Source organism: Malaclemys terrapin, chromosome 3 (genome assembly GCF_027887155.1).
Source record: "Malaclemys terrapin pileata isolate rMalTer1 chromosome 3, rMalTer1.hap1, whole genome shotgun sequence".
Lineage (NCBI taxonomy): Eukaryota > Metazoa > Chordata > Testudines > Emydidae > Malaclemys > Malaclemys terrapin.
In genome coordinates this window covers 183986455-184130633 of record NC_071507.1, presented here as the reverse complement: position 1 = coordinate 184130633, position 144179 = coordinate 183986455, and positions in this window count along the sequence as shown.

Genomic DNA, 144179 nt, shown 5'->3' with positions numbered 1-144179 from the left:
GTGTTGACCTGAATTAATGGGCTAGTTTATTATGGCTCACCACTGATCTGATCAGAAGATATTTTAGGTTCTTGTCCCAATTCAGGCTAGAGGGATAGAGAACACAGAGAGTTCAATATTGTGAGAGGACTCTCAGGGTCTATGGCAAAGACAGTTATACTGAGGACACCACTAACTTGTTAAGATCTTTATTAAAATGAACGAAAGAAGAATAAATGTTACAACACAAAAGTCACAAAGAAGTAATACAATTCTTTGACCCCTGGTGGTAACATTTCTATTCTATTCTATTAAGCTAGAATACTCACACCCTCACACCCTTCCCTAAAGACCTGGTAGTAGGAGATAGATGACCAACCTTGTCTCTGGCATGCCCGAGGAACTGATGGTCCAGGCTTCCCAAATTGGTAGGGATTAGGTTAAAGTGTTGAGTAGCTAGGCTGTATTGCGAAGCTGAACTGATAGCTTGATAGAAGATAGGAAAAAGTGATGACTTTGCATGGTTGTTTGCCCTCTTATAGGGTTCCAGTACTGCCCACTCCTGGAATCTAGGCCCAACCTACCATGCCCATATCTTATTTCCTCACCCACATAAATCTTCAGGTACACTTACTCTATAGGTTAACATATTACGGCATATATTCATACGTATTAGTATTGATTATCTCATTCCCAAAACTGTTACCCTTGGCCTAACTCATGACTTCCATGTTCTGCGGTGTGCCCTGCACTTACTAGTCTGCTCCAGACCTAAGGTAAACAGCTTCAGTTCTTTGTTTGGTTCCCCATTCAGTTCCCCAAAGTTAAGTAGGGGTGACCAGTAGGCCATTTATCTATGCCAAAGGTTACAAACACTTATACTAACTTTCTCTAGCTAAGCATACAGGATACAAGCCTGTAGGTTACCTGCATTACAGCTAACTATTATGAATAACCATGAATAACTCCTATGAATACTATAAACTGGAATTCAACATAACCAAAACCCCCCAAAATACTATGATTCACTAATAATAGGATATGATAACAAAATAATATGAATCAAACCAATAAAGAAAACATATTATGCAATACAGCAAGCTAGCAAACTGACCTCATGGGCTACACCTGAAACTGAGATTACCGCTTAGTGTCACAAAAGACTTTAGGAAACGTAGAGCCTTCTTTTAGCATGTTCTGCTACAATTCATCAACACACAGTATCATCATATGATTATAGTATATTTACTCTGGTTAGCATTTATGACAGAGCTGTCTGAACCTTTAAAATGGTAATATCAATACCGAAAACTCATGACAACTCTATCAACTGCTAATATTCTACTACCACTTTTTAATGATATGTTGGCTCATTTTGAGCACAGTCATGATTTTTTTTAAGTACGTGCAGGATATTATGGAGAGCCAGTACCCTCCCTATTGTTATGGTGCACTAGATTTCATCATAAGGCCCTGATCCTTCAAATATTTGTGCATGTTCTTACTTTTACTTTATGAATAGTCCCTTCCAAGTCTCTGTTTTCATTCTTCACAGTATTAATGTACCAAAGTACGGAGTTTACTAGGACATTTCCTATGTGTAAAATGAGTACTGCACAGAGGGATTTATGCTGTATCACAAGATGGTGTTACCCTTGAATGGCCGAAATACACGTTGCAGTTAGATGTTTAATATTCTTGTTTTTAAAAAATCATGAAGCTCATATTTCCAAAAGAGAATTTGGCTTCTTCTTTTTTTATGAGAGGAATTGCTTATATGGGAATACAGACACTACATAAAATGTCAAGTTTCATGCTCTGTGGGCTTTCACCTTGATAGGCTTTAAAGTAACTTTTCTCTATCAACATGAAGATTCCAGAAGATAAACTGTTTGACCTGTAGTTCGGCCCCAAAATAGAAATTACTGTAATTTCCTTTTTTCTGAGTTGGAACTGGAGGTGATGAAACTGATAACTGATCATAAGTTTGAATTTTTAATTTTGCTCGTGAGAGAATGTTGAATGTTACTTTTTTCAATCAGCTCTTTCTATAGAAGTTTTATGTTGAACTTTCCATAAACGGTGACCTAACATTATTTTCCTTTCACCCAGAGAAGATAATGCCACTTTCCTCAAAAGTGATCTTGTGTGTCAGGATTGTTGATATTTTGGGAGGTCACAGATGTCTGTCTGTCATGTAAAACAATGTATTTTAAATTGCTGATTTAAATGGTGTGACATCCTGGCACCCCTATATTCACCACTGTCATATAATTATGATATGTTTAGTACAAAGTATGCCTTGTGAGGTATCGTTCTAAAAATCTTGATCTGTTAGATATTAATATCTGGTTGGATTGTATGTGCTATCGTATGTGAAGTTATGAAGTTTGGCTATGTATGGGACTATAAGGTGGATAGAAAACTGGCTAGATCATCAGACTCAATGGATAGTGATCAATGGCTGCATGTCTAGTTGGCAGCGGTATCAAGCGGAGTGCCCCAAGGCTCAGTCCTGGGGCTGGTTTTGTTCAATATCTTCATTAATGATCTGGAGGATGGCATGGACTGCACCCTAAGTAAGTTTGCAGATGACACTAAACTGTGAGGAGTAGAGGGTAGGGATAGGATACAGAGGGACCTAGACAAATTAGAGGATTGGGCCAAAAGAAATCTGATGAGGTTCAACAAGGACAAGTGCAGAGTCCTGCACTTAGGATGGAAGAATCCCATGCACTGTTACAGACTAGTGACCGAATGACTAGGCAGCAGTTCTGCACAAAAAGACCTAGGGGTTACAGTGGATGTGAAGCTGGATATGAGTCAACAGTGTGCCCTTGTTGCCAAGAAGGCTAACAGCATTTTGGGCTGTATAAGAAGGGGCATTGCCAGCAGATCTAGAGATGTGATCATTCCCTCTATTTGACACTGGTTAGGCCTCATCTGGAATACTGTGTCCAGTTTTGGGCCCCACACTACAAGAAGGATGTGGAAAAATTGGAAAGAGTCCAGCAGAGGGCAACAAAAATGATTAGGGGTCTGGAGCACATGACTTATGAGGAGAGGCTGAGGGAACTGGGATTGTTTAGTCTGCAGAAGAGAAGAATGAGGGGGGATTTGATAGCTGCTTTCAACTACCTAAAAGGGGATTCCAAAAAGGATGGCTCTAGACTGTTCTCAGTGGTAGCAGATGACAGAACGAGGAGTAATGGTCTCAAGTTGCAGTGGGGGAGGTTTAGGTTGGATATTAGGAAAAACTATTTCACTAGGAGGGTGGTGAAGCACTGGAATGGGTTACCTAAGGAGGTGGTAGAATCTCCTTCCTTAGAGGTTTGTAAGGTCAGACTTGACAAAGCCCTGGCTGGGATGATTTAGTTGGGGATTGGTCCTGCTTTGAGCAGGGGATTGGACTAGATGACCTCCCGAGGTCCCTTCCAACCTTGATATTCTATGATTCTATGGGCTACTGAAACATGTTGTGAGGTTGAGAACACCCACACCTTTCAGGAGAAGCCTTTCAGGTACAACAATAGATAAGCCAAAGAATGTTAATGGCTTATTGAGGAAATGCACACAAGCACAAGGTTTACCCCAGGAACTGTGTACAATAACCTCTCAGAGAAAGCAGTTCCCATTGAGTAGTGCTAGACCCAGGTCACAGCAAAAGAGCTTTACAGCAAGTTGGAAGAAGATATAAAAGGGGGAAATGACATCATGACTGTACCTCACTCTTCCTATAACAACACACCTGAAAGTATCAGAGGAAAAAGATTGAACTGGGGGAAGTGCTTGTCCCAGGCAAAAGGGATTTCTAGCCTGTGTATGGAAACTTGGTGAACTGTATGTATCATCATTCAGGGTGAAAGATTACTGATTCAGATCCTATCTAGTTTTGTAGGCTCAGTTTGCGATTTTGTCTGATTTCTTATGGTAATCTACTTTGATCTGTTTGCTATCACTTATAATCACTTAAAAGATATCTTTCTGTAGTTAATAAATCTATTTTAAATTTTACCTAAACACTGTGTGTTGTTTGAAATGCAAACGGGATAAAACTCAGCTCATGATCAAGAGTTGGTTCACTTCCACTTTCCTTTGTAGAAGTTATGGACTGGGCAATAAATTCATACTGGTCGGGTTTTGACCAGGGCAGGATGATACAGCTCTGGGGTCTTAGGCTGGGGAGCTGGGAGTATTTTGACTGTAGCCTCTCTATTGTGGGTTCATGAGTGGCTGGCCTGAGCATTCATGAATACAGCTGCATGTGGTCCCTGCCTGTGGATGTTGGTGTGAGTATAAGCTTGGAGGGCTTTGCAGCTTGTCACAATGTCACAGTGCAAGAGGGAACCCAGATTGGTGACACAGAGGGCTCAGCTGTACCTCCGTTCCAGGTGGCACCCCGGGGGGGACCTGTCACAAACGAGACTAGCCAAAATAGATAATAGCTAAAGATGACCTAATTCAAATCTGAGTTGACCAAGCTGCATGGCTCCAGGGCAGGCCTCACATCTGATTTGAGAAGACCTTGGAGGGAGGTGCTCTAAGGAGAAGTAAGCAAAGCTGCAAACCAAAAGTATCAAGGGTAAGGCTGAGAAGCATAATCCAGGGCTTAAATTCAGCCAGAGCTGCCTGGAGTGGAGCTCTGGTAAATATTTTCAAATATAGCATGCTGCGGGAGGAGGGGGAATGCATGGGGACTCTGGGAAATACTCTATGATAATTTAAGTCCTGGCATCATCCGTAGGGTCAACAAGTCACCTGACAGAACAGGGCGAGAGAGGAATTTATGACATCCATAAACAGGCTGGTCAAAGGCTGGTGAGGTCTCCTTCCACCTGAAGAAGGTCCACTAGTAAGAAGTCCTGTGCCAGCAGAACATCACCATGTGATTCCTTGCCTGCAATTCTAGCCCCTATTCTCCAAGAGACTACACAAACTGAAGAGTTTGCAAACCCCTGTTATCTTAAGTATTCTATTTCCCCGCCCCCCCTTTTCTGCTTTTATTAGCTGGGAAACTTCTCAGCTTTTTCATATTCCTTAATTTTTATGGTGTGGAAGTGTGGTTGTGTGCATGAGCCTGGGAAGCCCACACAGGGAAGTCAACAGATAGAAAACTTTCCCTGGTTTAAACAGTGCTAGATATTGTATAAAAAAATTACACATTAGACTGTTCGAATGTATTCTGTGTTCTATGTTTAAGAGGCTTGAAATTGTCACCTGTAACTTCTGGTAAATAGTTGTCAAACTTCTGCTTATCAAGAGTGTTTTGTTAAAGTCTGGAGGGATGGGGGAAGTTCTGTGGCTTGCGATGTGCAGGAGGTCAGACTAAGTGATCATAATGGTCCCTTCTCACCTTAAAGATTATGAGTCTATGGGTATTTATATTAAGTCTGAGGGAGGAGGAAAGGGTTAGAATTCTATTCTTATGTGGTAGCTAAGAAAGAAGATTTACAATTGGCTCTGAGGTTGTGGTTTAGACATTAAATAATTTGGTTTCAATAAACCAATGGGCAGCTTTAAATCATAGAGTCGACTGACTTTTGGTTATAAATCCAAAGTAAAGAATTTTACCAAAGGACAGTCACCATCTTAGACTTTCTTCAAATATATAAGGATGATTATTTTTCATAATAATTTGATGATTTAACTAATTTGTTTTAATTCCAATCAAATATTGAGATGAATTTGTTTGGTTGATTTGATCTTGACATGATTTTGATTTCATAGTTGAAGTAATGCTCCATTTTTAGGTTAATTTAATATTATTAATGGTAACTCAGTTTTGGTGATATGTTTTCTTGATTTTATTTGTGTTTAAATGTTTTGATAAAATTGATATTGGGACACAATTCTTTCAACAAGTAAAGTAGGTTCAGACCATTCAAGGATCTCTGTGGATACCAACTGGTCAACCGAGAATCCTGATCACTTCCCTCTAATTAGTCTTTGGTTCTCACATGCTGAAGCCACAGCATCTCCTATGTCCTGAACTATTGAGATTTAGCAAGTCTACATCTTTACTACTGGCCTCCAAAAAGTCATGAGTCTGGATTAAAAATAATGAGATCAGCCCATTCCCGCTTCCCCCCCCCCTCAATAAAAATAACCCAGTACACTTTGAATTATTTTCATTTACTTTCTGGTTTTTGACCCTTTAGATTGTACTAAAATCACATTTTCAAGCCTTTCTCTCTGATTAGAAGGGCTAGTACCTTACTTTTTCTTTTTTAAATGAAATCTGAGATTTGCATGTATTCATGACTCCAGAAGCTATAGCTGGTCAGAAAAACATGAAGTATGTCAAAACCCCTGATACAGTTGTGAGAATTGGTGATGCTGCTACATTAATGGTACTTTTCCAATCCATACCTCCCAAGTGTTCTATTCTCATACCCGCATCCTGTCCTCCTCTTCCATGACCGATAACAAGATAGCCTGAATGCTGCTTTCTCGAGACTTCTTAGCAGCTGGTAGTACAACAGCTACTACCCTGACTAGCACTGGCAATTGAACCAGGGACCTCCAGAGCTAAAAGCACATATCTCTACAACTTGAGTTAAAGAGCCAGACTTTCTAGTAAAGTACAGTAACAGACTTTCCACCTCTGTAAATTGGGCCCTGAGACGAACACAAAGCATGATTAAAGGGTCAGAGTCATAGTGTTTAAGGCCAGAAGGGACCACCAGATCATCAAGTCTGGCCTCCTGTTCATCACAGGCCACCAACAACAGCACCCTCACCCTCAACCCAACAACTGAAATTAGACCAAAGTATTACAGCCCACAAGAGACTAGACTATTATGTGCTACTGGCAGCGAATAGGAGAGACCGAGGTGCACCAGAACCCAAGACCCCTGCAATGGTAGGGAAATGATTAAGTGAGGTATACCCAGATAATCCTGGCAAGTGACCAACACCCACATGCTTCAGAGGAAGGTGTTCACACCCCAAGGTCACTGCCAATCGGACCTGGGGAGAATTTCTTCCTGACCCTACATATGGTGATTAGTTAGACCCTGAGCATGTGAGCAAGAACCTGAGACAACAGTATGACTCTGGTAATGGTGTGTACAGTTCATCTAAGCTTCCCCCACAAAGAGAGAGAGAAAGACCTGCTATGCTGCCTATAGAAAACCCATCTCCAGCTAGCAGGATGAGAGAGCAGCTGTGAAATGCGCAAAGCAGAATTACAAAACCAGAATGTGATTGTGGCACAAACCCTGTAGCTCCTAGAATGACGAAAGTTTGCACTTAAAATGAAAAAAAAAAAAGAATAATCTAAATCATAAATATGCCTGTGTGTATTTTATGACATGGTTTTTACTATACAAAACTGTGTAATCCCAAGTGTCTAAATCTTTGACGCTCATTGATGAAGGCTATGAAAAATGTGAAGAATTGAGTTGCAATGGAAATGCTAACAGTGAATTTATTGTTTATGATTTTGCCTTTCATTGTTATATTGCACTATGGCAGTTTATAGTTTATGGACAAATACCTCCCAAGAAATTTCCGAGGGCAGTTGAAACAGTTTAATGCTCAGGAAACAATGATTTATCTGCAGTGAAAATGTGATGTCTACATCACATCCTTCATTTCAGGGGCTTTGGCTCTCCTGGTCTCTCATGCTGAGGATCTGAGTGCCATGTTGCTATGTCAGGAAACTGATAAGTCTGACCAAAATGGTGATGGGCATGGCAACCTATACCAGGTATAATTATACCTGTATAATTCTTAGTGGATTATACAGGGATATTTTCTGTATACCGTTTAATATTTAAATGTAATTTGCATGAATTAGATTGATAGCAAGTCAAGCGGTTAGCTTTAGAATGAGAACATTGTGCCTACCCTTATTAGTAAAGGTTGACACCGGGACGTAACCAGGGCTGCCTGTGTAATGAGATTATGTGGGCACACAAATGGCCACATAATTTACTTTGCTGAAAAGATTTTGCAGAAATCTGTTTGTGCCTCACAAATCTATCAGAAAGCCCAAATAAAACCTAGACCATTTCCTGTATAGTTCAGTTCCTGAGCTTGGACACTTATTTCATTTTGCCTTCTTTCCCCATGTCTGTGTGGGTCTGTTTCTGTGATTTCTCCATAGTAGGGTATTCAGCAGGTGCCCTCGATGGAACAGAGATGAAGCCAGACAGAGGCAGATCCTTCCTCATTCAGAACAATAAGGGAATATAGGGGCTGGAACTAGGGGTTCTGGGGGTTACATCCCCTGGCTTGAAGTGGTTTCCATCCTATACAGGGTTTGTAGTGTGGTTCAATGGCTCTCAGCACCTCCACAATAGAAATTGTTCCAGCACCCCTGTAAGGGGAAGTAATCTACTGTGCCATACCTTGCCCCAGAGGAATGGGGGCAAAGGAGCTTTAATTAAGGAAGGGAGAGATACAGGAACTGGCTGCTATCTGTGGCTCCACTCCTGTACAGCTCCAGCAAGCCACCCTTTACTTTCATAAGGCAGTGTCCCTGTTGCTTCTGCCACTGAACACTGAGCTTTGGTGTTACCCAAAGCAGTCATGGGGCTATCATACAGAGCTCCTAATTTACACTTGCTGAGCTCCCAAACCTTTCAGTTGAACTTATATATAACACACACACACACACACACCCCTAGTGTGTAATGTCCTCTTAACCTTGGAATCACATTTTTTGTTTTTCACTTGAATGTAATATGCATTCGTGATATACTTCTGTGCTGTAATGCACTTTTAGAATAATTTCAGTAAAAGGAAAGGTTGTAGAATGACTCCATGATCAGTTAACATTGCTTCATCATCCCCAGTTTGCTGCATAATTCACTGTGGCACCACCATAACAAAGGAGACCTTGCTGCATAATATAATTTAATGTGCTGCATCTTACAAGGAGCCCAGCTAGTAGAATACTGGAAGTTTATAAAAGCTTATACAATCTTGGAAGCTTATGCATAATGTTGCTGTGAACACTAATAAAAAAGGGCACCTTCTGAATATTGCAAATCTGGTTTAAAAAAGAGAGAAAACAGCATTAGAGAGCTGTGTTTACATGACACCACAGGAGCTGGGTTCTCTTGGTTTTTTATTTTTTACACCGGGGGAACTCCTTTCCACAAGGGTAAGTCTCTGCTGACTATTAGCCAGGATGGGCAGGGATGGCATCCCTAGCCTGTTTCCCAGAAACTGGGAATGGGCGACGGGGGCTGGATCACTTGATGATTACCTGTTCCATTCATTCCCTCTGGGGCACCTGGCATTGGCCACTGTCGGAAGACAGGAGACGGGGCTAGATGGACCTTTTGTCTGACCCAGTATGGCCATTCTTATGTTCTTATGTATTTGTGTCCCCAGAATGCAGTGCAAATCATAATCTGGTTCTGGGCTTTCACCATGAGTAAGAGAGAAGTTAAATTAGGGTAATATCTGCAGAATCTGATGCAATTTATCCTAGTTTCTAAAAAAAGCAAAGCAGAAACTTGCAACGTGATGATAAAAATTAACCTGAAGAATCTAAATTCAGCTCAAGCTTCAACAGATTCCAGAGTGGCTGTGTGGTATCAGTATTAACACTGGAGCTGAGCTGGCTGCAGGAAAATACAAACTTACCAGCTCAGTGGGCTCCCTTAAATGTGAACACAATTCTCAGGATGCCAAAGGTCACAAAATACAGCGGTTGTTTTGTAGGCATGGTAGCCCAGCAGTCTCACATTAGTCCAGCTCTCTTGCATAGTCTAAGCAAAAATTTATCAATTACTTATAGTCATTTAATGTTAAGTGCTGATTTTAACTTCTCTCCCCACAAAATATTCAGACTTTTGTTAGTCGGCACCTGTGTCAGATGTGGTATACAGACCCCATGCTGACCAAGAAGGGGGTAATGAGAGCCTGTGGTCTCTGTCAACCCTGACTCCATTACACCTGTGAGTGATGTCAAGCCTGGAGGGAGGAATTAAAAGTGGGGGAAGCCCACCTCAGTAGCGGTTGACTGGCTGAGGGAGTAGATCTCTTGGACTGGTTCCTTGAAAGAAGGACTTCCTAGGGCTAGGGGGTATCCAAAAACTGCTAGATGCCAGTGCTTCTCTGGGGACAAGGACCCTGGTGTGGGACTTTTACATTTGCTTTGTTTTCTCTGGCTAAGGTATTTGCTTTTTAAACCTGTGAGACTGAGTTTGTTTCTCTGCTTGGGCCCTGATTAAGGATGGCGTATGACCATCGTAGCCAATAGCTACTGGCAAGAAATGTATGTTTATTTGACCCTACTGGAGCCCATGTTGTAATTTGTTATAGGACCTGAAATGACCTGGTCACACTAAGACATAGATTAGTCATATGTTGACTGAGACTTTCTGGTATGAGTGATGCACTCATAGTGTTAACTTCTGTCCCTCTGCAACAACACTAAAGACAACAGAGAAGCATGACATATCAGCCAGGATATAATTTAATCTACCGTTGTTCTGACTTGCATCTTTTAAGCACTGAATGACCTGGAAGGAGGAATGACCTGAATTCTAAGTCTCTTTCTTCCTTCCTTGTGATGGGATGTTTCATTTTCAGGTGCAGTGTAATCTGACTAAAAAGTAAAGGCCTAATTTACACTTACAGTAAGGTTTTTTGCAGGGCCAGAGAGGTGTAAAGGTGCCTTAGAGTAGGTATAACTTACCTGCCCACCAGAGCAGTGTAAAAGCCTTTGTGTAACTGAGAATTCATCCTTAGATATGTAAGTGGCACTGTTGGGTTCATATTACTTTCTCTCAAATGTGATCTGATTGCAATAGAAAAAACTGTGGTTTTGCTAACTGCCAGCAATGCAAACTTAACCTGGGATCTGACTGTCAGGTTGTGTTCTTGCTGGGTTGTGTGTTGTCAATAATGGTAATGAAAATTCTGCAAATAGCTCTTTGTATTATTTCCTCATCCTCCTATAAATTTCTGAGCAGTTCCTCTGTGCTGTTTACTGCACGATACTCCTAACCAATCTCAAAAGCAGGCAGGACATGGTTGAGCTCTCTGCCATAAGACTAAGGACACCCCCAGGTCCTTAGGATTTTGCTTCTTGTGAAGATATTACAGTGAATCTGGGGAAATAAACAGTTGTAAAAGGAAAATATGCCAGCATCTTAGTAGGCGGTATCTAGAGTAATTAACATGGAACAACTTCCAATGTAATACATTTTATTAAACTTGGGTTAGACAATGTACAAAAGGTTTTAAAAACTGAAAGCCAACTGTTGATCTCTGAGGTCACATTCACATTTTGAAAAGTCACATTCAAATTAAAATACAATGTTTGTGCCCAGTGCATAATAGTTTGTAAATCTAATACATACAATCTCATGGTCAGAAGGATATTTCTGTAACTCCAGAGACAGTTTGTGCAGAAAGGACAGCTGAAAAAAAATGACATTTTAAAAGCATCTGACAATTTTATCCTCTCTCTCCTACACATGGTCTACTATCATTACAAGCTTTCCTGCTATAATAACTTGAACCCACTGAACCTTTCCTCCCAGCTACATTCAGCACCAATATATCGCCTGTTGCCAGATTCTAACCTCATTAACATCACTTTGACCCAGTGTAACTTTTGACTATAAATGGCGCTACTCCTGCTTTACACTGAAGTAATTAGGAGGTGAATCAGGCACCTACATTCCTGGTTTTAAAACCTCTATTTTAGTCCAAAAGCAGTTTGTTCCAGGGCTTCAAGTGTAGATTGCCTGTCTGTTTTTTAATGTATAAAGTGAGAAATAGGTTGAGCTAAGGATCATGCTTGATGTACCCTCCTCAGGAGGAGGCATTAAATCCCTGCTCTGAGCGTGGAGGAAGGGCTAGATCAGGGTTTCTCAATCTGGGGGTCGCGACCCCTCAGGGGGTCATGAGGTCACTACATGGGGGGTTGTGAGCTGTCAACCTCCACCCCAAGCCCCACTTGCCTCCAGCATTTATAAGGGTGTTAAATATATTTAAAAGTGTGTTTAATTTATTAGGGAGGTCACACGCAGAGGCTTGTGATATGAAAGGGGTCGCCATTAAAAAAGTTTGAGACCCACTGGGCTTGAGGGAGGGAGAGACAGATTTAGGGCTGTTTCCTGCCCTATACAAGAGCCAGTATTGGCAGAGAGATTTCTGTGGGAGGGTTCTGAACGCTGAGTAAATGTAGCTTGGGCTGAGACTAGCTTCCAGAATACCACCACTCTCCTACCCATTCATGGATATCTTGAGAGTCACAAGAGCCTCGGCTAGTTCGCTATGGGTACATCTACATTGCAGCCAGGGGTATGGATGGCGGCTCATGTACATGTACTCTATCTAGCTGTACTCTATCTAGCAGTGAGAAACAGTTTCGTTCTCCATAGTCTTGGCCTTTAAACCTATGAAAGGGCAAGTGGCATCCAGGAGAGGGCTCCCTGCAAATCTAAAATGATAGGGAGAAGAACTTATCAGGGAAGTGAGTGAGCAAATAATGTGGTACAGAATTTAGCTAGTACTCATGCTACAATTTCTTCATAATTGGCCAAACTGGACAGTGTCTATGCAAAAGAATAAATGGACACAAATCTGACATCAGGAATTATAACATTCAAAAACCAGTAGGAGAACACTTCAGTCTCCCTGGACACTCAATAACAGACTTAAAAGTGGTAATTCTTCAACAAAAAAACTTCAAAAAGAGACTCCAATGAGAAACTGCAGAACTGGAATTAATTTGAAAACTGGACACCATCAAATTAGGCCTGAATAAAGACTGGGAGTGGATGGGTCACTACAACAACTCATTCCCCTCTGCTGATACGCACACTTTCTTGTCAACTGTTTGAAATGGGCCACCTTGTTTACATTGGCCAGATTAGCACTACAAAAGTGATTTCCACCCCTTCTTGTCAACTGTTGAGAATAGCCCACTTCCACCTTAATTGAATTGGCTCATTAGCACTGACCCCCCACTTGGTTAGGCAACTCCCATCTTTGAATGTGCTGTGTATTTATACCTCCTTACTGTATGTTCCACTCCATCTGATGAAGTGGCTTTTAGCCAACAAAAGCTTATGCCCAAATACATTTGTTAGTCTCTAAGGTGCCACAAGGACTCCTTGTTATTATTGCTGATACAGACTAACACGGCTACCACTCTGAAACCTGCCAGCTGGTAATGTTTCTCTGGTGGAATGTTCACCAGCTGAGGCTAGCAGGAGTTCAGTGTAGCATATAGCCATGTTGACTTTATGCCAGCTAAGAGCTCGGTGCCGGGGGCAATTCTCAGCTGGGGTAAAGGGGGAATTTCCAGCAGTTTTCATGCCTGTACACTATTATAGCCATGCAAAGGGGCCAGATTGTCAGATAGAAGCTAGTCCAATGAAAATCCTGAGAGGACTTAAAGTCCTCTGCAGTTTTACAGATAGACTTTATTAACATCCCACTGCAGAAATGGGTATCCAGGACTGCTTTTTGTATTCTTAAAATTCTGCCTGAATTGGGCCAGTAAAGAACTGCAGGCTTGTACTCTGGGTACATACATCACCTTACTGACTAAGCTGCTACTTATACCTATGCTAGGGGATCTATGCATATATGTACACTACATGCTGTCAAAAGAATTCTGTAGTGTAGACGTACCCGTAGTGCAATAAAGGTGAGAGATACAGGAGTGCAGCCAAGAAACTTGTCTTTATTTCCTGGCAACAGTCACATGACATGGGTGGGGTTATAAAAGGCTGTTAGTACTATCACATGACTTAATTTGCTATTCTTGCACACAGTGATTAGAGATTTCACATATTGCCATTTTCCTTTTAGAGGAAGATAATGGCCAGACTTTGCTACCCTTATGTTAATTATAGCTTACTCTGCAAGTGGTTCCACTGAAATCCATGACACTGCTGGCAGAGTAAACTACTATTCAACAGGAGTGTGGAGAGGCGAAGTTGGGTGTCGGGATGAGCAAAAGCTGTTTTAGGTATGGTGGTAGGCAGAGGTTGCAGAATTGCAATACACCTTGCTTCTCTAACGAAAATAAGTATTGAGTACTTTCTATTTTTTGAGTGAGCACTTGTGCCAGGGTAGAGATGTTTGAAAGTGAGCAAAACACTGCTTCTCAATTAGAGATAGTCAAATATGTCCCTTTTTCCAATGAAAAAAATAATTAAAACTTCAACTAGCTGTGTTCTTAACCTGGGGATTATAAAGTCACAAGTATCTTGCCTTTCCCATGCTGCTAAATATGAGGAGGTCCTGGCTGGATGGAAGGGGGATCAAAACAGGATTACCAGTTTGGAGGTATCACTCAACAACAGCTTAGTATGTCGTAATCAATGCTCTTGTTTTGTTCAGCCTCACCTTCATAAAGCTATAGGGTACATGTTACTGAATATCCCACAAACAGCTGAGCAGTGTAGAAACTGGAGTATGGCAGGTAGAAGAATAAAATATATTGAGTAACATCTGCATAGCTATGAAGATTATGCCTCTCTAGGGCTGAGCCAAACATTATTAAAACAAACAACAACCCCCACCCCGAAAGTGGGGACACCCCGCAGAAAGAAGCACCAGCTGATTTTAGTCTTTTTGGGTGAATATATCATTGAACAGCATGTAAAATTGGATTTAAACCACAACAAAGCTCTAGATGGCACCTTTAGCAACACACTGCCTTCTAACACATTGTTGGAGCGAAATGAAGTGTACCAGCTACTGAATTTACTAGCCCACTTCCCTAGCGATCTCCAGTCCAAGTGTTTGGCCATACTTGAGCCTACTTAGTTTATCAATGACAGTTTGCTTGTAGTCTGTTGTAGGTACTTCTATTACCTTAGTATCTGAGTGTCTCACAATCTTTATTGTATTTACTCTCTCAACATGCTTATGATGTAGGGAAGCACTACTATCCCCATTTTACAGGTATGGAGCTTAAGCACAGAGAAGCTAAGTGACTTACCCAAGGTCGTACAAGATGTTTGTAGAGGAACAGGGACTTGAACCCAGCTCTCCCAAATCCTAGTGCCTTAACCACTGGAAATATATCTTGCTGAGTATAGAAACTTGTTAAGAAGACATGATTAGTCATTATTTTCCTATCTAGTTGAAGGTTAAGAAAACATAATTAAATCAGGATTTCTGTTCCTCTCTAGATAGTAGGGATATAGAGCAAATAATCAGGTACAATTTCTAGGGTAGCATGTGATAAAGAAGTTTTCTTAAAACAGAGGAGATGAAACATTGTGGGTTGAGCTGCTCACACCAACAGCTGTTCTTATAGATAAAACAGGAAGAAAAGTAACGTATACAATGTTTTCACTTACCTCTAAAACATAGAGGGTTAGATTATGATACCTTTAAATCGTGTTGAATAGTACTTTAGTACACTAGTGAGGTTGTTGAAATCAGTGGGACTTCTTGTGCAGTAAGGTACTACTCAGTGTGAGCAAGCAGGTCTAGCCCAAAGTGACTAAAAGCTGCAAAGTAAACATATAGCATTGTCTTGCAATTCTAGAAGCCAGGAACTTCTGAGCTGTAATTCTGGCTCTGACTTGACATCTAGCCTTGAACAAGTTATTTTGGTTAAAACTTTGTTTCCAGTAGTGAGGCACTTAAATAAAAGCTGAAGTCAATGAGTGCTGTGGATGGCCAGAGTTTCTGAAAATGAGACCATATATTTAGATGCCTAAAGTATGGATTTGACTGTAGGTGGGTAACTTTACATGTTCAAGCTTCAAAATTTTGGCCTAAACCTCTGTTAATTCTGTGTCCCTGTTCCCATGGGAATAATGGTACTTCCCAGGAGTGTTTCTGAAGATTACTTAATGTCTGTTCAACCCTTTGAAGATGTACAGCACTGCATTGCTAAATAAAATTTGTAAGTGTTTATGGAAATCTCCTGTTTAAAAAAACAAACCAGAACAAAAACCCTCTTCTATTAGGCAGTAATTCATTAGAGCTGCTCTATATAGGAATATATTTAATAGCTATTAAGTGTATCCTCTAATCATAATGAGAATAATGCTTAACACTATTTTCTTCGAAGTGCTGTACAAACATTAATTAATAACAGTCCAAAGGAAAAACCAGATAAGAGTCAATAGATGGCACTGAGAATTTCTGCTATATTTATCCTTTTGGCTATCTTTGCCTAAAGGTAATTGTAATGGAATTCCATTATTTAAAAGTCAGAATGTTAAAGTCCTAAAGAAATTAAGAGCTTCCCATAAACATCCTGCCTGTGAATGGCTAGGAAAATTGCATTTTCTATAAATGAGTTTGAGGGATGGAAAAGGAGAGACATAAGGGAATATTGTTGTTTTAAGAGGCAAAGCACATCTCCACTTCAAAAATATTCCTCTGCAGTGAGCCCAGGAGTAGTCTGTTCAATCTCACCAAAATATATAGTGTTGTATACCATACTTGTGAGTTTACAGCACTCTCAACCTACACTGTTAGCTCAGTTATGTACTAGATTATGCCAATAACAACTGGGCTTGTTACTGATTTATATTCAAATGAATAAATATCCCAGTACTGGGAAGAACTCACTCCCATGATATTATTGTGGTATTAACAGCTCCCTACTGCTCAACTCTGAGCAACAGATGGAAAACCTTGTAGGGTGATCTATTGCTGATTTATTTAGGGCCAGAATCTTCCAGGTATTTAAATGGATGTACAAAGCCGGGGCAGGATGGTTCATGATAAATATTAAAGAATACTTGGGTAAGTGAGATGTTTTTAAATCAGTAGGGACGATGAAATCACCCTAGGGTACATAAAGAACTAGCTGAAGCAATAGCTAACAGGTTCCAGATTATTTTTGAAAAGGGGAACAGAAAATCTGGGGAATTATAGTCCAGTCACCTTAATTTTGATACCTGAGGAGATACAGAAACAAATTATTAAATCAATTTGTAATTCTCTACAATAGGGGTAGGCAACCTTTCACAAGTGGTGTACCGAGTCTTCATTTATTCACTTTAATTTAAGGTTTCGCGTGCCAGTAATACATGTTAACGTTTTTTAGAAGGTATCTCTCTCTAAGTCTATATTATATAACTAAACTATTGTTGTATGTAAAGTAAACAAGGTTTTCAAAATGTTTAAGAAGCTTCATTTAAAATTAAATTAAAATGCTGATCTTACGCCGCCAGCCTGCTCAGCCCGCTTCCAGCCTGGGGTTCTGTTCACCTAGGCCTGCAGCAGGCTGAGCAGGGCCTGTGGCCAGGATGCCGGCTGGCAAGGGGCTGGCAGCCGGGACCCCAGACCTGGGGGGGGGTTAGGGGTCAGGGCAGAGGGTGCAGGGCAGAAGGCTGGGTGTGTGGGGGGGTGTTCAGAGGTCATGGCAGAGGGCAGTGGGGATGTGGGGGGTTCAGGGGTCAGGGCAGAAGGCTGGCGGGTGTGGGGGTGCAGGGCAGAAGGCTGGGTGTTGGGGGAGACTCAAGGTCAGGGCAGAGGGCTGGGGTGTGTGTGGAGGTGCAGGGCAGAAGGCTGGGTGTTGGGGGGAGGTCAGGGCAGAGGGCTGGGGTGTGTGTGGAGGTGCAGGGCAGAAGGCTGGATGTTGGGGGTGACTCAAGGTCAGGGCAGAGGGCTGGGGGATGTGTGGGTGCAGGGCAGAAGGCTGGGTGTGGGGGGGTTCAGGGCAGAGGGCTGGGTGTGTGTGGAGGTGCAGGGCAGAAGGCTGGGTGTTGGAGGTGACTGAAGGTCAGGGCAGAGGGCTGAGGGGGACGGGGGGTGCAGGGAAGAAGGCTGGGTGTTGGAGGTGTCTCAAGGTCAGGGCAGAGGGCTGGGGTGTGTGGGGGGGTGCAAGGCAGAAGGCTGGGTGTTGGGGGGAGATCAAGGCAGAGGGCTGGGGTGTGTGTGGACCCTCCCCCTCCACCGCTCTCTTCTGTGGAGGCAGGAGGCAGAAGCTTGGTCCTGCGGCAGCCAAGCTTCCCTCCTCCCCCGCTTCTTCCCCCAGCGTGGCACTTTCTGGCCCCTCCGCCCCTCCTCCTCCTCCTCTCACCGGGCAGGCAGCGTGCCACTCAAAATCAGCTTGTGTGCTGTAGGTTGCCGACCCCTGCTCTACAAGATAATAGAATAATAAGTAATAGCCAACATGAATTTGTGAAACAAATCCTGCCAAACTGGCCTAGTGTATAGCGGAGAAGCTATAGACATGACATCTCGATTTTAGTAAGGCTTTTGACATGGTTCCATGTGACATTCTCATAAACTAGAGAAATGTAGTGATTTCGTATAGACTACAAGGGAGGTGCAAAAGTGGTTGAAAGGCCATACTGAAAAAGTAGCTATCAAACTGGTTGCTGAAAAAGTTGATGTCAAACTGGAAGGACATATCTAGTGGTCATGCAGGAGCCTGTCCTGGGTTCAGTACTATTCAACACTTTTGATAATGGAATGGAGAGTACCCACAAAATTGTGCATTACACCAACCTGGGAGGGGTTGAATTCAAAACTGGATTAAAATTCAAAAACACCTTGGCAAATTGTAAAATTGATCTGAAATCAACAAGATGAAATTCAGTAAAGACAAGTGCGAAGTACTACACAAAAGTGAATAACTTCCTAGGCAGGAGTACTGTGGCAAAGGATCTGGGGATTATAGTGGATCACAAACTGAATATGAGTCATCAATGTGATGCAGTTGCAAAAAAGGCTAATATCATTCTGGGGTATATTAACAGGAGCAATATGTATAAGATATGGCAGGTAATTGTCCCTTTCTGCTTGGCACTGGTGAGGCCTCAGGTGGAATACTGTGTCCAGTTCTGGGTGTCTTACTTTAGGAAAGTTGTGGGAATATTGGAAAGAGTCCATAAGAGAGCAACAAAAAAGAATATAGGTCAGGTTTTCTAAATCTTTTGAGGAAAGGTTAAAAAAATGACTTAATTTCTTCTAGAGCAGGGGTCGGCACATCCCTTGCCTGCGCTGCTTCCCACCGCCCCCATTGGCCCAGGACAGCGAACCGCGGCCAGTGGGGGCCATAATTGGCCGAACCTGCCGTGTCAGCAGGTAAATAAACTGGCCTGGCCAGCCAGGGTGCTTACCCTGGCGAACCGCATGCCAAACGTTGCCGACCCGTTCTAGAGAATGGGTGGAGGATGGGAAACCTGATAACAGTCTTTAAATATTTTAAGGGCTCTTACTAAAAGAGGATAGTGATCAATTGTTCTCCATGTTTACTAGAGATGGAACAAGATGTAATGGGCTTAATCTGCAGCAAGGGAGATTAATGTTAGATATTAGAAAAAGCTTTTTAGCTAGATGGATAGTGAAGCACTGGAATAGGCTTCCAAGGCAGGCTGTGGACTCCCCATCACTGGAGGCTTTTAATAACAGGTTAGACAAACACATGTCAGGGATGGTCTAGGGATACTTTGTCCTGGCTTAGCACAGGGGGATGGATTAGATGACCTCTTGAGCTCCCTTCCAGCCCTACATTTTTATGATTCTATATCAAGGCCAGGAAGAAACTGCAGTCCTTGCAGTCAAGAAAACAAGGACTGCTCTCTGACTACTGCCCCACAGCACATGATGGCCCATATGAAGTAAGGCGGGGTGGAGAATACATGGACCCATGGCTGTATGCTGGTCAATGTGAGACTGTGATGTATGTAACATCTTGGAGCATAAAGCATTCCACACATGGGTGGGGAGCAGGCAGGAGATGGGTCCCCTCCCCACCTGTGCAGGAGGGATGTGGACAGGAAGCTGTACCCCACAGTGGCACATTAGCAAATGCATGGTGTCTAGGTACCAAGGAAGTCCTGCTCCCTCTGGGGCTTTCCCCTTACTATGAGCTGTACCTAAATGGCACAATCTAGCCCTTAATTCTTTGTCTATGGCACTTTGCAAACTCCTGAAGCCTCAGACTTGCTGTTTGAAATCATACAGTGACTGCGTAACACAGAAGTACAAGTATCATGTAGCTGGTGGTGATTTCATGTGGCATTTGCAGTCAGAAGACACAGAATAAAAGCAACACCAGCTGCAGGGCTGTAAAATGACAAATATGAGGCAACAGCTTTATTGTGCTCCATTGCTTGTATGGCTCGTGTACGGTAGCACAGAGTTTTTCATTTGATCAGATTCTATGCAGTCTGACTTGTGATTGTTATGGAGGTGCTGGCGGTCACTCCATAATTAAGGTTGAGTTATTTTGCACCTAAAGCAGGAATTCAGCCTGTCATGTATGGAGAATACTGTGCACCATCCCTTAACTTGCAGTACTTGTTCTTTTTGCACACAATGTTTTTTCTGAGACTCTACATGTAAATCTGCTAATTAGTTCATGAGTTTAATAACAGCCCCTTTAAAACAAAAGCTCTCATGGACAGGACTCCTTTGTCCTAAATGATTTTAATAATCAGATCATATCAGATTTCCAGATTTGAAGAAACTGGGTTCCAATTAAGATTAGTTATTTAAGGGCATATCTAATTGTTTAGGTTATAGACTAATAGACAAAACCAGGCCAATAGCTCATGTCAGTCTTAAGTGTGCCATTGTGATAGCAATTCAACCAATCATCACCCCTTGTCACCAGCTAATTTGTATGCTGCAGTTCTGTTTGAAAGTATCAGGGACATGAGGTGGACTGTACAACTTTGGATCAGCTGAGGATCTGGCCCAATATTATTATAACACCTTTAGCTTGTTCCCACAGCTCAGATACTATCACAGCTATGAAATAGCTGAGAGTCTAGAAGAGCAGTCGGGCTTGGCAAGCTATCCCACTGAAGGTGATCAGTAAGGAAAGCAGATGCATCCTTTCTATAAGAGATCCTGAAAGTGAAGGATGGGACTCTCCGGGGGGGGAGGGAGGAGATGTTGCAAGGTCTAGAAGGGTGGTGTTTACTGTTCCTCTTAACACTGACTGACACTTGTTCTTCTCCAAGTACTGACCTTACTTGCTGCCAACTAACCCTTGCTGCTAATAGCAGTGTATGTGCCATCACCTTCCAGCAAATCACATCCCCCTGGTGCATGTGATGACATGTTAGCTAGACACATCATGCCATCAACTTATAATCAGAAATCCCCAATCCAGAGTTCTGATTATAGACTGAGGTCATTGCTATATATTTTTCCAGCCAGTCACTTGTCAGTTTATATGTAAACCTTATGTTTCTACTCGGTTGTTGTGGTTGAAGTAATAGGAACTGCTTCTGATAGTTGTTATGCAAATAGTCCCACTGAAATCAGTGGGGCTGCTCAGAGGGCCCAATCCAAAAGCCCATTGGAGTCAATGAGAGGACTTTTGACTTCAGTGGGCCCTGGATCAAGCCCATAATATTGTATTATTCTGTGTGAGCAAGTATATCGTGTGTGGCTCATAGTATTTAAGAGTTCAAATGTAACTGAGAAACAACAACACTCTTAATAATAATAATTCACGTCCATTAAATTTAAATTATAATTGACATTTAAGTGCACTAGGAATTTACAATTGATATTTAATTTCATGGGCAAGATGGACAAACATAATTCTACCTTGACAGACACTCCACCCACCAAAGTTCTTGACAAGTTATATGCATTACATCTCATAAGTAGCTCATGTCCTGTGGAAGCAGTTGCCCTTTAAAAAGGGGTGTGGTTTAGAGTGAGGTGTTTCATATACAAACTTATTCATGCAAATATCATTTCTGCCTCCTACTCCAGTATTAAAAAGGTACTAATTCTTATGCCTCCTCATTGGAATATTTAATGTTTTAATAACTCTGTTCCAAACTTTCTAGCAATGTCTAATGACAGTGGTGAAATAGTTGGATGATCGTAATAGGTAATAGCATAATGTGCCCCATTAATATAGCATTCCCTCCAATAAAGTACAATAAGTCATATTCATCATAGCATAAAAAGAGACTTTACATTTGCTCAGTGCTTTCTTGTAAGAAAACAGAACCAAACAAAACAAAATAGAGAGGACTAATGGGAAGATGACAGTACATAGTGCATCAGAGAGGGAAATACCATACAGAGCCACTGTGTTGCCCTCATATAGTAATGATATTAAGCTAGACATTTGTATCACCAGCATTGCAGACTTTTGCTTACAAATGAATACCTTGGTATGACCCTAAAACTCTAGTATGTTTCCCAGATCCAAAGAAGAGCTCCGTATCAGCTCAAACTTCTCTCTCCAACAGGTGCTGGTTCAGTAAGAGATATTACCTCACTCACCTTGTCTCTCTCATATCCTGGGATCAAGATGGCTACTACAGCAACATTGCATATAGTTATCTAGTTTTAGTACTATACAAACATCCAGTAACTGTCCTGTGTGTGGGTTATACATTCCTGTAGTGAGGTGGATTGGCAGCCCACAGACCCGGAGGGGGAGTGGCCCCTCACTGAACCCTGGTGGGCAGAGCCACGCCACGCTCAACCCTCCCACCGGAAGTCAGTGGGCAGGACAGGAAGTACAAAAGGCAGGCCGGAGAACTCAGTTGGGGCCCAGTTGCTGGAGAAGACAGACACGTCCTGTGAGTTCCTGAGCTGGGAGGCTGCCTCAGACCCCGAGGGAGCCAAGGACTGGCCAGGACCACCAGGGCCATTTACAGACCCGAACACGGAGGAGCTGCGCAGACTCTGAGGGAACTGTGGACTGGTCAGGACCATCAGGGCCATTTACAGACCTGAATACTGAGGAGCTGCAAGCTCTGACAGAGGCCAAATTGGAAAAGGTCTAGAAAAGGGTAACAAAAATGATTAGGGGTATAGAATGGCTTTCCATATGAGGAGAGATTAATAAGACTGGGAATTTTCTGCTTGGAAAAGAGGTGACTAAGGAGGGATAGGATAGAGGTCTATAAAATCATTAATGGTATAGAGAAAGTAAAAAGGAAGTGGTATTTACTCCATCTCATAATACAAGAACAAGGGGCCACCAAATGAAATTAATAGGTAGCAGGTTTAAAACAAACACAAGAAAGTATTTTTTCATGCAAGACACTGTCAACCTCTGGAACTCCTTGCCCGAGGGTGTTGTGAAGGCCAATATTATAATGGGGTTCAAAAGGGAGCTAGATGGACCTATCTTCCATGAATCTATCAAGGGCTACTAGCCAGGATCGGTGTCCCTAGCCTCTGTTTGCCAGAAGCTGGGATTGGGTGACAGGGCATGGATCACTTGATGATAACCTGTTCTGTTCATTCCCATTGGCCACTGTCAAAGGACAGGATACTGGGCTTGATGGACCTTTGGTCTGACCAAGTATGGCTGTTCTTAGGCCTTCTTCCCCAATGACCAGGACGATCCTCTATGAGCCAGGTACACCCTCACGGGAAGTTGGGAAGTGGCCCAGGGGTAGCCAACCGCTGTCTGGCTGCAACGTTGCAAGTGAGTGAGTCAGCGTGTTGTGGTCAGGATAGCTGCTGACCCAGTGGCAGACCGCTCTGCCACTGCTAGGGCCCTGGGCCAGGATGCAGTGGAGTGGGTGGGCCTGTGTCCCCTCTGCCACCCCAATCTGTGGGTGGCAGTCTCCCCCTTTTAGGTAAAAAGCCTGCACTTGTCGGCCCTCCGCTCCGCTAGAGGTAGGAGGCCTGACTGTTTTGTGGCTCAGCCTGAGTGCAGGCCTGAGCCAGACTCTTTGCTGCCCCGCCCTGAGCAGGGGGCTAGGGCTCCGTAACTGTGTTTGTCGTTTGGCCCTGATCACAGATCCAAGCTCTCGTCTCCCATTGCCCCGCTGATTCTCCATGCTGGGCAACCTCCTAGAGATGTAGTGAGGCAGATTGGCCGCCCACAGTCCTGGAGGGGGAGGGACCATTCCCCCCTAGTGGACTACAACTCCTCTATCTCAGTCCAAAGCATGCACTTAGACTTTTGAATACACAATTAATTAAGTTTTAGCACTGAAACTTGTCTGTCAGACATCTTCTTTAACAAACCCTCATTCAATTGTGTATATAGCATATTGAATATAATCCTTGTTTGTTATAAATTCCCCTCTACACCCAAATAGCTGGAAGATTCAGGAGCAATTGTAGTTTCCAGCAGTCACATTGTATCTGTCTAATGTAAATATACAGTTCCCTCATTACCACAGTATATGAGCACCTCACAATTGTTAATGTAGCTAACCTTCACAACACCCTTTCAAGGTAAGGAAGTGCTAATTATCCCTATGTTACAGACGGGCATCTGAGGCACAGAGGCTGAGACCAAATTCGTAAATGTAGTTAGCATCCAGCTCCCACTGAAATTAATGGGAGCCTAAATACCTTTTTTTTTGTTAAAATCTGAGCCTAAGTGACTTGCCCAAAGTCAGACAGGAAGTGTTTGGAGGAACAGGAACTCAAACCTACATCTTCCAAGTTCTAGGCTAGAGTTCTAATCTCTGGCTATCCATGCTTAGTCTCACTGATGAGAAAAAAAAAACTTAAACTGACACATGGAGTCTCGGTGGCAAATAAATAGCCTTTGAAACACTCATGTGTATATCTGTAGCTCTCAGGTGCTCATATACTGTCTGACCCTGCACTACTGAAGTCAATGAAGGTGTTTAAATGACTTCAGTGGATCTAGGATGAGGCCCATAACCCCTAGGTAAATATGAAATCAAAAGTTTTCACTTAACTTTTATGTCATAGATGGCAAATAATTTTGGTCAGGAAATTCACATTTACAGTTTCTAGAGCCCCTTTAACACAGCTTCCTTGCAAATGCTTGTGGTACCAGTTAACATGTGGCCTGCTACCACAGAATTCCACAGCACTGCTGAAAAGAGATTTATACCACAATAAAGAAGCAAAGGGACAAATGGATAGTGTACAGGACACTGTTGTGAATGCTTCTGCTCTTTTTAGGGCCAAGTTTTACAAGCCATTAATCACATAAATGGTCTTTATGAAGTTGACTAATCCCACTGACATCAGTATAAAGCCAAATCCATCATATTTTTCAATAAGAATAGGTAAGTGAGGGTTTTCAGTACTGGATCGTCTATTGGTCTAGCCCTGTTAGTTCTGGTGTGGATTTTCTTTCCGCTGGTTGGTTTTAATTTTAATTGCTGGTTGAGTTTAAGGCTGTCATTCTAGCTATAGTTAGGCCCCAATTCAGTTAAAGATGCCCATGGAGGAAAGCAGCCATGTGCTTAACTTTAAGCACTTGCTAAAATTCCATTGGCACCAGTAGCACTTAAGTGCTTTTCTGAATTGTATCCTTGGGCTTGAAGCTGTGTGTCTTTCAGGGCTAATTTGAAGGACTTGTCTGGGGCACGTGCTTTGGTGTTCTCTGCATCTGACAGACAGGACTCTGAAATTCTATTTGCCACAGCCTACAGCCAGAATGTTTTGGTAGGATTGTGATCACTCAGTTATTTCACAAAAGGAGTGAGAGAGGGAGGAAAGATACTGTCCATGCCCCCTGGTACTGTTACCAGGTTCTCTTTTCTTTTATTTTCACTTGACTTCTGGGTAATGAGTGGCAGTACCCAGGACAGAAGTATATGAATGCATCTGCTTGCAAGGAAAGACCTCGGAGGGGTTTATATTGCTGAAACATTCACTTCCTGCAATCAGCTTAACAAAGGTAGTGTTAGCATCAGAGTGCTTTGGCTTGCATAAAACTGAAGTTAGTTTCAGGCTAGATACTTTAGGTAAATTATAATTAATGATAGCTTGTAGGTAAAAAACCAACATGGCTGCCGCTATTATTTTCCATTAGGAATTCCCAAGATGGAGACACAGGCTAAATTAACTAATAATAAGTCAGAAACAAGGGTCAAACAAAGTTCAGGAGAATGACTCAAAACACCTGCAGGGAGGGGGCAGAAGGAGGAGTAGCTATGATGAAAGGGAAAAGCTGATTGGCTGAATGAGTTGCCACCCACGCAGGGAGCAGGCAGCTTGAAAGGTCAACCAATCAGAAAAGGTCAGAAAACTGAATATAAGGAGAAAGCTGGCCAGTCAGAAGGTGTGTGGTAGGAAAAGGAGACGAGAAAAGAAGATGAAGATCAGAGTGTGGAGATAGACGGGAAGGATTGGAAAGCAAGAGAGTGACAGATCAGAAGGACTTGAGAGACGGAGTGTAAATCTGATTTTTGCTTATTTTATAATACTGCTTGTGTGTATGCCTGTCAATAAAATCAGATGTCTGCTGCTGAGTGAGAACTGCCCCCACCCCCTCCTGAGAGCAGCTGGTCACTGCTTGCAGAATGGTAATTATTAACTGTAATTACTATAATTATGAACGGTTTAATGCTATATTGTACTGCTGTTTTATGCGTAGGCTACTTGTATGTTACATTGTCATGAGTCTAAGGCAGTGGTTCCCAAACTGGGGTTCGTGAACCTCTGGGGGTTCGCAAAATGTTACAGGGAGTTCTCGGGGGGGAAAAAAATTCTCTAATGGCGGACAGAGCTGTCCCTAGGGATCCTGGGCAGCATGGGGCCAGCAGCCCGGAGCCCTTGGACTTCCAAGAGCTAAGCAGATCAAAGCAAACATAGCTATCACACTGAGGAGATGTAAACTTCAAGACTCCTAATAAGAAGTGGAATGGGAGGTGGATATTTTTTGCTGTTTTTAAAATTAAATAGGCAGCTAGTCTTGTTTTTATAATTATTATGAACAAGTTTAAGCTCTGTCTTAATGGGCATTGTTTGCCTGGTCTGCTCAAGACCTGAATGCTTGTGTAGGAGGAACTCTTTAAGTTGGCTTCTTAAATACCTTCCTGCTGTTTCACATCTGATACTCCTTGATGAAACATAGGAGCCTTGTCTTATAACAGGCTTATTCAAAGTGATACAAGCTACGAAAGTGAGATCTTGGAAGAGTGTTGCCTTTTACATAATGTAATAAAAATACTGTAATGATAGCTAATGATAATAAATAGTATGTAATAAGCATGTCATAAAAACAAATTTTATATTGCCAAGATCACTACCTGAGCATACATTATAAAAGCAAAGAGGAAAATCCTGGAAATATTCATTTTTAGGAGGGGGTTCACGAGACTTGACATTTTAGTGAAAGGGGTTCACAGATTGTTAAAGTTTGGGAACCACTGGTCTAAGGTTATTGTATTAGAGGCCTTATACATCTGTATGAAAGGTTCAGAGTGTATGGATATTGCAACATTGTATTTGTCTTAACAGTTTGTGTAGTCTCTAGTACTATTTAAATGCAAGACCTTTAAAAGTAATCCAATTGTGCCTTATTGCCTACTATACCTTGTAATTTTTCTTTTCATTTTCTTACTTTACTAGATATACTGTAACCACCTAACTTTTTCTCTTAATAAATAATACTGTTTTTCGAAGAATTACTGCTTGTATCAGTATCCTTTCAAGGGTTAGCAGGATTAGCCTGCTCCGGGGAGTTTTCCCACGGGTCAGAGACAAACTTCCTCGCAATTCCCTTAGGGTGGGTACTACCTCTATTTCCATTTGGACAAAACAAATTAATGAATCAATTTGGAATTATAGGCAGACCAATATTGAAGTGCCTTATGTCCAAATGTTGGGATAACAGGCATCCCTTATGGGGTGGGCTTGAAGGTACTATTATAACCCTAAGGCTTTGAAAGCATAATTTTAAGGCCTATAGAGAGGGTATCGCACTCCCCATTGGATAAAAGGAGACTAGACAAGCAGTAATTCCCCCCCCCTCTTTCTTTCTCGTCTCTTGTTTGTTTTAATTTTCTTCTCTTTCCTTTCTCTATTCTTTCTTGTTACTTTTTTCCTGACTCAGAGAAGAAATTGGTAAGTTACATCAAAGGTAAGAACATAAAAGGTAGGTAATGTAAATAAAATATTTTGTTAATAAGATCTCAAAAGTAATTGCTATACAGTTGATAATCCTGAGACTATGGTGAACCTAATAGCTTTCCTGTTCTGAGGGACAGGAAGGTAGAATTGGTTTGTGTTTTCCTATTCTGAGGGATTTGGAAGTAAAAAGCGAGTATAGATCACAGTAAACATGGTCTATTGGGATCAGATATTTGCAGTGGCCTTACTGACATGTCAGTATTTTTTTATTACAAGGTGTCTGTAGATAGTGATGCTCAACAACTAGGATCAATAGTTCAAAATGACCATGAAAGGGAAACTGAGGTGTGATAATTCAGAAATTATGTTGAAAAACAGCTTGGAGAATTTTGTAAAGAAAATTGGAGGGGGTTTTTGGAAAGAAGATAGTTTTTATTTGGTCCAGTGCCTATCAACAATTATGCAAACAATGGGAACAATGGATCCAACCGAAGAAAAGAGGCTTGTTCTCAAGGGAACCAAACAAAAAGGAAAAGTAGTGTGTTGCCTTGAAAGGACTCCTGCTTACAGCCATAACTCTAGATATAGAAATGAATAAAGCATTAAAGGAACTAAGAAGAAAAGAAAAAGCCAAACGAACAGTGGAGGCTGATATATTGAGAGTCACTCTTATGACTCAATCACTTCAGATTGCTGAGTCACAAAAGGAACGAAGTTTCTCCCGCTCCTCTTTTATTTGATTAACAGTCGAATTTGAAGAATGGAAACAGAAGGCAATTGATAGAGAAGCTGCAGTGAAATTGATAATCTCAGATGCAAAAAAAGGAAAGAAAACTAAATCATGAAGCATGCAGAAGGAAAATTCCCACATTAGAGGAAGAATTGAAAAGCAACAAGGGAGCCATAGAAGCAATAAAATCCCTACATGATGAAGAGGAGGAATCCGATGCAGAAGACATGGATCTTCCTTGTTGTAATGAGTATCCCAAAGAATCTATTCCAGAATTTTACAGCTCATCAAGAGAAGAGCTGGAAGACTGTCGAAGGCCATCTCCCATAGCTCCAATTACCTCCACAGTAATAGAAACTACTGCACAAGGAAACAGAGGAGGTACAGAAGAGAGGGTAGAGGAAAGACCCTATACCCTTGAGCCAATTAGAGTTCTAGGAAAATCCATGGGTCCTTTGAACAAGAACACAGTGATTGGATGGTTAGCTAAGACAACAGGGATACCTGGATTGATGGGATTGGTAAAGAAAATCTGTCACAATATGGTTACATCAGGAGAAGCAAAGACCAAAGGAAAGATCTGAACCATATATAGTTAGGAAGAAATTGTACAAACATGTGGGAATCATTCCACTGGGTTATCAACTAATATATGATTCCCCACAGTTTAAAAGAGCATTAATGCTCAGCTTTGATCCAACCATCAGAATGGCAATGGTCTCTGATGATCCAGTGCAAACCCCTGTGCACATCATAGAAGATACAGTAAAAAGACTGTATGAGATACAGAGGGAGACCATGCCACCTTCAAAACTACCTCAGAAAGGAAAACTTTAAAAAGTATCTGTAAGAACTCTCTAATAATGGTTCCAAAGGACAAGGAAATCATCAGAACCAATCAAATAAAGAAGGGTTAAAGAAGAGGATAGGAAAGGTGAGCCAGGAAGAAATTGGTTTTGGAGAAAATTGCTGCAGTATGAACCTTACAAACGAATTGATGGGTTACCTACAGAAGAGCTACTTTGAAGATTGGTGGACCTTGAGAAGAGCGTGTCTACAGCTCCATCACACCCTAGAAATCAGGTATAGGGAGGCCAAGTTGCCCCCATCTCCCCAATATTGACAAAAGAAGATCAAATTAATTTAGGGGCACATTTACAAACAGATGACTGGGGATGACCAACTGTATGTGTGTGTAATAAGGGAGCATTTGGGCAAAACATGTTAGACACAGGTCTCATTTTCTGTAGTTAATACAAAGAATAGGGATTTATTCAGACTTCCTGTGATAGTCCGAAAACTGCAAAGATTTAATGAAGCCATGAGTAGAGTGCCATTTAGTGCTCCAATTCATTTTCAATTAGGGAGAAAACAAGGTAAAGAACAGTTTGGTATGATGAATTTAGATGGTGATAAAATAATTGGTATTGATGTGTTAGGTAAACTTGAGTTGACAGTAGCTTTGGTAAATAAGGTATTATGGGAAATACCTTCTAATAGGATCAGAACAGAAGATCAACCAATTGCTATTGAGGCAGGATATAGGTTAGCTGCTATCAAGGCTGCTGAAGAGATAAAATGATCTGATTGGCTGACAGAAGTTCTGGAAATAGCACAAAAGTATAAGGAAATCTGGACAACTAATAAGGCAGAATGGGGAAAAATAGAAGCAGAAGTCCTAATACTGGACCAGATCCCCCACCTCAGACAGTATAAGTACCCTAAGGAAGCAGAACCTAGTTTAATTAAAACTGTCAAGGGCTTTTGGATCAAGGAGTAATTGTGGAGCAACAAAGAACAGCATTATTTGTAATTTGGCCAGTTTTGAAGGCAGATGGTAAAACGTGGAGATTAACCATCGATCTGAGGCCACTGAAGAAGGTAACTCCAATGACTGCTCCTGTAGTAGCAAAGTATCCTGAGGTGATTGCTTTCATTATGGGAGGAGCACAATGGTTCACTGTCCTGGATTTAGCCAATGCATTCTTCGCAATCCCTGTGCACCCCGACTCTTTGTACAAATTTGCCTTTACCTTCTAGGGAAGACAATTCTGTTCCTTATGGTCTCATAATTTGAGAACAACGTGAATGTCCCTTGTCAGAGCTTCCCCCTGAAGGACCTATATTTTTTTCCCCAAGGTGGAGCAATGCTGAGCAAAATCATGGATAAAGTAGATGCAATTTGGTTTGTGGATGGTTCAAGTTTTTATGAAGAAGGCAATGCACACACGGGATATGCAGCTGTAAAGATATCTAATGAAGAAGCGGTCAAAGGAGTATGTTTACCTCGTTCGGCACAGGCTGCTGAAATTGTAGCTGTAACTGGAGCATTGGAAGATATGCCAACAGATGAAACTGTGGCTATTTTCACGGATTCTGAATGGGTCTTAAGGGCTATTGTAGATTTTTGCCATTGAGGCATCCAGAGGGGCAGGTAAATACTTCGCTCAGGCCGAAAAGTGGATATACTTGTGGGAATTGGCACAGCAAAGGACACAACCAGTATTAATAGGAAAAGTAAAAGTCCATAAGAAAAATGTTGGAGGGGCTCAGTGGAATAAGAAGACAGATGAACAAGCTAAAGAAGGAGCCAAGAAGTGGATAGGATGGCAGCCACAATCCCAATCGACCCCAGTAGCTAAGATAGACAAAGGATAGAGCAAATTGATAGAGCAGCTTTACAAAGAAAAGACCCTGTGGTACAAAAACTGGTGTCAAAAGAAAGACACCAAGGATGGAAAAATTTGGCAACATGAAACAGGATCAGTATTAGCAACCAAAACAGAAGAGGATACGTCAGTATGGATAGTTCCAAAATAAGTTAGAACTGAAATGATCTCACTGGTACATGATGATGGACATATGGGCATAGATAAAACCCTTGATAAACTGCAAATGGCAGGTTGGTGGCCAAATATGAGGGCAGATGTAGAATATGTAAACAATTGTGCACAAACATTATTGTGCAGCAAATAATGCAGATACTAAAAGGACCATTAGGACATCAGAGAAGAGAGGGTCCATGGGATAGGTTGTAAATTTTTTGGGGGGTAGAGGAAAGTGGGGGGGGGGGGGGTCCATTGGCAAAAACTGCAAAAGGAAACCAGTATTGTTTGGTAATAGTGGATCCTTTTACTAAATGGGTGGAGGCTATCCCCACAAGAAGAGTGTTAACCACAGCTAGACTTCTGGTGGATCAAGTTATTAGGAGATAGGATATCCCTAAAGAAAGAGATTCAGATCAGGGACCTCACTTTATAGGAGAAATTACAAAAGGATTGTGCCAGGCTTTAAACCTTTAAACAAAGGTTGCATATAGCTGGACATCCTCAGAGTTCAGGATAGGTAAAAAGGACCAATAGAACAATGGTTCTCAAACTTTTGTATTGGTGACTGTAAGCAGGTGTGACTCACCCCTGTGGCGCCTCCTGCTGGTCTCCCAGGGAATTAGCTCTCCAGCCTCTGGAGCGCCCTCTGCAGGCCAGTGATCCACCTGTCCTCTTCTTCTGGAAGAAGAAATGGAAAACAGCCAAGACAGTGGGGTTCCCATGTCCCTCGCTCTGAGTGCTGCCCCCTGGCAGTATCCGCACGCTAGGTCTCCCCTCCCAGGGGAACCCCTGCACGCTAGGTCTCCCCTCCCAGGGGAACCCCCACCCACTATCTCCACCTTGCCTCAGCACTAGGCCACTGCCAGTCACCAACTAGCCCCTGCTCCCTGGGGCAGACTGCAGTATAGGCTACTCATCACTGGCAAGGAGGGTTTGGACCTGCTGCCTTGGCCTAGCCCTGGGCTGCCCTCTGCAACCCCCAGTACCTATTGGCCTTCCACTAGGGGCTATCCAGGCTGGAGCGCCCCAGCTCCTCAGCCTGTCCCCAGCCCTGCTCCACTCAGGTACACGATCCCTAGCTTGCTACAGCCAGGCCCTTCTCTCTCTCTGCACTCAGAGAGAGGCTGTTGGCTGCCCTGGCCTTTATAGGGCCAGCTGAGTCTGGTTGGGGCGTGGCCCCAGCTGCAGCCACTTCCCCCAATCAGCTCAGCCTAAAAGCTGCTTTCTCCAGCCACAGCCCCCTCTGGACCGGAGCGGGGTTACCACCCCGCTACAGTGACCCTTTTCAAACAGCAAGCCTATGAGTGCGTCTCCCCCCCTCCATATTAAAAACCACATTTCTTTAATATTTAATACTATAAATTCTGGAGGCAAAATGGGATTTGGGGTGGAGGCTGACAGCTCATGACCCCCCAAGTATTAACCTTGTGACCCCCTGAGGGGTCACAACTCCCAGTTTGAGAACCCCTGCAATAGAACAATAAAAACTGCTTTAAGGAAAGTGGTAAATCAACAGGGTAAAGATTGGGATCAAAACTACTACTAATATTGATGGCTATTAGAGGAACTATAGATTTCAGAGTAGCAGCCATGTTAGTCTGTATCCGCAAAAAGAACAGGAGTACTTGTGGCACCTTAGAGACTAACAAATTTATTAGAGCATAAGCTTTCGTGGACTACAGCCCACTAGTATCCCAGGGCGTAACTCCATTTAAAGCCATGACAGTGAGAGATATGAGGTGGCCTGAACAATGGTTGGTAATTGGTACACCCACAGATGGATTACAACCTAGGGTGTTAAAAGACCAATAGATGCAGAAATTAATAGAATCTATTGCAGAAATGCATAAACAGGTAGCAACAACACTTAAAGCAAATGGTTAGGAAAATGGGACCAATCTTGCATCCTCAGGAATGGCAGATTGGTGATATGGTCATATGCAAAAACATAAAAGAAAAAGGTTATATCTTAAGCTCCATTTGGGAAGGACCAATTAGAATAGTCAATAAAGCAAGTCCTACAGTGTATCAATTGGCTATCCGACAATGAAAAGGAAAGTGTGAAAATGGTTTCACTCACAGTTAAAATGGTGGAAGGGAAAACCAAATAGTTACAATATCTTTCTTATTATAGGGTCAGAAAGGGGGAAAAATGCAGAAAGAAAGAGTATTGAATGAGATGTGGGATGGGGAAGATTGGTATCCACCTTCAGCTTCTCTACCTGGACAGAGCAAGAGTTAGAGGAATTCCTGGAAAATGTGCCTGTTCTTGAACCAACTAGTCAGAATTCAAGGGTGGACCAATCATCCAAAACGGAAGCTGTAGTTTATCAAATGGAAGGACAATCCCTTCAAGTCATATCTCCTTTATGTAGAGATCAGTGTGAGAGACCAGTGACTACAATGTACATAAAAAGGGGAAAATATATCAAGCAGGCTATCTAGACACAGGATCTTCCTATTCCATTTTAAACACTATATATAACCCCTCAAGACTCCAACCCTATTTTCCCTCAGATATAGCTGAAGTATGAGGAGTATTGGGAATAAAAAGTGAAATTGCTGTAACAATCCTATTGGATGTCAAGATAGGGAACAAGGAAATACATAATATACATTTTGGAGTTATGGAGTTGGGACAGAATGGACTTGGAATAATAGGGATACATTAAGGATGTCCAATAGATTTAGACAGAAATATCCTGTGGGCAAAGTAAAGAGAATATTGTTAATAAAATATATGTACATACGAGCAGGAGCGGCACCAGGGTTTTTGGCGCCCTAGGTGGGGGTCCTTCCGCGCTCCCGGTTGTCGTTGCCAATTCTGCGGCGGGGGGGGGGGGGGGTCCTTCCGTGCTCCCGGTCTTTGGGGCACTTCGGCGGCGGGTCCCAGAACGAGTGAAGAACCCGCCACAGAATTGCCGCCAAAGACCCAGAGTGCAGAAGGACCCCCCACCGCCGAATTGCTGCCGAGAGTGGCAAAATGCCCCCCCCCAAATTCTGGCACCCTAAGCGACCACCTAGGTCACCTAAATGGAAGCGCCGGCCCTGCATACAAGTAAAGTAGTGATTGGTATTTATTATTTTTATTTGATAGAGAAAGAAAAAGGGAAAAATAGAACAGATAAATAAATGGTAGCTTAGTTTGAGGAAATCCCGAAAATGGAGGAAGATGAGTGTAGCAGGGTGCTGGTGCAAAAGCACCTAATTAGTTCCTGCCCAGTCAGCTCCATTCAGGGGAAACAGATTGAGGCCGATGGAAAAGGCCTGATGCCGGCCTGAGGATTGGCAACACCTCCTGGCCTGACAAGCCAAGGGCCACAAAGGCTGGGAGGGAGCCAGGAGGCTGTCAGGGAGAAGTCAGTCAGGGAGGGAACTGGAGGCCTCCTAGCTGAAGGATGACTCTGCCTGAAAAGGGGGTGACTAATCCTATCATGCTTGTATATAGATATACACTGATGGTGGATTAACTGTAAGTAAATAAAGACACGGATTTTGCACAACCCTGAAGCCTCTCTGAGCCTTATTGGGAGCAGCAAGCGGGCCCCAGGAAGAGGGGCAGGTTGAGAACCCTGTTACAGTGAGATAGGAGATTTAATGGATGATGAAGAAATCAGAGATTTATTAAATGTAGATTTGCCAATAGATGAAGACTAGATGCAGCAGTGGATGAAAGAGATACAGATGAAGAAAGTGGATTGAAGAAGAAGAAGAAAGAGCTCTAATTGTGTCCCAGATATATTTAGATCAGTACATGAGACCCATGGTTCCAGTCCAAATTATTGAGGCAGAAATTAAAACACTCTGCTATAGGGATACTGGGTCATTAGTTTCGATAATAAATACAGCAGTAGATGTGGATATTACATGATATATGTCAGGAGACACATACACACTTATGGGACTATTGAGAGAACAAGTATCAGGGGGTAGCTGGGTTAGTCTGTATCAATTCCAGCTCAGCAGGCTCTCGTTGGAGTCTGTTTTTGAAGTTTTTCTGTTGTAAGATAGCCACCCGCAGGTCTGACATTGAATGGCCAGACAGACAGACCTGCGGGTGGCTATCTTACAACAGAAAAACTTCAAAAACAGACTCCAACGAGAGACTGCTGAGCTGGAATTGATATGCAAACTAGATACAATCAACTCAGGATTGAATAAGGACTGGGAATGGCTGAGCCATTACAAACATTGAATCTATCTCCCCTTGTAAGTATTCTCACACTTCTTATCAAACTGTCTGTACTGGGCTATCCTGATTATCACTTCAAAAGTTTTTTTCTCTTACTTAATTGGCCTCTCAGAGTTGGTAAGACAACTCCCACCTGTACATGCTCTCTGTATGTGTGTATATATATATATCAATATATGTTCCACTCTATATGCATCTGAAGAAGTGGGCGGTAGCCCACAAAAGCTTATGCTCTAATAAATTTGTTAGTCTCTAAGGTGCCACAAGTACTCCTGTTTTTTAATTATCTCCAGAGATGGAGATTCCACAACTTCCCTAGGCAGTTTATTCCAGTGTTTAACCACCCTGACAGTTAGGAACTTTTTCCTAATGTCCAACCTAAACCTAGGGTGACCAGACATCCCGATTTTATCGGGACTGTCCTGATATTTCCTTGTTTGTCCCGCGTCCCGACCGATGTGCGGTCGGGACACTTGACAAACAAGAAATGCTCCAGAACTTGGAGCCCAGAAGTGCTCGCGCCCCCCATTCCCGCCCCAACTCCGTCCCCTCCTCCCCCCCATTGGCTCCCTCCCCGAATCCCCGCCTCTTCCCCAGGCTCGCCATTCCTCCTCCCTCCACAAGCGCTGGAGGGAGGCCCGGGAGACACAGGGGAAGCGTGGGGCTGGAGTGAGTGCCGGGGGAGGAAGCGGCTGATGGCCAAGCTCGGCGGCTGCGGCTCTGGCGCCCGGGCCCGAACCCCCCGAGCCTGTTCCCCTGCGGGACCTGAGTGGGAAGAGGGGAGGCTGGGGCCTGCTGCAGCAGGCTCGGGGGGTTCGGGCCCGGGCGCCAGAGCCACAGCCGCCGAGCTTGGCCATCGGCCGCTTCCTCCCCCCGCGGCAATGGGAGCTGCAGCAGCAGCTGCTCCTGAGTCCCGCTGCCCAAGGGGGGAAGAACAGCCACTGCCTGGCCCCGCGGGCAGCCCCCTACTTTCCCTACCGCCCGACTGAGTCCTGCCTGCTCGGGGCCAGGCCGGACTCTCACTCACCTTGTCCCCGCGCTTCCCCTGCGTCTCCCAGGCCTCCCTCCAGCGCTTGTGGAGGAAGGGTGTTTTTTTGTTTGTTTGTTTGTTTTGGCCCCGCCCCCCTGCGTCACGCCAACCTCCCCCCCTCCCACGTCCCGATATTTGACTGGCTCACCAAATCTATTCGTTAGTGTGGATCAGAGGGTGGATTCAGGTATAGAAACCACAATTAAACCCCAGAAGATGCTTATGAACTCACACCCCTGAACACTGTTGACAATAGTTACTGTATTAGGTATTAGGTTTGATCCACTGTATTGTTGTTCCTGTGTTTGCTGCATTGTTCTTTTCATAAGGCTGCTAACAGGGAGTTTCGCAAGGGAGTTCTCCAGGTGAAGGAGGAGCAATACAGCACCCTTTTGGGGTAAGCGACTGTCTGTTGTGTGTGTTTGTTTGTGTTTGAGGGTTACTTGCTGTGTGCTGAGCTTGTGTTTGTCAGTCTGTTTGTTTGTTTTGGTTGTTTGAAGGACCGTGTGCTGTGGCTGGCAGTTGGAAGGTTAGAAAGCTAGAAGCCTCTGGTAAGTGGCTGAGCCTTCATCAGTGGGCGGGGCATTCATACAGGCCAGGGCTTTATAAAGCAGCGCACAAGCAACCAGGGAGCTTTTGCGAACAGGGGCTGCTAACAGGGAGTTTCGCAAGGGAGTTTGGAAGGGGAGCAGGAAGGGGGCGAGGGTCCCTTGCCAGTTCCATCTGTTTTCTCTTGATTCCCCTTAATACCTATAAAGCAACTACATTCATAACTTTTTGCTTAAACAACCCTTTCAGTTGACAGGGGGCTGCAGACGGGAGTTTGACAGAGGGAGGCTTACGATGGTTAGGAAGACCCGCAATACCTGTGCCAGCACTGCTGCTGTCTCCTCCACCTGTGCCTGTAGCCAGACAGAGTGCCTAAGCATGGATGCCTCTACCCAGATCCTGGTGTGGTTTTGCAAAGACTGTAACTTGCAATTTCCACTTACTGATATCCAGGCTGGGGGGACCATCCAATGTGAGAGGTGCCTGCTGGTGGAATCTCTCAGGCAGCAGGTGGGAGAGCTACAGGAGGAGGTGGCTAGGTTGAGGAGCATCCGTATCCATGAGCAATTCCTCGACAGTGTCCATGTGGAGACAGCTGAGGTAGCTGTCCCAGTACACAGGACTGCTGATACACCACTGGTGGAGGAGGAGATGGCTCAGGGTGGACACTGGCAGCTGGTTACTTCTGCTGCCCCCACTCCAGGGCCGCCCTGGGATAGCACCAGCTGGGCAGCAGCCCAGACGCTACTGGCCAGGGGCTGGGCGCAGCGTGTGCACTGCTGTGTGAGTTCACAATTCAGAAGAAAGATAGGACAAAAGCAATTACCATTATCAGAGGTCCTATAAAAGAGCAAAGTGTAGAAGATAGGAGGTGTAGGTTTGTTACAACCTATTATGATGCTCATAAGTATTCTATTGTGTATGACTCTCAAAGGCGAGACACTTAATGACCCATCCGGATTATCAGACCTCACCAAAGCCATCTAACTGATTGGGACACTACTGATAATATGGGTAAAATATACAGGAAAGTAGTAAGAGCAGGGCAATGGCAATGTGCCATAATAGAGGGTCTGAATGTAATGGCAGGATCAGATAATTTGATCACATATCCAAATAAGAATTCTTCTTGTTCTGTCATGGCATGGTGCGTCCCTACATGGAGTAAGGAGAGTTCAAAAACAATCTCATACAATGGTATCATAGTTGTGTTAATTTGACAGAAACTCCATTTCAAATTATAGACCCACAAGGAGGGGTCAGTAGAATAGATGTTCAGTGTGAATTACGAGTTGAAATATATATAAAATTCAGATGAAATTACAGATGCCATGGTATGCACATATGATAGAAGGTGAAATGTGAAAAAGGAAATTAAGAAAAAGGAGAATTAATGGTCCTCACTTTGATTATTCTCTTTTACAAGGATAACTAAACTGGAGTCAATGGGTATTGGTCCCTATGTTGTGAAAGGGGATATTAAGAAACAATTGGTAATAAATCCCACTTATTCCTTAAAGTAATGATAGACTTGGAGCATATGAATATTTCATGCCAAAATCCACAATGTAAAAAGTACAATAACCCATTATTTGAGGGATGGAAAAGGTGGATGGAAACTCAATTTCAGTTGAAAACCTCAACCAATAGAATGAGAAGAGATTTAATGGGTACAGTATTGGGAGGAACAGGTACAGGCTTAGGTATGTTAAACAGCATAGATATTGAGGTATTAGCCAATAAGTTGAATTCAGTAGGACAACTTTTGGGAGCAATCTCAAAACCTTTAATGACATCTTTGAATGATATGAGTGTTAGTCATCATTTTATAATGAATTTGCTTCCCAGCTGGGAAAAAATTACAAAGAAAATATCATTTGAGTATTCTAAAGACAGTAGAGGTATTGCAAGACAATATATCCTTAGCTTTAGCATGTATCCAGGCACAAACTTGGACCAATGATCGGTAAAGGATATTATAAGAGATGGAATGAGTGATATTTTTCCTCTTGAAATTAGTATTATGTGGAAACATACCTCAGAAGCTGAGAAGAGATTGTACTCTTGGTGGAGAATGATAAACTTCACATACAATCCTCAATTGGACCAACCAACTACATTCATAATTATAATGTCTGAAGCCCATATTGAATAGATCTCTCCTATTGTATTACTTGGGTTAAATAATAATGCAAGTGTAATACAACCAATTGAACATAAACTTTGGGCAATAAAACAGATCAAACATGGAAAACTGTGGAACTTGAGGCTTGTATGGAAGAATGAAGAATTGGATATATTTTTAGTAATGATGTGATTCAACCTCATGACATATGTTTAAATGAAGAAAGAGGAAAATGCAATTATTAATTAGATCATTTTCCATTTAACAGTTCAATTGTTGTATAGGTTGGAAAAAATGTGTATGTATTAGAAGTTGGTGCACACTATTTGAAGTAAATTATATATACAATGTAACCCATAATCCTTATGAAAACATGTTTGTGTAACATTACCTCAGTGATTGATTGTGATTCAAAGTTTGTGATACCTGAAATTAAGAATGAAGAAATTAAAGATCAATATCAGATATATGAAAGAATTAACCCAATCCCTTTAGTATTACACATATGTTTAGTTAGGTAATTGAGTCATCCTGAATTGCAAAAACAATTACAAAAGGCTCAGGAAACTGCACAAAGGGTTATGATCACTGTCCACCATTCCATTAAGAAATTTGAACAAATAATTGAGCGTATGAGAAGTGATACCAAATATAGATGGTGGGAGGTGTTTTTAGGATGGTCCCCCACAGTAACGGAAGTCTTTAATGTAGTTTTACATCCCACTGTAATCATCTTAGTATTCCACGTTTTAATGGTAATTATGCTGCTTGTCCTGGTATACTGGATCAAGCAAAAGTTCAAAGAACTAAAGTACATGAAGATCCCTAACCTGAAAAGAAATTATTATAATACACACGAGGGTGACCATAGTGAGAATAGAAGGTGATGAGAGACTGTGCCAGTATGAAGACATGATGACTCAGTTCCCAGCGAAAGAAAGCCCTGAGTCAACTCTGGAGAAGACCCCACACTCATTGAACTCATTAGATTGTGAAGTGTTGGATAGATAAACTAGTTTATTGTACCAGCAAGGAGGGGAGTGTTACCAGAGGTTTTCTTTTATTTTCACTTACTTGACTTCTGTGTAATGAGTGGCAGTACCCAGGACAGAAGTATATGAATGCATCTGCTTGCAAGAAAAAACCTCAGAGGGGTTTAAATTGCCAAAACATTCATTTCCCGCAATCAGCTTAACAAAGGTAGTGTTAGCATCAGAGTATTTTGGCTTGCTAAAACTGTAGTTAGTTTCAGGCTAGATACTTTAGGTAAATTATAATTAATGATAGCTTGTAGTTAAAAATCCAACATGGCCATCGCTATTATTTTCTATTAAGAATTCCCAATATGGAGGACACAGGCTAAATTAACCAACAGTAAGTTAGAAACAAGGGTCAAACAAAGTTCAGGAGATTGACTCAAAACACCTGCAGGGAGGGGACAGAAGGAGGAGTAGCTATGATGAAAGGGCAAAGCTGATTGGCTGAATGAGTTGCCACCCATGCAGGGAGCAGGCAGCTTGAAAGGTCAACCAATCAGAAAAGGTCAGAAAACTGAATATAAGGAGACAGTTGGCCGGTCAGAAGGTGTATGTGGCAGGAAAAGGAGAAGAGAGAAGAAGATCAGAGTGTGGAGATAGACGGGAATGATGGGAGATTGGAAAGCAAGAGAGTGACAGATCAAAAGGACCTAAGACGAATCAGAGGGAATTGAGAGAAGCAGTGCAAGTCTGATTTTTGCTTATTTTATAAGACTGCTTGTCAATAAAGCCGGATACCTGCTGCTGAGTGAGAATTGCCTCACCCCATCCTGTGAGCAGCTGGCCACTACTTGCAGAATTGTAATTGTTAATTGTTTAATGCTATATTGTAGCACTGTTTTATTCATATGCATGGGGTTCTTGTATGTTACATTGTCCTGGTTATTGTATTAGAGGCCTTATGCATATGTATGAAATTGCAGCATTGTATTTGTCTTAACAGTTTGTGTAGTCTTTGGTACCATTTAAATGCAAGACCTTTAAAAGTAATCCAATTGTGCTTTATTGCATATGATACATTGTAATTTCTTTCTTTTCCTTTTCTTACTTTACTAGATATATTGTAACTACCTAACTTCTCTTAATAAATAAGACTTTGTTTTTGAAGCATTACTGCTTGTGTGCCTAGTCTTCATCGGAGGACTGTATCCATGTCCTTTTAAGGGTTAGCAGGGAAGCATTGGCCAGCACGTCCCTGTGGCCCGTGCCACTTCCCGCAGCTCCCATTGCCTGGGAACGGCAAACTGCAGCCACTGGGAGCTGCGGGTAGCTGTGTCTGTGGACGGTCAATGTAAACAAACTGTCTCGCGGCCCGACAGTGGATTACCCTGACAGGCTGCAGGTTACCCATCACTGGTTTAGAATTATTAGGTTATTCAGCTTTCTCCTCAGGGGTTGGATCCTGATCCTGTATTAGGATCTGGAAGCCTGACTTCCAGTGGACTCTGCATGGGTACATGCTAGCAAATCCTAATACAGGATCAGGGTCTTGGCTTGGAATTAATTAGGCAGTATATCTAATACGGGGTAGGCAACCTGCGGCACACGTGCCAAAGGTATCAAGCAAGCTGATTTTCAGTGGCACTCACACTGCCCGGGTCTTGGCCACCAGTCCGGGGGGCTCTGCATTTTAATTTAATTTGAAATGGAGCCTCTTAAACACTTTAAAAACCTTATTTACTTAATATATAACTAAACTATTCTTGTATGTAATCGATTTATAGAAAGAGACCTTCTAAAACCGTTCAAATGTATTACTGGCACGCAAAACCTTAAATTAGAGTGAATAAATGAAGACTCAACACACCACTTCTGAAAGGTTGCCGACCCCTGATCTAGTGTATACTATATTTCTGAGGGGGCGGGGGGAGAATATTCATGAAAATGTATACATGAATCCATTAGAATACTGATGATGAAAAATAGAATTCTAACTTCCTGCTGTATAAATCACTGCTAAATGATTGATGCTTTCTCAGCACTTGTATTTTCCATAGCACCCTGAAGGCACAGCAGCATTTGGTTATGTAAGTGATATCTCCAGAGAATTAATAATGAAGGGTTAGGATTAAGGGTCTTTCATCTCTCCTAACCTTGCACTTAGTCCCAAGATTTCACCTCAGGCTTGTTTAGTTTTACTTAGTCAAGAGACCAGCACAGTTCCTTTAGAACTAGTCACATCTCTTGGGCAAATATGTAACAAAGCATTTTGCTAATTCAGCATGTTATTTATTAGAGAAATCAGGGAGTGAAAATCAATAAACTAATTAAAATTCATATCTACTTAAGCTTTATAAAAACTGCATAGTTAAAACATGGCTGTGATTAGGCAACTAAGTGGAAGCCTCTGATTATTTAATACACATGGTAATGTGTACTATTTACCCCCAAAATCTGACCAGGATAACTGCACTATCACTCAATTTATATTTAACTCAGTTTTGCATAAAAGCATCACACAATCTCAAACAGTTACAATATGGATCACATGTGTCACTCTCCAGGACCAGGTATGTGGGGTGGAAACCCCTATTACTAGTGACTGCTACTATATAGAATAGAAAAATACTATTCATAGGTTCTTATACAGGCCCCATCACTGCAGTATCTGAGCACCTTCTGGTAGTGCATTAAGTGACATGACTGACACCTGTAAGTTGTCACTGGTTAATGCTGCTTCCAGCAGAGGCTTTTGTATTTAAAATAGAAAGTCTGTGACTCCTTTTCTGAGGCCACCTGTCAGTAATTTAGAAGGCAGTTGTGTGTATTTCTGCTTAGGACACAATGGCCTTATGCCCTTAAATGAAAGTTACCAGCACCCCCAGTGATAAAATACCTGGAAAAGTCAGCCAGGAAGAAGACAGGGGAAAAAAGGCAGCCAGCCAGCTGAGGAGAACTGACTCAGGCCAATAGCTACTGATGCACCCAATAGAGCCCTCTCAGTATTTTGATTTACCCTCTGTAGACTAGCAGGTCACATGGTCTGTCAACAGGTGCTGTTGTGATCCTCCTCCACACATAGTCAGTACATGATGCATAGGGTCAAACTTGCCCCACTCCTGGGATATAGCTTTATTAACAAGTTCAGCTAAGCCTTCTCAAGCATGAAGCCCTTAGGCATAAACCTAACTTCCTCTGTCCCGAGGGCCATTTCTTATATCCATAGTGGAGTTAGCTAGCTACACCTGAGAGACTGAGTCAGCAGGGCCCCATTAGCATCTCCCTGCAAAGTTCCAAAACCTTCTAGGAGTTGGGTTTTCAAAAAGAAGAGCCTTGCTTTGAGGTCTTACTGCTCTTTCTTTGGTAGTTAATGAACACAGGCTTTCTTTACCTTTGTTATAAAACTGAACTGCTTTGCTTCCATTCCAGTTTTTCTGTTTTGACAGTCTCCAAAGTAAAGTAAGAAGAAACTGTTCAAATGTGAGCCTACAGGTATATTCCAAGTGAATTAGATCCTAGTTACAAACAAGTAAACTTGCATTGCTGTTTGGATAAACTAAAAGGCCTTGTAAGTATAATTTGACCCCAAATTTTGCTCTTGTAAAAAGCTTATCTTTACTAAGATTGAAATCAACCTAAACTGATGTCCAGGCTGTATACATGGCTTTTTTTAAACTTCCAGGGAAGTAGTTTTTATAATAATCTCCCCTTCATGGTTTCCAAACCAAAGCAATGGTCTAGTGTATGGGAATCTAAATGTGACTAAAATGACTGTCAACCAAAGCAAAACTGATTAGTTTCTATAATTCCCCAAGCTGATGGAAATGTAATTAAATGCAGATCAGAGGAATAAATATCAGGCTTTATAAGAAATGTACCTTTACACCCATATCCACATCATGCATTCCAAACCTTGTTCGTAACCACACAGGCTACAGAGTCAGTCCTTAGTTCATCAGTATTTACAATAGCTAAACAAAAGCTATAAAAGATCGATTAGACAAATCAATAAGGCTTTCAAGGTATTACATGGCTGTAGGCTATAACTGTAATCTCATGGCCAAAGCTTGAAAGCATCATGGTAGCATAACAGCAGTGCTTTCATGAAAACAATCTTATGGAGATTAAATTTAACTCTGTTACTGATCAGTACAGAACAGTGATAGATAGAACAGATAGATCCATTTACTAGATAAGTGAAGATCTGCATCAATAGCCAGCCCCTTTTCAACTAGTAGCAGTGAGTGGGGGCATGACAAAGTGCCTCACACCCATATTCAAGCACTGCTACAGAAATGATTGTAGAAAGGTGACTGTTAGAACAAATGCAGTTGTATTTAAGCCACTAGACTGGAACTCAGCAGATCTGGGTTCTCTGCTCATGTCTTAAATTTCTTATGTGGCTTCAGGCAAGTCACTTAATCTTTGTCTCAGTTTTCATCTGTAAAGTAGGGAAAACAATACATTATTTCATGTACTTTGTGCAGGGAATAACACAAAAGGTCTCCATGTTTGTAAAACTAAACAGACTCATTATTAAGAACACTTTTCAGTCTTTCTGCAACTGCAGCTAGCATTCTAGCCATGTGCCCACAGACTTGGTTCCTAGTGCTTCCTCCAAACACTTCTCTCCTGCAGCCTGTGCTCCTCCCTCCAAGTTATTGCACCTTTTCTTTCAACAATGTTTGTCTGTGCCAACATTTGATGATGTGGGGGCCAGAGATACATTGCCCACCCTAGGGAATAGCCTTTACCAGTGTCCCATTGCTACCTCTTAGGCCTTACAGTCCTCTGAATATGCTGGGTTTGATCCAGTCTCCCACTTCTTGCTTGAGTTACCACTGTTGTTGGGGGACTTCCTTCTACCCTGAGACTTCCTTTGTTAATTTGGGTTGTGTCCTGTTGGTCCCCTGTATTATTCATAAACCTTATTTCTTTTGAATCTCCTGAGTCAGGCCTGCTGATGGCTAATAGGCATTTGTATCCAGCAGTACCGTCCAAAAGGCATAGCAACGTTTGTGAGGTCGCTGGATGACTCAATGTGCCAGAATTCATTATTTTGCCAGTGAACACTGTTGCCCTGGGTAAATCAGGTAGCATTTCCTTAGTTATTTGTAATGTGTAGTGACTTCTCCTCAATGCTCTGCTCAGTGGTTTTAGGTCAATACAGATCCTCAGTTTACCTGAAGGTTTTATTGCCACTACTAGGCTGCTGATCTACTCTGTGCCAGTTTCAGTAGGTGTAGAAATGCCTCTTCTTTGCAGGATTTTCAGTGGCTCCACCTGACCTAACAGAACTTTATTTTCATAGTCTCTCGTGTGTGTGTGTGTGTGTGTGTGTGTGTGTGTGTGTGTGTTGGGGGGTAAGGTCTGCTTCTAATTTCAGCTTGTCCTCTAGGCATCCATCTCCTTGAAATGTCCTCCTAATCTTTTGGAATACCAGCCATGGCCCAAGGTGACTGTTCTCCCTCTTCTCACTTTGAGGCTATTGTGATGGTGGTCTTTGTTCAGATCCATGACTTGCACTACCCTGCGGCCGAATAAGAGGTGGTACTCCTGTGTGTTAATGACTATAAACTCCAAGCAGGAGGCCCTATAGTAGAAAGTGGGGATCATGTTTGTCCCACAACTGTGACTGGTCCAGGGACCCCATAGTGACTGCTAATGTTCTCAACAGGAGACAGTGTTCTGACAGCTGATTACAGTTGAATAACCATGCAGGTAGTGCCCTGTTAAATCAAGGAACAATGCAGTTTCAGCAAAACAGGTGGTTTAATGTAATCTTTGAAATGAATACACTTATATTTCCTTTAAAACACTATTGAACTGTCTGATACCCATTAATTTGTTTGGATTAGGATTCTGGATGCCTTCTTGGCAATGTTTGTTGCATCCTAATGTAGCTCAGATAACTCAGATATGATGCCTTTCTCCCTTTAATCCAAATCCCTGTTAAAATGAGAAATGAGTCTGATGGGAACCTCAAATCTCAACTTCCTAAATTTCAGGGTAGATGGCTGGTTTTGAACCATTGAAACTGACCAGACAACTTTGGTTCCATGTTGATCCCAAACCAGAAGGAGCCTATCTTCCCACCTTGGTTTGGATATGGCCCAAACTGGCCAAAATTTCACAAGAATTGAACCTAGTCTGTATCTAGATCCAGACTCTCTCACTGTCGCCTTGCCACATATTCAGCTATACCTTTGTAAAGAATGAGCCAGTTCAGAGGACAGATGGTTGGATACCTTTTTGCTGTTCATCTCTAAGTAAAGCTGGGCAAATAACTGGCGCTTTCTTTTTCCAGTTCCTGGGCAGTTCTGGGGAAAAATATCTGACCTGAATAGAATCAAACTGTGTTTTTTTTTTTTTTTGAATTTTCAACTAATTGAAAAAGCTGACAAACTTTTTTGTTTTACTGTTCATGCATATGTGCACATGCACACAGACTTCCTAACTGTGCTATAGTTCTGAAGAAGAAAAGCAGCAGAACTGAAAAAACAAAACAAACAGTATGACATGGGCTTAAAATCTCTGTATAGATCATGCCAGGGTAGCAGGATTTTCACAATCAACTGACTTTTCATAGAATTCCTTTTCTGGAGCCATCGATATGCAAGAGACTCAGATGGGAGGGTCATCACCTGTATTGCCTTTACAAACCAAGGGCCTAATTTATCATTGCATTTCTCCAACATATGCAACACTGCTGTGACATTGATGTATTTCAATGGTGTTACACAGGAGTGATGCAGGGTGAATCAGGCTTCGTCTGCCATTCTGACAGTACTAGTCCATATAAGACAGTGCACCTACTATGGAAAATGTGTCATTCTAGCTAGAATTAAAATCCTCTGTGGAAGAGGAAAAATACTATGGCTGATATTTATGCGCTGTAGCTGTTCTATACAGTGGGTGACCTAATACACTGGTCTCTTATGAAACAAAAGAGGCAAATGGGCTCTTTTATGGGGGTTTCTCTACTCTAGATAATAATGGGGACTTTTTAAAGGTAGTGTGGGGAGCACTCACAGAGTGAGGAAGAAGGCAATGCAAAGAATCCCAAAGGACAGATGGGAAAGCTATCCAGCTTATTCTTGTAATTAGGAAGAAGCAGCCATGGGACATAATGGGATTTAGTATAGATAGGAATTAAAGAGCTTGGAGACAAATTACCAGACAACATGTACAAACATCAACAGAAATGCTACTTTAAACAAACAATCGCAAAAAATCAAATATATCAAAGCACTAGAAAAAGCAATTTTGATTGTATAATGAAGGCCCAATTCACTGAGAGTGAACTAATGTAGTTAAATGGCTGAACTCTCTCCTTCAATAGTACACATCTGGCCCAAAGCCTGAGTAATCAGACTTAATGGGAGGCACAAAGTGGCCATTGTTTTATTTCCAGTGAAAGTGATAGAATCTGATCCAAAATCCAGTGAAGTCAATAGAGTCTGTTTGCGGGGTGGGAAGGAGAGAGATTCATATTGCAGCACCCCTTCCACAGCTGTTCCAGTGCATCCGCTGGAACAGTTCTTCCCCACCTTATGTGGCATGTTAGCACCAGTGGATCTCCATCAATTCAGGCCAGGATGGTGTCGCTAGCCTCTATTTGTCAGAAGCTGGGAATGGGAGACAGGGGATGGATCACTCAGTGATGACCTGTTCTGTTCATTCCCACTGGGGTACCCGGCATTGACCACTGTTGGAAGACAGGATATGGCCATTCTTATGTTCTAATGCAGATCAGGAAGGTGTTTTTTGTGTGTGTGCAAAATTATGCATAATATTCTAAAAAAGCTGAATTAAACTTGCACCTGTAGACAAACTTTTTCAGATGGACCTATCATCCTTTTGATAGTGTTCTTCCCTTTCTCTTTCTCACAATTCTGATTGGTCATTGTCTCTCTGTTAACTCTCAGGAGCTCCTGAACTTCACAATTGCCATAAGCTCAAATGTATTGCACCAAATTCCTTAATTATCCTGGGTGTCAATAGCCCCCAAATTGTTGTTGTTTTAGACATTCCTGCTTGGTTTTTTGGTCATGACCAAATCACCCTTTGCTATTTACTTACAAATAACTTGATTGGCTAACTAGACAATAAAGGTTATTCAAAGGTTAACGTCACTTATGAAGTTCATCTTTGCTTTTTCTAGTACCAAAGTTGGGTAAAGCCAAGTTTATGAACAGATTCCATCCACATCTATTTTGAACCTGGTCGGGTGTTGCCTGAATGGTTTTATATACCATGGTATACCACTGTCTCCTTGGTTGTCCACAGCACGTCTCTCCATGCACACTTTTATGGAGTACAATTTTAGACGGCTGGGCTGGGGTCATTCTAGCAATGTGACCACACAACTGTAGTTGGAGCCTTTTGATGACTGTGATCACATGCTATACTTTCAGTATTCTATGGATGTGGTAATTTCTTACCCTGGGCCTGACAAGGTTAGATAGACTATGGCTCAGGCATCTCATTGCAAATGTTTAAATTTTTTGCTCCAGATGCTTTATTAGTATCCATGTTTCATAACCATAAAGTGAAGTGGGAACAATAAGCATTGTATATAATCTGATTTTAGCTGTCATGGACACAGACTGAAGGTTCCAAACACTTTTATTCAGGCATGCAAACATTCTTTTGGCAGTAGCTATCTGCTTGTCAATGTCATCTTCTTAGCTCTTGCCATATGTTAACATGGAACCAGTAGCAGAAACGGTCTACTTGTTTGTCTATACCATTGACTAGGTTAGCCTGATATGTGTGTGTGTGTGTGTGTGTTTTGTTACCATTAGTTTGGTCTTTTATTTGTTTTTTAATCCTCATTCTCTGGCTGTTGTATACAGGTTAGTTGTTGCTTCTTGGTTGTATTTCTGCAGGCATTCCTATGATGTATATTCCTTAGGAGCAATTTAATGCCTCTTAGTTCATTTAGATATACACCCAATGCAGAATTGTTCAGTTTTTAGGCATATAGTGGTCCTTGCACTGTCTGTTTACCAGATAAGTAACTATATTATGGGGGAGAAATCATAATGTGCCTGTTCTTCTGTTAACTCGGCCTGGTAGAAGGTATTGAAGGTTTCTGAGAAAGATTATATGATCCCTGCCCAACTCACTGTGGAAGGGTTCCCCCCCCTAACCCATCCCAAAAAGTTGTTACCTGTGTCATTCTCAGTCCCAAAACATGTGCTGAAATTATCAACAAGTAGTTGTACTATATTGTAGTAATAATATATAAAAATAATTCCAGTAATATCAGTGATGCTGAGGTACATTGTTAGCTTCATCATAGTGATACTGTCTCTTATCTTTAATAGCCATAACATGAGATGGACCAAGGAAGAACTTCCAAAACTCCCTGTGTCCTCTGTTTTTTTTCAGCTTCCTAGAGGCTGTAATCCCAGGTATCTATTTTTCTTCCCCCCTTTTCCACAAATGACATTTGTGCTGGTCATTACATTCAGGTAATGTACCTCCCAGGCTGTCTTAGTCTGGCAGTCATTCATCTTTCTTTGGAATTGTTGTAGTGTGGCTTATACACTCAAAGCTTTTTGCCTTATGGTCCAACATGTCATTTAGTTGGACTCTACATTGTTTACTGAGAATTAATTTATCATAATAGGTTTAAACTCTGACTTCTGAAGTATTTGCCCATGATGATCTAATTACTTTCATGAGCAAAAGTAAAGAACAATATCTTTATGCAGTACTGTATGTATGGCTTCATTTTCTTCTCTTATATGCAATTTTTTGAAGTGCTATAAACAATTATTTAGCATTAAAAATGTCTGCCATTGTTTTTAAATCCAGTGCAAATTCTAGTCACTGTGGCTTGAAAAAGCCATTTATTTTACCTAGGGGAGAAGTACTGGTTTGTGGTTAAGGCACTAGATTGGGATTCCGGAAATAGATTAAATTTCTAACTCCCCTACAGGCTTCCTGTGTGTCCTTGGATGGTCACCTCTGTTTCCCATCTGCAATATAGAGATCATAATATCTTCTTTGTGTGCCTGGCCTATTTAATTTCCAGATCTGTGTAATGCATTATTTATTCCTAATCTTCATTGATGCAGCATGACAAAAATGCACAAATGTGTAGAACTGAATGAACAGCCCTCTTAAGAAAAGAATCAAACTGAATTTGTTTTCACTTTATAGTCTGTGTCTTACTGCCACTCAGCTGTAAATGGAAAGGTATTGGGATCTCTGACTGTCTCCACCAGTGAGTGAGTCAGAGACAAAGGTGCACAGATGAGAAAAGGCAGTTTGGTCCAGATTTTTCAAAGGCATGTAAGCATTGTCCTCAGTGTTGCAAGGCTTAATTGATTTAGGAGCCTAAATTCCATTTTAATAAGGGATTTAGGCACTGAAGAGTCAATGGAATTGAGGCTCTGAAGTGCCTAAATCCCTTTTGAAAATTAAGAGCAGCTCTGGGCAAGCTCAAAAGCATGTCTCTCTCACCAACAGAAGTTGGTCCAATGCAAAATATTCCCTCCCCCACCTTGTCCCGCTTGAAAATGATATTTAGGCTCCTAAATCATTTAAGTGTTGCAAAGCTGAGTGCAGCAAAGCTTAATGATCTGGGCCTTTGTCTTTGCAGTATTTGAATATTGTTGTGTCTTGTGGGAAGTAAATCCAGGCGCACGCAGAGGAATTGGTCCAACTCCATTATACCAACAGAGCTTCAGCACATATCCTTTTGCACACTGTTTCATATTTTTTGACTCCATGAGAGAGACTAGGAGCCAAACCCACTGGGCTACCATCTTCTAGTGTAGCACATAAATAGCTCCTTCTCTCAAAGGAAGACAGTAGAGTGGAATATAATGGTATCCTCAAACATGGTGTCAGACACTGCCTCTGTCTTCCTGCTTTCGTGTAAACTGGTGGGGCAGCTCAGCCTCCAGGGCACTGTGGAGATAAGGGGTGTGTTAAATTGAGCGCCAAGAATTTTTATCCACAAAATTACTAAAAATGTATAATGTGGACAAACAGGAAATGGCACATCAAACTAGCAATTCTCTCTCTCAATGCCAGTTCAGGAATGTGGCTTACAAAAACTGTTGTGATTCCAAAAATATTAAAATATGAGCTATCCTCATTTGGGGCACAGTTGTTACATATTGTAACAGGTTTACCTTTTATACCTCCCTGCACCGAAACCCATCTGCCCTCTGTCTATTTTGATATTTTTACATTCCCATACTACTAATTAGTATATACATCCCTCGTATAGGAACTGAAATGAGTTCCATATACATGAGATGCCCATTCCCTTTTACATTTGATTACTATTTTTTTTTAAAGTTTCTTGAAGCATTGCCAGTGATACCATCTCCTTTTTGAAAGTGGAAAGTATATTTTTTTCATTTTATTGAGTGGTTTAGTCCCTAACATTCCAGGAGCACCAGATTGTTGCTGATTCTTTGTTACCCATTTTTCAAACTATTTGATTGTCATTACTATGTAGCACCTTCACCCTCCTCTTCTACACACAACTCCCAAATATCTATATCTATATAGACCTCTACCCCGATATAACGCGATCCGATATAACACAAATTCTGATATAACACGGTAAAGCAGTGCTCTGGGGGGGGGGGGGGGGGCTGCGTGCTTTGGCAGATCAAAGCAAGTTCAATATAACGCGATTTCACCAATAACGCGGTAAGATTTTTTGGCTCCCGAGGACAGAGTTATATCGGGGTAGAGGTGTAGTATTTAGCAACTTCCCGGCATTTATATTCAATATATTAATTTACTAAACTTAAACCATTATTACGTATTTTATTCATTTTTCCATATACTTTAACATTTCTGTCTTTAATATTTACAACTTTCCTAACATTAACTTCTGTGCAGAACTTATTGAAAATTACTTAAAATTTCTAATACATTTAACTTACAATTCATTCTAAAGATTTCTCCCACAAAGTAGTATTTTCCTATTGTTTGATTACATTCAAAAGTCATCCCAATTCCCCTTCCCGGATACTTAAAGTTTCTGATGAAGTTTCAGCCTGAATCTAATTGGTTCCCACTTCTTTTTGGTCTTCTGCATTTGGTTCTGGTACTGAGTTCAGGAATTTTTGTGCTTCTCCTGGCATATAAAAGATGTGAGTTTGATCTGTCTGTTATATGTTCAGGATTTCTGGGGAAATCAATGCAAATCAAAGCTGTTTGCAGACTTCTGTAAATTCAGCCCCTTTCCTCTGTAAAGCTATAGAACAATTCTGATAGAAGGAGATTCTGTTACTCACCACTCTTATTTCTTTCAGCTTCCTGGCTGGGTCAAGAATCAAAACCTTGTCTCTGAAGTTGTATAGCCATATTATGACAGGACACAGTCTAGTCACATTTCTGTTGCTGGTACCCTGATCCGTTTCCCTCGGAAGGCCGTTCCAATATTTCACCCCTCTGACGGTCAGAAACCTTCGTCTAATTTCAAGCCTAAACTTCCCCTCGCAAGGTCCAACTCTACACTGCTTTTGGCCTTTCTCACTCTCTCTCTACATTCTCTGACTTCACTAAGGTAAGTTTCCTTACTGATCCCTCCCCTCTTCCACTCTTTGTACACTTTCTGTTTTTTCCTAATCGCCCCTTTGAGTCGGTCGCTCATCCAGCTCGGTCTAAATCTCTTGCTTAGTAATCTTTTTCCCTTTTTTGGGATACAGGCCTCCGACAGCTCATGCAGCTTTAACTTAAAGTAATCCCAGGCATCATCTGCCTTAAGATTCATTAATACGTTTGCCCAATCCACTTCCCTTACCAGTCCTCTTAATTTGTTAAAATTAGCCTTTTTAAAATTATAAACCCTAGTTTTTGATTTAATTCTGTTACTCCTTCCATTTAGTTTAAACCGAATTAGCTCATGATCACTGGAGCCCAAGTTGTCCCCTACTACCACTTCCTCAACGAGGTCCTCACTACTCACCAAAATCAAATCCAAAATGGCCTCCCCCCTCGTCGGTTCAGCTACCACTTGATGAAGGAATTGATCAGCAAGCAAGTCTAGGAACATCTGAGCCCTATTATTGCTACTAGCATTTGTTCCCCAATCTATATCAGGGAAGTTAAAGTCCCCCATAATTACACAGTTCCTATTAGTATTTACTTCTCTAAACACATTAAATAGTTCTTTATCCATATCCTGGGTCGATCCCGGCGGTCTATAGCACACCCCAAGCACTATCCCTGGAGAGGCTCTAGTAGTTCTTTTACCCAGTGTGAGTATTGCCCAGACGGACTCCGTGTTATCTATTCCATCAACTATTATTTCTTTACAGCTTATCTCACTATTGACATACAATGCCACCCCCCCACCTTTACCTTTGTTCCGGTCTTTCCTAAACAGCGCATACCCTTCCATACCTGTATTCCAGTTGTGACTGCCGTTCCACCACGTTTCAGTTATTCCTACGATATCCGGTTTCAATTCTCGGACCAAGAGCTCCAGTTCCTCCATTTTGTTACCGAGGCTTCTCGCATTGGTGTATAAACATCCTAATGTATGTCGTTTAGCCTGTCTCCCATTAGTAACGCTATATGTTACAGGCCTCTTTGTGTTTGTCCCCCCTCTCCTTCTTATGTCCAATCTCATCTCCTCGGCTATATCTCCTCTTATCTCATCACTCACCTTTTCAATGTTGGAATCTGGCGTGGAGATTAACTGTACATCTCCCAACCGTCTCCCCAAACTTCCTAGTTTAAAGCTCTTTTGATAAGATGAGCCAGCCTCCCTCCCAGAAGTCTATTTCCTTCCCTACTCAGGTGAAGTCCATCCCGCGAGAACAGCTGTCTGTCCCCGAAAGCCTCCCAGTGGCCATACATCCCAAAGCCCTCCTTATAGCACCACTCCCTTAGCCAACTATTTATTCTCACAATCTTATCAGCCCTTTGCTGCCCTTCTCTAGGAACAGGCAGAATCCCACTAAAGATAATCTGAGCCTCCTTGAGTGTCTTCCCCAGCCTGGCATAATCTCCCTTGATTCTCTCTAACGAGAACCTAGCCGTGTCATTTGTTCCTACATGAAGGATTATCAAGGGGTTCTTACCTGCTCCTTTTAGGATCCTTTTCAACCGCAGGTCCACATCGCGTATCTTTGCGCCCGGTAGACAGCACACCCTTCTGTTCTCTGGGTCTGCCCTGGTCACAGGCCTGTCTAATCTCCTCAGTAAAGAGTCCCCAATTACATATACCTGCCATCGCCTGGCAACAGTGCGATCTAGTAATCTAGTCTCTGATCCCTCTAGTCCTGACCTGTGTCTTTTCCTATCTTCTCTTCTTATGCTCCCCCTTGTGCCTTCCTCTATCCTCCGGGGGCCCAGGTTTTGTGCTGTCTCCATCAACACCTCCCCTCTCTCTATCTGACTAGACGCTCTTCTCTTCTTCCTTACCCTCCCACCTTCAGTCACCACCTGCTGCCCCTCCACCTCGTTATCCAAAGACCCAAACCTATTCCTGAGTTCTATTCCCCCCTCACTGGCCCTCCTTTTCCTTGGCCTGCTTCTCATGGTCACATGCTTCCACTTCCCTTGTTCTCCCCCTACCATTCCCCCCTCACCGTCCTCTACCTCTGCTTCCACCTGCACCCCTGAGCATTCCCCTTCAGCCCCTCCTTGCCTGTCCTCCATCAGCTGCTCAAACCCCCGTCTAAACTCCACCAGGGTATCTACCTGCATCTCCAGCCCCTTAATCTTCTCCTCCAGTAACACTATAAGGCGGCACTTCATACAAACATACCTCTGTTCCAGCTCCCCTGCTAGGACTATATACATACCACAGCTTCCACATGCGGTCATCTGCATTGTGTCTGCTGCTGCTTGGCTCATGGCTGCTGAAGTCTCTGCCCACAGCACCTGGGGACACAGAGCACACAACACACCGCGCCCTCCTGCCTCCCCTTCCACCTCCCCCTGCAAACTCCCACTCAAACTCCCCTGTTAGCCGCCCTGTTTGCTGCCTCCTGTGCCGCTGCTCGCAGACTGCTCTCCTCCTGACTCTGCCTCTTCTCCTCATTGCTGGCAATTCGAGCATCCATGTCTGGAATGGCAAATGCTAGTTCATTTGACTATTCATTGTTTCCGGTTTGCCACTTAATTTTCTTCAAGCTTGCTGAAACAGGTTTTCAGCACTACCATTGAATTGACAGTAATCTATGACACTGTTTTATTAGCCATCCCCATGGCTGCTGAGTTTTTTGCTTCCAGCTCCTTAGTTGGCATATATCCTCTTTTTCTTTTGCCCTACTCCACCCTGCTTTGCATTTTTTGGGGGGTGTAGACTTGCCAACCATTTCAAAGTGAGTGGTCAAGTGGTCATTGTATGTGATAATGGAGATCAAGCATTCTAAGTGCATTCCTCACTATCTGTCATCAAACAAAAAAGCCCATGTGGGTACAGACACTGTCAGCAAGCTCTCTGTGGAACAATAAACATGGATTGAAGAAATGATTCATCATTTCTAACAGGGAAGTATACCAGATGCAAAGTGGAGATCCCCATGATTATTTTGGGTGCCCTGGTAAGACTTTTGGGAGACTGGCAATTTATTACATCACTGCCACCATTTGGAATTAGAAACTGTGACTTACCATGTGACACAGGGCCAGAAATGGTTACACAACTAGCAGGCTAATTGACCCAGACTCAACCATATTAGGAGATAATGTTTGTGTTTTTTGTATGTTTACATATATATTGTTAGAGGTTAACAATGTAACCAAACAGTTCCTGTCTATCGCTGTATTCTGTTAATTCAGATATCAAAATAAGATAACATTTAAATGAACTGTATATGTAGTGATGTGATATATACATATCACTTTGCTGTCTTAATTTCTCTTTGAAGTATACAGCAAATCACCTGGAAATGGCGGAAGATAGGCAATTGCCTTATATTAATCCATGTAGTGAATTACTGGTGATGTTTAGGAAATAGGAGGTTACTTCAAAGACACTATTGTTCGCCCAAGGACTGCATGCTGTCAAGAGGCTTCTCCAGGAATTGTATAAAGGTCTCATGGGATCTGATCCTTTCATCTCAGATCTGCTTAAACTTTATCGGAAAGTTTTAGCCCAAAGACACAGGTCTCCAGTTCCATTCTGGACCACGCTGAAATTGGATATTTGGACATTAGACTATAACCTGATGAACTGATTCTGGAATGGACTCTTTTCAATTCTAAAGGTCACCATCTCTGCTATGAAACTAACCTAAGAATTTTATTCGTGTCTGTATGTATAATCTTTTAACCAATACTCTCTTTTCTTTTTTAATAAATCTTAGTTTAGTTAATAAGAACTGGCTATAAGTGCATATTTGGACAAGAACTAAAATATTCAGTGACCTGGAAGGTAATGTGTCCAATCCTTTCGGATTGGTAAAACATTTAATATGATGAACAAGATTTTCAATAATCTGCATTATATTTGACTTGTCTGTCTGGGAGGAAGCCCAAGGCTGGGTTGCTTTAACGGAACTGTGTGTTTGGCTTCAGGGTAACCAGTAAGGTATTGTAGAAGCTGTTCTGTTGCTAACTTGCCAGTTTTGGGGATAGTTTGCCCCATTCTTTGTAGTTTGCCCTAATGGAGCAATCTCAGCATGGTCCCCTGGGTCCCCAGTCAAAACCTGTTATATTTTTACCTGCTTTAACCTCTCAATAACTTCTTTCTTAACTAATAAATCTATAGTTAGTTTACTATAGAATTGCCTGCCAGCATTGTCTTTGCTGTAAGATCTGGAGTACCAATTCATCTGGGGTAAGTGACTGGTCCTTTTGGACTTGGAGAAACCTGATGTGGTATGATTTTTGGCTTATGTGACCATTATCACTAAATCCAGTTTGCCTGCCTGGCAAGATAAGCTGGAGAGTCTAAGGAAATTGTCTGTGACTCCATGGTAAGACTGATAGTGATCCAGGAACTCACATTTGTTACTGGTTTGGTGAAATCTAATTATTAAATATACCACTAGTTTACGGTGTCTGCCCTGTCTTCTGACAGTCTGACCTGAGATTAGCACTCACTGTCTGGAGTGGCTCACAACTGTGTGACAAACATTATGAAAACTTCTGCTTTTCATCTACTGATCCTCAGTGGTATATGTGTGGATTCCCCCCCAGCCCCTTTTTTTTCCTTTTCTTTTCCTCCTACCCTAATGCTGTCTGCTTGTGGAAGGACTGGAGTGACCATGTAACAATATATCCTCCAGGCCCACCCCGGGCCTGCTATCCCATTATCCCAGCCTCAGATGTCCCTGTGCCACACTGTATAGGTAGAGTCCTACAAATCCGAGGACATCCGCTTTATATCGGTATCCACAGATGTGGATATCCGTGGACCATTTTTGCAGATCATGGAAATGCACATCCAAATTTTGTATCTGTGCAGGGTTCTATGTGTAGGGAACACCTGTACTAACACAAAGGACAATTTCATCTGGTTAATGACCCCATATCTTATACCCCACTTGCACATTGTAATCATATCAGTTGTGCTGCCACAAGGCCCTCCATAACATGGCTGGCTCCAGGCAACAGCCGACCCAGCACGTGCTTGGGGTGGCACCTTGTAAGGGGCGGCCAATCTTCGGGTGGCGGGGCAGCGCTCAAGATCTTGTTTGTTTGTTTTGGCGGGGTAGGGCGGCACTCGGGGCGGGGGGTTTGTTTCGGCGGGACAGGACTTGCTTGGGGCAGCAAAAAAGTTGGAGCCGGCCCTGCTCCATACTAACAGAAGAGGGGTGCAGGATTGGTTCCTAAACACACAGCCCATGTGTATTGTAGCTCTAGAAACAAAGGGTAAAGCCTTGTTTGCAAAAGTGATTGGCAGATTATGTTGCATGCAGAGAGGCAACATATTGAAATTAATTTGCAAAAAGTCAAGTAATTTCTTGCTCTAGTCATCTGGCACTGAGAGCTCTGTTTCTGTACCTTTCTTCCATTTGTTGAAGCATATTCTCCACAATGCAACACTATATATGCACAGCTGTGATATACAATAGTTCACAGAGAAGAGCTGTTAATTTTCTTCCTCACAGTTTCTGTGACAGTAGCAAAGAAACAGTCACTTTCCTTTAACTCTGAACAAGGAACTATACCTGAACAAGAACAGCATTATCTTTAAAGCTATGCTCTCTCTACTTCACTGCAGAGATTTTGCCTAGAATCTTCCTGAGTTTCCCTCCAGCCCAGATTCCAGCTAAAGATACATAAAGAAACACTACATGCATTTTCACAGTTCATTTATTTATAAATCCCTGGCTATTGTTAAAAAGCCTCTTAACCCTATTAATGCGGTTTAAATTGTACTCTTTAAAACATTCTCTAATGAAATGAGAATACAAAGCACACTAAAGAAATATGTTACATCTATCATTATATTGATTTTACAGAACAAAACAGTGGTTTAAGCAGGAATAAATAGGCCTGCTAATGCTAGAAGTTTACACAGAGATTGGCCCTTGAGGATCTATATAAAGACAAAACATTATGAGCACGAGACCTAGTAGACCAAGAAAATTTGGGGAATATGTATATATGTGCATTGAAGACATTACACAGAATTATACAAATGTAGTGCTAGAAGAGACCTAACTGGACAGTCAACAGCCCAGTCAGTGGTGCTGACAGGAGCCACCAGGATCCCTTTTCAACTGGGTGTTCCGATTGAAACCGGACTCCTAGTCACCCTACCTCCAGAGGTTGTCTAATCCTCTCCTTTGTCCTTCCTCAGCACCAGGTAAACCTAGATCATCCACGATAGGTGTTTCCCCCAACTGTTCTTTAAAGCCTCCAATGATGGGATTCCTCAACCTGCCTAAATCTCCCTTGCTGCATATCAAACTAATTGCTTCTTGTCTTACCTCATTGGACATGGAGAAAATTTGATCACCATCCTCTTTAGAGTACTCAGTGTATTTGAGGATGGGACCTGATAAGTCTTCAGTCATCTTTTCTCAAGACTAAACATGCCCAGTTTTTTACCCTTCTGCACAGGTTTTCTAAACCTTCTATCATTTTGGTTGCTCTCCTGTGGACTCTCTCCAATTGTCCATGTGTGGCTCCTACAACTGGACACTGTACTCTAACTGAGGCCTCACTAGTGCTGAGGCCTCCTGTGGCTTAGAAACAACGCTTTTGTTAATACACCTGTGACAGACTGTACCCCTGTGTTCACATTCTACACACTATTGTAATGTTTGCGTAATGTATGCCTTGTAAGGTATCATTTGAAAACTCTTAATTTGCTGGTCAATATTGTCCTGATAAAATGTGTGACAACATTATATGAGAAGTTAGGATTCTCTTGTCTGGTGTTCTTAGCATATGTTCCAAACCACACAGCCCTGCCCAAACAGAAGTTGGCAAACAGATCTGTCCTAAACAAAGAAATGTATGCTCTGTTTAATTTGTATTTAAGCAGTAAACTGAGTCAACAAGCAGGAAGGAAAGATTAGGGAAGTTCAAACAGGTGAGAAAACCAGGAGTGAATATCCTTCCACATAGACTCTCTGGATCCTGGTTTTCAGCTGGAAATGTTTTTCAAGAGGGGGATTGAAACTATATTAAAAACAAATGGACAAATGGCCCAAGGCACCTCTGTGTGTCTCTCTCTTTCCCCATCACAGTCACTGCACCTGAAGATGCAAAGGAAGCAGCCACTGGACTGGGGGAAGGGTTCTGATCTGAGAATTTGGTCAGTAATATGCCGGAGCATATGGTGAGAAAGTTAATTGCAAAGCAAAGATAGTTTAAGTAGATATCAGTAATAATTTTATCTTTATTTTTATTGTAATCATTTCTAATTTTTATGCTTCATTACTTATACATACTTAAAATCTATCTATGTAGTTAATAAACTTGTTTTGTTTTATCTAATTCAATGGATTCAAGATGAAGTGTCTGGATAACTCCATTTGGGGTTACAAGTTGAGTGCATATCATTCTCTTAAAGGAATAATGAGCTCAATATATTTGTTCTGTCCAGGGGAGGGCTGGGCAGTACAAGACATATGTTTCGAGGGGGGAATCTGAGACTGGGATGTGTGTTGTGGTTGGTTTTGTATGATTTGTTCTTGACAAATCCATGTGGTCTATTACTTTATTACCTTACATGTAGCATTCAGCCCTGCAAGACTTTTAAGATGGAGAGATTATTTGCCAATTCACCAATCCTTCATTTTTCTCAGAGAGAAAATAAATTAAGGTAACTTCCTAATGATACCCTAAATTCACAGGTCTCAAAGCCCTTTACAAACCTTAATATCTTAAAACATACGGCCCCCCCTGTCTGCGGGAAGTTAGCACATGGGGATTGTAGAATAGAAAGGGGTGTTTAAAACTGGGTGCCAAATAACTTCTATCCCAAGAGCTACTAAAAATCTGTAGTCTAGAAAAACAAGAAATAGCAGGCCAAATCTTCATATTTGTGTCTCAGTGCCGATTCAGGGATATGATTCCGACTATTGTAGTCACACAGGTCATCTTAACATGCCTTAGGGAACACCATGATTTAAAACATAATAATGCAAAATAATTACAATTGTTGACAACTTTTCCTTATTAAGGAAAACAAATGGAACATAAGAAATGAACAATAGTTACTTCAGTTACAATTTCTTGTGTGTGTCTTTGTGGAGAGCTTTCAATAGAGATCACATCTGTGAGAGTGGGCCTGCCCCGGTGGGAACATTCTTCTCTAGGTAAGATAAGACCAAAATGCATCATTCCCCAAATGAGTTTCAAGTCCTGTCTCCGTGTCAGAGATAGAGAAGACAGTTTATCAATAGGCAAAGGAATTCCAATTAAGGTCTGGTGAATCCTGTTTCGTTTAGGATGGAGTGGGCAAATTAATGAATATTAAGAATCTTATATTCAAATACAATTCCACTATTACTGTTTACCAAAGTAAGTTTATGTTGCTTTCTAGGAATACAGTCTGAATAATCGGGGGGTTAACAGGAAAAATAGTTACATTAAAAAAAGCATTTCAGTATCCCATTAAAATGACTACAGGGAAAGTGTAAATCTAATCCCTTGGCAGTGATTTTGCAAACTCCATTTTACCAATGATACTGAAATATCTATGATGTCACCATGTTTCAGAGGCTCTGCTGGGCTGTGAGCTTTTTGATGCTGTGTTGTGGCTTCTTTGTTCTTAGCTGTCTGGCTTCCTGAATTCAGAAAGATTTATACACCTCCTTTCTATAATCTCACTGAAGGTGGAATTACAGGTCTTTCAGGGGTTTGGTTGGATTCAGATATCAGCCACTGTCACCTTTAATTCCCTTAATGCCTTTGTAGGATAGTCTTCTTAGTTTATTCAGTTGATGAATATGTAATTCTCCTAATGCATATGCAGCAGGGTAGTAATTGCTTTTGTTCTTCTGGCTAGAAACATTCAGTACATCTTTAGTTGGATTTAACTTTCTCTTATTCAATCCATTTTCTGAGATTCCTTTAGTTCCATTAAGGTTAGGAATTGAGCATTCTTATTTCCTTCAGCTCTCAAACATTCCTTTTAAACTTTAAGAATTCTTAGTCTTTAACCTTAAATGGTCAAAGTTACTGTCTTTCCTTCTTACCAGTCCTTGGAGAGGTGCTTTCTGTCTTTTAGAGTTTAGTAAGGAGGTGCTTGAGCATTGCCAGTTAACTAATTTCCCTACTAATATCAACATTTTATGTTCAAATGGCTTCTTACATTAGTAACCAATTATAGCATAAAGTGACCTCTTTATATTTGTACATAAGACATCTAATTGTTCATATAATAATGGTATCAGGAAGTTATTATATGAAGACTTGCGTTTAGATAAAAAATATTTGCAAATTTTGCAAAATATTTGCAAAAAAAAAAAAGCTTATATCAATTGAAGCATTTGAGCGATAAGTTTTTCACCTTTAAGTGCAAACATGAATTAGAAGTAACAAATATCTTCCATAAAATATTTCCAAACCATAAATGTTCTCTTGGAAGTGTAAAGAACAAAGACGTGAATGTTTAAAAAAAATCAGTTTCAATAGCTATATTTCTAGAATCCTTTATGTGGATTTAAACTAAATGCTTTCTGCATTGCAAAGAGGAGGGATAAAATAAAAACCCACTTTTATTACTTATATTATAGCTCTAACACATCCCTAAAGCATTATTATTTTTTGATCCTGAGTGGAGAGCCTCCTTACTTTCTTTTACATGATATTTTACAAAATCTGGTTTCTTGAGAGAGAAATTTTCTTGATACTAGAATTCTGTCTTAGATAAAAGAATGTGGCCTGTTCTTTGAGAAGACCTTCTTATGGTGGTTTAGCTTTTTGACCAAGTGGTTCCTAGATGTACATCCTACCATTTGCAGTACATTTACAGTTTGCAACTGAAGTCGTCTATCAACTATTCTATTAAAAGCACAACTTACAATAATTAATGTTTTATATACATATTCCAAAACACAGTGTAAAAAATAAAATCGAATGTTAAATAATAAAGATGCATTCCAGATTTGGTGTAAACACACATGGATGTAATAAATATGGTTTTATTATCAAGGAGGTATGATCTTCCTTGAGTAGGGGGCCTATTGTGATGACAAAGTGGAAATTTCCTAGGAATTTCCTTAGTTTGAATATTTTGAGCAACTGAAAGAAACATATCAGCTACCATTCTCCAAGCTCCATATGCATAAAAATAATTTTCTCAAATTCAATAAAGGCAAGTCTGTAACAATTTAACATTTTATGAATAAATTAACCTCTTTTTGCGTAAATTTTGAGGACTACCCTCTACAGGAAACAGGTGCTCAGAGATGGAAAATGAGAGGAGAGTGTTTTCATCTATGGACACATGAATAATACATAGCAGAGCAGGGACCAGAACCCAGAAGTCCTGAAACCCAATCCTGTGCTATCAGCACAGGACTATCTTCCTCTTGGGTCTCAGCTTAGTGAATCTTGGTAGGGGGTCTAAAATTGGAATTGTAAAATAGTGCACACACACGTTTCTTGTTAGTCCCATTCTCTCACTCTTGAATTGATTTGAAATATTCCTTCTGACCAAAACCAAACTCAAATGCAGTAATTTGAAACTGCTTGTTGCCAAATAACTTATTTCTTCTACATGGAGATCAGCGTAGCGCTGCAAAAAAATGTAAGTTAAAGGTCTAAGGCACATTATAAAAATGAAAAAAACAATGTGTAACAGAGTAGACTGAGTTGAATTTTAAATTAAATCTGGAATTTTTATCCAATATACATAATGGACTGTGCATTTGTTCCTAAATAGATTCCTTCACCATAATCAATAGAATTACACATGTATCTTAAGTGAAAAGCTCCATGTCCTCTAGAGAACATTTTTTTTCTGTTCTTTTACTTTTATAAAGAATCTCCAGGATCTGTCTTGCTATGTATGAATCTCATCCATATCCTATTGAAGCTGATGAAAATGTTCCCTTTGACTTCAATGGAATTTGGATTAGGGCCTATGAGAAAGAAGAGTTTAAAAGCCAGAAGTTAGCTGTAATCCTTTGTCACCAGTTGTTGATGTGGTCTTTTGAGGGGGTCTTACTGTCCCTGATCTGGCTTTCTTTGGTTAGCCCCTTGTCACGACAGTTCTTGCCCCCTGACCTCTAATTAGCCCATGTGCCCTGTTTCATCTCTTTGGCTGTGTTTCTGAAGGCAGTCTGCTACAGGGGTGTTGTCCCTTCACTGTCCCAGGCCTTTCTGCCTCCCCTTTCTTCTCTGTGCTCTCTCCTTTTATAGCAGGCCTTGTTTCCCCTATTGGTTGCAGTTGTGGGTGCCTGCCTCCATGGTTGGCCCTTGTGGCAGCTGCTTGGGGGTGTGGTCAAGCTGCTTGCCTGAAGGCAGGAGAGGCTTACCGCTGCTCAGTATGGGGTTTGTAGACCCCATTATATCCCTAAAATATGTAGAATGAAAAGTTTAAAAATACAGCATATACCCTTCTCTACTGCTTATTCTAAATGTTTCTGAATCACGTGTTCCGGCACCTTTTAGGCTGCTATCTTATTTTGCAAATAGGATTTATGTTTGTTTCAGAAAGATATAGATACATATTTTTATATATGAACTTGGCATATACATAGTATAGCTTTGTGATGAAATGTTCAGCTTTGATAATCTGAAAAAATAACATGAGGACTAATGAAGTTAAAGATCGCTTCATGTGCAGCTTGTTTATGGTAGTTTAGTCTTTTATCAAAGTTCTAGGTAATTGACAGTATGCTTTTGATAGTTTAACATTCCACTTGCATTGGATATGTATCCGATAACTTCTCCCAGTATGTTGATGTCCTAACACCACTCTGGTTAATGGTATGTAAACAGTGATGATGTAAAAGCTGTGACCTCCTACTATTTATTTAGTGATACCAAGTATAGAACAACTTTCCACAAAGTTAGATACTCCAGGTTTTAGTCAGATGACAATAGTAAAGAATGACAAAGAATCACTCTTTTTACCCGTGAACAAGGAACCTATTAGAAAAGTGTAGCAATAATATCTCCAACAACATTCTCCCTCTTATTCACTGCAGGTGATTTTTCACAGGCCCCTCTTTCCTGGATTCCTACTGTGTACAGTATTTGTTAAAAATATACCATTTTTCCCATCCTCCCACTTTTTCCCCCTACACAAAAGATTTCACAAGAATAACAAATTAGGGACCCCCAAAAGTCTCTGGCTTCAGCACTCTTCATGATCTAGTGATCTTCTGGCATCGAAGAGGGCTTTCCCTAGCTGTTTCACATAGACTTTAGAACATTCTTCTTGAAGTATCTCCCTTCTTTAAGGTTGCAATGTAAGTAATAGGGTACTATGACAATTCATCTAGGTTTGGAATGCTGCTTATTTCTTCTGTACTGAGAATTGATTTTTTTGGATTATTGGAGCACCTGAGTACAAATATACAACTGTCAATCCCTACCCCAAAGAATTTACACTAAGTATAAAATGAGACAACAGCTGGAAACAGACAGAGGGAACACAAGGCAACAATGAGATGACCCTTGTGATAAATAGTGACCACCAAGCACCACCAGCTATCTAACCATAGGTACCTTGATTGGTCTCAACCATGAACAATGTCAGTTACAGTTGATATTGTCCAATATTTTTTCTGATCCAGATTTATCAAGACTGAAACTTCAGATTTCAAATAGGGGACAAGCTTTTCACTTCATTCAGACTATTAAATTAGAAAGCCTAAGACCAATTAGATTTGGCATCTCTTAACATCACATCCTTAAGGAGGATAACTTAGAATAAAGATATACTACTAAGGTTGGTAGTGTTGTGATCTGTTGACCAAAAAGCAGCTGTGGTAGGTTTATGTGAGTAACTGATGTGAAGGTTGCCATTTGGCACTTTTGTTGTAAAATTCTCTGAGAAAATCAGATTGGTCTCTTGGTCAGTCTATGCCCCAATGGTCTTGCGGTTTGAACACTTAGAGTCTATTAACTTATACATTATCCCCCACAACTAAAATATAGCACTGGTAAACTGACCTACTGCTACTGACTTTTCTCATCACAGCATTCTGGAAGAAAGGTGCTTTTTAATTTTCCTGACTTGATATTCAGGTCTTAGTGAGGAGTAGATTTTCTACAAATCTAGAGAGAATATGTCAGTGGCTACAATAACATGTTCCTTTTTTCACACATCTAGTGTTATTTTCCGAGATCTATTAGGGAATAATAAAGGGATGAGAACTTCTTTGACTTGTGGGACAGTAGGGCTACCATAAAATTGCCATAGGTAATCAGACATGTAGCCCTGGAGAGTTCCCCTCTTACACTGTATAGAAGTCTTGGGCTGGATGTGACCTTTGGTAAGTGACTGGCTAACCATATCTTATAAACTTGGATACAGCTAGCAGTTAGATATCACAAGTGGCTATTTTAATCAGTTCTCGTTTATCTGAGGAGGCTGGCAGGCCACTCAAAACAGCCCCGCCCTTCTGGAGAATCTGGGTGATCAATAGAGTCAATCCACCCCTATGAACTCCCCAGATCATATTCTGCAATAGGTCAACAAATACAAGGGCAATATCAAGCAATATTTTGCCTAGGCCCTTAGTATTTATTATTGGCACAAGTGGCTTGTGGTCTATTATGAGCGTGCAGCACTGATTTACCCCAGCTAAGGACCTCGTCCATAAATATTTTTGTTCATTTCTAATTCTGGGAAGGGGTTTCAGCTTGTTTCTGTTGTAAAACAAAAATTATGATAAACAGGAAGGCTGGTAAGAGAGAACTTGATTTTGTGGCCAGAGTCACCTGACATGCGTCAGTTACAAAAGTCAAGTCTTGTCACCTGGCAACTGGCAGTACGATGCTAGTGTCTACCGTTACACCTATTTTTTTTCTAAACTAGTTCATCCATTTGTTTGTTACCATGGGATTCAGAGCAATGTAGATACAGTGAGATCTAGCTGATGTGCTATAGTACAAGAAACTAAATAAAAAGTATAATACTATCTTGTTGGTATTATGCAGAATTGTTCATGCATCAAATTCAGCATTATCTTTCACCTGTTATCAGTAATTTCTTTGGTTGATTTACTTTGATCTTGAATAGGGTGCTAGTATAGCAAATTGTGCTACTTGCTGTTTTCACAAGGTGTTAGCCTTCCTTAATGATTTCAGCTGATACTTACGCTTGCATGTTTTTTACAGAAGATGATACAAAGAATATTATAGGGAATTTACCAATAGGTGGTGCTGCTGTAACTAAATTCTGATGGGGCTCATATGCAAATTTAACTAAGGACTTCTGGGACTTCCCATTTATATATACACTTCTAAAAATAATTGTTGCTTTCATTAACATTAATATGTTTTTCTGATTTAGGATGCTGGGAGGGAGTTTCAGAAAATGAGCTGGTTAAGAAGATCACTAACTATAACCAAACAGCCTAATCTTAGGGGAATTGAGTATAGAAGTAATAACTTCAAGGTGTAGTGGATTTTAACATTCTACAATGTATAATCTTTGAAAAAGGCTTCAATAAATTAAAAGGACATTTGATTTTAAAATTGTGCTTTTGGCTGAAAATCCTTTGTTAACTGTTTAAAAACAGTGTAATTGAAATAATACAGATTTTTCTCCCCAAAGTTTGTTTGCACTGTGCATAATTTGTTTATTCAATTTCCTTTCTTACAGCAGCTGAGGACAGAAACACTTTTTTAAAATTAGAAAATGAAATGGAGAAGTATAAAAATGGGCAGGCTGACTCATACAGGTAAATACTGGAAAACTACCTTTTAACATCCTTTGATATTCTCTAAATATCAGCTGATGGTTTCCCTCTAAAATATTCTGTACTGCAGTTCATAGAAGTTGCCTTAATCATTCTCCTTGTTATTACCTTATTTTCTCATTAAGAGTGCAATTACTTTGTAACCGCAACCAAGAAAAAAAATTCCTGAATTGGTTCCTTATGGAAAACACGCTATAGGATTGAGTAGTGATATTCCTCCCCATATAATCTTAAACCAATATATAGCATTTCACCATGGATATAATTCTCTATTATCCTTTACGATGGTATATGGGTGCTGTAGAATGGACAGTTGTCTCCTTCAATTTTGTAGGGTTTTGACTGTTTTGTAGGCACAGCCTCTGGTAAGTGGCAGCATGGAACCAAACAGTCCAGTGGGAACATTGGGAAGAATCCAGCCTCTTGTCTGCCCATACTACACTTCTTGAGATGCAGCTCACTGACCCAATGCAGCTGGCCAGCTAGTGCATAGGAAGGGCAGAATCATGGCCTTGCCTGCTCTTGGCCCTTTTGAGGGCATCATGTGGCTTTGGGGGGAGTCAGGAGGGAGCAGTCCATTTATTGGCTGAAAAACAGGGACTGCAATTCTGCCTCAGATTTAAATGGACAGTGCAAGGAGTGATGTCAATAGAACTGTATAAATTTCTATAAATGGTTGGTTGGTGCATTGGTTTAAGCTGCCTTAGATTCCATAGGATTTTTCTACGAAGGTAGTTATGAGAAAAAAAACCCACTCTGTTTGCATTGCGCCTTGATGTTTATGGGGATGCTATACTTCACTTTCTAATAGTCACTGTTACTGCCTACAGCCTCAATAAAAGTGACTTAAAACAGTCTGTGGAAAAATAATTTTACTGTAATGAAAGCTGTGGCAAAGCCCACTTTTCAAAAGGAAACCAGAGAAAACATAAATATTCCTTTGTTTCACCAAATGTTTTTGCACCAACAAGCAGCAAAAGCTTGGATGTATAGTTTGAAAATTTTTGAGCAAAGAAGCCAGAGAGATTTGCTTCTGTGCATTACGAGTGCAATTATACAATGATTCACTATCAGCCAATAAGAATATAGTAACTTGCATAATATTATAAGGAAACAGTGACTATCCCAATCCTATACAGAACCAGACAGTGAGCATGAAGACATAACTGACAAAAACCTGCACAATTATGGGTTGTTGTTGGACAACATCCCTGACCTTTTGTCTAAGCCAATGTCACTTGAGTATAAGTTTTGATTTTTATACCTATAGGGGAACAGAGGCACTTTTGGTAGGTCAACATAATCATAAGGTAAGCAGAGTCTGAATGAGCTCTCCCCTGTCGTCTAGTGATGAGCTGGGGGAAGAGACTTCAGGAGCAGACCACGTTGCATAGACACGCCTACTCTGCCTAGATGCACAGCAGATGGAGCTGCTTTCCCCAAACAATCAATTTTGGCTGGTTTTGGGTTACAAATCACTCTAGTATTTGAATGTGGGGTAATGAAATGTTGTTATATTTATTGTACAAGTAAGTGGCAGCAGAACTGTGCTTAGCATGCCCTGATTGAGGGGGTCACCCTAAACTGAACCTCACTTGCTAAGCAGGGGGCAGGGATGCCAAATCCCAGTGGAAAGAGTGGGCAGGGACAGCTGTTCTTACCTGGGGATGTGGACTCTGCCTAAAGAATCCTAGGCACCATTTCACCTGCTCCTCTCTAGTATTTAATGACAGAAGGGACTAGACTCAATTGAGTCCTTGTTTTTGGTTGATGATTTCTAGAGCTGACATAGCTGCTGAGCAGGTCTAGGGGCTAAGCCTTAGACCTTATCTGGGGACAGAGAAAGACAACACAGAGATTGCACTGACTGTGAGGTTCTCCAGCACTTGCTGAAATCACTATGTGCTTGGTTAAGTAGCAACACCTCAAAACATGACATTGCAGGAGCAGCAAGCAGCAGTGGCAGAGAAATACGGAGTTCAGAGAAACAGCAGCAACTGGAAGCCAGTTGCAGAGGTAGTAGCAGAGGCAATACTCAAGGCCCCCCACCCAACCCAGCAGGGGGAGGTGAACACCTGCGAATGCAACTCTAAACTGTAGGTCTTCACTAACCAAGGACAGCCAACTGTGAGTGTTGGTGCAGTGGAGGGAGAGGGGGGTGATGTGTTAAAGGGACATATATTTGTTGGACCTTCCCACTGCAAGGTGGGAAATTGAGGCAAAGGACACTGTCCAATGCACTGTGAGGTTGGGTCTGCTTATGGCAGAGGTGGGCAAACTACGGTCCGTGGGACACATCCGGCACATGGGACTCTCCTGCCCAGCCCCTGAGCTCCTGGCCCAGGAGGCTAGCCCCCGGCCCCTCCCCCGCTGTTCCCCCTTCCCCGCAGCCTCAGCGCGCCACACTACTGGCGCAATGGTCTGGGCAGCTGGGCAGCGCAGCTGCAGAGCCCGGCCTGACCCGGTGCTCTGCAGCTGCGCTGTGGCGTGGCTGGTTCCAGCTAGGTGCCACGCCTGTAGCGCCACCAGCCACCTGTGATCCAAGCAGCACGGTAAGGGAGCAGGAGGTTGGATAGAGGGCAGGGGAGTTAGGGGGGGTGCATAGAGGTCGGGGCGGTCAGAGGGTAGGGAACAGGGGGGTTGAATGGGGGCAGTCAGGAAGGAGGGGTGGTTGGATGGGGCAGCGGGGGGCCACCGCCCCATCCAACCAGTCAGGGGCAGGGGTTCTGGGGACAGTCAGGGGACAGGGAGATGTGGGGGGGGGGTGGATGGGGGCAGGCTATGAGGGAACAGGAGGGGTTGGATGGGGCAGGAGTCCTGTGGGGGGGGGTCAGGGGGTGAGAAGCGGGGGGATAGGGGATAGGGGCTGGGCCCAAAATGGGAATGACTCCAGGTCATTCTCTTCTTTAAGTTTTGTGTAATGGAGATTCAGTCCTGCCTGGAATATCATGCCAGCTGGAGGCTTCTGCCTCGGGCTGCTCTCCCAGTCGGCAGCACTGCGCGGTCACACCTAACCCAGCCTACCCCTTGCTCCCAGGGCTCACAATCAGATACTTAGATCTCTACATTTTGCTGCAAATAAAAAAATAAAGCTGCCGTTTAGAACTGTCCCCCAACATACATAACCTGGGACATTTTGTATTTTACCAGTGTCAACCAAAGGCCCACACACAAATGGAGATTCAGTCCTGCCTGTGCTTCTATCCTAGTGCTTATCACAGGTTCCCATTTTCAGCTATAGGCTGAGCAAGTGCAGAATGGTGGTTCACTCGACTTCGCTGTAAGCCAACCGCCCTCCCCGCTCCCCTTTGATCTCTGCTTGCAGAGGCAATAAAGTCAGTGTTTCAAATTCATGCATTCTTTATTACTTCATCACACAAATGGGGGGATAACTGCCAAGGTAGCCCAGGAGGGGTGGAGGAGGAGGAGGGAAGCAACAGGTGGGGTTGTTGTAGGGGCATCCCCTAGAATGGCATGCAGCTCATCATTTCTGTGGGATGTCTGGGGCTCTGACCCGGAGTGGCCGTTTCCCTCTCTGGTTCTTTAGTAGGCTTGCCTGATATTCTAGGCAGGACTGACTCTCCATTAGACAAAACTTAAAGAAGAGAATGACCTGGGGAGTCATTCCCATTTTTGTCCAGGCGCCCCCGACCGACCTCACCGAAGCCGGCTAGGAGCACCCATGACAGCAGGAGATGGTACAGTATGGCTGGTAACTGTCTTTGCTAACTTGCAAAGGCAAGGGGATGCTGCTGTGTAGCTCTGCAGTACTGCGTCTGTCAGCAGCATCCAGTAGACATACGGTGACCGTGAAAAAAGGCTGAACAGGTTCCGTGGTTGCCGTGCTATGGCGTCTGCCCGGGCAATCCAGGGAAAAGGGCATGAAATGATTGTCTGCCGTTGCTTTCACAGACGGAGGATTGACTGATGACATTTACACATAACCACCCGCGACAAATTTTTGGCCCCACCAGGCATTGGGAGCTCAACCCATAATTCCAATGGGTGGGGTAGACTGCAGGAACTATGGGATAGCTACCCACAGTGCAACACTCCGGAAGTCGACGGTACTCTCAGTACATGGAGGCACACCGCCGAATTAATGTGGTTAGTATGGCTGCATGCACTCAACTTCATACAATCTGTTGCCAAAAATCGAATTCTGTAAAATCGGAGTAATCCCGTAGTGTAGACGTACCCTTAGAGGCACCCGGGGTGGTGGTAAGTTTGCCCTGATTACTGAGTGGGGAGTCAAGCCATTTCTATTTTGTGTTGTGAAGAGGAATATCTAGCTCTTGAATATGGCCATTGCTCCTGCCAACTCCACCTGGCAGAAGGATTACAATAATAAAGATTCCTTTGGATATTCATTGAAATAAAGGATTTACTGGCGAAAATTACTTAGACATCATGTCTCTGCCTTCTTGCTTCTCCTCTTGATCTTTGATTTAAGTTACCTGGGCCCTCCATGTATAGTTATTGTAACACTTTTAAGTTTATTCTAACAACAGCTGCCACGGATGTAATGTAGGAAGAGACTTGACAGGACATCAAAAGATCAGGATAATGCACTTCTGGTTTTCTCACACTGTTTATTCCCTTACTCACAACAAACTGTTATCTGACAGAAATCTCCATGTTCATAATCCTCTAAAAATATCTAAAGAAACATTGAGTCTGATAGCTCTTAGATAAAACCAGTTAAAATGGACACTGATGCACATGAGATACAGCAACCTTCTCTGTTTCTGGAAGGTATGCCAGACAGCAGTTGATCCAATGGAATAGTACAGAGCGATGATGGTCTGGCCATTGTTTATTGTAAAGGTTCTGATTTTGACTTGCCCATCTACTTGTTTCTGAGTACATTACAGAGCAGTGAGGATGTGGCATCATTGATAACTAGAATATCTTGCAATTTGCAGCAACTTGTCATCCTTATTGGAGAGCTGGGACAGTTGATTTTAAGAAGCATCGTTTGAGTATTTTAATCACCCACAGAAAGCTTGTTTATTGAAGGCAGGCAGAATTGAAGTCTTTGCATCCTGGGGAGCTTAGGAACTTCTCCCACTCTATTTGTATGGCATCCCAAAGAGAGTGGGACAGGACAGCAAAGGGAGAGGTCCATGTCTTCACTTCCCCCTTGGATGCACGGACAATGGGAGAACTGCACGGGGGAAGTAAGGTGCATTCTATAAAGATGCAGCATTTGGTTCATTGCCTCTATACGCCCAGGTGTTCAGGAAGCATTTTTGTTTCAGCTGCTCAATGTCTCCTAGCATTGGGACAGTGGGCTGCAGCTACAAGGAAAAAATCACACCCTTAATTACTACTACTATTTATATAGCTATTTAGAATGCTCAAGGAACTTTGCGGAAGGAAATTCCTTATTATCTATATTGTAAAGAATTTACAGCCTGTAGATTTGAACATTAATCACTTTTAAACCAAACTATTGACAACCAGCCCTCTTTCACTTCCTTTCATTTGTTTTTAAAGTGCTTTGTAGATAAAGATCACTATACAAATGCTAAATATTAAATAGTATTATTACTAATAATTAAGTCGTCATTACATCAGTAAATCTGAGTTTAGGATTCTTTGTTTCCCCTGCTAAAATTCTGATGACCATCGTTAACATTGTAAGATAGGAAAATGAAGGGGGAGGGTGAGAAAGAGGATGCCTGGGTCACTCTTCCATGGAGTATTTGTAAAAAGAAGCAGTAAGGAAGAAATAGGTAGCTCCATAATGCAGAGTTTGAAATCTGGAAATAGCAATTACTTTGGATTTATATTGGTAGCATTTGACTCTAACGTCATTCTGTACTTACCATCCAAGTCTCAATGGGTTTCACTTGATGGTCCAGTGCACACATTTTTATAAAAAGAGTTAGTACTTCATTTTCCAACAAAGATGTAGCCGCTTTTATTTAAATCCATTATAGCCCGGGCAGAATCTAATGAGGCTTTGATTCATCCAATACTTGTCTCTAGGCCACTGATGGTGGTGACTCCAAGGGGAACAAGGAGATCAGGGTTGCTGTATGGATACTGAGATCCTGGCCTTCAAAAAGCCATTTGCTTTATTTTTCATTTTGGTTCCAAGGCAACTTTCTTTAAGCTGACAGCAGCACCGCTTAATGCCTGGTAGCGGGGAAAAGGTGCAGTCTGTAAGGAGGTCAGTGTTTAAAGGGAAGATTTACAGTCCAAGGCAGGAGCTCAGAGATTGTCATGATATGGCTGATTAGCTCTGCTCCCCCAGTTTATTTTTAGGGTGTGACTTTTTAAAAAGATCGCAATGTTGAGCTAGCTTTGCTCCCACTGAAGTCAATAAAAGTTGGATCAAGCTGGGGACTTTTGAAAATCCTCCCTTAATATATTCAGATCCAGAAGCAAATGTTTCTATTATAGTTTAATTATTTACAGATTAAGGATAAAATTAAAGTAACCCCCAAATGAGGGGTGCTCTTCCTATTTTCTTAAATGCTTGAACATAAATAGCAGCATACATTTTGAAATGTAATTGGGGTAAGAAATTAATTGTACAGGAAATTCATAATGCTTGCAGGTTTGACTCAGTATGTTATATATTATACATTGTACAGACAGATGGATGTTGGATTGTTGCAATCTGCATGGGCACAGATTATGACTGCACCTCAGTATGAAAAGATTCTGAGCACCTGCTGTAAGGTGTTGAGTGCACTCAGCTCCCAGTGACTTCAGTGGGTCTTGAGCTCTTATGTTAACTGTCCTCATTAGCAAATGGGACTGCCTCCTTCCTCCCATGGAAAATTGAGGTTTGGGTGGCTAGCTCCCACCCTACATATTTCTATTCTGAAATGCTGCTGTCGTGCTGCACAGGAGTTGTCATTGAGATGTCTCGTACTCCTATTTTGCTCCATAGGGTGTACTTCCTGCTTGGATTAAATATCCCATGGTGCACCATAGTCCCTCCTTCATTTGGAGAGCATTGTATCTTGGAAATTACATGGCCATAGTACAACATGGGAGATAAAGTCTGACTGGGAAGTCAATCCCATAGATGAGAATGGGAGCATGATGGACCTGCCAGGAGAGGCACCATGGCAACATTATGGAGTTGAAATATTTCCGTTTTCAGCCAAATTGTGTGGTGTGTTCAGTTCTTCTAAAGATTCCAAGGAAAGCAGATATTTTTGAAAAATTTTGATGGAAAAGTTTCAGCCGGTATCTCACAGAATCAAGCCCTAAGTGCTTGAAGGATATCTTTGGAATTTTTAAATAGCCAGATAATCAATGTTAATTAATTAGTGTTGACATCTGCAATCTGGGCAAGATGGGGCTCTGCTCAGAAAAATTTGAAAGATGACATGATAATACATTGAGATGAGACTTTTTGTATGGCATTTTGCGAAACATATTGCCAGGTGTTTTACAGAGTTAGACAAGTTACAAAATTAAAATAACAAATAAGGAACATGAGGGAAAGAAATGAAGACGAGAGTAAAGATATATTGTCATATGAGATTTGGAGAGAGAGAGAGAGAGAGAGTCAATGTGGCTGAAAAATACAGGAAGGTTTGTTCCAAATGTCAGGAGCTGCAGTGGGGAAAGACTTTGAAGAGAGAACAGTGTTGCTGTTTGAATGATATATTATACTCTATAAAGTTCTGCACTCCAAGGTAATTAACAATATGCTAATACAATGGAAGTTCCAGAAATATACACCTATTAAGAGAAAAGATCTAATTTAGATTATCAATCTGATTTTTTTTGCATGTGATACACATTCTGTAGAAAATGCACAGCTAACATGTATAATAAATTACAAGGTTAATATCAGTCCCTGATTACCTTAAAGTGATAGAGTATTTGTTTAAACACTAATATAATATGGATGCAGAAAACACTTAGTTAATCATGCTGGATGCAAGGTTCGGTTATGAAAATTCTGTATGTGAATCATCTCTTCTGAATTATACAAGAAAGTCCATGTTACACAATTTAGGATGGGAGGCTAGTTTCTCAAAATGCAAATGGATGGTTGCGGAAAGTCTAAAATGATACATTTACTGAGATTCTGGTGGATACATTTATGTATTCTGTTTCAACTTTCTATAGTTCCAGGAAAGTCCATGAACATAACTTAATCCAAATGCTGACTCTTGAATTTGTGTATGCACAATACATCCTCACTAAAGATCTGTACATGTATCCTATCCTCCTGCAGTTTGCTTTGCAGTCATAATCTTTCTCATGGAGTCAACATTCACAGATTCTTATCATTCACAAGTCCAGAATAAAGTACTTCAGAACTGAGAGGCAGCATCAGTTCCTATCATACCAACTCCAGAAGGTTCAGGGGCTACCTCATACAGCACATTCCTACTCTTTTGAATCACTTTACCCAACTAATATTCCACATAGGTGAAGGAGAAAACCTGCACTAATGCAGCGTTCAAGGACTAACCTAGATCAACATAAATGAGGAAATTAAAAAAAAGTTTCTTGGTTCAAGGTTAACTCACCCGCATGACGCTTACTGGGCCAGATGCTAATTAGTTAGATAGATGTGAATCTGATTTGACTTCACTGCAGTCAATAGACTAGTGACTACACTTTTCACAGAAGTTAGGGGTGTTAGCCCCCGGGTCCTGGTCAAATGCTAGGTTACAGGTTGTTCTTATGCCTAACTAGGGGTGGCTTCTAGAACCCTTACCTTGAAACCCAGCAGGTCCTGAAAATTACTTTTACACAGCTCCACCAAGATTGGCAGTGAAATCTCTGAAATAAACAAACTTTGAAGCAAAAAGCCCTCACAATAGAGCATAGTTTGGAGGCAGAGTCAAAACAGTTCAGTCTCATTGTCCCTGGCCTGAGAGAGGTTAGGAAGCAAATAATCCTCTTTTTACTGCTGTCTCTCTTGCTATGAGGAAAGAGGCAGATTATATGATAACCTCCTTCCCAGAACTTGTGCTGATTGGCTGAGACAGATGAATGCTGCACTCCCCTATGCTACACAGTATAAGTCTTGGTCCCAGGCCCTAAAAAACCCAGTGGCCCAGAGATTTTTCATGCACCAGTTGTTACCGGGGTCCACTTCCTCTCTGTTAGAATCTGCTTCTGTTATTCCCCAGGCCTCTAGCTGCAGCAGAACTCCTGGGGTAGGTTACTCTTGCCTCTGAGAGTTCCCCCTCCAGCCTTAAAGGGACCATATACCCCATTAAAAGTATTCCAAATTCAGCTTCAGTGGTACTACTTGCAGAGTAAGGCACTGCTCCATGTGAGTAGGGAGGCAGATTCAGGCCTCAGAATTATGCTTATCATTTAAATTGGATGCAATATTCTTCACTTCTTATCCTAAACTCTTAAACAGCTGCTACCAGCTGCTTCACTGGCATGATGGATTTCCTGCATATTAGAGGCCAGAATCTACCATCCTCTCTCACACTGAGGTTATGTCTACACTAGAAACTAAGGTTATGAGTCCCGTATTCATTTACATATACTCGCCCTGGTTTGGGGAGACCTACCACAAGTATAAATAGCAGCATAGCAGCACAGGAAAAATAGCTGAGCCCTGCAAAGTACAAACCCTCCTGAAAATGGAGTGTATGTGCTCAGCACGGCTCAGCCAGGCTTCTGCTGCTGCTGCCCATGCTACAGTGGCTATGCTGTTATTTAAACTTGCGCTAGCTGTCACCAAGCTAGCATGAGAATATGCCCACAACAAAGGGAATCACATCTCTCGCTCGTACTTAGACATAGTCACACTGAGTAGTACCTTACCTCATCCCACTGATCAAAGAGAGATGAGTTCACTGAGGTCTAGATTGTGGCTTTAGATACACCCCTGGAAAAAAACATGTTGAATATATTGCACCATCCGAGAAGTAGTCCTGGGAAGTATTATGATTCAGACATTCCTTGGAAATGCAATTTCTCTTTAGCTTCCTCCTTGCTTTGGAGGGGTAATAATGTGCTGCCAGCCTGTAACAGCAAAAAATGATACCCTCACTCTCTGACCACCAGGGGGCAAGTAGGTGCACTTATTCCTATACATCTTCACCAGAGGTTCAGGTAGTCCATTCAGAGGTGTACGTGGGGTTATTACTCCTCCTCGCTCTCATGTGGGCGTGCAGTCCTAGCGTAAGCAAGAGAGAATCTGGTCTGAAGTTGGCATATGTGTTTTGGTTTCCGTGAGTGCGAGAAGAATATAAATTAAATGGTGCCATTTGGAGCTGCAGCAAAAATTCAGAGTGCTCCAAAAAGTTATAAAAAACAAAGCACTGAATATCATTTCTTTTGTCTCCTTATACTAATAAAACAAAACAAAAAAACGTACTTGAAAATCCTGTTTCCAGAGTTGCTGACCCTTCATCACTTTTCTCTTTTTTTTCCCCCTCTCCAGTCTCTGCTTAAGCTTCCCTTACCCACTCAAAACAAAGCATATTTAGAACAAGATTGTGGAACAGTGACATGTCATATTCAGGCTGACCTCTTCTTTCATTGGCTTCTGTGCTCATGGCCACTCTTTACGTCTAACTGAGTCAGAAGCCTTTATTTGTAATGCTTAATTGTGGCCTGTTCCTGATCAGAACACTTAATTGCCATGTCTGGGCTTGTGATAAAGAGCAAGTTATGGATAGAACAGCAGCTTCCTGCAGTAGTTTCAGGGTGTCGTCCCCCGCAATCTGGTCAGTGGATCAGAGTTTGTCGTCGTCTTCTTCTGCTGCTTTGCTATTAAAGTTTGTCAGTGAGCAAGGATTAAAATTAAGACAATGAGTGTACCAGAACTTCCATCATGATATTTGTGGTGATGTTTCTTTAAATATGTAGCAGCAGGAATGCTGTAGAAAGGTTGTGGGCAAAAGCACAGCAGTGAAAAAGAGGACCTTTCAGGATAATCTTGTTCTCTTCATTCTAAAAGTTCTTTCATCACTTTTAGAATAAAATGACTGATTCTTGGCCACTGTCACATGACCGTGTCAGAAGTTGACTCACTTTGAACCAACATAATTAAGAGGGGGGGAAAAGCCACCAAAGTTCAACCCTTCACCAGACTTTAAGACAATAGAATGGTCTATCTGTCTGGAACATATCCAAAATCCCAAAGCACCAGGAAGTTTAACACACTGGCAAAGTGAAAGTCAGCCTGTTAATTCATGCAGTTAGGAACAAGTTTGAAATCTATATGGTAAAATTCCAAGATTGTCACCTGTCTGTGTGGCACTCTGAAATCTAGTTCCAAGTAAGTGTGAAGCAATAGAAACAACTACAAGCATCCAATTGTTAAGTTCAGAGCCATTTTGACTTTACAAAATTAGACCAATGTGGTGTACAGGTACAGTAAGGCATGTATCTATGCCAGGCCAAGAGTCCTAGACTATTGTGTTATCAGAGGTAATTCAACCAATCACTACCCTTCCTCTATAGGTAACTTGCATTCAGTGGTTTCATTGGTTGTATGAGGGAGATTGCACAGGGCTTGGAGAAGCTGGCCTACTTGCCATAGTTCTTCAAAACCACACACAGCCCCTCACCACAGACAGCACACACTCCTCATTTTCTCCCAAACCACCTCTGCCCCTCCCCTATCCCACTCGCCTGAGTCATCACTTTACATATTCCTATAGCCAACTGCCCAGGAAGTAGGGCAGCTCAGAGAGCTTCCTGCCCAGGTTGTTGACTTCCCCACACCCCAACACAACCACCGTACACAATAACTTCAAATACACACAGCCATAAAACCAGCACACACATTATCCAAACACTTACATAAAGCCATAAGCTTGAGCACCAAAGCTGCTGGTCAGCACTATTTATGTATGAATCATTTGTCTTCACCAAGCGAGAACATCAGAATAAGTAGATCCTTTTTAAAAAGTCAGAGCATTTCATTTCGGAAAGGAATCTAATACAAGAATGGGCATGCTTTTATCAGAAGGTGCTGAGTGCCAGGGAAAGTGTGTGGAATCCTTTATAAGGGGCCCTATATGAACAAGCAAAGCATTGTGTAACAGCAGGCATAATGAAGAACACATCACATACACGATCACCTAGTAGCTAGGATTTTAAACAAGAAACCTTCATAATTGCCACAGTGAATGTCAGAGCTCACTGGAACAGGCTTTGTACCTGGCATGACATTCTGAGTTATAGAAAATGCAAGCCATTCGGCAAGGAAATATTGGAAATATATTAGTAAGGTGCTTGAAGTAGCAAAGATGAAATTCCCATGATAAAAAGTTAAGCACAATTAAAAATGACTCAATAGAACATACAGCTCCCTAGGCAGAAATGTGACAGGTGTGAGAAGAGAAAACACAGGACAGATGATGTCTGCCCAGCCATTAGAAGCACATACAGGGTAGACATTTGGGGGTGTATGTGTCAAATCAAAGGAATCAGGGAAACCCCAGGTGGTGTCTGTTTCCTGAGATCTGTGCTTATAAACAGTATTAACTAACAGCCTTGTGTTGTTAACCTGGACATTTGCAAAATTATTGTTAAATTTACAATTCAGATAAAGAGGTGATCGATTTGTAAAGAAAGTTTTAAGAAGATGGCAGTTCAGCAAGACTGGAACCCAAGTGACCCTAGCAGCCATGGTATTCACTATTCACTGCTGAGAAGCCCTAGACCTATGGAAAAGAAGCCTACACCTTTGTGATTTAATCATCCAGGTAAATCAGCTGGGCAAAACTCCCTCTCAGCCAGCAGTTGACCAGATCTGGGTGAATAGTGTAGTTGGTGACTCCTCTGGATATATTGGCCTGAATTCTTATTTACACTGGGACCTTCCAGAGTGGTGTAAAGAGACCTTTGGTATAAATAAGAATTTGGCCTACTGTTTGGTATTAATAAAAAGGGGTAAAAAACAAGGGTGATGTCATGCTAGGAGTCTACTACAGGCCACCTAACCAGGTGGAAGAGGTGGATGAGGCTTTTTTTAAACAACTAACAAAATCATCCAAAGCCCAAGATTTGGTGGTGATGGGGGACTTCAACTATCCAGATATATGTTGGGAAAATAACACAGCAGGGCACAGACTATCCAACAAATTCTTGGACTGCATTGCAGACAACTTTTTATTTCAGAAGGTTGAAAAAGCTACTGCGGGGAAGCTATTTTAGATTTGATTTTAACAAATAGGGAGGAACTCTGAGAATTTGAAAGTAGAAGGCAGCTTGGGTGAAAGTGATCATGAAATCATAGAGTTCACAATTCTAAGGAAGGGTAGAAGGAAGTACAGCAAAATAGAGACAATGGATTTCAGGAAGGCGGATTTTGGTAAGCTCAGAGAGCTGATAGGTAAGGTCCCATGGGAGTCAAGTCCGAGAGGAAAAACAACTGAGGAGTGTTGGCAGTTTTTCAAAGGAACACTATTAAGGGCCCAAAAGCAAGCTATTCTGCTGGGTAGGAAAGATAGAAAATGTGGCAAAAGACCACCTTGGCTTAACCACGAGATCTTGCATGATCTAAAAAATAAAAAGGAGTCATATAAAAATGGAAACTAGGAAAAATTACAAAGGATGAATATAGGCAAACAACACAGGAATGCAGGGGCAAGATTAGAAAGGCAAAGGAATAAAATGAGCTCAAACTAGCTACAGGAATAAAGGGAAACAAGAAGACTTTTTATCAATACATTAGAAGCAAGAGGAAGGCCAAGGACAGGAAGCTCAGTGAGGAAGGAGAAACAGTAACAGGAAACTTGGAAATGACAGAGATGCTTAATGACTTCTTTGTTTTGGTCTTCACCAAGAAGTCTGAAGGAATGCCTAACATAGTGAATGCTAATGGGAAGGGGGTAGGTTTAGAAGATAAAATAAAAAAAGAACAAGTTAAAAATCACTTAGAAAAGTTAGATGCCTGCAAGTCACCGGGGCCTGATGAAATGCATCCTAGAATACTCAAGGAGCTAATAGAGGAGGTATCTGAGCCTCTAGCTATTATCTTTGGAAAATTATGGGAGACGGGAGAGATTTCAGAAGACTGGAAAAGGGCAAATATAGTGTCCATCTATAAAAAGGGAAATAAAAACAACCCAGGAAACTACAGACCAGTTAGTTTAACTTCTGTGCCAGGGAAGATAATGGAGCAAGTAATTAAGGAAATCATCTGCAAACACTTGGAAGGTGATAGGGAATAGCTAGCATGGATTTGTAAAGAACAAATCATGTCAAAGCAATCTGATAGCTTTCTTTGATAGGACAACGAGCCTTGTGGATAAGGGAGAAGCGGTGGATGTGGTATACCTATATTTTAGTAAGGCATTTGATACGGTCTTGCATGATAATCTTATCAATAAACTAGGCAAATACAACTTAGATGGAGCTACTATATGGTGGGTGCATAACTGGCTGGATAACTGTATGCAGAGAGTAGTTATTAACGGTTCCCAATCCTACTGGAAAGGTATAACAAGTGGGGTTCCGCAGGGGTCTGTTTTGGGACCAGCTCTGTTCAATATCTTCATCAACAATTTAGATATTGGCATAAAAAGTACGCTTATTAAGTTTGCAGACGATACCAAACTGGGAGGGATTGCAACTGCTTTGGAGGATAGAGTCATAATTCAAAATGATCTGGACAAATTGGAGAAATGGTGTGAGGTAAACAGGATGAAGTTTAATAAAGACAAATGCAAAGTGCTCCACTTAGGAAGGAACAATCAGTTTCACAAACACAGAATGGGAAGAGACTGTCTAGGAAGGAGTACAGCAGAAAGGGATCTAGGGGTTATAATGGACCACAAACTAAATGAGCCAACAGTGTGATGCTGTTGCAAAAAAAGCAAACATGATTCTGGGATGGATTAACAGGTGTGTTGTGAGCAAGACACGAGAAGTCATTCTTCCACTCTACTCTGCACTGGTTTGGCCTCAACTGGAGTATTGTGTCCAGTTCAGGGCACCGCATTTCAAGAAAGATGTGGAGAAATTGGAGAGGGTCCAGAGAAGAGCAACAAGAATGATTAAAGGTCTAGAGAACATGACCTATGAAGGAAGGCTGAAAGAATTGGGTTTGTTTAGTTTGGAAAAGAGAAGACAGAGGGGACATGATAACAGTTTTCAGGTATCTAAAAGGGTGTCATAAGAAGGAGGGAGGAAACTTGTTCATCTTAGCCTCTAAGGATAGAACAAGAAGCAATGGGCTTAAACTGCAGCAAAGGAGAAAAAGTTCCTAACTGTCAGGGTGGTTAAACACTGGAATAAACTGCCTAGGGAGGTTGTAGAATCTCCATCTCTGGAGATATTTAAGAGTAGGTTAGATAAATGTCAATCAGGGATGGTCTAGACAGTATTTGATCCTGCCATGAGGGCAGGGGACTGGACTCGACGACCTCTCGAGGTCCCTTCCAGTCCTAGAATCTATGAATATTCATATTTAAAGCTAGTTTGTAAGGGAGAGTTTGTGGCTGCATGGAGGGGAAAGGATCAGGAGAGGTGATGGGAAATGTGGTGGCATGTCCTCTTTCTTTAATTGTGAAGAAGGAAACCAGTTGAAGAACTGTGAAAGGTTCTTGGTCCAAAGATCTATAGTGAAGCAGTGGGAGAGACAGACTAGGTATTTCCAATCTTCTAATATAGTTCCTTGTCCAGTGTTACAAGAAATCAACTATTTTTTTTTTACCTTTTTCACATGAGGGAGATATGATTATGATAGAAGCATAAGACTGGAATAATATAGTCACCTAAATTAGTTTCTGCGATCATTTATCTCTGACAAGGAAACTCTTATGTGTCAAGCTTGTAATTATATCCAAAGCTTAACAGAAATTGTACCTCATTTCTTTGGCACTATCGTTTGATAGTGAAAAAAGCAGAATTGCTCCTGTAGTTCCTAGATTAGTTGACTATAGTGGGATTCTTTCCATATTTATAAACAGAATGAGTTGCATGTTTTCTGATTTGTTCATTTTGGATGCAATGTAGTCAGACAGAAAACATTACCCAGTGACCCAATGTCCTGTCACCTATACAAAGGTAATTATTTGACCACTGATCCACAAAACATTGGTTATGTCAATCAAGTGCCCATCTGTTTGCTCCAGATTCACTGTGACACTGGAACCTACAGTTTGATTAAGCTGTTCTTTCTTAAAAAGAACAGCTTAATCAAACTGTAGGTTCCAGTGTCACAGTCACTTCTTAAAAGTCCTCTGCAAAACAGCACTGTAGAAATAACATGCAGGATCACAAGTTCAAATATTCTCCTCTGTGCCAGAAAAAACGCACTGGGGACCATGGAAGGGGTCATATTGAAAAAGACACCAAGCCAATAACAGGGAATTAATTGAAGGGGAAAATGGCCTCTTTAACAGACCTTTGGCTCCCAAACAGCTTTAAAGGGCCTTAGACGTTTATCCACAGGGAAACCTTTTTATTGCTCTGGCTTATATATTTTTACATGAGTTCTCTCCTGGCAACCACCCAATGCTTTCATATTCTGCTCTTTGGACACAAGTGGGCTGGGAGCAAGGCCAGATTCAGACAATCTAGGACCCTAAATACACCATGGCATTAGGACCCCTGTGGCCCTATCTCCACACCATGGTTCTGTCCCTCACTTGGAGTGGTGGTGGCAGGGGGTAACCCTCAGGAGCAGCAGGGATGGTAGCATAGGTCTCCTTTCTCTCCCCTCTGGAGAGGAAGGAGTGGCTATAGGTGGGCTCCTAATATGTATACTCCAGCAGCTGGAGTACCTACCTGGGTGGGCGGACTGGGCCAACAGCACTCTTCTGCCACGTGCAGTATCATCTGTTGGGGTGGTGTAGGCAGGGACACCTAGAACTGTGGGTCTTGAGATAACACCCCATTGAGATGCATGCTGTAGTTCACATCTCTTAGAGCTTTTGTTTGAAGTGTATGAAGACGCAGGCAGACACCACTGCAGCTCTTATACTCTGTTCATGTTTTCAAGCTTCCCTTCACAACCATAAGGATTCAAAAAAGAAAATTCAGATTCAGATTCTGACATTACCTGTCTCCAGGAACTGGGGCCTTCTGCTTTAATCCTACTCTGGCTAGGCGTCTAGGATCTTATTTCACTAATCCACTGCTACAACCTTTACTTTGCATTGCTTTCCTGAACCCTCAGTGACAAAATTGCACTTCTGCTTTTTACTGCTGTTGGTACTTACAGATGCCTACACTGGAGCTAGTGTTAGAATTTCCAGCTCAGACAGGCATACCCACAATAGCTGTGATTGAGCTAGCCTGCTAAAGGAAGCAGTGTAGTGGCAGCAGTGCAAATAGCAGAATGGGCTAGTTGCCAGGAGTAAGCTACTGTCTGAAACCTTAAGTACCTACTTGAGGTGGCTAGCCCAGGCCTCCACTCACACCATTTTTAGTACACTATCTTGATCAGAGCTAGCACAAGTATGTTTCCTTGAGCTGGAAATGACAACTCCAGCTTCACTAGGACATGTCCTTTTAGCAAATTCTGCTGAGGGAGAGTGAGCTGCAGTCTGTTCCTTCTTGTCCATCCTCAGGAGATCTGTATATTAAGGCCTCAATTCGGCAAGATACTTAGGCTTGTGCCTACCATGAAGCTTGTGAAGGAGCCATATTCCAACCCCACTGAAGACAAATGCAATTGCATAGGCGTGACTGAGAGATTAATATGACTCGCAGAACAGAACTTTGATTATTAATATGGTGCACCAAAAATAAAAAACCCATTTGGACTCTCAGAGCACAGGTTGAGTTTGCAGGATTGGCAGTTTGTAAAGAAAACAAACCAAACCTACTTGTAAGCTGAGCACACTTGATATAGAAATAATTGAGAAACAATAAACATGGATTCACACATATCCCATATATCCTTTTGGGGTCATTCTCAGAGGAGGAGAGGATAGAAGATGACAAAATAGGGGTAGGATCTGATGAGAAACAGTCAAATGAAAAAATGTCCCATTCAATTATATCATGTAATGGCAGACAACTAAAATGTGGCAATTTTTTTAAAGTGCTTACATACAATTGCTAGAAGTCTAAATAATAAGATGGGTGAACTTGAGTGCCTCGTACTAACTGAGAATATTGATATAATAGGCATCGCAGAAACTTGATTGTATGAGGATAATGAATGGAACACAATAATACCAGGGTACGGAATATATCAGAAGGACAGAACAGGTTGGACTTGTGGGGGAGTGGCACTATATGTGAAAGAAAGCTTAGAGTCAAATGCAATAAATATCTTAAATGAACCAAAGTGTACTGTAGAATCTCTATGGATAGTAATTCCATGCTTGAATAATAAGAACATAGCAGTATGGATATACTACTGACCAGGATGGTGATAGTAACTGTGAAATGCTTCAGGAGATTAGAGAGGTTATAAAAATTAAAAACTCAGACTTACGACACAATTCATCCCTCAGAATTCTGTAGTAAGTTGAAACATTGTAAGTGAAAACCACTTTCCCCATAGGAATAAATTATATGAAGAGGGGACTGGTTCCTGAACCAAGGCTTGATACACTATTTTCACCACAATAACCCAGATTTTTGTACTAAATTAATTATAGATGACTAATGTTGCAACAACAATGTATTTACTGTATACTGTATTTTGTAAACAGAATTCAAATAAACGTATAAATTCACATATGCTGCTCAGAATGCTGACAACACAGGCTCAGAAAGCCAGGGAGAATGGCACACATGAGGAGCCTCAGTCACTGTTCAAGCTTTCTGATTGGCTGAGCCAGGGAAAGAGATCTTGGGGTCATTATGTATAGTTCTCAGAAAACATCCACTCAATGTGCAGTGCCAATCAAAAAAGGTAAGAGAATGTTGGGAATCATTAAGAAAGGGATAGATAATAAGTGAGAAAATATCACAGAGCATTTGTTTAAGTCCATGGTATGCCCACATCTTGAATACTGTGTGCAGATATATTCACCCCATCTCAAAGAAGATATATTGGAATCGAAAAATGTACAGAAAAGGGCAAGAAAAATTATTAGGGGGATGGAATGGCTGCCATATGAGGAAAGATTAATAAAACTGACTTTTCAGCTTGGAAATGAGATGACTAAGGGGGGACATGATAGAGGTCTATAAAAACATGACTGGTGTGGAGAAAGTAAATAAGGAAGTGTTATTTACTCCTTCTCACAACACAAGAACTAGGGGTCAACAAATGAAATTAATAGGCAGCGGGTTTAAAACAAAAGGAAGTATTTCTTCACACAACGCACAGTCAACCTGTGAAACTCTTTGCCAGAGGATGTTGTGAAGGCCAAGACTATAACAAAGTTAAAAAAAGAACTAGATAAAGTCATGGAGGATAGGTCCAGGGATGGTGTCCCTAGCTCTGTTTGCCAGAAGATGGGACTGGGCAATGCAGGATGGGCCACTTGATGATTACCTGCTCTGTTCATTCCCTCTGAATTACCTGGTATTGGCCACTGAGGGATGACAAGATACTGGGCTAGATGGACCTTTGATCTGACCTAGTATGGCTATTCTTATGAGTAGGTTTTTGTATATTTTTAGTGTAACATGTTTCCTTAGCAAAATACACTAGATGCACATTCAGTGCAGAACCCAAAAGGTTCCATTATGTTGGACCTATTTTTCAGCCTGACTATGCTCTCACTTACACTAGTGTGCATCCGAAGTCAATTGAATTACTCCAGATTTACTGCTGTAACTGAAAGCAGAATCTGGCCATATGCTAGATTAAACTGTAGGAACAAAGGAATAAAGAATTAATTACACAGGATCACACCAGTAGTCCATCTAGTCCATCAGCCTGTCCAATTCCAGAAGCTTCAGAACATGGTGCAAGAAACCTCACAGGGGACAAAAACCTGCCCATAGGGGAAATTTCTCCCTAGTCCCAGGCAGTTACTGTTTGGTGTTTGCATACCAAGAGCTTCGAAATCAGCAGGCAGAGGGATGATTTGGATATTCAGTGCTGGTAACAGACATGTTTTATGGTGTTGGATTGCCAGTGTAGCACCTGTCAGCTTTTTCCTTTGCTACATTAGTTCAGGAGGTCTAAGATTCAGTCTTGGTGCAAGTGGGTGCAGTTCCCTTTAAGTACAATTCTAAAACCAAAAGAACTCAGAAGGTGCCTCTGAGTTATAATTATCTACCTGTGATTGTTTTGATCTCTGTGAATCTGAAGTTGATTGAGGAATTCTGGTATTCAGAATAGTATCTACAGTTTCATATTGTAATCTGAGAAATCAAGTCTCTCACACCCAGACATCTGTTTTGAGACTTGACCTTTATCTGATCACCCAGTGCATTATGGGCATGTCTTGTCTACATTATGGTCATGATTCAGCAAGGAATTCTTCAGCACATGTTTAACTTTAAGCACCTAAGTAGTACCATTGAAGTCAATGGAGCTGCTTTCATGCCTATAATTGAACATGTGCTTAAATGCTTTGTTGGATCATGGCATAAGAGTTTGATCCATTTTGTCTGTTTTTGTCATGAAGAATTCTTGTGAGGTGTTTTCAACTCAAGCAATTTGCAGGACTGAGTCCTCAGATTGTAAGACCCCCATGGGTAGATAATAGGTAATAAGCCAGGTCATAATAATTAACCATTAGTATTTTTCCTATATTATATAGTAGTGTTGCAGCTCCATAGTTAAAATTGTGTTGATTTGTGCTGAAAGCAGGGATTATATCTCTGTTACTTATTAATATTACAGTATCTCCTCAAATAAAAATTCACAACACTTACTCTGAAAATACAGCATTTTACAAGGAAATCTATAATTCATTTAGGAGTAATTTTAAAATGGCTGTTTCTGGATATTTTGTATTTCTCTAACCCTTTTTTCCTCTAGCACAGTGATTCCCATACCATGATCTATGGCCCACCAGTGATCTCTGAAGAACTAGCTGGCGGTCTTCAGCAAGTCTGCTGGCCATATAGTGCTAGTTCCATCTTCTTATTCCCACCTGCTAAACTACATTAAAAGGCAGCCTAAAATACATTGAAGTCAGAGGAACTGCACCAAGGATGAATTAATCCCTTATTAGCACTAAGTATAAAAAAACTGCATTGTCTGAGGGAAGAGAAATCCACTCATATGAAACTATTGCTTTTCTGCCTTATAATGAGTGCTTTGTTTTGATATACAATGATTTTATATATCATATAAATGGATATTATATATGGATTTTATATATAACATGCACAGTTTTTGTCTTCTGCATCATAATGCCTGAGTGGCTGATTTTATACACATTAACAATGGATATTATATAGATAGTAACAGATAAGCTTTCATAATTTCAGATTTTTGATCTGTTGAAAAGATACTTCCTATGCTATTCAAGAAGAAGCTTACAGCAAGTGACATATTCAGAGTGAGGAGATCTAGTAAAAAATAACTGTTGTAGCAAGGTTTATGATAGCAAATTGTACATATGGGCTTAAGTTTTCAAAACTGCACAAGTTTGACTGGTGGATAAAATACTGAGTGCGCGCAAATTGGGAGTGCTTGTGTACATAGCTTTACACGTGTGCAAATCCCTAACTTGAATGCATTGGGAATTGTGCATTGGACACAATTAAAAATAAAATCATGCTAAAACCCTATGGAACTTTAATGCTGTAAACTTGACTTTTGTATCTTCCTCATTGCTGAAAACATTAAGGAAAGTCATATTAATTTAAGTGACCATGGACTCTCTTATGAGACAACCAATTCCTGTAATTTTAAAAATGTTCAAATCTTCCTAGAACTAAAATGGACTTTTTCTAAGGTCTTAAATGTTCTTATACATTATTTTATTGATTGGAAATACTGAAGGACTGCAAGAAAGACCATTCTTACATCTGAGACTAGAAGTGTGAGTGCTTGAAATATCTTGCAAACATCTATTTTTGTGAGACTTTGAGAATTCCGTAGTCTTCAGAGATTCTGGTTTGGTCTGGATGAGTAGAGAGAGAGAAAGATGAAATGATTAGAGGTAAGCTGATATTGTACTGGCTGACAAATTGCTCCCCCAAACATTTGGGTGCTTACCTAAACTAGAATTGAATGCTAATCCCTTTGAAGTTTGTCCTTACTAAATTCAAACTTATTAAAAATGGTGGTCCAAATTCTTCCCTCAGTGATAATGACATAAATCTGGAGTAACTGCAATGATATATGTGACACAGAAGAATGAGTACACAGGCGAAGGAGGATAAGCAGGCCTTACACAACCCAAGAGAGAATTTTATGTATAACCTCCAATACAGTACAGTTTTATATGTAATATAAATCTTATTAGGCAGTTAGTACCCAATCCCAAATATGGACAGGATATGTTGTAAGAACTTTCCATGGCCACTACTAGTTGATCTATTTGTATTAGAATCTAGATAGTTTGTTCAGAGAAAGGAAGTCACATGGTATGAGGCACTCTTCATCCACACAAAAAGATGGTCCATGCCCAAAGAGCTTGCAATCTAAGTTTTCATTGAAAAAGGGAGTCTAGAAAGAGAATTAATCAATTGAACTATGAAAATACAGAATAACATGACTGACTCCAGAAGTGTGTAACTGTAATGGTCTTCACTCATGGAGTGTGTTGCTTAGTAGTCCGTTGACATGCTGAGGGGGAGGAAGGGGTTGGTAGGGGAGCCTGGGCCCTTCCATTCCACCAGCCTCTGGACCAGGGCCACGTGAGGTCAACCCAAGGGTCTGACACCCAGGAATGCCTTAAGGCTGCCCTTTCTGGGCCACTTCCTAGCACCCTGCTATTGTCGAAAGTTCACAGTCTATTGCAGGAAACTATGAAGGGGGTCAACTCACCTCTTGGCACCTCTTCACACCGGGATGTGGTAGCTCTCTCCCGCTTAGGGCAGCGTCTGCCTCCTCTTGTGCCTTGGCCCTCCAGCTAGCTCAGTTCCAAATCTTTCCCTTTCCAGGGTAGTCTATAAACAAAGCACGGGGAATCAACACTAATAAACTGGGTTAGTGGATGAGAAGGGGAAATGCCTTCCTCTCTAAGTATAGCAGAAGCAGGTCCCCCCAATATCCTCAGGGAGGGACCTTCAGGAGGTTGTTGAGGGAGAGATCCTGCCTTCCCCATCAGCCCTTTTCTCAGGAGCCCCAAGATAAAGGTCCTTTCTCTTTCCCAGTCTGCCCACAAATGGGCTGTTCTGCTCCCTCCTTTGTTCCAGTCTCTGCATATCTTGCATGTGCGGCGGGGCAGGGATGGATGAGCCCAGGGCAGCTCCTTAACCCCTGTTGCCCAGTGTGGGCTTTGTATGCCCCATCACGGTAACTAAGAGTAGTTGTCCCAATGTATAACAAGACAGGATTAAAGTTTCCATTGCTCAGCATACTCCTCTGCAGATTTTCTTGCCGAGAACCGATTTACTGCTTTTTATCAATGTCCAGAAGAATAATTCCATTTCATGGGTGTGAAACATCTGATATGATTTTGACAATACCTTTGGAAATGTTAAGTGCACAATCCATTCCTAGGACTAATTTGTATTTCATGGGTTGTACAGACCATATGACACATGAGGTTGCCTGTCATATTGCCACTGCTTTTCCATGAAATTTCTATTTCTTTGATGTAGAAGTAATAGCTGCTGTATATCTGCAGCTAGATTATTCCACGGAGCAGAACCTTCATGTTGAGTCTTTCCAAGATCAAACACAAGAAGATGATTTATGGCCATGTATTTCTCAGCAAAATTGTTTGGTTTGTTGCTAATAATAAAAGGACTATTGGAATATGAGGCAATAAATGTGTATTTCCTCACTACATCTTTCAATGTCTCGGGCTTTTGTGATTTATGATCAGTCTACAGTGAATTTTTCTCTACCTAGTTTTACGTAATTGTTTTTCTCACTGCAAGGGGTGGAGCCAGTACTTATGGACATATTTGATTCAATGATAGTGTTTATTAACAGCCATCAGTATTCACTTAAGTAATTCAAGTACAGCTCATGATTAGGCATAATAAATATAGTGTGGAAGTGAGGGAATCATTCACATCTGAGACTATAGAAAACTCTGCAGGCTACCTGTTGCAGTTAGTCAACTTAATGGCATAGTGTTATTTCTTAGGGCTCTTCTACTTTGGCCGTGATAGAGTGTTGCAGGATGCTGTAGTGTTTAATTTCTTACAGAAACCAAGTTAAAGGTTCAATGGTTCTTCTTTTCCACATCTTTGGAAGATTATGCAATTTACATATAGATGAATTTCAACAGGAAGTTTTCATATTGTGGAGACACAAATTAAACAGTAATAAGAAGCATGCAAATTGAGTCCAGCAATGATTTATTATGCATATTTCAAATGGAAGTATTAAGGCCTGTTTGTAAATGGTATGTATGTAAAATTGTCACTGAAGATCCATTTATTGGTACTTTCCTTAAAGCTGCTTCATGGCAAAAAGTCTCAGTCTAATCAAAGTGAATTAAAGGCATAATATGACATTTTTTAAAATGTATATTCTAAAACGTATCAGAGTTAACTCTTCTCAAAGGTTGCTTAACCTTGCTTCAGAGTGATGCTGATGAGCAGAATTTTCACTTCAGTAGGTTTCTAGATAGGATATCGCTACATTATCTTAATATTTCAGCCAAAAGACCAACCAAATTACAAATATAATCTGCTTGACTAAATGGGCAAGCAAGCCAGAACAACACAGGAGTTCAGCAAGGGATAGTCTAATATACCCCAATGACCAATTCATAAAACAGTTTATTTAAAATAACAAGATCTAGTTTCTAGGTTTAAAGCTTGCCTGGATTTTCCAATTTGCAATAACTGTAAAACCAGGGAAATCTTCTTATCCTCATAACCTCCGTCAACTTGAAAAATAGCATATGTTAAACCTTTTTTGATACCATCCTATGATTAGCCTAAATTGTGAGCTCATTACTTTTATTGTAATGACTTTTATTGTAAGAGACTTCCTCTGTCATTAAAATAAGAAATGTTTGTCACCTTGTTGTGGGGTGATTAGCCTGGCAAAATCTGCCAAATACAGTTATGACTCCCAAATGTATTGCATGCTATTAGAAACTAATATCAATAGGCGTCTATGAATAATCGGGTTGAAGGAGAACCAGAACACATTGTATGATATTGCCACCCTTACTTCTGTACTGCTGCTGGAGGGGTGTTGCCAGCAGAGCTGGTCGCCTGCCCAACGGCCACTGCGGGGTCATTTCACTATCTGCAGGGCCATCCCTACCCATATGCAAAGTACACAGCTGCGTAGGGCACCAGGAAATTTGGGGCACCAAATTTCCTGGTGCCCTGCGCAGCTGCATGCTGCTCCAGCCCCTGCTCCACCTCTTCCCACCCCAGCCCCACCTCTTCCCACCCCTACTCTGCCCCAGCCCCGCCCCACTCCCCTGATGAGTGCAGCAGGGCTGGGCCTGCACTCACCAGCGGCGGGAAGTGCAGTGGCCCAGCCCCAGCTGTGCCGTCGGTGAATGCTGGAGGGTAGTTCCTCCCAACCCCAAGCCAGCTCCCTTCCCCCCCCCGTGGAGGCCTGGGGCCATCCTTCCCTCCCCCCATGGAGGCCTGGGGCCCCATACAACCCCCCAATGGAGGGGCTGTGTAGGGCCCCAGAATAGCTAGGGATGGCCCTGACTATCTGTGTCCCAAAAATTATATTCTCCATCACAGTGAATTCTTAACTAGGTGGGTTATATCAGAAATACCTCAACCTAATGGAAAAAGATCGCTTTCTGGAAAAGTCTACCATTTTTTCCCCCTTTGTCCTTGGTCCCAAATCTGGGAGGATTTGTATTATATTCCCCTATATTCCTTATACATGTTGAATTCACATATTGACTCTTGTCTTATACTTAGATTGAAGCTCTTCAGCTCATGTCTGTATACCATGCTTAGCACAATAGGGCCCTAATTGTTGATTGGTGCCTTTAGACATTACCACTATACAAATAAATAATATTCCAGCTCTCTTTTCCTTATGGGCATGGGACAGAATGTTTTTGTTTCTTTCAATTCAGATACAATATTTGTATGAGCACAATGACAGGGTTTTTCAGTATTTTTAAAAACAAAAATGAACAGATTAAAAATATGTATGCCAGGCCAATTTATCCAACAAGTCATCAGCTGCAATGCTCCGTGAATAGCCACTATGTTTTTCTGTAGACCTAGAACTAAAATATCTGAGCTGCTTTCATCCTAACAAAATTAGGAAAAGTTAGAACTCTGTGATCCCTTAAAAATATTGTGTGGCTTTGCCTAACAAAGCATATAATACAGACAAGGTCAGTTGGAAAAGTACAATTCTAAAATGTACTTCATAATTGTATAATTTATTTTATTTAGCTCTACAATGTGCTGGAAACTTAGTCTGCCTGGATCATCCACTTAAGTTAGATCACCTACTGGGCCATTAATCTTCCAATACAAATGATTTATTTTCCGCCTTTTTTGGGCTGGATGGAGGGTGGGGAGAAGCTTTTATCAATGGAGAGGGAAATAATCCTCAGCACTTCAAATGCTTCATACGTGTAGAATATAAGCAAACATTTATTAACTGTTAGGAAATGGCAGACATTCAGTAACTCTTACAAAACATATATATGAATATTTTGTTAGCATTTTCCAAGAGTTCCATTTTCCATCTCAGCTGAATAGGATTTCTCTCTTGAGGGAAATTACAATGGTGATAGACTGGAAATCAGTAAAGTTCAAACTAGAGAAAAGATACAAAATGTTAACAGTGAGAATAACCATTGGAACAACTTCCCCAGGGATGTAGTAAATTTTCTGTCACTTGAAGTCTTTAAATCAAGATGAATTGTTTTTCTAGAAAGCGTGCTATAATTTGAGTAAGAAGCTATTGAGCATGATGCAGGAATCACATAGTGGAATTCTATGTCTTCTGTGATGAAGGTTAGAATAAATGTTCAGAATAGCCCCCCAACCGTACAATTTATGAGTCTGATTCTTTTACACTAAGGTTCCTTTACATCACTGTTACAGTGCGTGTATGGCTGTCTGAGTCTTTGACTCCATGTAATTCCTATTCCTCTGGTCAACACTGGCTGGCATGTATGCAAAAAGTACGCTGGTCAGCCCACAGCAGGCAGTTCATTTCTGATCCCCACAGGGTTGATACACAACAACAATTTGTGGAGATGAGCAGTTATGACAAAGTCAGACTAACTGAAGATTGTACCAAAAGCACACAGCAATGTGTGTAGTCATTCTACTTGTGATATACACATACTCACACATGTATATTTATATATGCACATACACACCATCAGCCTGAAGCATATGCATATCTTGGGGGTAGGTTGTGAATAGTCACAATTGGAAATACTAGGGGCAGAGTTAAGGTTCTGGGTGGTTAACTGCTTAACATTACTGTTATATGTAATTTGTTATCTAGAATACAAGTAAAGGAGAGATTACATTTGCTATGAGGTATTTACTAAAGATGAATTTCATCTTAAAAATAGATGTAAATATAACTGATATGAAAAGTACTTCTAAAAGCCAGGAAATGCAGAGGTATGATGCTGGGTCAGTACTAGATAGTAGGAATTATAGTATTTGAGATTAATTCAATCACAGAATCATAGAACTGGAAGGGACCTCGAGAGGTCATCTAGTCCAGTCCCTGCATTCAAGACAGGACTAAGTATTATCTAGTATTATCAATGATGCCTTCTGACCTCTTTGTAGTAGCTCTGTTTAAACACTTTTATAAATAACGCTTGTTGAGGCTTTAGGCAGCCCTTAGTGGTTAAGGGAAGTTGCAATTAAGTGTTATACAAGCTCATTCCTGAAGACCATGTAATCACTGCTCATTTGCTCCCTGTGAAGAATCCAGGGTCTACATAAAGGGCAATGTAGGACATGGGATGAATGGCAGAAAGGTGTCTGTTTTAAGCCTGTGTCACATTTACAATGAAAGTAAAAAGCTGTTCACTTTTTTCTGATAAAAGCATGAACAGAGGAAAAATTTTTTTTTTTGGCATAAAGTTCAAGCAGTAGATCAGGGTGGAAATTAGAAGAAGGTGTCTAACCATCAGAGGACTAAGGCTCTGAAACAGCCTGTCGATAGAAGCAGTGGAGCAAACAACCTAACTGGTTTTAAGATGGAGCTTGATAAATTTGTGAATGGGAAAATATGAAGGGGTTGCCTGTGACAGCAGGAGATTGGGATTGATGATCAGGATGTCCCTCCCAGTCCTATGTAAAATCAATTCTGATCAATTTAGATGTTAGGAAAGACTACACCATAGACTCCAAGCCATGGGTCTTTGGTGTTGCATCCACTAGATTTTAATTCTTCACATTATAATTGTAGCTTTTTTAGTGAACATTGAATTCGTATCTACCAATATAAAATGATGTGCACAGCTAGTCTCGGCAAACACCTGCTTGTATTACTGTCTCCTCCTCCTCTTATCATTAACCAAGATTGTGAGCACTCCGCAGTAGGGACTGCCCTTCTACTACTTGTTCGTAAAGCACCTGCTACAATGAGGCGTGATCCTACTGTAACCTACATAGAGGGGCGTAAATCTATTTACTTACCAATTCTGTGCTACAGAATTCGTCTAGCTGACTTACAATACTGGTACAGACAAGTCATAACCTTGTGAGAGACTACAGCTAGATTCTTCTGTAGAAACCCTCTAAATAGTAAAAGTAGAAATAATTGGATTTTCTCTCTCTCTCTCTCTCTCTCTCTTCGCAGGCAGGCACACCAGTTTCACATTTTTTGTTACTGAATAGCACTCCAAAGATAAACTCTTACAGAACAGCAGATGCCATATGCCCTAACTAGGCTAACATCACTAACTAGAGACTTATTTTCCTTTAAAATGAAAAATATAACACAGCATCTAAACTCTAATAAATATATATTTAAACCTCACAGAATAATTACAGGGGTTAATACATCTGACAATCTGCTTTCATGTAGGCTCACCCACGTTATTATATTGACAAATAGATGAAACATTTAGTTGCATGACATAACCAGTTGTTTCAGCATGCACAATGCCAAGCACATACACAACTTTAAATAAGAAAGGCCGACAATTACTGTTGCTGCTAGGCTCACATGGTGTCTTTGGTTCAATGGTGTAATACAATTCACAAAGACATTTGGCCTCTAGTCTGTGATTCCTCCTTTATGGTGTTTTCCCACTTACTTCCACTAACATCTGTAAAATTATAGGAAACTGTACTGAGCTCCAATCCAGAGATTCAGTGTGGGCTGCCCCAGCAGCTCTATCTTCTCCCTGCAGGGCTGGAATGGATCTGACTGGTGATGCTCAAAGCAGGTGCCAGTTTTGTACCCCTGCAAGAACTCACTACTGATTGGTCAGGAGCTTCCAGCTTCTAACTGGGGGTATAGGTGTGTATGTGCAAGAATGTCTGCCCTTAATGAAGACTTCCTTGCTAGCTTCAAAACAGCTACTGAGCATGGTTAACAATTTCCTGCACTTCCTTGAGTCTGCTGAAATACCAACTAAGTTTGCAGTAACTAAACCTTTATACTGTCCCCTGGCCTGGGAATGTTTCCCTATCACCTCAGAATAAATAGAAACAGTAGCTGTAATTATATCAAAGTTTTTGGCTGACATCCAGAAAATAAAAGAGAAAAAAGGGGAGAGGAGTTACACTATCATTATCTTTTTATTCATATTTTGAAAGTGTAACATATAAGTTCTAGAACATTTAATTTACTGTAAATAGCACAAAGTAATCACAAATTGTCTATATGCAATTGACAAGAATGAACATTCCAAATACACATATGCTTGCCAATAGATTTACATCCCTTCTGTGAGGGAGCATTTCCCATAATTCCAATTCCTTGGCAAAAGGGAAAAGAAATGCTCAGACAGGCTTAACAAGAACCCTCACCAAAACTGAGAACATCCCAAGATGGTCTAATCATTGTTTCAGACATCTTTTCTTCCTCAGCAGACCATCTCCTAGAAGGCAGAGAATGAAACTGTCTTACCAAAATCTATTGTCTATGTAACTGAAGAAACGTGACTTGGAATGTGGAGGAAGCTGCTCTGGATCATTTGAAGCAAATCTGGACATGAAAGCAGAGCCAGATGTAGGAGCGTCTTGGGGATATCAGAGAGATCTCTAGATATAGGAGACAGCTTCTTTCTGTATAGCAAAAGAAGCTGCCCTCTGACCAAAGAGTGGTCTGAGGAGGGATTATTTTGAAGGGATATAAGCAGTTTACATTCCCTTTTATCCTCATACCTAAACTAAGAATGCCTCATGAGACTGGGCAGCACAGCAAGGGAAGGAGGTGACCAGCCCTCTGTGGAGAAAGAAGTGGTTCAGGACTATTTAGAAAAACTGGACAAGCACAAGTCCATGGGTGCTAAAGGAGTTGGCAGATGTGATTGCAGAGCCATTGGCCTTTATCTTTGAAAACTCATGGCGATCAGAGGAGGTCCCGGATGACTGAAAAAAGGCTAATGTAGTGCCCATCTTTAAAAAAGGGAAGAAGGAGGATCCGGGGAATTACAGGCCAGTCAGCCTCACCTCAGTCCCTGGAAAAATCATGGAGCAGGTCCTCAAGGAATCAATTCTGAAGCACTTAGAGGAGAGGAAAATGATCAGGAACAGTCAGCATGGATTCACCAAGGGCAAGTCATGCCTGACTAACCTAATTTCCTTCTTTGAGGAGGTAGATAATTGGCTCTGTGGATGAGGGGAAAGCAGTGGACATGTTATTCTTTGACTTTAGCAAAGCTTTTGATACAGTCTCCCACAGTATTCTTGCCACCAAGTTAAAGAAGTATGGGCTGGATGAATGGACTATAAGGTGGATAGAAAGCTGGCTAGATTGTCGGGCTCAACAGGTAGTGATCAACAGCTCCATGTCTAGTTGGCAGCCAGTTTCAAGCAGAGTGCCCCAAGGGTCGGTCCTGGAGCCAGTTTTGTTCAATATCTTCATAATGATCTGGAGGATGGCGTGGACTGCACTCTCAGCAAGTTTGCAGATGACACTAAACTGCCCCTCCTGATTGTTCTGCAGCAGCTGTTTCATTTGGAAAAAGAACAGGAGTACTTGTGGCACCTTAGAGACTAACAAATTTATTAGAGCATAAGCTTTCGTGGACTACAGCCCACTTCAAGTACTCCTGTTCTTTTTGCGGATACAGACTAACACGGCTGCTACTCTGAAACCTGTCATGTTTCATTTGAACAACAAGGAGTCTGGTGGCACCTTAAAGACTAACAGATTTATTAGAGCATAAGCTTTCGTGAGTAAAAACCTCACTTCCTCAAGAAGTGAGGTTTTTACTCACGAAAGCTTATGCTCTAATAAATCTGTTAGTCTTTAAGGTGCCACCAGACTCCTTGTTGTTTTTGTAGATACAGACTAACACGGCTACCCCCTGATACTTGACATGTTTCATTTGGGTGCATTTTGGCAATAGGACATGGCCCATACCTTTGATTTCCCATGCCCAAATGAAGGGAATTATTTCATTGCCCAAAAAACAGAAATCCTAAGGCGCAGGCCCAAACACAACAATACTTGCAAAGGGTTCAGTGGTATTGGTGTCCTGAAAGCATCAGAGCAATAATCATTTTATAATAAATTGTCAGATCTGGAAATAAGAATTATGAATTGAAATTTAAATAGAGATATGAATTTATTTTTCTCTATGGCACAAATGAATATTTTTCATCCTGACAAAAAGGAGAGTGGAGGAAGTTTGTGTCTGTTTGTCATTATCCAATACGAAGGAGATCGAGACCAAAAACAATTCAACTTCATGGCAAATTTACTTCCCCAATGCTGGTAAGGTCAGCTGGGTTACAGTCTCTGTACAGTAAGTACTGTCACAGTTCAGGGTAACTGCACCTGTATTCCCCCTCCATGGTCCCTCAAGGACACCCATTTAAAGTCTGCTGGCTCCTAGTTATCACCTCTCTTGGGCAGAAACAAGTGTTCTACTTCCTTCTGACCAGGGCTTTTAAGGCTACACAGCTCCTTGCCTTACACTGTGATATTAGGCTGACTAAAAGACCAGTGCCTTTGCTTTGCTTTTTCTCCGAGGTCTATAACCAGTGTATTGCCCACACATAACTTACCACACACCTCTTTCTAAGCAAGCACGCTTTTTCTTAAGGTAAACATTACAGAGAAAACATATTAAAACAATAAAAGAACCTATAGACATGCTAAAAGGCTTACCAGAGGTCAGCCCCAACTCCAACCTGGGGCTTTGAAAAAAATCCAGAACTGGGTTTTCCCCATGTTTACAAGTTCATCCATTTTAGAGCCAGAGCCAGAAAAAAAGTCTGGGTAGATCTGCTGTTTTGTTACACTTTATTCTTTGATCTTGGTCTTCCATAACAGGTAATCAGCAGACAATAACTCTCTTCACAGGGCATAGCTTCAAAAGTCTGCGGTTTTGCATAACTGGAGTTGGGTAATTTGCATTATCTTCTCCCCACGGATTCTCCAGGAAATCCCTTTAACACTGTGTGACAGATATGGCAATTTCCTGCCATATCATTGACAAATCTTATTGAATTAAGTGTAAGTATCTTTTTGGTCCATTGTACTAAATGCAAAGTTTATGTATTATTGTGGGCCGGGATTGCATGTCACCTCTATGGGAGAGAGATGCTGTAAGGGCTACATGATTTAAGAACTATATTGAACAATATGCCAGACAAGAGTGGACTTTTGGGAAAATATGTATTAAGTGGATTTCCTGGGAAATATCTAGGTGAAAGTGAATGCAAGATTCCCGCCTTCAGTTATGCAAGCACCCAGCCTTTGGAAGCTCTGCCCCAGCAAGTGGGCCTTTTGTCTGCTGATCACTTGTCACATGAGGCCAACCTTAAAGCTCCACGACATGGAAATGGAAAGACATGGTGGTTCTAGTTCTGAATTTGAGAAAATTATGAACTTTTAACCAGGGGACAATCCAGTTGTGAGTTTTGAAGAAGGACTGACACCTTCAGAACCCAAGGTTGGAGTTGGAATGATGTCTAGTAAGCTTTTTAGCATGTGTGTAGCTTCTTTCTTTTGTTGTGAATTTTTTTTTGTAATGCTTTCACCTTAAGAATAACTGTGCTTGCTTATATGAGCTGTGTGGTAAATTGTAACTGCTGGCAATTCCAGTGGTTCACAGCCTTTGGAGAGAAAACAAAAGTATAGATGCTGGACTGTTTAGACAGTCTGGCTTGCTGGGGATATCACAGTGTAGGTAAGGAACTGTGCAGCCTGAAAAATCTTGTCAGAAAAGAGAATGATGCAGGTCTCCCCCACAAGGGGGGGGGGTGGCTGAAGAGCCAGGAGTCTAGAGTGAGTGCCCTTGCTGGTTCACAAGGGGGAAATATGGGTGCAGTTGCCCTAAACATGACACACTTATTGTTCCAAAAGTCTTTACTTGTCTGGCACACTTTCACCATCACCTTTTGAACTCCCAGGTCTTGAATCTGTCACATCTTCCCTGTGGAAAGGATACATGCAAGCCTGACACACAATAATACATACATTTATTACAGTAAGATCTTTCAAGGATATTGAAGGAAATTACCATATTTGTCACATCTCCCAACTATAGAAGTGGGTAGAACTAGCATGCTTGACTGGCATCCATGGGGAACCCATTGATTTATTTCCTGGAAAGGTTTATTCCCTGAATGGTGTTTCTGCCATGACCTTCCATAATTTCACATTTCGACTACATATTTAGATAATAAACATTCTGCAAATAAGCCAGCACACATCATTAAAAAAATCTGTTCAGAGCCATTTAACAACCATCCCATATAATTTCTCTCTTTAGAACATATGGGCTGAGCTCTCGCATGCTCCTTCTTATCTTTATTACTCCAAAACTTTTAGGTGTGAACTTGAGATGTGGTCCTCTGACTCCCATCCAGTTTCGGGGAGTGTCCATTTGTGCCTCAAGGGGCCAGTTGCCCCAACAATGGGTTGATCTTCCCCACTCACCATGGAAATATTATAAGTAGCAGTTCTTTGGACCAAGGGGAGAAATAAGGTCGGACTGCATCCCTGTGAAGCGGCTCTCAATCATGCACCGCTTTCAACAGCATACAATCAGACAAGAGAGATTCTTAAAACCTCCCCATAGCCAAATTCTTTTCTGTGCCCTTTCCCCATCAGAGGTCAGGCTAGGAGACTCCTGATGATAACCTCAGCTTCTCTAGTTGGAGGGGGAGGAGTATTGATCCCTCACCCCACTGGAGTGGCCTTTTGTTCCCCCACACAGAGTCAAGGAGAACAGAATTTCCTCTCCCACATGACTCAGGGTCTTTTACATTTTCATGGACCAACAAGTGGGCAAACTGTGAGATGATGTCCCCCTCCTTCCTGACTATAGTTTCCTGTCTCATCTCCCAAGCAGCTGTCATACACTTTTATTTGGGCATTTCCCACTCTGGGGTAGATGTCAAATTTTCATGGCAGATGCCTCAGTGTTCCTACTTTTGCCTGGAGACACTGCCATCACCGTACTCTGAACTGTCCCTGGTTCCCTGGCAAGGGTAGCAGAGAGCTTATTCCCCTAGCCTGAGCTTCAGGACTCAGAGAATTTCCCTTTAAATCAGTAGTTCTCTTCACCCACTTCTCCTCGGGTATTTGTTTGCATATAATGGCAAGGAAACTTAATTCATGTTGGACACTGCCAACAGGGATCAACTCCTGTGTTCTCTGTCAAGATACCCCATTTACACTTTGGTTAATGCAGTCCCTTGCAGGGCTGGAGCTGAGTGAAAGATCTGATTCACTTCTGAGGCTTCTGCAGCCATACTGTCATTCCCTAAGAGTGGGTTGCATAGAAATTTGTGCTGGGGATATTGTGAATCCTTTTATACCAGGAACTTTAACCCAGATTACTTACCCTGGGAGCATTTGATGGAGTTTCATTACATAGGGCTTATCTATAGTCTCAGCAGTCACAGTATCTCTCCATCCAATGAACATCTCCCCATTAACTATCATCTTCCACTCCTCCCACTGGTGAACCGATGGATCTGCACCCAGGAGGGTGCAGCATGGCATGTGGGCAGTGGTTAGCAGTGTGAATGGCTTAGCATGAACATTATACGTGAGCAGCAGATTGGCTGTATGACTCCCTCCCTCTGGAGAGTCATGTACATACTTAACTCTGTGAGGTTGGGGTGCAGTTGGCACTTCCAGCACTGGACTGGGCAATCTCTGTCAAAGTGACTCCACTGGCCACATAAGGCACAATGCTTTTTCCTTCCTGTCCCAGGACTTCTGAGAGATGTTTTCCTCTCCCTCTTGTGTGAGGGGTTTGGATTGGGCCCCGTCCCTGTCCTCTGATCTCATTCTCTCCCTATTAGTTTTTTTTTTTTTAATCAAACCCAGGCCAATTATACACACAATGGTCAGCCCATTACCCAGCTGTGGTTTACATCTCTGAGATTTTTGTCTGCTAACCATGATTTTAGGTTAGGTTTTAGGCAGAGTTTATAGAATTATTCTATACCCATTAATATGCAGGCCTCATCGATAGTGGTAAATCCCAAATGGTTCCCCATTTTCTTACACAACCTCTAATTTGAGTTGAAATCCTCAGCATAGGTCATGTTCCCCTTTTTTCTGAACTCCCCAAAACCACCTCTTATACACCTTGTTAATATTGCTCATAATATTTATAGTCCTCTGTCCATAACGGTGAAAATGTCCAAGGCCTTTCTCCCTGACAATAGTGGAGGCAAATATCATAACACGTACACCTGCCCTACCTTGCTCAATTCATATCCTATTTCAAAAGTATTTATAAATACAACCATGTCATCCCCTCTCTAAAGTGAGGAAGTAATATGGAGTCTTTAATACCTTCTGGGACAGGTACCTGGCAATACCCACCATTGGTGTATTATTATAAAACACTACTGGTAGTTCAATATCTTTTTTTTTTTGCAAATGTCAGTTATAAATACAGGTATGTTTGCCTCAATCAATTTTAATTATAAACAATGTTTATATTGATTAAACTTTTGTTTATCCTATTGTTAATTTTAATTTGTGGTTTGTTAAGCAATGTGGTCAGTTGTTTGGCATAACCCAGGTTAAAATTCATGAGTTAATTTAAAAAAAAAACAATGTAGTATTGATAGCTGTATTGTAGCTATAATGTTTCATAATGTAATATTATAGATTGTTTGGTTTTCTGTGCTATACATTGTTAAACCTAATCAATTTAATGCAAATATATATAAAAAATCAGGTCCTAGCTAAGTAACGTGGTGTAGGGGTAATGATCAGATTATCACCCCACCCAGGTAATAGGGTATATAATGTAGACCTGATTTGAAAGATTCATTTTGGATCAACCTGTGATTGATATGCTAGGGAGCCTGGACTTGTTGATTATAGATTGAGTCTGCAGGAAGTGATTCAAGGTGATGATGCATGAAATTCCTTATTGAAGCTGGAAAAAAAGAACCCCTTTTGAAAATTTGTCTTTGGGAGGAGTTATGATAAATAAATTGAAACGTGCAGATAAAGAAGAATATGAAGCATGTATCCAAACTAAATTTGTAAGAAAAAGCCATATCAACAATGTTCAATTTAGATTGGAATTATGGAAACCAGTAGTGAATTATAATTATGATAATCCACTGTAGAATTCTATTAAATGTCCTATTGTAATGGAAATATTGTAATGTAGCTGTTAGTATTAGTCCATTAAGTTTAATTCACATACATTCCTGTTGTGTTAAATTTGTCAAATTGGCATATAGGTGAATTTAACTATTGTGAATACAGCAATGTGGCTTTTTTTCTTCAGTGCTCCTTGTGGATAGGATTAGTACTTAATCAGCTATGACTACAGAATATTGTAAAACATTTATTCTGCATATGGCAAATATGCGTTAAACACCATCACTAACACCTACAATTTTTAGAATTGGGACAGGTGTGACATTTAATCAAAGATGGGGAAAAAATTAAATTGGTATTGTCCAAAAACGTATTCAAAGACATAGGGGAGAGAGAGCCAAATGCTCAATTAAATGTAAAAAGATATCAGGGCAATCAGAAACATAGGATCTTGTAGTTAATTAGTTCATTTTAGCATTTAATGATATCTATCGTTGTGGCATATATAATCAATGTGTGATGAACAGATGTAAGTTGTAGGTTTAGGTATAGATATAAGTAGGTTAGTATTATAGGAATATAAGATCGATAAGTATTTAGGAGTAATGGGTGTGTATTAGGCAGATAAATAAACTAAAGCAGAATGCAAGGCGTACAGGCTAAAGCCTTTAAGATTTCAGATTAGCCATGCTAGGCCTCAAGTTTAAGGAGTCTTGACATAAGTAGATGACCCAGGAATAAGTAAAGTTACAAGACTGCTATAAAGAATGTGCCAATAGGTCATGTTCTGGGAAACATGTACCCGTCTAGATGCAAGGCACCTGACTGAACTTTCCATTGAACATCATGGAAAGTTCTGTTCTTTCCTCAGGTTATCATGGAAACAAAGTGTCCGTAGATGCTAATAAGAATAAGGGGAACTAAGAGGACAACCTATGAAAAGCAGGTCACTCCAAAATTTATGGGGTGTGGAAGTACAGATAAGGAAAAGGTTGGAACCCTCATGCATATGGATAAGATGTGAGACATGGTCAAAACAACAGGCTAAAAAGGGTTCCCTGGTATGGATAGTGCGGGAAGACCACAGGGGAAGACTCCATCTAGAACCACCCGTCTATTGATGGACACCTGTTGAGAGACCCACCAGTCTCTGTAACACCATTGGGTATGTGAGTATGAATACTGTGTCAGCTATTGCACAAGCTCTCTCAGGTTTTGTATGCTTATGTGTGATTGTAACCTTAATAATCTGCTTAGTGAAACTTACAATACAGACAAGATTTCTTACTTATGACTGTGTGTGTAATTGCTGGCCTCATTCCCCATGTGTTCCTAGAGCCTCCCAATCTAAGAGACTCGTGAAGGGTAACTTTTCACTCTATTGATCTGAAAACTGTAGCACCACAGGAGCTGGACTCACTCCTGAGGGTCACCTGTGGTTTAGTACAGAACTATTAATTCAATTTTAAATATGGGCTACAATCTGTAATCCCACATCCTAATCATGATTCATGTTATTTAAAGGAAAATTGTGGTATATCAAAATCCTTCTATATCTCATTCACGGTGGCTTACCCATGTTTGATCGAAATAAGGATGTGTTTGTCTAATTGGTAGTCATTGTATAGGTCATCTGGAAGATCTATAAAGAGGGCAACTGAATGTGTTTTCTTTAGTGGTGTATTGTCCAGGTTTGGGTTTCTGGACGTATCTTAGTTCGATTTACCTCGTGTCCTCATGACGCGGGGTGGATTGTCGTGGCTGCCCCGTCGACTTTGCTTCCGCCTTTCGCCGAGCTGGAGTTCAGCAGTCGATGGGAGAGCGATTGGAGATCGATTTATCGCGTCTACACTACACCCAATAAATCGATCCCCAATAGATCGATCGCTACCTGTCGATCTGGCAGGTAGTGTAGACGTACCCTTAGACTTACATCCTTCCTGTTCTCCTAGGAAGCCAATGCACCTTACACAGGGGAAGCACTATGGATCCACTGCAGTTCAAGCCTTCTTAGAGGAGGGAAAGCATACAGGGACTAGCAGTACAGCAGCATATGAAGTCTCTCTAAGGCACTTCAGGGCAGAGCCCAAGGATCCACTGCTCCTTAGACTCCTACTGGCCTCCTTCTGGGGAGTTTCAAGGGCCCTGGATGTTACCCCAACACTCCTCTGTCAGATGCTTGATAGTCCCCCAGTGCTTGCTAGGTTGATTCAAGGGTAAAATCCTAATAGAATTTTGCCAGGCCAAGTCATGGTCCTTGGGATGGCTGCTGGGGAAAGGATTTGGGGCTCAATGCAGAAATCAGTTCTGTTTGAAAGTATTAATGGGTTACAGACAGTATTTGAAATGTCACTTGCAGGCAATGCATGCCAAAGTACTAATCCTCTCCTTAAGCACTGTGCAGTGATTTTCATAAGTACTCTTCAAAGAACAATCATAAAAACCATCATGGCAGAATACACAGAATCATAGAAATGTAGAGCCGGAAGGGACCTAGATAGGTCATCTAGTCCAGCCTTCTGCATCGAAGCAGACCATCCTTGAGAGGTGTTTATCTAACCTGTTCTTAAAAACCTCCAGTGATGGGGATTCCAGAACTTCCTTTGGAAGACTATTCCAATGCTTAACTATCTTTATAGTTAGAAAGCTTTTTTTCAAAATACCTAACCTAAATACTTCTTGCTGGAGATCAAGCCAATTACTACTTGTCCTGCCATCAGTGGACATGAAGAACAATTGATCAGAGTTCTCTTTGTAATAGCCCTTATCATATTGAAGACTATTAGGTTCCATCCCCCCCCCCACCACCACCACCCCAGTCTTCTTTTCTGAAGACTAAACATGCCCAGTCTTATTTTTTTAACCTTTCCTCTTATGTCAGGATTTCTAAATGTTTCATCACTTTTGTTGCTCTCCTCTGGGCTCTCTCCAGTTCATCATCTTTCCTAAAGTGTGGTGCTCAGATCTGTACACTGTTCTGTGACCCTAAGAGCCCCTCAATGCCCACTGCCAGAGGGCCTACCATTCTGTAACTCATATCAAGCCTCATACACTCACTACCCCAATATACTGTTGTCATAATATGTAATTAAAAGATAACTTGTAAATTATCATGTATCATGGAGCCAAAAGTCATTCCATGATGTATGTAGGGATTGTGTACAGGGTTATACATGTGTGCTGGAAATATGTTCTTACTGTGTTTGAGGGGACATGCATACATCGAGTGTACCCTAGACAAAGGACTGTGAATTTCCCTATCTGACTGGCTTGACTGCAGGCACAGGACAATGAAAGTACATGTGTGTATACACAAGGTAAACAAAACAATCAAGCTAACGAGCAGCAGAGGAAGTAGCTTAATTAGCTCACTGGGGGTCAGAGTCTGCACTCTAGGAAGCCTTCCTGGCTCTTGAGGAACAGACAATAGACTTTCAGTAATATAAGGAGAACAAAAAGATACTTTAGTTATCCATCACTTAGGTGACACAGGGTACAGCACCCTCTTAGCATGTGAAAGTTGGATCCCCCAGCCTGGAGGGCTAGAGATGCTGGTAACTAAATGTGAGTAAGAAAATTGCTTGAGGTCATCCACAGATTTTATAGGCATATTCTCATCTCCATTATCCAAGTCATTGGACTAGATGACCTCCTGAGGTCCCTTCCAACCTGATATTCTATGATTAATGAAAATACTGAATAGTATCAGACCCAGGACAGACACCTGTGGGACCCCATTAGACATATCCTCCCAGTTTGACAGAAAACCATTGAAAACTACTCTTGCAATACAGTCCCTCAACCAATTTTGCACCCACCTTTTAGTAAGCTCATCTAGACCACATTCCCCTCGTTTGTTTATGAAAATGTAACGTCGGACTGTGTCAAAAGCTGTACTAAAATTAAGATATTGTATCTACAGCTTCCCCCCATCCACAAGGCCAGTAAGCATGTCAACGAAAAAAAAATTAGGTTGGTTTGGCATTATTTGTTCTTGACAAATCCATATTGTCTATTTCTTATACTTGCCGCGGTTCGCCGCTCCAGACCAATCCTTTGGCCTATGCTGCTTCCCGCAGCCCCCATTGGCCTGGAGCAGCGAACAGTGGCCAGTGGGATCTGTGATCTGCCAAACCTGCAGACGCAGCAGGTAAATAAACCGGCCCAGCCAGGCCTGCCAGGGTAAGCACCCTGGCGAGCCGCATGCCAAAGGTTGCCGATCCCTGACCTATAGGAAAGAAATAGATAAGATGACAGAAACTATCATAATGCCAATATAAATCCATGTTATACCCAGACCTAGGATACTGAGTGTAGTTCTGGTCACCCCATCTCAAAAAACGATAATTAGAATTGGAAAACTACAGAGAAGGGCATCCTTATGTTCTTATTGTCTATGCAGGTTATGAATTCTTTATAATGAAGGACCTAGAACCTAATTTTCCACTGTCTTGCCTCTTTTATAGTTTTTTATACTTGTCCAAAGTAAGCACAGAGTGGAGATGTAAGTGCAGAATCCAGATTTGGTAGTATTTCACACAGCTATAAATAACTTACCCTTGTCTTCAGATCTAGTAGAAAAGACCTAGTGTGCTTTTTACAAATAAACAAATAATAAACAACCATTAGCCTGTGCATGTACCTCCTGTGTGTTCTCACATGTGTATAAATACAGCCATGCAAAAATGTATTGTAAGAAGGCCTCATTTTAGGAAAATTGAACCAATTGTGTCTATGTATGTATAATAGTTTGCATATCATAGTTATACATTTAGCTGTTTAAATGCTCATTGGCATATCAAACACCTCATTATGCATTGCTTGTAAACTTTATTTTATGAAAATCGGGTCCTTTGTGAGTATTCTTTTCTAAGCATGCATATTTTATCATTATCTATCATTTGTTTAATCAAAAAACAATTACTCTGATTCTCCACTGCCTTGCAATATGTGTAGGCATCTACAGCTAAACAAGTTGAGTGAGGGAGGGTCTAAAAGACTACCGCATCAGAATGGCAAAGTTTATATTCCCTCTGCATAGGTGCAAGATGACTACACAATATGCAAGGCAAAAGAGACTCAGGCCCACAAAATATAAGTAAGGGCTATGTGACAAGAAAGGAACTTGTCTCTTTAAGCCTGAACTATCTTAGTTGTGACACAGAAATATTCTTTATCACTACATCTTAGTTTCCTAAATCTGGTCTTCTGACTGTTTGTCCATATTACCTTGGAATACAATCATATGCAGCTAGTTACATTATTTTGTACATTTGCCTCTGGTTATGAACTCCCTTCATTATTTGAGTTAAAAGAATTATTTCCCTCGGAATTAGGGTTTAAATGAATAGATAGAGTAGATTTTTTATTCAACTTAAGCCTTGAAATTTTTGATGATTATTTTTTCTTAATATGTCCCTATAGCTGTTGGATCATAAGTAGTAAACTCTTCTTTGGCTTTCATCAAAGAGATTTCTGGGTTAAGGTTTCTTTTTTACCTTCTAATTCATTTGCTTAATAGTGTCATTATTAAAATTGTTGGCATCTTTATTTGAACTGAGCTGTGAACAAGTTGTCAAGAGCTATTTGCCTAGATTTTTTAAATGTCCTATGTTGTTCTAATTTACTTTCCTTTTTCATTTTCTATATCTAGAAAATAGCTCATATCATTTTATTTCAAGTGATGGTGGGAATGTCCTTTGTTATTTATTTAATGCTTGCTTTTCAAATGTGATGTTTTGCCATATGATAAACATAAGAGGTGGATAAGTATTGCACAGAAACATCCACAATATTCATTGATTATTTTGTAATGAATTACGTCAGGATCCCAAAACAGGCAGTCAGGACCCATAGTCAGAACAGGGGCAAACCGGAAGTGGGCAGTGCATAGTCAGTTTCCAGGCTAGGGTCGATATTAAGGGTCAGAGTCCAAGTCAGGTTTCAGAGTTCAAGTCAGAAGGCGAAGTCCAAATCAAACCAAGGTCAAAGCCCGGAGTACAGGAGCAAGGAATGGTTGTGGCAACTGCAGGAAATCCACACTGATGCCTGGACACTTCCTGGAACGCCCCTTTGGTTTATACAGGATGGGGAGCCAATCAGGAGCCACGAGGCTTCTACCTGTCAGACCCCTTAAGGTAGGACTTCCCATGGTCTGGGTCTACAATGGGTCACAGGCAGTGGAGTGGAAGCTCATTACAGCTGCTCCTAGGTGATGGCATGGAGATGCCAGCTGCTTGGCAGCTATGCAGGTTTGGGTTCTAGACTCCAGGGGCCTTATATTACACATACCCCCAGCAGCCTGGGTTTGTTATGGAAGGCTGCCACAAGATCAGAGGCATGGACTTGGGATGCAGGCACCCAGGATCACGTTTCGGGACCATACCCTCCCAGTCCAAGGTACCAGAGGGAGCCACGTCTGATTTATGAGTCCAGTATCTCATGAACCTCATACTCATCTCATGAACCTCATACTCATCACCGAGGGGAGCAGTGGTTGAGCCTGCTGAACGAAAGGGTTGTTAATGTAGGGTTTTAGCAAGGATTTGTGAAACACTGGGTGTATTTTGAGGGAGCTGGGTAACTGAAGCTTTATGGTCACTGATTGGATTACCTGGCTGATGGGATATGGCCTGAGGTATCGGTGGTCCAGTTTATGACATAGCCAGTTGGTGTGGACATTTTGGGCTGAGATCCATACTTTTTGACAAATGGTGAATGCTGGGCCTTCCTGGAGCCAGCAGTCAGTGTATTGCTTATAGTCCTCCTTGCCTTGTCCAGGTGGGCCTTGAGTCCTTCTTGGACCTCGGAGATCTGCCACACCCAGGCAGCATCTGCAAGATCAGTGGAAATGATTGGTGTGGCTGAGCGGAGATGGTGGGGAAGTTACAGTTTGCATAGAATGGACTCTGCCCAGTGGAAACGTGGTTGGCATTATTGTAAGGAAATTCTCCTGAGGGTAGGAGGCTCGACCAGTTGTCCTGGTGGAAATTTGTGAAGCAGGACACGTATTATTCTAACACTTGATTCATTCATTCTGACTGACCATCTGTGCAGGGTAATAGGCATTGGATGTCTAAGTGCGGACCCTGAGCAATTGTAGTGTTTTGTGCAAAAACCACAAAACAAACTGCAGACCCCAATCAGTTGTGACTCACTCCAGGAGACCAATGACATGACAGGAGCTGAGCCATTTCTTCTGCAGAGGACAGGTGAACAATGGGGACAAAGTGGGCCATTTTTATTAGCTGATTGACCAAAGTGTGCCCATTAGACAAAGGGAACTAGACTATAAAGTCCAGGGTAATGGCCACTCCAGGTCTAGATGGGGTCTCTGAAAGCATTAGGGTGCTCAGGGTTTCAAGAACAGCATTTTGGTGCGGGCACACATCTCACAGGAATATTGTCATGTGCATTCAGGGCCACCAGAAGGAGCAGGCAGCCAAATGGAGGGTTCTGAGGCTCCCCAGATGGCATGCCAATGGTGAGTCATGACAGAGTTGAAATATCTCTAACTGGGGGGGTCCCAGTGAAACATACAAGTGGCCCTTGACATAGAGCAAGCCATCCTAAACCTGGTGTTGCCCCTGGTTTGCTGTCTCAAATTCCTTGGGGGGGGGGGACTCCTTTTCTGTAGCTGAGCAGATTAGTGACATGAGGTTTTGGGGAATCATGGCATCCAGGAAGTTTTGGGGCTTAAGAATGCATGGGGACTCTGGGAGGGATGGGGGGGGGAAGGGGCGGCTCATGGCTGGCAAACTATTTCCCTTTTCAGGACAAAGCATTGGCGGTCTTGTGCTGGGTGCCCAGGTGGTATGTGATGGTGAAATTGAAGCGTGTGAGGAACTGTCTCTGGTTCAGCAGTTTATCTTGATTGAGGTACTTTAAGTTTTTATGATCTGTGTATACCTGAACTGGGTACCGAATACCATCAAGATGGTGGTGCCCCACACTTCAAAGGGTGCTTTGATGGCTAGAACCTCCTTATCTAGAATTTCATAATTTGTTCATCTGTAGTGAGCTTGTGTGAATAGTAGGCACAAGGGTGGAGGTGCTGTTGGGAAGCATGCCTTTGAGAGAGTATGTCCCCAATTGTCACATTGGAGGCATCTGTCTCAGTGATGGAAGGTTGTGCTGGGTTGGGATGGACCAGGATCAGGGCACTGGTAAAAGTTAACTTCAGCTGGAGAAATACTTGTTGGGCCTCCAGAGACCAGGTTATGGTAGAATTTTTGTGGAGAAGCGCTGTCAATGGGGCAATTTGGCCTGAAAACCCAGAGATTAAATACTCATAAAAGTTAGCAAGTTGCAGCTCCCAATGTTTTTGATGGGGTGCTCAGGTCTGTACCACCTCCACTTTCTTGGGGTCCATTTGGAGGCCATTGGGTGACAGTATGTAGCCTAGGAACTCCATGGAGCGCTGACTTGAAGCTTCACTTTTCAAGCTTTTCATACAGACCGTGTTGGTGGATCTGTTCCAAGACCGACCAGTCATGCTGCATGTGTTGTTTGGGATCCTCGGAAAATATGAGGATATCATCTAGGTAGACTAGGTCTAGGATGTCATGGAAGACCTCGTTTATAAAGTTATGGAATGTTGCTAGGGCATTTGTGAGGCCAAATAGCATTACTGTAACCCCAGACTTGACCAAACTAAACTGCAGCCATTTTGGGTGTATTTAGCCACCATTGATTAAAAGCAGAACTAGCTAGGAATAATTGTCAGTGTTCTCATAAGCAAGGACAAATGGCTGCAGCTTGCAGTTTTTACTAATTAGAATGAGAGGAGGTGGGAAAGAGTTAACAGACCAGAAGAATGGATAAGAATAAGTGGATAGCGACCTTGGTTTTGAGTGCCCCTGATATATATGTTTTATTATTATTATGGCTAGAAATTCTTTGCTGATGAGAGATAATGAGCAAATTATTGAAGCTAGGAGAATTGGTGACCCACTAGGGGTTAGTATGAGTTAGCTATAAAAGATTAAGTAAAATTAAAAACCTCAGAGCAATCCGAAGGAGCTATTTTTTGGGCCAGGAGCCGACACCTAAATTCTGCATCAGCGGGATGGAAGCAGGGCCCCCGTAAACCTGGCTGGTGACCCTCAAAACCATCTCAGACTTTAGGTAACTATGTTTTGGGTGCTCTGAATATGTGCTATAGCATATATGTGTATGTGCTTGTGACCTAATAAAAATGTAGTTTTAGGTAAAAGCACTCTGATTTGTAGCAATCATTATTCAGACGGAGGAGCTGTGTCCTCATTTATTTATTCCTTACATCATCTGGAGAGAAACAGTTAAGTTACTACTGCTTTGGGTTCAGAAATCCCTGGATAACATTACCAGGTATTCATAATGGCCATACCAAGTTTGAAAATGTATCTTGCACTCATCCCCGGCTCGAAAATGAACTGGGTTGTAGGCCCCCCACAGGTCGAGTTTTGTGAATACCTAGGCCTATCATACATGTTGCAGGAGCTCTAGAATGAGTGGAAGAGTGTATCGATTCCTGATGGTAACCTGAATGAGGGCCTGGTAATCCACATATTGGTACAGGTGTATAATCTTTCTTTTTAACTAACAGAACTGGGGCCCAAGCAGGAGAGATATATGGCCATATGAAACCCTTGGCCAGATTCTCCTGGAGATAGGAAAATTTCATCAATATGGTCAAATGACAGCTTGGCCCCTGGTTGCAGCTCAATTGGGCAGTCATAATCCCAGTGTCAAGGTAAAGTGTCAGTGTTCTTCTTCTCAAAGACATAACCACAGTCTCTGTACTTTAAGGACAACGCTGGAGTTAACTCTGGTGGTGGTCGCACCTGAGCCACGGCCAAGCCATAGGGCTGTGTGTCTTGTTTCTGAGGTTCATCGGATGGGGCAGGTAGGCAGACTTGCTGGCAAAACTTGGAGCAGAAGCTAATCTGGTGCTCATACCAAAGGATGGGTGTATCATGAGCCACCCGCCAGGAAATGCCAGGGATTATGGTGAAGTGGGGTGAGCAGATCATTCTGAACTAAAGGACCTTTTGATGGTCCCAAATGGCAATTTCCAAAGGCACTGTCTCCTATGTCGCTGGACCTAATGATATGAGTCACAGGTCTGGATCAGGGCCTTATAGAATTCACTGCAACACTGCAAATGCCTTTTTGGATTTATTTTTCAGGAACATTCTAGCAAATAAATGTATTGGTGGAATGTTTACAGAAACATTGAATTATATGGAAATATTGAAAAACAGTCCCAAAATGAATTTCAAACCCAGAATCTCACCAGAAACAATGTTCCAAGAATGGTCCCCACTGAAGCTGGTTGGGAATTTTTTGATGAGACATTTTTCCTTAAAATATGCTGACTTCTTGAAACCAAAACTGTCCACGGGAAAGGGTCAGCTCTGGCAAATTTCCCATTTGAAAAAAAAATTGAAAAAAGTTTGAAAACTTGTTGAAACAGACATTTTGACATTTTTGAAACAGCATTTTCTTTCAAAATTTGTGAATTGATAGAAAAAGAGGGGGAAATGTAAAAGGTCAAAATGATCTAAACAAAACATTTCAGATGAGGTAATCTCAATCCAGATTCATGGGAAGAGGAGGGCTTTGGTTAGCAAAAAAATTTAAGATTTGGACTTTTCATCCCTGTAGCACCAGTGTTGAGAAGAGGATACAAAACAGCATTGACATGTAGTCTTGTATGGATTATTAATACCTAAACGTTGTTACAGCTCAGTACGCAGGATTTGTTGGGTTGTTTTAGCTTCCACCTGCAAGTTTGGGAGCATGCATGGCTAAAGCAAGCGTATGGGGAGGGAGGAAGCAGGGATGGGCTTTAAAATGAAGCTCATTTACAAAACAATCCACACTAGTAAAGCCAATCATCCTAGGAGAAAGGTTACAGCTACAGTTGGCGAGCAATTCAGTGACTGTCATAATTCATGGGTCTAACTGCAAACATGAATCATGGAATTGTTGTTAGTGTTGTTGGGGAACTCTTCTGCCAGCTGTTGTCAGCAGCCACAAGGGCCAGATTCAAATGCCTGTGGGGTGCTTCTTCAACTTAAACACCACCAGGTCAAGCCCCCACTTGGAAACCTGAGCAAAACTAAATATTTTGTCTGGGCCCCCATAACACACAACACTTCCCCTCTCACAAACAGTGAATCTGAGTTTAAAACAAGGGAAAACTTTATTAGCGGAAAAGGGGACAGAGCATCAACTTGGGAAAACACAGTTACAGTTATATAAAGTAAAAACACCCGTCCCCCACACTATCTTTGGCAGTAGCTCCTCACCCACCATGTGAATGACTGTGAATAAATATTCCCTTAGTGTGTTACTTTCCTCTCTACTATACCCTCTTATGGCTTGATGTCAGTGTATTGCGACATCCCAGAGTCCTGAGATGTACTCACAGTCCTGTTGCCAGGCCCTAGGGTAAATGCTGCCTAATCTGGTCCTGAGGATACACCACCTCACCCAACTACAGTAGTTTCAGCTTTGTTCATGCTGAGTAGAGAAGCCCTCAAAAGAGTCCTCTCAGTTCTGCTGCTGACCCTTGCAGCTTCAGCAAAGAGCCACTTCTGCATACATGACTGTTAGGCAGTTTCTCAATTGTGCAACACCAAACTCTCCCGCTATAAAAGGAAATATGGGAAGAATAGTAAAATGGCAATGTGACTCCATCAGGAGCTCTTTGATGACCTGAAAATAAAAAGAATCCTACAAAAAAGTAGTAACATGGACAAAATTATTCAGGATGAGTACAAAAGAGTAGCACCTAGCGACAAAATCAGAAAGGCTAAGGCACAAAATGAGTTACACTTAGCAAGGGACATAAGAGTCAATAAGAGGAGGTTCTATAAATACATTAGGAGCAAGAGGAAAGATGAAGGAAAGTTTAGATCCTTGGGGGTGGGGGAGGATGGAAAGAAGAGCTAAGAATGAACAACGTCAAGAAGACTGAGGTGCTTAATGCCTATTTTCCTTCAGTCTTACCTAAAAAGGTTGATTGTGACTACATATTTAACAAGTAATATGAACAAGTGAGAAGGAATGCAAGCCAAATTAGAGAAAGAACAGGTTAAAAATATTTAGATACGTTAGATATATTCAAATCAGCAGGGCCTGATTAAATCCATCTTAGGGTACTTGAGAAAATAGCTGAAGGAATCTAGGAATGGTTAGTGATTATCTTAGAGAACTTCTGGACAGTGGGAGAGGTCACAGAGGACTGGAAAAAGGCAAACAAGATATCTATCTTTAAAAGGGAGGAACGAAGAGAAACCAGGTTGGCTGGTCTATTATTGCCTAACTTTGATACCTGGAAAGATACTGAAACAAATTGTTTAATTTGTAAGACCTAGAAGATAATAGGGTTATAGAAGCTTACCCTGGCGGGCCAGGTGCCAAAGGTTGCCAATCCCTGCTATAGGTTCTGAACACTAGTTCTTTTGACTACTTCTGCACATTGAGCAGCTGTTTTTGGAGAAATATACACTACTACTCCAAGATCTCTTTCTTGAGTGGTAACAGGTAATTTAGACCCCATTATTTTATATGTATAGTTATGGTTATAGTATCAGAGGGGTAGCCGTGTTAGTCTGAATCTGTAAAAAGCAACAGAGGGTCCTGTGGCACCTTTGAGACTAACAGAAGTACTGGGAGCATAAGCTTTCATGGGTAAGAACCTCACTTCTTCAGATGCAAGTTATGGTTATGTTTTCCAATGCACATTACATTGCATTTATCAACACTGAATTTCATCTGCTACTTTGTTGTCCAGTCACCAGTTTTGTGAAATCCCTTTGCAACTCTTCACAGTCCACTTGGGACTCAACAATCTGAGTAATTTTGTATTGTCTGTAATCTTTGCCACTCCACTGTTTACCCCTTTTACCAGATCATTTATGAATATATTGAAGAGCACTGGTTCCAGTACTGATCCCGGGGGAACCCTACTATTTATCCCTCTCCATTATGAAAACTGATAATTTATTCCTAGCCTTTGTTTTCTATCTTTTACCCAGTTCCAGTCCATGAGAGGATCTTCCCTCTTATCCCATGACTGCTTAGTTTGCTTAAGAGCCTTTGGAGAGGGACCTTTTCAAAGGTTTTTCTGAAAGTAGAACTACACTATATCTACTGGATCACCCATGTCCACATGTTTGTTGACCCCCCAAGAATTCTAATAGGTTAGTGAGGTACAATTTCCCTTTCCCCAGCATCTCGTGTTCATCTGTGTGTCTGATAATTCTGTTTTTTCCTGTAAATTTCAATCAATTTGCCTGATACTGAAGTTAGGCTTATCAGAGCCTTTTATTAAAAAATCAGCTAACAGATTACATATAACCACAGGGCAAGGGAATGAGAAGCAAAAACCCCCACAAAAAGTGAATAAGCAATGAAGTTTAAAGTGTTCAAATCTACACAGGATTCAGAATCTTTGTATTAGAAACTGAGAGCAAAGCAATGCCCATGCACAAAGCTCACTAGTCTTTCAATCAGAGGCCCACTTAATGCCGTGTTGAATTTGGACTCATTACCCACTGAAGTCCATTACCTGTCACCTCAAGGAGGTCCACTTTCCCTGGGGTATTACCATTCATAAGGTCCCCTCTTTCCATAAACACATTTATATGCAGCATATGTAATTTACAAAACAGAACACAAAGATACTCCAAACAATACAACATAAAGCACTGTTCAGAAATGCACCAGGGCATAATTAGAATATAAGCAAATTATGTCTGCCAGAGCTAGCTAGCTTTTTTTCCTAGCGTGCAGAACAGAAAGCTTCTTTTCCCTTTAGCTTTCTAGTTCTGGGGCTTAGACATATAGAACTTCAATGCTCATTTACACGCTTTTGGTTGTTCCCATGTCACCCCTTTTCCTCCTATCCTTTTCAGTGTTTGGATATTGACTTCACATTGACAACTCTTTGGGACAGGGATCTTCATATTTGCCTGTAGAGAATCTAGCCAGACTATGAGTACTATATATATAAATTATGCAAATAATATAGAAACAAACAATATAGTTACAGGCAATCAATTCACCAAGCATGTACCTGGTGAATATGCACTCACTACTACCATAACTGGGTATATGCAAAATCCGCAGTTTATGAAAATTAAGTTGCATATGTATATGTGAGCATGTGTGTGTATAAATGGATGGCTATCCTAGAACTCTATAGAAAAGCTTTACATTTTAGAGTTAAAACATCCATACACAAAATCTTTAAAATCCTAATCAAACCATTTTGGGAGAGAGAGCTTGAGCCCCACAAAAAATAGTCTCTTGGTTGCTGATGTCAGCAGGACCCCACAATGGAATGCCACCTGTGTTACACAGCCGGCTGTTATTTATTCCATATGCAAACATTGTGCCCTCAGTAGGTGGCTGCAGTAGAATTGCAGTTACCTCCACAAATGAAAGATCAACACTTCAGAATTCACTTAGCAATAACGGAGCAATTTCTTAGCCCTTCCTCATGGCATTTAAAACTGAGCTTTATTTCTCCAACCATGTTTTCTTTTTTCTCTTTCAGCAGATATTTGGGAGTAAGGTTCCTCACCAGCCTCCACCCTTTCCTTTTCTTAGAATGGTTAGTCAAGGCTAGCAACCTTAAAAAATTCCAACCCATATCATAATTATTTAGGATCTGTGCTGCAATCTGGATAAACTGGCCATGAACAAATTCAGGCTGGAAATTAAAAGAAGGCTTCTAACCATCAGAGTGGTGAGGTTCTGGAACAGCCTCCTGATAGGAGCTGTGGGGACAAACAACTTAATTAGTTTTAAGAGCTGGACAAATTTGTGAGTGGGATTGAGTGACAGGGTTACTTGTGATGGTAGGGGGCAGGGCTCAAGAGTGCTGATGTTCGCTTATGGTTTATATCCTATGTTCCTAAAGTTCATGCTTCAAGGTTTCAGCCACTCACCTGCACAGGTCAGGAATGATGTTCCCTCTAATTTTTTACATCCATGTGCGGAATGAATTTTGTTATGTGCACCAATATGGAGGTGATGTGCGGTGGGTGTGGGGCCAAGGGATTTGGAGTGTGGGAGGAGGCTCAGAGCTGGGGAAGAGGGTTGGAGTTCAGGAGGGGTGAAGGCTCTGGCTGGGGGTGCAGGCTGTGGCGTGGGGCTGGGGATGAGGGATTTGGGGTGCGGGAGGAGGCTCAGGGCTAGGGCAGAGGGTTGAGGGTGTGGGGGGTTTGGGGTGCAAACTGCCCTGGGGCTGTGTCAGGAAGAGAGGACTCCCCCCCAGCCCTCTCTCGCCCCAGCAGCCCGGGGTCGGGGGAGAGTGTCTCTCCCTGCCGCAGCAGCTCTGGGGCTGGGGGAGAGGCACCTCTCCCCACCTGCATGATAGCCTGCTGTGCGGCCACGCAGCTTAGCAGGAATTTAGGTAATTTAGGTCAGGAAGGAGTTTTTCTCCCAGTGAGAAATCTCCTGAGTTTTTTTTTTATCTCCTTCCTCTGAAGCATCAGGAGATAGGCATGGCTCGTTATGGGACACAGGATGGGGAGGGACGGGGCTCGAAGATTGCACTGAGCATTCTCTCTCTCTCAGGTGCTTGGCTGTCTGTTCTTTCTTACATGCATAGGGTCTAACTGATCATCATATGTGGGGTTAGGAAGGAATTTCCCCCCAGATCAGATTGGCAGTGACCTTGGGGTGGGGAGCGCAGGTGGGTGCGAATCACTTGCTAAGATTATCTGGGTATATCTCACTTATTCACTTCCCCCTACTAGGCTACGCAACACTACCACTGATGCTGGTATAATTTATGTCACTCCGGGGTGTGAAAAAGCCACCCCCGAAGCGACATAAGTTACACCAACCTTAGCGCCAGTGTGGACAGTGCTGTATCGGTGGGAGAGCTTCTCCCGCTGGCATAGCTACCGCCGCTCACAGAGACTGGAGTAGTTAAGCCGACGTCAGTGTAGACCAGCTACATTAGAGAGTGCAGCTGCAAGCTTTATAGTATAGCCATAGCCTTATTCTCTTCCTGTGGCACAGACTAGTCTAGACTCTCGTAGGCTGTAATACATATGTCTAATTTCAGTTGTTGGGACTAGTGTGCGGGTGGTGGTGGCCTGTGATACACAGGAGGTCAGACTAGATGACCAGGTGGTCCTTTCTGGCCTCATATTCCATAGCTTTATTATGCTAATCACTGTCTCTGTCATGCCTTAGCATTGTCCTCAACTTCATTTCTTTGAGAGTAAACAAAACACTGCACTGCAGCAAAACAAATTTCAAGAGCCATGGGATTAGGGCAGAGGTCTGGATCAGAATGGCTCAGCTTTATTAGCCTCCGAGCAAAATATTAAAACTACCAAGGGACGTGGAGAACTGGCATATTTACTCCATCTCTTATTGTTTTATTTTATTCACTGAAACTCTTAAATGGAGCCCGCTAGACACATTCCCTTTTATTTGAGGACTGCAGCAATGTGCGTTCTCAGAAGCATAGTGTAAAGTTGTCATTTGATATTGCTACAATCAATGCAGCATATTAAAATCATACAAATGAAAGTGGATGAATAGTAAAAAGGTAATAAATTACAGCTGCACTGTACAGCTTTTTTTTAAAGTTAAGAGAGTTTAATAGTTGAAAAACTACACAGCGTTCTCCACTTCAGAAAGGAGAAGTTAAAATTAGATGGATGAAAGCTATCAGAGGAATCTAGAGCCAATGGTTTAGAATTCAGAGTTTATTTTTTTATAGCATCCCAAGCCAGCAAGGTAACCTTAGCATTATTATGTGGCATTTTGGTAAAATTAGAAGCACAGAATATTCCTTTACCCTTAGTATAAATTTGACTCCCCACCTCCAATGCAGACTCAGAAGGGTCCCAGGCAGTGGGACTGGTGCACATCCTCTGCTCAAGAGGATAGCTTGGATGTAGGAGGGCTATTCTCCTAGCAGGGAGGTTCGATCTACAGGACTAACCCCCATGTAACCACATCCAGAGAACAGCTGGGCTGTGGCTGGAGGATTTGCTGCTATGTGCTGGGCTGAAGTATCCTCGGTAAGGCAGCTCCCTAGCTGCTCTGAAGCCTAAAGGAGAAGATTCCTTCCCCTTGCACCGCAGGCTGGTGTTCACGTCAGTGCTGGGCACAGGATTTGCGCCAGAATGAATATATTCTTACAAAGTGTTCTCATAAAATGCCTGGAATGTGAAGGGCCAAATTTTGTTCTCTTACCTCTGTGTAACCCAATACAGCCTAAACCTTTATTATTATTCTTATTTCCTCCCATCCCAGAGTCCTTATTTTTCAGACATTAAATAGAACAGTAGGAAAAGGATGTTTATAGTTCGGGCCTGATCCTGAATCATTGAAGGCAATGGGGGCCTGATCCTCAGCATAGCTCAGTTGACTCCAATAAAGCTATGCCAATTCACACCAGCCGAGGATCTTCCCCTGGGAGTTCTGCCATTAGCTCTAGTGGCAGCAGGATGGAGCCTTGGTTCTTTTATTAAATGCTACCAATGCTAGGTTTTGTCATTATGTTACTTCTGAGTTTAAATGATTCTTAAAGTTGTAGTATGAAACCCTCAGGTTTCACAACACACTTGAACCATTAAATGCGTGTCTGAGATGCCACAGAGTGAGGGTAGACCGTGAAACACATTTTGAAGGTAGGAGCCACCCAGAGAGTAAAGATTAGAACCTGATCCTCTGAGAGCCACCAATTCCCAGTGAAATCAATGGAAAAACATTGCAGGAGCTGCTCCTATATCTTTCCTATTAGTGGTAGAGGGCTGTGCATTTTAAATCCTTCCTCAGATAATGCAACTTCTGCATCCACCATGGACGTTCTGAGTTCAGAGAGGCATTGAAATCAGATGTTCATTTTCCAAGCCTACAGGGTGAAGTTCAAAAGGGAGAGCACAATGTATAGAAATGTCTGTGTCTGGCTTATTGTTCAGGGATAATAATATATAACTGCTGTAATATAGAGAATTGTATCTGTTTATTCATGGTATCGACTGAGAATACAGGGGACATTATCAGATCATTCACCATTTTGCAGAACAATATCTCAAAGCTCATACTAGAAGGGTATGGGGGGAATTTGCTACTACTGGAGATCTCAAGGAAAGTCTGTCTGACTTCACCTCCTGGGACCTCCCAGAAAACACACTTCAGGCGTGGCAGCTCCTCCACCCTTTCATCGGGTGCTGCATGTGCTCCCCTGTGCTCTGGCTAGCTCTGATGGGTGGTGTCGAGTGGGAGAATGGCATGAATAGGCTTCCAAAGAAGGTTGTGGAATCCTTTTCACTGAAGTTTTTCAGAACAGGTTAGACAAACAGCTGATTGTCTAGATCTAGGTGCTGGACCAGATGACCTCTTGGGCCTAGGTCCCTCCAAGGCCTATGCTTCTATGATTATATGACTCTGTGTCCATCCCTACAGCCTGCATGAGTGGTAGCAGGTAGAAAAAGAGGCATCTTATGCTATCTTTTCCCTATGCATCCACATTGAGCTTGGCACAACTGAGCCCTTAGAGCTCAGTGTGTTTATTCCAATAGAAGTCAGATTCTCTTCAACACCGTATTTGCTCTGTTGCTGTTAACATCACCACTGTATTGCTTTGTGATGTCTCACAGGCGTCAACTGAAGAGCACAGGCATATCATATGTAGGCCATACTTACAGGATGGGGGACCCTATCCTGGGAAGCAGTGACTGAAAAAGATTTGGGGGACATGGTGGTTACTCAGCTGAACATAAACACAGTTAATGCTGTGTCCCAAAGAGAAAATGTGATCCTAAACAGGGGAATCTCAAAAAGCAGTAGAAAGGTTATTTTTCCTCTGTATTTGGAACTGGTGCAACCAATGCTGGAATAGTGGCTTCAGTTCTCATGCCCACAATTCAAGAAGGATGTTGCTAAATTGGAGAGGGTTCAGAGAAGAGCCATGAGAATGATTAAAGGGTTAGAAAACACGCCTTATAGTGAAACGCTAAATAGAATGAGCTCTTTGAATCAAACAAAGAGAGGGTTAAGGGGTGATTTGATTGCCATCTATAAGTACCTACATGTGGAACAAATATTTGCCAATGGGCTCTTCAATCTAGCAGAGAAAAGTATAACATGATCCAAGGAAGCTGGAAAAAGCAGACTGGAAATGAGATGTACATATTTACCTATGAGAGTAATTAATTATTGGAACCATTTACAAAGGGATGTGGTAGATTCTCCACCACTGCCAATTTTAAAATCAAGATTGAATGTTTTCCTAAAGAAATATGCTCTAGGAATAATTTTGGGGAAGTTGTCTGGCCTGTGTTGTATAGGAGAGCAAACTAGATGATCACAGTTGTCCCTTCTGGCTTTGGAATCTATGACTCAAGAAGGACTATCACTCACCAGTTGTTTCTCCAAAATCATATCCCCGACACTCACGCCCCTAGTCCTACACACCCCCTACTGGAGTGACAGGAGATAAACTCCATTAGCTGTTTGTGATGTTAGTGCTCATCTTACGTTATGTTCTTATGTTATCTCATTGCAGACCAGCCCCTGGAGGGTCATTTGGGTCTGATTCCCAGCAGAGTGCCGTGGCTCATAAGCTTGTCTCTCTCACCACCAGAAGTTAGTCCAATAAAAGACAACCTCACCCTCCCTCGTCTCTCAGATATCCTGGGACCGACACAGCTACAACTCTGCATACTACAATACCCTGATCATTTACATTTTGAACAAGAAGGAACTTAAGTGAATCTTAAGATGCAGTTTTGCATATTGTACTTGACTTGGAATTAAGATTTGTCTTAATGCTATTCCACCTATATATACACTGAAACCTAAATTCTCCACAGAAGCTTACTGCACATAGAGAACATCCTTTATACAATACTTCCTTAGAAGTGAAGAGTATGTATCCGATCTTGTAGTCACCAGACACAACTGTTAAGGTTTTCATCCACTTGGGAGCCCAATTCTGCAAAGTACTGAGTATCTTCTCCTCCCATACAAGTAGCTCTTGGCAAATGACATTGACTTGGTGCGTCATGTGTAATGTTTTGCCTCCCCTGTGTAGCATGTTATGTTTTGTGCAAAGAATAAAAGGGCTAGTCTAAAAAGGTGGAATGAAATCCCGTGAGCAAGCACCTTCCCTGTTCTGTGCTGAAAATGCAGTCCACCCACTATGGCTATGTCTTGCTAGTGTTACGTTGGGTGTGGGTGAAACCTCACTGAAGCTGATGGGCATAACAGCCGCCCTTCATTCAGGACACATGTAAAAAGCAATTAAGCTCCTTTGTGGAATAGATAGCTGAAACAATAGGACTCATTGCCCAAACACAGGCCAGAGACAAGGCTGGAGTAGGAACTCAGCCATGTGGTCTGAGATGTTTTCCCGGGGGTTTGAATGCAAACGTGGAAGGCTGGGTAGTGTTTGATGGAACGGTCTCTGTGTGAGGGAAGAGGCAGAAACACCAACTGCAGAATACACAGAGAGGCAGAAAGGAAGCACCCCCAGACAGCCAGAGAAGCAATTGTCATGTGATCTTGTGAAAAAGGTAAGAGAACTTTTGGGTAGAGAGCTGGGTGGAAAGAAGCTTGGAATAATGAGCAGAGAAAGGGACTCCTGTTGCTTGATACCACCTGTGTTCAGGGAACCAGGACTTTACATACACTCTCTGTAAATAAATAGGATTGCATCAGAGAAACAGTGACTCCTTCTTATGGGAAGAATCTACAAGACCCCCAATAATGGCCAACTGCTTGGATCAAAAGGGGTAACACTACAGAGAAAAAAGATGTATTTATAAACTTGTGTTAAGCTAAGCCATATTTCAGTCCAAGTGAAGAGAAGGCAACTGTAGTTGTAACCTGTGTTAGCTGCTCTAAGTAAGTCCTATGAGAGGATTCTAGGATTTACCTTGACCAGCAAATGCAGGTTAAAACTACAATGGTCTTGTCTTTATTAGGAGTGTAACATGGGTTCAAAATGCACCTTTTTTCCCTAGTGATGTTAAAGATTGTTTGAAGTCCAAATGGACCCCATTCCAGGGGGTTGGCTTTATTAACAGAGAATTCAACGATAACCTAAAATTCAGCTCAAATTATATCCCTGGGTTTCTTTGTTCCTAAAGTTCTTCCTTCTGGACTATTCAACCTTCCCTCTGATGCTCTCTCCCCCAAAATAAACTCTGACATCTTCCTTGTATTCAGGTGAGTCAATACATCAGCTGTTCCAGTGAGTCTGAAGAACTCACTTAACCCCTTTCCCAGCAGAAGCAAATGCCTTCAGACAGGGTTGGGCATTTCACATAAACATTGCAGCCTTTTGCAAATACCTAGTGCAAGCTGATCAGATTTGATTGAATTGTTGCCTATTCTTTATTTTTCCAAGACATAAAGGCAACAATAATATTTGACCTAAAAATGAAACACGAAATAATGAACATACACCATTTCACCTCTCTCACTGGTGTGAATCTGCAAAAACTCCATTGAAGCCAAAACCTGTATAAAACCGGTGCTTGGGCAGAGTAAAACTCTGTATTTCTACAACTGGTGTGATTAATGGCTGCTCTGTGTCCCCTTTGCACCAGCATACCTCCCTTGACCCCAGGGAATAACTATGGCACAGAAAGCTTTTTCCTCCAAGTGCAGAGCTCTGTGCACTCTCTCTCCAAAACTCCCAAACCTAGACATGATTCCAAGAGTAAGAGGGAGTTTAAGAGGTCCAGTGCTCCAGACTTTCCTTGGCTTCTTGGGCCATGGGCAACTGCACACACAACCTTCAGGGTTGCTCTGATCTGCACCAGAGGACAAACTGGCCCCAGAAACCCAAAGATCAGAGGGTGACAAATACATTTCCCCAGACTACGTGCTGAACTCTGCAACAGTGCAGATATGTATAGGAAACCAATGTTTCCAGTTGCTAGAGTGAAAAGCCCAGTAGGTAAGAGATGTGCTAATGAGATGCTTCAAGAAAAATAGCCTAAACCTCTTTGCAGACTTTTGCTTGTCATCCAAATGGATAGTTATCGTTTCAAGTTTTTCCCAGGTCACTCAGACTTCTTCTCTAATCCAGAAGCTCCTTGAGGTTTTCCATTAGCGCACAATTAGCTTTTTAGCTCCTAGTCTGCTTTTCAACAAGCATTATCACAATGTTCATTTCTGATTTTTTTCAATTCTTCTTAAGGATGAATTGTCAGGGTTTGTAACATACTTTTAAATTTGAAAATAAAGGTTATTGTTAACTTCAGAGAAAAGTAATGCTGGCTGAAAGGGGGAATATAACCTGATTTGACGAGGTGAAGGTGTGGTAAAAGCAGCAGGATCTGCAGTGACAGTTTCCTTTGCAGTTACACTCTTTTCTGCATTATGACAGCCTTCAAACTGTAGCTATTTGTAGAAAGGCAGGACAGTGGAATGTGTCATTCAGGAGAAGTTCCACCTCTAGAAGAACGAACAGTTAGGGTATTAGCGTGGGTCTCAGACCTACATTCAATTCTCTAGTCTACCACAGACCCTGGGCAAGTCACTTAGGGTCATATTTTTAAAGGTACTTAACTCCCATTGATCTCAAATGAAATCAGTTGGAGTAAGATACCTAAATCAGACATGCCAAATCTGCGGGGGGGGGGAGGGGGGGACAACATAGAGATTGGACTTGTTTTTGGCTTAATTGGCTTGTGAGTTGCTTGTTGGCTAGTTTTTGGCTTGTAGCCTGTTGCCTTTTTTTTTTTTTTTTTTTTTTTGATTGGCTCCCGGAAAGCAGGGGCCAGCAGGGCCAAGAGGGGGAGAGAGTCAGGGGTGCACAGCGGGCCCATCATAGACCTAGACTGCACATCAGGGGGATCTAGTCACATAGAGCATTGGGGTTCTTAGGGACTGCCTTGCTTTGTCCTTGTTTTGAAATGGGATTAACTGGATTTTTGGCTTATTGTGAAAGTGGGGGTGCTTATTTACTATGTGAAAGTTGGCAGCTGTGACCTAAATACTTTTACAAATATGACCTATAGGATCTTCATTCCTCATCCATGAAATGGGGATAATAGCAGTTCCCTATCTCAAAGGGTGTTGTGAGGATAAAAAAATTAAAGACTATAAGGCACTCATACAATATGGGCCATATACGTATCTTAGACAGATAAAAATGCTACTGAACCATTAGATTGGCATTTATTGTGTTTCAAAATGACTCATACATTTTTAGAATGATGTCTTTAGAAACCTATTTAGCACCTTATTTGTTTCATCTATTAAAATCTATATGACTTTTCCATGCAAAGAAGAAGTCAGGTAAGTGTTATTATGCACATTAACAATGAATCAGAGCGACTGAGGCAAATGTTGTCAAAAAATGTCTGCTTTGCATGCTTCCATTATTGGCTGATCAACAACTGGCAGCTACCGGGGACTGATGTTCAGAGCTGCTAAGTACATGCAGCTCTGATAGAATACATTGCAGCTGGATTTGTGGTTCAGAACATCTGAAAGTCAGTTCACAGATGTCTCAAGTTGGGCTTCTGAAATAGGAGGCACCCAAAATTATTGGCTGCTCTCTAGAACTTGGGCCTAATAAATTGCCCAAGATTACACAGAGCATGCTACTGGCAGCCAGATATAAAACCCTGTCCCATAATCCAACTGCTAGTCAACCCTATCTCTCAGTTTCTTGACTTGTATAGGACTCTGTCATTATCAGGTGCAAGTGTCAGTCCAACTGGAGTAGAAAAAGTGTGAGAGTAATAGAGTCTCTCTAGTAAATCTTAGCTTTATCAGAAGATAGACAGAAAAAGTTCCTCTCTTGGGAAGGCTAAGTTGTACAGCACCTGCCAAAAGTGAATTAGTTCCTTACGCACAGCATGCTGGAAAACCTCAAGGGTCCAGAAAGATCTCATATAGTTACGTGCCAGACTGCTGCATGCCGGATCAATCTATCACAGGCACCCAGAGATCAGAAACTCTAGCAGAGCCCCTGGGACAGGCTCCTACACTTTTTTTGGCATGTTCAAGGCAGACTTTTACAATGCATTGTGCTGATGAAAGAGCAAAGTTTGTTTCGATGCTAGAACTGGATTTTGAAGTTAAGAATATGAGGTTGAAAGATCCTGCAGATTTTCAAAAACACAGAGCCTCAGGCTAGCCTCAGATTTTTTGACAAGCCTGAACTGCCATGAAATTGCTGTAGAGTGGGAAATCCAACTATTTTTCTCTCTCAAGAACTTGGCTGACATTTAAGTTTAAAGGGGAAGACTGATGTTGAAAAGTATCGGGCAAGTACAAATACAGCTAAATCCTCGTATAAAGTGGAATCTGAAATGTCAGATTTTTAAGCATTATACTGACACGATAAATATCAAGTAGACAACTCACCTTCAAACATGTCAAATGCAGTCAATGCAGTGGGCCTTATTTTCCTCTGATATGGACAAGATTTACATTGGAGTAACTATTGACTTTATTAGAGGTGTTGCTTGTTTATACTACAATAAGTGAGAGGAGAATCAGGCTCATAAACTGTATACACAAATGCAGGATTTGATCTCAAGTCCCAGTACTCCCGTCCATAAATGGAGGGTAGTTGCTATCTGTAGATCGCTGCTGAAGGAGTGTAAATAGTGGGGAGTGCTGGTTGCAGAACAAGCACCCCTATTCATCGTTCTGCAGAAGTCCATCTACAGGAGCTGTTCAGGGTTCAGTCTCTGCAGGTTGGGAAAAGGCTGGAGGGGTCAAAATTCAGGGGGCCAGCTATGTTCCTCCCACTAAACCCATGTCAGTACTGATGTTGCTTTTCCGCATCTCTTCTAATCTATTGTTTCCCCTCTATCAAGCAGTAGCAGGTGTTTGGTGCCTTGAAAGTCAGCTTCCCACTGGCAGAGAACAGACTCATCTGCTGCTTGCACAGGTCCCTCTACACAGAAACTTGTGTAACAAGAAAGTACCACCATCAGAGAGCATCCCTCCCCTAGATTAAATATTTGTTTGCATGCTAAGAAAAAAAAAAACTTGGAAGACTGTAACAGCACCAGCTGGTGACACCTTCCATAACACCAACTAATCTACCGCTCCATGCTTTTGTACCATATTCCATGGTGTTTGAGCACCTCAGAAAAGTGATCTGTCATCCATCTGATAACGGCTAGGAAGGTGGTAAATTGTGATTACTGTTACTGATTGAATAAGAATTGGGTGTGACTAAGAACTGTACAGAGCTAGTCTATTCTATGCCATCCTATTCATTTTATCTGATCTTCTTCTTGCCATGCCCACTTGTTTGTTTCACCCACCTTTGTCTTCTCAACTCAGGCAGAAACAGTCATTCACTCTATATTTCAACAAAGTCTAGCACAATGGAGCCTTGACCTGGTTGAGGACTCTAGGAGCTACCACAGTATAAATTAATAATAATAATTTCCCTCTCTCCCGACATACTTTTTACTTTGTCCCAGTGCTGCACAGAATTTACCTTGGACATTGTTTGTGGCTTTGTTTGCAGTATTGCCAATCCCAATCATTCAAAACTCATGAGTAGGGCTTTGTATTCCCACAGAGGTCATGGATTCCATGACTTTCCATGACCTCCATGACTTCTGCAGTGGCCAGTGTGGCTGGCCCCAGGGACCACCCAAGCAGCTGGCCCCAGGGTCAGCTGCTCAGCTGGCCCCAAGGACAGCCACACCGACTGCTGCTGGAGCGGCCCTGCAGCCAGTTCCTGGAGCGGCCCTGGGACCAGCTGCACCGGCCACTGCTATTCAGGTGGTCCCCGGGACCAGTTTCCCGTGGACCGCCTGAGCAGTGGCCAGTGCAGTGGGGTGGCTAGAGCAGTCCTTGGACCCCCAGCAGTGGTCCCCAGGTGGCGGGAGCAGCCACTGCTTGGCAGCCCTCCCCACCAGCAGTGGCCCCCAGTTCTAGAATCATGGGCCAGCCAATGGGAATCCATGTGCCCTGCTCTATGGCTTCCCACAGGTTTTGAGGAGCTAAACCCACCTTACAAACCCTGCCCTCCACTGGAAGCATTCGAAGATTGCAGATTTACACCAATGTAACCGGAGCTATCCTTCATAGGAGTCAAGCGAGTTAGGATATATTTACACTGGTATACCTAAGAGTGTATTTTGGCTTGTATAGCTAATGCCAAGGGTAAGAATGAAGCAGACTACATAATAAAAAGTTACACAAAAAGGTGAATAAATGATGTATGTTATAAATGAGTTATTTTGTGAGAATTTACATGAACAACCACAGGGAAGGCAGAGATACAGTGGCAGTAACGGGGATTGGGCAGGGATACACTTTCACATGCTGCCATCACCAAGACAGGTAGAGAAAGGAGTAGGGTCCTATCATTCTTCTATTGCATGCTTATCCCCTTCCCTTGAGTGTGCAGAAATCCCTCTGAACATGCTCTAATTGGATTGAGCCTCTCAGCTGGCCCAATGGCTGAGTATAGGATCTTTTCCGACTGAAACTCAAGGAACTATAGGAGAAAAACTAATGCTAACCCCTATGCACTGCCTGGAGCCATAATGGTAAGATCAGAGGAGGCCCCTGGGGATCAGGATGCCAAGCCCTAGCCTCTGCTGTGCCTCCAGACCCTGCATGGATCTTGAGGATCTACTGGTTTTGGAGGATGGCTGAACCCACTTCTACTTCCAAGTGCAGAGGGCAAGCCATGACCCCACTGAAGACTTGGAAGGAAACTCCGTGAATGCTGAAGTTCTCTGCCAAATCCTGTTCCCTTATGCAGGAATAGACCTTGTAGGGAGGATGATGAAACTGTATCTGAACAGCAATAGAGCAATGGCTGGAAATCCTGAAATACCTCCTACTATTTTGTTTCTTTATTTCTAGGACCACAACTTGACCTAAACTGAACTAGCATGACTGCACAGCCCTATGGACAATGAATCTTTAGCAGATAATCGACTGTGCATTCCTATACGAGTATGTATAGGAAAATGTATCTTGCAATTTAAAAAATAAAGACAAGTATTTCTGCCTCAAAACAAAACCGCTGAGAGAGATTCTGTTTCATGGGTTGCTAAACATTTGTTTACCGCAGCAGAAACCAGATTCAGAGCAGTCATAGATCTTCTAATTGTTCATTTCTAGGAGATCTTGAAAGCATCCTTCACATGTTATTTACCATTTATGGGAGGAAAGACAACTTTATAGTTTTAACAAACACGACTGGCAAAATGGTAACTCTGATTTTATGAGATTGTCTTTGTAATTGCAGAAACAACAAGTCAGGGACAGGATTGAACAGATAAATTTAAACTAAACTACAGTAGTTTGCTATTCTCTGTCATTTCTCAGACTTTAAGAAGGAAGGCAAGCTTACTGAACAGTTATTCTTAAATGTACCTTGCTTAGGGCTGAAAAGCCTGGATTAAATATGATGTGAATAAATGGCAGTTTCTCCCCTCCCCGGCTATCAGTTTGACACAATGCCTAAATGTCACATTTTGTGGGCTCCATGTAACTAATTTCGAATGGACCTAGAGTGGATTTCTCCATAAATTCATTGTGTGAAGTTGCCCTTTACAGTACTGGGTAAATTTCAGACAAAGTAACTCAGACTGCTACAGACCCTATAGTTAAACTCACTGTGCATTACAGTGGTCACTGCTCCAAACCTTTCAATGAATTCAAGGGATATGAGAGGTCCTGAAGTTCTTCTGGAGATCAGCAAATGGAACAGATTAACACTGCAGAGTCTGGCAAACCAAGACCTGTGTGATTCAATCTTTTTATCCTCCTACAACTAGGGCAATGAATTTCAGCTACAGGGCTTATTTTGTTAATCAGCAATGAACACGGGACCGTTCACCGTGTAATGTCTATTTTCAAAAAAATAGATGGGAATGAATAGTGTAAAAAAACTTGAAAGGAACCAAACTAAATTTTAGGTTAAAAAAAGTCACATGTTGTAACAGGGTTTCAGCTTTAAAGTGTTTATAAATGAACTATAGATGCTTTGATGAATAGTAATTCAGTTGTTTTAGATGCTTAAAACTATGGCTTGTAACCATATACAAACATTTCCTATTGATATGCTCAGAACCCTCTACATCACATACTACTCACCTATGTAAGATGCTTCTAACATCTATTGATCCTTTATTAATCTTTTTAAACTGTTTATAAATGAAATCTAAATATGAAGTCTGACCCCCAAATTCTTATGAAATGGCATAAAATGGGTAATAGAGAATGCTCTCTACTAGAGAGAGCTGTGAGCACTTTGTGAAATTTGAAACTGAACTATGGGAATTCTGTTAAATGTTAATGTCAGAAGGGCAGCCCTACCTGGAGCATCCTCCATGGGCAGGCTGAAGCATGCCAAGTGCACCTGCTCCAGTTTCCTTCCTTCAGACCTCCCAAAATAGTCCAAAGGATCTTCTCCAAGTATAACTACAGCCCTTGTGGGGCTCATTTATTCCCAAAGTCCTACGTAACAAAGTCTGGAATTTCTCCAGCATAGTCCAGATACTACATGCAACATATAGCTCTGGCCTCCCCCACTATGCCCTGGCTCTCCAGTGCAGTCATCTCCTATTCTTGTACCAGGACACCCTGCTCTTCCCAGGGCCCTCCCCCCAGTCTCTCTGCTGGCAAGAGAGCATTCCTTGCTCCCCCGGGCCTATTCATGGTTCCTCTAGGTCCAGCTCGCCAGCCCTGGAGGTTTCAGCCCTTTCCCTGCCTGCAGCACTCTGCGCCATGGCTCCAGCTCTCCACCTTAGTGCCCGTTAGCTGGCTTGAGAGTTCATGGGCTCTTTCCATGTGCTTTCCCAGCTCTGCGTAGATGGCGGTTCAGCAAACCTTGATAGTACCACCCAGTGTGGTCAAGTGCTGGAAGCCAGAACGTTGTTGCCTCAGTAGCACTGTTTGGGCTGCTTGGTGCTTTTTTGTCCTTGGAATTTTAATGTTATTAGCAGATAGTGCAGCATGTTGGTTCAGCAGACTTCAAAGTTACTGATAAAGAAACACCACAGGCACAGTTCAGTGACAAAGTCACTTAGCCAGGTTTATTGCTCCCTAGACACAGTCTCAGTGCCCTGTCTCTGGGGTTACAGGTGCACTGACACGTGTCTAGTAGCAAGGAATGACTCAGTCAGCGGGGGGAGTTTCTGCTGTACCAGAGGCCACATAAAGAATTAAGGCAAAGTACCCTGACATTTATAGGCTAAAACAAACTAACACACACAACTTCCATACCAACTTACATATTTCATGACATCTGTTTGTTACCTCCCCTTGTTCCTGATATCTTGGACAAAACATCCCTGGGATTCATTACTTTATCAAACCATCTTATCTTGTACGAGATTGGGGTTTACCTGTATTACTGGAATATATTTATGGAACTATGTAGTGCCTACATTAACAAGAACTTTCCCAAGTTCATGTATTGGACAGTGAACTTGTAAACATCTACTTTAATATATGACCTGACTTTGGTTCACAGTCTTTGGTTCAGGCCTCAGATCTTGCACCAGGCCCAGTGCTCCAGTCAGTCAGAATCTCTCTCTCCTCCCCCACACCCCACAGTGCAAACAAACACTCTGTCCTGATCCTCCTGCCCTCTCCAGCCCTGGGTCTTTGGCTTGGGGACCCTAGCCAGCAAACCCCTTTTCCTGCTATTCTGCCTTCAGATTTCTCCCAGGCCCTAACCATACAGTTTCCTAGCCAATTCCTCCCTCTTCCAAGAGAGGCCCTGCAGAGCCCTGTTCACTGCAGCTTTCCCTAGAGACCTCCTTCATTCTCCTGACTGACTCTCCCTCATTGAGTTTCTCTTTGGCCTCATCCCAGTCCTTTAAAGCCTCCAGGTTCTGCCCTGCCTTCATAATTGGACAAATGGGAGCATGTATCCTGGCACAGAGGCAGTGGGCCTACTTCATTTACTGGGACCACCCACCCTCTGACAGTTAACTCTCTCCTCCCCCCCCCCCCCAATTTTTATTCTATTTTTTTTCCTCATTTGCAACTTTATATTTAACATTATCAAAGCAAATGAACATCCCCAAAGCTACATACTGTCCTTCAACTCCCTCCTTAAAACTCCCCTTTGCTGTGATATCTACAAGAAACTTGACAATGGGTAAGCTGCTGGTGTACTGATACCACTAGTTATGCTGAACAATATGGTCTCATTGTTTCCTTGTGCTCCTGTCTGTTGTATCTTATTTTATACTTAGACTGTAGGTTCTTTGTTTGGACCACATGCCTCATAAACTGGGGTCCTGGTCCATGATCAGGTGTCCTACATTCTACAATAATACAAATAGACAGACTACGGACAAGTACATGCAGTATTGTTGGCATTCTGAAAGTTGGAGTGGCAGAAGCTCCTTAAGGGGGGAAAAGGGCACTAGTACCCAAACTGTGGCCCCACCTCCTTCCCCCCAAGGCCCTGCTCCCGCACTGCCTTGGCCTCACCCCCAAGATCCCACCCCCTTTCCACTCTCTCCATCCTGTCACTTGCCCTTATGGGGCCAGTAAAAAGTGATGGAACCATGGCCCCCTGACCCCTTGCCCCCTGGGCTTGAAAGGCAATTATAGACAGATACAAAGAAATGTGCACACTCTCCCTATCTCTTGGGGATTCTGAAATCCCAAGATGAAGTTGAATCATGGCAATTCTGCTGCACAAGGAAAAGATTTAGGAAGCTGTGATGAAGTGGGAATGTTCTTAATGTTTTCTCTGAGTGCTGTGTGGGTGCCTCAGTTTCCCCTCTGCCTTTCTTGAGTGTCTAGGGGTGTGTGCTTGCTGCAGAGCCCTAGGGGGCTAGTGTGATGCGTCTGCACAGAGAACACTGACACCCTGTCTCCTGGCAACTGATGGCCTGGGCCCCTCTTCTGCAAAAGTGCCAACTGAAGGTGTTGGAGAACAAAGATCAGGTGACCTCCTGGCCCGGGAAAGAGACAAAGGCAAGAGGAGGGGCTGGAGAGTTTTCAGTTTGGAGCTGGCTGGAAACATGGAGGGGATCCCAGACAGGGCTCTAGCCTTTCCTGCCCCACCCCAGATGACCTGACTGAGGGGGTCCTGTTGTCTGTACCTGCAAGACTTGTCTTGAACTGTGTTCCTGTCATCTAAATAAACCTTCTGTTTTACTGGCTGGCTGAGAGTCATGGTGAATCGCAGGAAGCCGGGGATGCAGGGCCTTGTCTCCCCTAAACTCTGTGAGAAGCACACACAGTCTCTATCCCCAGCAGAGCACATAGCTCAGCTTCACGTGAGATCCCAGCATGCTATCATGCAGGAGAAAAATAGGGTGAGACAAGGAGAGGACTTAGGGTAGTGATAGTCTGTAGAGCTGCGGAGGGGCTGATACACTATCTTTCACTACAGAACAATATAACCCTGACTGTGGCTCTAGGCTAGGGTTTCCCACTGCTTTGTTGTGCATTGTACTACCTCCCCAAATCAAAAACATGCTCTTATTTCACATTTGCATGTTGAATTGCTCCAGTTCAAGCACCCTGATCCAAGTAAGTGCTAGTAAACAGGGAAAAGGGAATTGCAGACATGCTACTGTACTTGCCCATGGACGACTCCTCCATGCATTTCAACAGCAGAGTTCACTGAGCATAAAATGCTGTTTGGAAAACAATAAACATGTTTTACAAGACACTGAATTAAAACAAACAAACAAAAAAAACAATATTTTCAGCACTCCTCCCACCCCCAAAAATGTCAGTTTTGTTTCTTCTCTCTCTCTCTTTATTCTTGCCCCTCCCCATTTAGCAGTCAAATGAAAAGGGGTAGGGGAAGGGAGAGAAGAGTGGGAACAAGTTTTTAAATAAAAAAAAAATGAAAACTAGAATTTCAGCTTTTTCCATTCTCAGGCTGCTGGATTTTTGGTTTTGAAAAACACAGATTATAAACTTTTTGCAACAATGTTGTTTCTTCCTATGAATGTGTTGTGCCTAGTATAACTAAGTCTCTAGGTGCTAATATAATACTAAAGGTCTAACCCTAAGTCTAGGATGGAGTAAATTAGACAGTTTAGGTATAGTTATCCTTCACTGAAAGATTTCTTTTCTTTCATAGAAAAAAAGATCACCCTCTCACACAAAATAGAATACACCATTAAAATCCATCAGAGCCTCTGTTCCATCAATAAGCCTCTAAGAAAGAGCATTCTAGATGAACCCTTCCCTAGACAAATACTTCCTTATGCTGCAGCCTTATCTCTCCCTAAGCTCCCAAAGTCAGGGTTTTATACGTGCAAGCAAAGCCCTAACAGTGCACAGGTGAACTGAGTCTTATTACTCCACCCCAGTTAGGTGCCACAGCATTCCTTATAAAACTGGACCTTTCCTCATCTAGGAGTTGTTATGCTGCTAAAGGGAGCTCAAGGGGGGGTTGTTTCTGTTTCAGTGCAGTGTGGGGAAAGATACTATTATGCCAAACATAATCTTTAAATGTTCATTTAATATAAAATGAACAGGGATCCCTATTTGCTAATTGTTGTGCATTCCAGTGCACAGAAAGAGAAACCTAAAGTATATATTTCTGTCAGATAAAAGTAAGCTGGGCTGTGACTGGCCTTTTGGGAGCTCACAAGGGAAGGAGAGGAAATCTTCTTATTTCCACACTTCCCTATTGTGCTAAGGCTTGGGAGCCAGCCTAAATTCTAGCAGGGAGGTCAAAGGTCACATGTTTTCTAGTCCTGCAACAAGCACTAATCCACTCAAATAAGGCAAGATGCAGATAGGGAGGATAACCCCTTTTTAAAAAAATGACTATACTATTTGCTGGGGGGGGAATAACAACAATATATGCATATACTACCTATTTAGAAGGAATAGCCTTACCCTATTTTCACCAGCCAATAGAGTCTGGGTAGGAAATCATGTTGGGTGCCTCATATTAAAAGGCAGTTGAACCACCTCTCTGGGATGTGAGGTCCTGGAGGCTGAGTCAGCATGAATGCTTCTCTGGACTTTTTGCACTGTCCCCCAGTGCAGGCTGTAACTTAAAAGCCACAGGGTAGCCCTTTCTGTTTTACTCTGTCTTCTTTGAGCTGTAACTGTCTCTATTACTCTGCATCTAACAGAAATAGCTGTGTGTAAATCCCCATCAAAAATGTAGCGATAGGTATTTCTTTATATTAGCAGGTTTTTATACTGATTTGCTTTTTTAGAGGCCTCTAGGTTTGTTTATGGCAGAGATTGAGGGATTTCATCCCTCAGTTACACCAGAGTAAATTTTACTTCAGTTGAGTCTTTTTTGATTTACACTTGCGTAATCACAAAGAGAACTGAGTTCACGGAAACAGCCAGCTCAGAATGACAAGCAGTAGAATCTGTGATTGGTGCCATTTTACTCCTGTTGCTTAAAGAGGTCAAGTTTTTGCTTTTAAATGTGTTGTGAGGCTGCTCACAAAGTCCTTCTCTTGCACTGGTTCTGAGGAACAAATCGAACCAAGAAGCCTTCGCAGGGTTTGACTCATCCTGTGAACAATTAAAGTTTCATACTCTGGGTCTGATGAAAGGTAACCTGTGGGCGTACATGAGAGACTGCTCTGAGGCACAAGCTATAATGTACCCCTTTCAACAAGGGCTCTAATCTTGCAGCAAGGGAAAAGGCAAAAGAAAACACACTTTGTGGTTTTGGAATTTTATTAATACACTAAGGCGTTCATTAGGGCTTTTAAAACCGTAGCCTTCAAATAGGACCTCAGACGGACTGTCATGTAGCAACACCTCCTCAGAGCTAAATGCCTGCAGGGGTTCTGGGGAACCACACACTTTAGCAGCCATTGCTACACCTTTTTCTGCATCTACTCCCTGGCATTGAGTGTAGTCCAACAGCAGGTGTGGAAGAGGGAGGAGCCTCAGGTTTGGGGATGATACTGTCATGACCAGCCCTGTGACTCCCCCTTACATGCTAGATGCAAAAGGACAGAGATTTTGGCTAGTCTTTACAGACTTGCTCAGGGGAATGGAAGAAAAAGGTCCTTGCAATCTCTCTTCCACCCTGGTGCTCACACAGCTCCTGACATGATTGTAATGTTACACCATTACTTGGTCAGGGAGCCATTTTCAATGCAGTGCTCTAAAGGACAGCCAGCAGCCAGCAGCGCAATTCCGATGCAAATCTCTGGAAACTCTTTGCTATGATTCCTCCCTTGGTCTACGTCAACCCGCTCATTTACAGCCTCTTGTTTGAATTCTCTTGCTTAGAATCTCTGACATGACAAGAGCACCTAGCTATGCTTATTATTTATTATTATTTATTATGATGATGAAATTGGAGCCCAGCAGCTCTGTAAACCAGGCAAACTAAATGATTGCACAAGCTTTCTGTACTTTTTTTTTTTGTCATGGGCTTCTTCTCTTTGGGATGATCTGCCATCAACCTTTTTGAAGCTCCTTTTACCTAGAGTCATGCCAGAACTAGAACCTCATGTCTGAATCCTTAAAAACTGGGGGAGGGGGAGATCTGAACTCAGCATTACTGTTTGAATTGCTTGGTGCAAAGGAAAAATGGCATTTTCTTATTCAGCTCTGCTCCCTGTGTATATTCAGAGTTGTATCCACGTACAATGTTTTTTTTTAACTGCTTTTTAATCCTTTTTATTGTGATGTGTGCTAGACAACATTTGCTGAGTCAGAAAGAGATCCCAACTATGTAGAAAAATATCCCTGAAATATTGTTGATTTGAAGGGGTCCAGGACATCCTTAAAAACCCTTTTTTGGCAGTTTTTTCCAATTAACTAGTGAATCCCAGCAATGGAACTAAGAACATATATAAGAAGGAAAAAATTAGTGTACAACAGCTGTGCAAGATAAGGGATGAGCAGGACATGAGAGGGAAGCAGCATTACAAGCTTTGTTCAATGATCTGCTGCTGTCAATGAATGGAGGGCAGAGATGAGTTCATGGATGAATAGCAGCTGGTTAAAGCCAAACCAGCTCAAGACAGAGACATAGTGAGGAGTTTGCAGCCAGGTGCATTTTCCATTGGTAGATATGACCATAACTGGCAAATTCAGTCTGCAGTTTAGGTGGGCTTCTGGATCCCTTGCTGACAATCTGCTCTCACATAGCAGTGAGCATGAATAACACTTTCTACCATCTCTGATTGATGACAAGACTCCATCGCATCCTGGTGGATGATGAGCTGGCCTGAGTTATACAAACCTTCATCACCTGTACTTCATCGCCTTATCTATACTGCAGCAATTCAATATGCCTTCAGCATGAAGCCAGCGGCCATTAGGAAACTCCAACTAATTCAGAACACAGCGGAGCATCTTTTCAGCTATGCAGGCTACTGTGAGCACCTCCGACCTGCACTCCTCCCCCTTTCTATGGCTTCCCATAGAATATCAATCAAGTTCAAAGTCTTCTTCCTTATCTTCAAGGTGCTCAATGACCTTGGCTCAGGTACCTAAAAGATCATCGAAAGCTCAGGGATGAGGACTGTGATGATAACTCCACTCTGGCACAGCAGGGATGTTCACCCCAAGGGTAAAGCTCATTTATGCAGAAAACCGAGCTTTCTCTGGTGCTGGTCGAAAGCTGTGGGATGAACTGTTATAAGAACTAAGAACCACCGTAAACCTCACCACTTTCTATTCTAGGTGCAAGGCATGCTTCTTAGACCTTGTCTTCAAATAAATGGATTACAAATAAATTTAAAAAGAACCTCACATGCTACTCATGTCATAATGAACTTCTGGAAGGTGCTCAGATACTATGGTGATGGGGGTAGTATAACAATAGAATACAATAGAGCCCATGCTAAAGCCTATTGGAAAGAGACATTGACTTTCAAAGGCTTTGGATCAGGCCCTTGGATCAGTATGACAAGAGATTGAACTACCTAAAGACTTGTACACCCAAGGACAGTGATGATTTGCATGCAGTTTTTCAATCCCTCTGCCAAGATGTATGGGAGACTAATGGAAAGAAGACTCCAGAACAAGACCAAATATTATACAATTTGGAATTATTTGCAGGCCGTATGCATATTTCTTAAATGCAATAAAATTAAGAAAAGATGCATTTTAAAAAAAGAGAATAGCTTGTATCTTAAGGGACCTCAGAACAACTATTCAGTGGTCCCCCCAAAAAACACTTTTGCATTGTCCGACTATAAATCACTTTGATGGTAAACCTGTGCCAAAACAATTTTCTATTATACTAGCCAAACCTACAGTGTACATCCCAGTTACCTGCCAGTTCTTCCTATCTTCTGACTGTACACTATATATTAGAAAGGGCTCCTTTATAATCTGAGTAATAGTGTTGTTGTTCAAGTGCATAGCAATACCATAAAGGGCCTCTTCCAGGTATAGTATTGGAAATTTCATATGGAAATACAAGGACATAGTGCACCTGCTGTACATTTGTATCTGTGTAGACTCAGTCGTCCCTCCTACACGTTGGTCTCCTACCTTGCTGCAGAGATTCAGCACACTGTGCACACAGATACATTTTCCTGCCCTGTTCTTTGCCTAGCGTTCAGAAAGAGCCCTGAGGCACTGATTATCTCATAGAACTTAAACCATGCCTGCTCTCTCCAAATTGAGCATTTCCAGGGTAATTAGAATTAAAACTATTACACAGTCTGTAATGTAGTAGGTGCATAATACAGCTGGTAGATGAACACCTATATTTTTTCAGCTCTTCAGAAGATTTGTAAATCTTACAAATATGTTGCTGCTGCACCATCTTCCTTCATACTTATATCCTACTTACAACATTAATTCAGGGGCAACATTTATTTTTAACACCTGTCTTATTAATTCTGTGACAATACTAAAAAAGCACATTGGAATTAAATCATGTGCTCACACATATTATGCATTTTGTATCATTTTGTGGGCATTTTTGTTTTATTTTTATTTGTTTTCTGCCATTTAAAAGTATTAAGGATTTAAATATTTTTCTGCTGGATGCTTCTTTTCTGCATAGAGTATTTTATATACTCTGACACGCAGATGCAGATTTACTGAGGTATATCAGAATGAAATCACGTTACAGCCTTTTCCCTGAATTGCTAGAATATTTTGCTGACAAGTTTGTGCTTGCATAACAGATTGGATTTCCCTTATTTCGTATTTAATATGGTTCATAGTCAAAATGTATAGGCAAAATTCAGATTTGCCATATGCTTCACTGCGTAACATGTATAAATATAGGTAAACAGCATGCCACACGCACAGATTCAATTTATTTAGAAATAGCTAAATAGGGAAACCCTAGATGAATCAGTAATAAGATATGTACACACAGGAACTGGACACAGAATGAAGCAGTGCACTTACAAACACTTTAAGCACTGTGTGATGACTGAATACCCCAGAGAGCAATCTGGATCTTTTGGTAAACTGGGCTCATTCAAAGAAAATGTGCTTTAATATAGCCAAATGTGAGGTGTCACATCTAGAAACAAGGCATGAAGGCCACACTACACAATGGGGGACTGCATCCTGAAAAGCATGACTCTGAAAAGGATTTAGGGGTCATAGTGGACAACCAACTCAACATGAGCTCCTGGTGTGATGCTATGGCAAAAAAGGGCTAATGTAATACTTGGCTATATAAACTGGGGAGTGGTGAGCATGAGCAGGGAAGTGATTTTACCTCTTTATATGGCATTTGTAAGTCTAATATCCAGACTGATGGATCCAGTTCTGGTGTCCACATTTTTTAAAAGGTGAAAAATTGGAGAGGTGTAATGAACAGCCACAAACATGATTTGGGAGCTTACAATGAGAGACGTAGAGAGCTTAATCTGCTTAGTTTATCAAAATGAAGATTGAGAGGTGACTTGATTAGTCTATAAGTACCTTTACCCAAAGGACATACCAGGTACTACAGGGCTCTTTAATCTGGTGGAGAAAGACATAACAAGAATGAATGGTTAGAAGCTGAAGACAGACAACTTCAAATTAGAAATAAGGGACGCATTTTTAACAGTGAGGACAATTCATTATTGGAACAAAGCACCAAGGGAGGTGTGGGGTTCTCCATTTCTTGATGTCTTCAAATCAACACTGGATGCCTTTCTGGAAGATCTGCTTTAGCCAAACGCAAGTTATTGGGCTCCGTACTGAGGTAGCTGAGCGAAGTTCTGTGCCCTGTGTTATACAGGATATCAGACTAGATTGTCTAATGGTCCCTGCTGGCATAAATAATGGTAAATTGACCTAACAACTACAAGTTATTAAGAATCCACCACATCCTAAATTATTCTACTTCCACTAATGCTATTATACATGCGAGTGGTCCCATCAACTACAATGGGGCCACTTACATGTATAAAGTTAAACAAATGCTTCAAAGTTTGCAGTTGCTGGGCCCAAATTTATTATTGTTTTGTTGTTGTTGTACCATATTTTAGTCACAGTTTGTTGAAAAATATGTAGAATTTTGATGAAGGAAATGTTAAAAGATTTGTCATTTTTATGTCTCAAAGACTGAATAGTCTTTTCATGCTATTCTTGCTATAGAAATTTTTTTTTCAAAATCATAAATAGGGGATTGAGCAATAGGGATTGGAAATGGATTGGGCAAAAAGATGTTTCCTGAGAAATACAGAAGAAATAGGTGACAAAATTGTAAAGTTCCATCCTAGGTAAGCTTAAATAGGCAAAAGTATCAGGGACTATTGTAGTAAATATGTATGTGAATAATATTTCAGGCCATAAACCCCAAAACACAAACACAAAAACTGGTTAGAAAGAAGAGGAGGGCTATACATAAATAAGGAGCAACTATTTTTAAAAGATCTTTAAATGAGCAAAAAGAGAGACAATGTCAACTTGCAAACAAAACAATACTATATTCCTCAGTTATGTTTGTAATGGAAGAAGAGGGTAAAAAGTGCTTTTTATTTCTGTAACTGCTAATGCAAACATGGTGACAAGGGATAAAGATCAAATTAGCTGCAAACTCATGACTTTCTAGAGAAGGAAAGGATATAAACTGAAGGATGGAGAGATGCTGTAGGACCCATAAACTTATAAGTGCCATCAGTATGATGGTAAGTACTCTCACCTTCTACTGACTTCAGTGTGATTTGGGGTAATAGCATCTTGCAGGAGGCACTTGGTGGTTTGAGAAACTGTCTACTCCACAAAAAATAGGTGGGTTTTTACATGAAGATGGCTAACTCCATGTAGAGGTCTCAATGTAAAATCCTAGAAGAGACAAGGCTCTGTTTTTTCTTTGATGTAGATCTTTGAGATTAAATCTATACCACTGAGATTAAACATTAAACCACCCATACCTGGTGTTTACCTCAACCTGCTACACTGGGGTCAAAACTACAGTGCCTTGTCTCTGCTGAGATTTTACATGAGAAAGCTGTCTTGATTTAGCTCACTCAATGTAAAAAAGCATCTTTTTGCAGGGAAGAGAGAACCTGAAATGGGCCCTGTAAAGGGAATCTTCTTTTCTCTTTCAGGGGAGCGCATAATGGGGAGGCATTATGTGGCATGGAGATGATATTGGGAATAGTTACAAAAGGAGTGGACAGGTTTATTAGTAGCCTAAATTGTGCTAGGCACAGCACAAACACATAGCAAGATATAGTCTCTGCCCCAAACAATTTACAATCAAATAGACAGGCCAACAAAGGGTGGGAGGAGAAATAGCAGCATAGAAATGGGAAGCGGCAATAGGTCAGTGGTGGAGTCATGAACAGAGCCTACATCTCTTCTGCCTCCAGCTGAGTGCCCTATCCTTTTAGTTTTACAGTATGCACAATATCAATGCATATCCATGAGTGGTAGTGAATTACCAACCTTCAGGATTGTCCTGGAGTCACCAGGAATTAAAGATTAATCTTTAATACATCCAAATAAAATTGGCAACTGAGTGGTACGAGAAATGAGGAGATATGTTTCAGAGTAGCAGCCGTTTTAGTCTGTATCCGCAAAAGGAACAGGAGTACTTGTGGCACCTTAGAGACTAACAAATTTATTAGAGCATAAGCTTTCGTGGACTACAGCCCACTTCTGCATCCGAAGAAGTGGGCTGTAGTCCACGAAAGCTTATGCTCTAATAAATTTGTTAGTCTCTAAGGTGCCACAAGTACTCCTGTTCTTTTTGAGGAGATATGTTTGACATTCCAACCGAGACATTTTTAACGGAGTTGCACTTTCAAACTATCTTCAAGTCTTTCAGAGCTCAGGAATTTAAGATTATGTCACCAACATAAGCTTACTCTTCATCATGAGCCTTCAAGGAGC